The 144179-nt window shown below is 41.8% G+C and overlaps 2 protein-coding genes across 5 annotated transcripts; one reads left to right on the top strand and one right to left on the bottom strand.

Moving 5' to 3' along the window:
* Positions 1–26196: 26196 nt before the first annotated feature.
* On the top strand, positions 26197–115701 carry Agps (alkylglycerone phosphate synthase). Of its 4 annotated transcripts, none has more exons than XM_050119727.1 (20): positions 26197–26537; positions 46616–46705; positions 47928–48018; positions 50322–50442; positions 50636–50710; positions 52824–52895; positions 54356–54435; positions 56317–56397; positions 60769–60894; positions 62602–62710; positions 66869–66996; positions 75615–75666; positions 78027–78103; positions 80210–80322; positions 83790–83859; positions 86589–86650; positions 88548–88637; positions 93026–93125; positions 95025–95082; positions 114780–115701. In XM_050119727.1, the coding sequence occupies exons 1-20, from the start codon at positions 26242–26244 to the stop codon at positions 115043–115045; spliced, it is 2157 nt and encodes a 718-aa protein (XP_049975684.1). In that variant the 5' UTR covers positions 26197–26241; the 3' UTR covers positions 115046–115701. The 4 variants fall into 4 exon arrangements, with proteins under 4 accessions (XP_049975684.1, XP_049975692.1, XP_049975709.1 ...); XM_050119735.1 differs by lacking the exon at positions 114780–115701 and adding an exon at positions 110647–114280 and having other exon boundaries at positions 26198–26537; XM_050119742.1 differs by lacking the exon at positions 26197–26537 and adding an exon at positions 27333–27473.
* A 4592-nt stretch (positions 115702–120293) lies between these two features.
* LOC126487102 (tetratricopeptide repeat protein 30A2-like) lies at positions 120294–122977 on the bottom strand. The gene has a single exon (XM_050119764.1). It carries the CDS (start codon positions 122776–122778, stop codon positions 120784–120786), a length of 1995 nt encoding a protein of 664 aa, XP_049975721.1. The 5' UTR covers positions 122779–122977; the 3' UTR covers positions 120294–120783.
* Between the last annotated feature and the right edge of the window lie 21202 nt (positions 122978–144179).

Genomic DNA, 144179 nt, shown 5'->3' with positions numbered 1-144179 from the left:
TGCCTGGCGGTGGTGGCGGCACACGCCTTTAATCCCAGCACTCAGGAGGCAGGTGGGTCTCTGTGAGTTTGAGGCCAGCCTGGTCTGCAGAGTGAGTTCCAGGACAGATTCCGAAGTTACAGAGACACCTTGTGTTGAAAAACAAAAAAAAACAAGCAAAAGAAAGCGAGAAGCTGGGATTAATCATCTTTCCTCTGCTGGAGGCTGACTCTCAAACAAGCTGCTGCTGATATTCGATATCCACGTTAGAAGTCTGATGGACAAGGCCCTTCAGGTCACTTTCACAGGGAGGGAGGGACTCATGGGCTTCTTGGTTAGCTGTTTTGAGTGCAGTAATATTTACTCTGGACAGTGTGATTCTCTCTCTCACCCACAAACGAATCTGAGATTCATTTTGAAACTGTTGGAGATCACATCACTTTATTATCTCTTTCCCAATTCTAATTTGACACCAAATCTCAACTTTTCCGTGTGTAACGGTGGCGAAGGGTAAAAGGCAGAATCTCCTGTGTGTGGGAAGATTGGCATTCGGATCTCCATAAGAAAGCCAGGCTGCATGGCAGCCTGCCCTCGGTCTTGGTCTCAGGATGTGGAGACAGGATATTCCTGGAGCAGGCTGCATAGCTAGACTTGCTGAGCCAACAGTCTCGAGTGGGAAACCTGGACTCAAAATGTAAGGTGATGGGTGATTGAAAAAGACACTTGACACCAACCTGTGACCTCCACAGACTTGTGCAATGTGCGTGCCCAGACTCATGTGAATATGCGCACACACACACACACACACACACACACACACGTGAACACACTGCAAAAAAGTCTCAAATTACCTTTAATGATCAAACTATCAATAAAAGTATAGAGAAGAGTGAAGATGTCATGTCAGAGCTAGGCATTGTCATAAGTCCTGCTCACACTGCAGAAGGACAGTTGGACATCATACCTCCCAAGGAAAGTGAAATTGTCTCTTCTGAGGTATTCCTGCAAGAAAGTACAAAATCCAGTCAGAACAAGAACAAACATCTAAGTAGAACCAACAGTTTACAGGAAACAGCGATAACAAAAGATATAATCTGATGTCATAGAAGGTGATCAGCACAACCCAGAAACAGAAAATGACACTGGAAACTTTAGGATGAATGACGGGTTTCTTTTGAGAGCCAGTCTGTGGACTGCGTTTAGCTCAGGATAGCTACCAATACAGTGTACTATGAAAGTCACAAACTTACTTAAAACATTAAATTTTTTCTTTTTCTTTCTTTTTTTTTTTTTTTTTTTTTTTTGGTACCTTGAGTCAGAGGCTCTAACGCAAAGAAGGTAGCCATGGACACGCCCACAAGAGAAAGAATGCGGAGGAGGCGAGGCCTGCCCGGATTAGAAAGGGCTTAACCAAGATCAGTGTGGAGTCAGTGTGAAGACTTGCTTTGTTTGGTTTCTGATTTAAATAAGCCAATGGCAGGGAGTGCCACGTCCACAGCAGTGACTGCCGTGTAGTGACAAAATGCCTCTGCGCTGGCTTTTGCCTGCTGAAGGATTGGGGTTAGAGCTTCTTGGAGCGAAGCCCCAGGTGGTCCCCCTGGCAATCAGCGGTCGAGATAGGACCTGATGCCAGAGGCAGATCTCGTATCTGGAGATGGCCCTGAGAGCGAGCCCTCCTGACACCTTGCCTGATCTTTCTCTGTATTTCTTAATTTTCTTGTTTATAGCTGACCGCTTACCAAGAGATCAAAGTACGTCCTTGGCTCGGCTCCACCGTTCATTAAAGCAGTCCTTGAGGAAATAAAGTATGCCCCACGCCACATGAGCCTGGGAAACTTTATTAATTATGAAACAGAAGCGGCTAAAGTTGATATGTTATGAGGGAATCGTCATAGTGAATCAGATTTAGAGAGAAAAGGAGAGTTAGAGAAAATTCCCCTTTATGGAAAGATTAGCTAGATCTCAGAAGCCCTGGTGTCTTTATAGTAAGAAGGAAAGAAAGGAAATTATTGAAAACATGAGACCAGCTTTAATATATTGGTATAGGAACTATCCTGAGAAAATGAGAAAACTATTAGGGAATATGGAGCAAAGAATAAAAAACTATATAGATGGAAAGCTAAACACAGGACCCTGAGAATTAGTCTCCCACGGTAGAATGTAAATAATGGTGTGAGACAGAATTCTAAGAGACAAAACAAAACTAAAAGTCCTTGCCAACATCTTGAGCACGTAGAGGGGAGCACGTAGAAAGGAGCACGTAGAAGAAGCTCTATTTTGATTATGCTTAACCTTGATTTATGTCTGGAACCCTGAGTGGGGTGATGCAGTGAACCTGCCAAGTTCTTTGATCTGTTTTGTACAAAAACTGAAGCTTTGCAGAAGTAAAATCGCAGCAGATTTTCACTACACAGTGTGTCTGTCTGTCATTTCCCTTGCATCGTATCCTGGCTATCCTATCCTTCACCCTGTTCTCCCGTGGATAGTGGTCTCCGAGAGGGACGGTCCGTGGCAAGGGAGAATAAGAAGGGGAGGAGGGAGAGAAGGAGGGAAGGGGGGGATGGGGAGAGGGGGAGAGGGGAAAGAGAAGAAGGGAGGGGGTGGGGAAGGGGAGAGGAGAATGGGAGGAAGAAGGAGAGGGAGGATGGAGGAGAGAGAGAGAGAGAGAGAGAGAGAGAGAGAGAGAGAGAGAGAGAACCTATAAACCTATAATTTTGTAACACGAAGCAGCGGAGTTGAGGGAGCCTCTCTACTAAAGGCTTGTCCAGATCACAGCTCGAAAGTGGCCCTAGGAGATGACTGGCTACATCAGTCTTCCTCAGAGTGTACTCTCTGCAGAAAGAATGAGAAAGCCTCACCCTTCCAGACTGGTCCTATGGCAGCCTATAAACTTAGGAGTCAACAGAAATCTAGAGGTTCACTAACTTGCTCTTCTATCTGGATTTGGTGCAGGAAATTGCTCAGGTGGCTGTTGGTGCCTTACTGAGGCAAGCAAAGCCTCTCTGGCTAACCTTTCTGTGGAAAGACCAACCCGGGCTGTCTGTAAGCTGAGCATGTAATAAGTATGCAAAAATCCAGCTGCGTACACACAGAATCTGCTTACAAATCTGTTATGACGGGAAGAATTTCATCTTAGAATATTCTCTTCTTCCAGACACTGGCGGTTCCGCTTAGATATTCCCCCTCGGGATTGAGAGGCACCTAAGCATGCGACCAAGCAAAGGAAAAGGGAAGAAAACTCAGGTGTTGACAGGCTTCCCAGGTTCATTTGGGTGTGAACGTCTCGAATAAATTCAGGGTCATGAAGCATCGCTCCAAGCCAGAGATGTTTCAGCTGCCCAGCTTCTTGACATCATAACGGTTATGGATAAACTTGCTAAAAGCTTTGGGATAATGCCAACATTCAGATTTAAACACCAACAGGCACACTTCTTATCGGCAGCAGATAAACTACGGTAGTGGCTCTTGTTCGCCCCTTCCCCTGCTCAGTCTGGTAGCTACTCCTGAGTGCCTTACTGTGGGTAGACACAGGCCTTCGGTGCTGACCTGCTTCTGAGTTTACTATTACAGCAGATCAAAACATTGAAGAGTGTAAGAGGGAGAATCGGGATTTTTTACTTGTTATTCTCTCTGGAGGTCCCATAATTAAATTTCTTGGGTTTCCAGTAGGAAAAGAGTTGGTGTCTGAAGGATTCAGTCATTAATGAGAAATGACTTTGTAGTCTTCAGTACTCGCTGCGACGAGGCTCTCTCTCTAGCTGTGGCTATAACGAGACCAACAGTGCTGGTCATGGAGGGTTTGGTAGGAGTGTGTGCTGAGTGTCTTGCAGAGCAGGCTTCAGGCATCTAAAGACACAGCTGAGAGCGGCCTAGAGCACTGGGCTCCGGCGTTCGATTGCTTGGCTCTCTTTCTTCTGGCAACCGACAAGCGTCCAAGTAGAGAGGAAAGGAATGCGTGGCTAAGAGTCAGTTGGCCACGAGTAAGGAGTGGTTTCATCTAAGATTTGCTTTCCTAGATGGATCTGTCATCGATAATGGCATCAGCCTAGCTTATCGCTTGGCTCATGGCCTGACAATCTTCCCTCATCCACAGCTGGTTCCACCGGGACCGGCTGAGGTGAAACGAAGTCCCCGTGAGTTGTTATCTGTTTCTGTCCATCTGAGTCAAGAGGACCCACAAACAGCACAACTCACTGCATACAGTTCTCTGCCATGCTCCAAGTCACTCTTCTAGAGAGGGCCAGAAATGTCTAGGGCAATACATCTGGTTTCAGTGATTACATTATTTTGAGAAATGGATACACTGGGCAAAATAATTTCCACTACAGCAACACCACGAACAATACTGTCCTTCTACATAGCCAACCAAAAGTCATGCTCAATTCATCACCAGGACTACCCGTTCCCTTATTTTATCATTTATCTCCTTGGCCATCAGTTGCATTTTGGCCTGATGCTTCTGGCGCTTTTAAATTCATCTGACTTGAGGAAGATCTTTGGGGTTTTAAACATGAACCGCACTGAATAAATGTATTTCTTGGTGTTTTTCAGTTTCTTTTCCATTTCTATAAGCATCGTTGCTTCTTCCCTCTTTATCAGTCATTCTGAAAACCTTTCCCAGAAAGGGCAAAGGCATAGGATGTTTCAGGTCTTGGCACTTTTTGTTGGAAACAAGGGGAGGCATGTGATAGAATGGATTAAACAATAAGTCTGTAAGATTGCACCCCGCTCACTCTGCTCCTGCGCCTTGAATAAGGCCAACTTTTCCTAACCAACACCCCACACTGTGCTGCAGGCTGAAGACACGAAGGTGATTCAGACATCAAGAGAACACAGCCGCTAAACAGGTGAGCAGCAAAAGCTTTGGAAGAGAGAAACCTACAGGAAGAGGCTGTCTTCAGAGAGAAAGTGGCGTGCAGCTGGGCCTTGGTGGATTTTCTTCAGCAGCCACAACAGTCTCTCGCTGCTCCCCACGCAAAGGACATGGAGGGAAGCAGGACATTTCTGAGAACACTGGTGTGGCTTCCCCTGTCATGTGCAGGTGTACCCGAGAGTGCATGCTCTCACGTTCGGAGGTAAAATGTGAAAATGGCCGGTTGTGGTGGTGCATGCCTGTAATCTCGGGACTCGGGAAACTGGGGCATGAAGTTAGTCTGCATCAATCTGATCCAACCAAAGTTACCCAATGAGACCTTGGTCGATTAAATCAAAAGACCAGGGCTGGCGGGATGGCTCAGTGGGTAAGGGTGCTTTCTCTTGTCGTAGGTTTGATCACCATAAGACACGTGATGGGGGAAGTGAACCAGTTCCCAGGAGCTGTCCTCTGATTCCCCCACACATGGCACTGTGTGCATGCCTCCTTCTCTTCCACAAACTCTCAAATAAACATAAAAAGCAAAGCAGATTTAAAAAAAAACCCTCACAAACAGACAAACAAAAAAACAACACAGAAAACTTGTGTCAAGGAAGAGGCAATGGCACGTGGGTCTCTGCTATGTGAATGTTGTCAGTCACTGAACAGATACTTAATGAATTCTATCTCGAGTTGGCCTGGCATAGATGCTGGGACTAAAGCAGTAAATGGCACAACCAGAGGCCCTGGGTTCACAAGTTTATCTGCGGAAAGCAACGATTAATTGCACAATCACATCCGTAATAAGCACTGAGAGGAGATGCTAGGGAGGCAGCTGTCTGGGTATCAGGGAAGTCGTCCTTAAAGAAGTTGTATTTGCACTGGGCACGGAGAGAGGAGAGGGTAGGGGAAGCAGGGTTAGAGGAAGGGTCAAAGGTCATGGGAAGCAGGCTGGAGGTAGCATCCCTGTGGATGACCCACAAAGAGCAGGCATGTATTGGTGAGAAAGACCTGCAGAGTGTCTGGGATAGAGTCAGAACCCTCTGACGGCTTACAGGGCTGGAGTGCTCACAGGGCAGAGAGAAGGGACGTGGAGACTGATGTTTTCCTTTCTTTTGCCTCACAGCTGACCATTGCCGAGGGTCACCAGAGGGTCAGTTAAGGGACGTCAGGGGATCAATAGTCATCGCGTTGATAGCAAATACTGGGGATGAGTAGGTGTTCTTTTCCTCCACTCCAGAATCCCCACCCTCCAAGCCAGGCCCAAAGTCCGCTGAGGATTTCGAGGGAGCAGCCTTTGTTCTCTACCGCACACACACTGAGATGTACTGGGGTTGGTTTATGGCAACGCACCGCAAGAGGTCCTGATCCTCTGTCATAACCTGGTGCTCAGCTGTCAGCAGAGCCACAATGGAGGATTTCTAGAAGGTAAAAGAAGAGGCAGAGCCACAGTCAGCTATACAGAAAGGAAGGCAAACGAATGGGCTGAGTTACAGCGCTACACTGGCGCAAGTCTAACCCCCCTCCCCCGGAGCTTCCGGTTGGGGGCGGAGATGAACGACACTTTCAGAGAACATCTTCCTGGCACGAAGGCTTGGAAATCATAGTCACCAACTATAAAGGACTTGAAACAAAGCCAAATTCAACAGTGTACAAGATGGAGCTGTCTCAAGGTCTCTAGGGCTAGGAAGTCAGTGCAAACAGTCCCCAGCTTCTATTACTTCGTTCCAAAAAGGAGAAGGAAATATGGACACACAGGGTCTTGGCTGCTGTCGTGGACTGAGAACTTCAGGACAAACAAACCTGAGCTCAGGCTCTGGAATTCTAGCAACTGGTAGAGCCTTGAGAAATCTGTATTTTCTCCGTTTTAAAGTAAGGAGATACAAGGTCCAAATCAGGAGCAGAAGGAGAGAGAGCACAAGCAAGGAACTCAGAACCGCGAGGGGTGCACCCACACACTGAGACAATGGGGATGTTCTATCGGGAACTCGGTCTGAAAAAGCCTGGGTTAAAACCGGTCTCGCTGAACATAGCTGACAATGAGGACTACTGAGACCTCAAGAACAATGGCAATGGGTTTTTGATCCTACTGGACCTATTGGTTTCGTGGGAGCCTAGGCAGTTTCGTGGATGCTCACCTTACTAGACCTGGATGGAGGTGTGTGGTCCTTGGACTTCCCACAGGGCAGGGAACCCTGATTGCTCTTTGGGCTGAGGAGGGAGGACTTGATTGGGGGAGGGGGAGGGAAAGAGGAGGCGGAGGTGGGGAAGAAACAGAAATCTTTAATAAATTAAAAAAAAAAGAAATTCAAAGAAAACACAATAAAAAAAAAATAAAGTAAGGAGATTATAAAAGATGGAAACCAAGTATGTACAATGTTTGGTCTGTATAGTAATGGAAATCCAGGCCCAAGGGTGTGCATAGATTCAAGGCAGCCAGCAGAGCCTGATCCCATTATGGAGCCCTTTACTTGGGCTCCAGAATAGAAAGTGACGGGTTGCCTACTGATTTTCATCCCAACATCTCATCTGTTAGTGTTGAAGTCATTCTGTCTTTAATGCAGTCCTCAGTTTTCCAACAACTTTCCTGAAAATTCAGGAAGCTCATTGCTCTTGCCCAGAATTGGGCCCTTCCGAGTTTCCACTCAGCCTCCTCAGACCCAGGCTTCTTTACTTTCTAGACTGCTCAGTCTTCCAGGACAAAGTAAGTAGATACAATTCTTATAACTTTTAACTAATCATATTCTCTCCACGTAGCAGTGGAAGTACATGCGGGGAGCTGGCCAGGAGCCTTCGGGACTATCAGTGTCTGCAAACTATGGTCTCCCACGTGAGCTCCCTGCATCTGGGGTAAAGGAACAGGAAACTGGAATGTGGCAATCAGAACTGTTTCAAAAGAGGCCAGAAAAATTGTTGGATCCCTCTTCTCATAAGCTTCTTACCTTGTTTCTTTTTGAGAAGAAGCCTATCAGAAGAACACAATCAGATCAAACACAATCTCAGAGCAACAGTTCAACAAAGAGTCTTTAGACAAGCCGTATTTGTCAAAAGGCAAATTTTCAACAAAGAGCCTTTAGATACCATATAGTTCTCTTTTCTTACAGTAGATGAATGAGCTACTTCTTGGAAGGTTCCCAGGGGCCTTGCTAAAGAACAATGGATAACAGTCAGTCTCTTAATTCCATTAGGTTTTGGTTTTTTTGTAATCATTTCAGAGGTGTTGGTGCTAGGAGATTTAGGGAAGTATCCTATAGCAAAGGTTGGGCTTAGAAACATAAAACTCCCACGGTAAACACACGCACAGGCAAGCAGGAAAACAATAGCAGCGGGGTGTGGTGGCCTTTAATTCCAGTCTCCAGGAAGCGGAGCTCTGTGGGTTTAAGCTTGATCTATACAGGGAGTTCCAGGACAGTCAGGGCTCTGTAGAGAGACACCATCTCAAACAAAACAAAACAACAAAAACAAAACAAACAAACAAACAAAAAACAAATGAAAAAAGAAAGAAAAAGAAAAATATTAAGTTGGATTTATACCACTTTGAGGGATAGTCTCAGACCTGTTGTAAACAATTTACGTGTCTGTTCCCTGCTTCTCTGGTAGGGGATTCCGCTGTAGTGGTGTAGATTTCCGGCTTTGCTTTTAGCACGTCCCTACATTGAGTTGGGCATTCTGGAAACATAATCTCCTCACTTGGATAAGTGTCCCTGGCTAGGGTCAGAATAGTGTATGCGGTGCCTTAGTCCAAACACCCAACAGTCGGCCAGAACTGTGCTGTCTACTATGGTACCCGTTACTCATAACTGATTATTAAACTTGTGGAGGATAACAAAAATTAAAAATCCAGTTTCTCAATTTTTTGGCACCGTATCTCTGAGCCTCCTCTGTCCACCTCTTCTTTTGGCACTTCCCCCACCTCTTTTCCTTCTTTTTACTGGAAAGAGAACTTAAATCTTTTTGATATTATTTATGTATGTGGGTGTCTTTTGCCTGCATGCACATCTGTGCTGTGTGCATGCTTGGTTCCTTCGGAGGTCAGAAGAAGGCCGATCCCCTGGAACCGGAGCTACAGATGGCTGTGAGCTGCCAGGTGCATGCTGTCAGCTGACTCAGGTCCTCTGTAACCTACAAAGAGTGGTTGAGCCCAACTGCAGACCTAAGAGAGCGCTGGCTAGGAAGAGATTTGACCACGGAAGTAAGACAAGAAGAAACTAGAGGTCCTGCTCTAAGCAGATACTGTTATGAAAACAATCAGACCATGAGCTTTTACTAAAAAAAATTATTGTTATTTTTTTGTGTATGAGTGTTTTGCTTGCACATATATCTGTGTACCACACATGTGCCTGGTGCTCTCAGGGGACAGAAGAGGGCACTAGGCTCCCTGAATCTGGAGTTACAGATGATTGTGAGCTGCTACGGAGGTGCTGGGACTTGAACCCAGGTCCTCCACAAGATCAGTGCACATTCTGAATCACTGAGCCATCTCTCCAACCCCAAGAAAATAACTTTAAGTCATTAGTGTCACCGTGTAGAGTACAGTCTAGATGATGCTTTTATTTTTATGATTAAAAACAGCAACAAGAAGGCTTTGAGAGTTGAGCAAGCGTTGTTTGATAGCAGCGGATGGGCCGTAGACAACCCTGAGAGTTCTGGTATGAGCCGCATCCACTAAGAAAGGTCTGTGCTTGTGAATACTGAGTGTAGGCACCGTGGTGCTCACGAGAGATTCTTCACCTACTTGGCAGACGTGACTGAAGTGACTCCCTCTAGTTCCCTACATGTTCCTGATGTGGTCCTTGGTCACATTCTCATGCTTGGAAAAAAAAAGTGTAAAAGCAAGTCCAGGACGGAACGAGAAACAAACACACAGAACAGACGTTTTAACTCGCTATTAGCCGGGCAGTGGTGGCGCACGCCTTTAATCCCAGCACTCGGGAGGCAGAGGCAGGCGGATCTCTGGGAGTTCTAGGCCAGCCTGGTCTACAAGAGCTAGTGCCAGGACAAGCTCCACAGCTACAGAGAAACCCTGTCTCAAAAAACTAAAAAAACAAAAACAAAAACAAAAAAAAACTCGCTATTAAACGGAACAACAACCCCGCACCCCCACCTTTTTGAGACAAGGTTTCTCTGTGTAGCCTTGGCTGTCCTGGAACTCACTTTGGATCTCCGTAGACTAGGCTGGCCTTGAACTCAGAAATCCTCCTGCTTCTGCTGGGATTAAAAGTGTGTACCACTACCTCCAGGGGGATCAATAATTTCCTTGTGCAAATTTGTAACTTTGGGGTTTTATTACACACACACACACACATTTAGGCAAAGAGGGGGTAAGAGGCAATATTGGTGGGAGTGAGAGAGTCTTATATAAAGTATAACAAAGATAACAGACAGGTTAAAGAAAAAAAAGAGAAGTTAGCACTGACTGTTCCAGGCCTTGTTTTGATACCTTGACCCCGCTGTTGAACCCAGAATATTTTTGCTACCGCTTAGCTAAAGGCGGGTTGGGGCCAGTTTGTGAAAGATGAAACAAAGGCGAACTGATTTTGCAATTGTTCCAGGTGCTTTCCCCACCCCTTGCTTAATCTTAAACCCTTCCTAGGTCCCTCTTGCAACCTTCTGGTCATCTTGGACTTTCTACATTCTGTCCAGTCCATGTCCTGAAAGCATCCCAGGCTTTGTTTCTGCTCCACTTGGGTCAAGTAGCGAGCGCTACAGTAATTACCCAATCATGGGCATCAGGTAGCCTAAAGATCTTTGTGTTCTGTGATAAATTATCAGATAGGCGGTTGGCACCTTTTTCTCTCTGTGTGTGCCTGTTGGTGGTAACTTCCAAGTGGAAGCATCTCAAAGCTGACATCTCTGAAAATTAACTTATGCCTTCTTTTTTGCATTGAACTCTTTTAATTTGCTTCTCCGTAGATAAGGCTTGAAGGCCAACACGTGCGTGGGCTGTTTAAAGTTCCCTGTACCCTCGGTCCAGGATGAATCTTGTTCTGCTGTGGGAATACAGCAAGCCCTCTGCTCATCCCCACAGGGGAGCAACAGGGACGAACCAACTTGTAGAGAATGGTGGCTGTCTCTGAGGATTTGTGTGCCTCTTCTCCAGGAGCCGGCAACTCTAAACCTTTCTTTCCTTGTCCTCCCCCTCCCCCATTTAGATTCTGCCTGGGAGGCAAAACATCACCAACTATAGCAATTGAAGTTTATGCTAACATAGGCACTTACATTTGTTGTTATTGTTACTGCAGCCCAGGCTGGTCTGGAACTTCCTACCTCCTAGGTGCTGCATTGCAGGCATGAGCCACCACACCCAGATGCTCTGCAGTTTTGGCTAGGCTGACAAAGAAATTTTCTTTAAATTATAAAGAGAGATTTATTTACTTCTTATATGGCATGCATTAGTGTTTCGCCTGTGTGTATATATGTATACCAGAAGCGTATCTGGTGCCCATGGAGGTCAGAAGAAAGAGTTGCATTTCTTGCGACTGGAGTTACAGATGGTTGTGAGCCACAGTGTGGGTTCTAGGAACCAAACCCAGATCCTTTATGCTCAGCACTTGGGAGGCAGAGGCAGGTGGATCTCTGTGAGTTCAAGGCCAGACTGGTCTACACAGAGAGAGTTTTAGGACGGTCAGGGCCATTACACAGAGAAACCTTTTCTCAAACAATATCAACAACTAAATAAACAAACCAAACTAAGTCAAAAAACAAAAAACAAAACAAAACAAAAAAACCTATCCCATCAAAGTTGGACAAGACAAACCAACAGGAGGAAAATAGCCCAGAAGGCACAAGAATGTGGACCTCTCATTTGCACATGCAGGAATCCCAGGAAACGCTACCTGGAAGCCATAATATTTATGCAGAGGGCCTGGTGCAGACCTGGACTTGCTGTCTCTGTCTTTGTGAGTTCATGTGAGCTCTGCTTATGATGGATTAGAAAGTCTTGCCTCCTTAGTGTCCTCCATCCTCTCTGGTTCTTACACTCTGCGTCCCTGTCCTTGGGGTTCCCTGGGCTCTGAGGGAAGGGATTTGATGGGGACATCTCGTTTAGGGCTGAGTGTTCTCACTCTCCGCATGTGGTCCAGCTGTGGGTCTTATGTCTGTTCCCCTCTCTGCCAGAGGAGGCCTTTGTGATGATGGCAGAGCAAGGCACTGATCTGTGAGTGTAGCAGAATGTCCTTAGGAGTCGTATGTGTATATGTGCACAATTTTACACACACACACACACACACACACACACACTAACCGAGAGAATCAAATTGTTGATGTTTTTCGAAAGAAATGTTTAATTTGAATGCATTTCCTTAGAAACTTTGGGGAGTATAGAGGACTTAGGTTCTGAGACTGTGCAGGAGGCTATACTTCCCAGCATGATAGACACTGATAATGGCAGTGCTGGCATAGAAGAGGGACCCCGAGGAATACTAATTTAATGTTATTATTAGTAACTTTTCCACCACCTACAACTTTCTGTCTTACTTGTCTTCTCTTTCTCTTTTTTCCTCCTTCCTCTGGTTAATTCTACCTCACATCCTTGTCTCTCGTCTATCTTCTTCCGCTTGCCTGCACAGTTATCCAGCTTCGTCAAGCACCTGCTCCTTGGACTCACCTCAACCTTTACTATCCATTTGACCACGTTTTCCAGTATATAAAGAAGTTCAAGAGTCTTTGTTATAGATAGCGCTCCTTCAACATTTCATCTCTCGTGTTTTGTCCTGTTGACTGCTACCCATCCATTCCTAGTTAAGTTTCTTAAAAGGCCAGCCTGTACTGGTCATTAGACCTACTGACTGTCTCATGAGAAAATACTAGAGACTGCAATCTCTCTCCAGATTTCCTCTGGGAGCATTCTTTGTAATGTTCTTAATAGCCACTGGCTTGTAAAATCCAGTAGGGATACTGATATTCAGTCAGACTTCAGGTCTCTCTTTGGGTGGTTTCAAGAACCTTCTCACTGCAATGAGCTTGTCAGGCGCTCCCACAAACCCTCTGAAGGCAAGGAGTATTCATTACTTGGCATGGTATTTGGAAAAGAGAGACAGCTTTAAAACGTCTGGCGAGTGATTGAAAAGAAAAAGGAATAGGAATATCCCTCTTACTAGCATAGTATAGAACATTCTGTGATGAACTTTAAGTCGTCATAACTGGGTAGCATTTGATTTTTGTTTTGTCGTATTGTCTGTGGTCCTGGAGATGGAACCCACAGCCTTGTGCGTGCCAGACAGCACCACTGAGCTACGTTCCCAGCACCAATTGAGGACCACTTGAATTTGAAACGTATTCTTGTAAAAATCTTGCACAGCAGCTTCAAAGAAATATGGGGTAACTCTTTCTGCAGGGAAGACAAGATGAACTGAATGGAATTATCTGAAAACACTTGAGTGCTAAGTTATATGGATATAACCATAGGTCCTTGGGGGTAGTCTTGGTTTGGAGAAATTGCTAAGGTCTGGAGAAGAGAGATTTGCTTAGAGAATGTCATGTGTGATGTACTAACAATATGATTCCAGGGGAAGTGTGTAGCGTGATTAACAACAGAGGGCCCCGAGAAGGTTCTATGGAGTGGGAATGAGGAGGCGTGACCTGATGTGGGCTGTGGTATGGAAATGGTGAGGAAAAGGTGATTCCATTTCTGGTGAAACCACGGTGATGCCTGGACTAGAAGCCCGGGAATGGGCACACGCGGAAAGCTTGCAGGTCTGTAACTCGAGACTGGAGGAGAGTAGCCGCTTCCGTAACTTTGGGGACACTGACTCTTTGTGCATGAGAAGAGTGTGTAAGTAATCACTGTGCACACGGTAAACTACACAGCGATTCTAATTGCAAGCGGAAATAATATGTCCTAGAAATGACACGAGCCCTTTGACTTGGTAAAGCCTGTAGATAATGGAATTCCTCTATGCATTCTGGCCCGTCCTTGCCCAACACAGAGACTGATAAATCACGGCAGCGGAGAGAAGGCCACGATTTCTCACGTCGAGTTGTTCCTTTCACGACCCATGCATCCTGCTCTCCGCAGCAGGACTCCTGTAGTCAAGGGAGAACAAACAGAACCCAATGTGTTTAAAGATCGCACATGCATTTGGTACTCTTTGATAATTCTGGACAATGGGCTTTGCCGGCACTGGATATAGAGTGTTCCCACAGGCTCATATGTTTGAACACTTGGTCCCCAGCTGGCAGGACTATTTTGAAAGACTGTGGAATTTTGGGGGCAGGAGGCATGTCTGGTGGAGGTGGACCCCTGGGGGCAGGCAGGCCTTTGAGGCTTCTGGCTGAGCACTTACAGATATAAATAAGCTGCCCCAGAGGCCACGCCCTCCGTGTCTTGTGACGCTGGGCTGTGTGCTGTAGTCAGACTTTTCCTGGACCACCAACTCACAAGTAACGTAGAGACTTATTACTAATTATGAAAGCTTGGCCTTAGCTTAGGCTTTGTTCTAACTCTCTCTTCTAACTTAATTAACCTGTTTCTACTAATCCACATCGCAACACATGATTCAGCTACCTCTCCTCTGTCCCCTATGTCCAATTTGTTCCGTGTCCACTGGTGTCTCCCGCGTGCCTAGGTTCGTCCCTTTGACTTCTCTCTGCCTGGAAGTCCTGCCTAGTCTGTCCTGCCTAGCTATTGGCCATTCGGGTCTTTATTAAACCAATCACCAGGCAGTGGTGGCGCACACCTTTAATACCAGCACTTGGGAGGCAGAGGCAGGTGGATCTCTGTGACTTGGAGGCCAGCCTGGTCTACAGAATGAGTTTCAGTGTAATAAGGAGGCCACTTGTTGCTTCCCAGCATCAAAATTAAGACAAATGGTAGGTTTTTTTTTAAATAGTCTTCCTAGCATTGTGTATCAGATACACTCTTTTACTACTTTTCTCTTCCAAGGTATAAAACAGATTTTTTTTGCTAATAACTTTAATTAAAATTTAAATTAATTTATTAAGACCACAAGTTATTTTTTAAAAAAATTACAAATGGACAAACAACAGTAAACGTTCAGACATATTTTAATAATATCCTTAGCTTTTTTCTTAGATAGAGGAGTATTTTCAAATGTTCATTTTAAGCACCTTTGGTAACCAGACGGGTCAAGCTGCTTTTAGTAAGGAATTGGATGGAAAGACATAACTGGTTCTGGATGTAGAATGTTCCATTATCCTGTCCCGACCCCTGTATAGAGGGGCCTGGTGCTCTCATGGTATCTTTCTGGCCCATCAAAACTTGCTATTAACGAAGTGTCTGATGTCACCCTTTGATTCTTGGGGGGATAGCCCCACGAGAGTATTTGAGGTTGCTATTACAAGTTTACGTGAAGTGAGACTTCCCCCACCCTCCTATCGCTGTCCTCTCCCTGACATCTCCCAACCGCACAGAACAAACACCACAGAACAAGGTAGTCTGTGGGAGGTCTTCAAAAGCAAACGAGAGAAAGGGACTGGACCCACTGCCTCCCTCAGCAACATGACTTTCCCTGGGAAAAAGTGTCTGTTGAAGTGAACCAAGAAAGAAAACCTTCGTAATCTGGTGTATAAACATAATAACTCACAAAGAGTGAGCCAGAAGAGACATACCATTGTTCCTGGTTAATTCTTTCTTCTGGGATTAAGAAATTATGCTTTACCTTTGCTGGGAATAAATTCTGTATTTTTTAATGTGAAGACCTCCCTTGAAGAGATACCAATGAATTATCATGACGAGAACAAAATATCTGGCAACGCTAATTCTATATGTTCTGATAGCATCAGGGGACTCGGAAAACATCAGGACTGTGGGCCACTGAGGGCACCCTGGGAAGGAGATATGATTGATATTGGCTATTAGACTCAGGAGGAATGGTCCTATGCATCAAACTCTTTCCAGTTAAGAGAATCAATTTGTTATCCTATTGACTGTAGAAAAAAAATGAACGATTAAATTTCTCTTTTAGCAATAAGTAAAATCATTATAGACTATTTCTTCCACAATAGCTGGTATGAAGGCACCGAGAAGTCACTCACCTTTCCCTTTTCCTCCGTCTCAGGCCTTGGTGACCGTTCTTCAACTTACATAGTTAACCACGTTTCAGGCTACTCTCGTATTTGCTTCTGTTTTGACGTGATGATGTCTATTTGTCCAAAGACTGTGCTTGATTACCGCAACCTGATTGATTCCATTGATGAGTAAATGGGATTCTCGTGGTAGGCTGGAGGTCACCCCCCCCCCCAATGCTCAACCACATCAATGACTGTGAAGTTCCTGGATTGATGGAGGAAGCCGGATCAGACCCGTTTTGCGCTGATTTTAGGCTTTCTTGAGGAAACCTAAGACTATCCTTTCAAAGCCACTCGCAGTGGGGGCTGGAGAGACGGCTCAGTGGTTGAGAGCACTGGTTTCTCTTCCAGAGGACCAGGTTTAGTTCCCAGAACCAACATGGAAGTACACAGTTGTCTGTGTGACTCCCGTTGCAGGAGACCGGGTTGGCCTCACTCTGAGCGCTGCTTGCCTCTGCCCTCCCGAGACTTGCAATTTTAGGTTCGTTGCAGTTAAAAACCACCATGGTTCTTTTCTCAGGGTGGTCAAATTTCTGAATTGACAAAGAAGCTGAAGTAGAGCAGCTGTGTCAAGGCAGAGACGTGTGGGACTAAAAGCCGGGAGCTTAGCTAACCCCAAGAAAGGTAGGGAGAACCCAGAACTTAGTCGTCCTTGTTAGCACTGTTCTCTACAGCTAAGAATATCGTGAGTCAGGAAGCTCCTGAACTGGGTGCTTAATAATGCTTCTCTGCTCTTAAACACAGACATCTGTAACACAAAAAATGTCAATATTTTAAATGCTTGATAGTCACTGTTTGGCCCCCTTTCTTTGACTTTATTTTAAAAAAAAAAGTCCAAGTTATTTCTTTTGCAGATCTATATTCCTCTATCTTATCTCAAGTGCTAAGGGGTGCTATCTTTTTCTTTTCATCCTACATGTGGTAACCAGCCTCTAAAATGCACCCAGCAATCCACGTGTCTCAGTAGTCACACCCTTGTTTGGTTTGGTTTGACAACGTGTGATCAACAGGAAAAGGCAGGATGATGACATATCGCTTCCTACACCAGATGACAGACGATGCAGATCCTATCACAGACAGGGTTTTGTGGGTCTTAACGCCTTTTCTCTCTCACTTCTCTCCGTCTGATCATTTTAGGGGGAAACAGCCGTGTCGTCAAGACACTCGGGAAGCCTCCAGACAGCTGTTGTAGCCAGGAGCTGAGGTCGGCTAACCATCTTGAGCACAAACTTGGAAGTGGATTGTTTTAGCGGTTAAGCCTTGGCTCACAGCGCGGCTGCATGTTCGTAAGCGATTGGGAGCCAGCACCACCCACCTAAGCCGTACCTCTGTTCACCACCCTCAGAGATGTCTAGTGTGGCAATCTTTTTGTTGTTCTAAGCTACTACGTTTTGTTACCCAGTGGTTGTTAGCCAAAATCTACAAATGTAACATGAAATACTGTCTCTCTGGTTAGGATGAAGAAATCCTTCCTTGATTTTCTGCAGGAGTCAGTCGCTCTCAGTGCCCTGGTCTGGATGGTTTACCAGACTCTGGGGATAGAACTTGACTAGATATCTTAGTTCCTTCCCACAGTTCCTTCAATGGGTGGGATGAAGACATGGCTCTGCTCACCCTAGTTGACGCCTGGATCCCACCTTGAAACCAACACAATCAATAGTGGCTATTGTACAATGTTGTTGTTTTTTTAATGACTTTTTTTTTCCTCATCTCTCACCAAAACAAAAAGGGATATCAGTCTTGGCCTGTCGCATGTGGACGTCACTCTTGGCTGCTCCCCTGCCAATGAGGCTTCTATATTTGTCTTTCTAGTCATTGGCAAAGCTCATGGCCCCGGGTCCCTGCTTGGCTGCCTCCTCCTCCTGCTTCTGAGACAACTTTCGCCATTTCTTGTCAGTCTTCCTGGGGCAGGGGGTGTTGCTCTCCATGAACTTAGGAGTCCTGCTCTTCAGCTGAAGGTGCAAACTCCCCTTTGAAGACGATGGCATAGTGACAATTTCTTTATGTGTCCATTGTCTTGGGTGAAATCAGACACCTTTTTCCATCTTTTCCCAAAACTCCGCTTTTTCGTTGCCTGTCTTCTGACAGCCAGTCCTAACCTGATGGCACTGTGTTGTTGCCTGCTCTGTCCAAGTCAATTAATGACACTTCCTCCAGAGAGCTCAGACCTGTGCCATAATTCATACGTAACTCCCCTGGGATGGAAAAAGAAACTTAATATGCTACTAGGCATCCCTTAAGGGCTGTTGACCTTTGTCCTGGAATGCCTGTGAGATCTTAGAGACCTGCAGGTGAGATACAGACTGGATAATGAGGGGCTGGAGAGATGGCTCAGAGGTTAAGAGCATTGCCTACTCTTCCAAAGGTCCTGAGTTCAATTCCCAGCAACCACATGGTGGCTCACAACCATCTGTAATGGGGTCTGGTGCCCTCTTCTGACCTGCAGGCATACACACAGACAGAATATTGTATACATAATAAATAAATAAATATTTTAAAAAAAAGACTGGATAATGAGCGGTTGGTGGTGCACGCCTTTAATCCCAGCACTCAGGAGGTAGAGGCAGGAGAATCTCTGTGAGTTCGAGGCCAGCCTGGTCTATACAAGAGCGAGTTCCAGGACAGCCAGGACTGTTACGTAGAGAAACCTTGTCTTGGAAAACAAAACAATACAAAACAAAAAAACCAAAACCAAAACCCAGAAACAAACACAGGCTAACGGTGTTCCTGCTGCGAGGTATTTAATGGCTTGCTTTCTGCTTTTGTGAACTTGCTTATCGCCGTGGGACTGGGATAGAATGGTCTCTTTGTTACCGTACAATGAGAAAGAGAAACTGAGAGGAGTCAAACATTGTCCTGCCCAGCTGCGGATTCCGCAGACAACTGTAATACACACCTTTGATAGCCACATTTCCAAACACTTCCTTTAGCCCCTTTGGCCTGGCACGCTGTTTGGCTCTAAGGCTGCCATCTGTCTGACAGCAGTGGGAATACATAATTTAATCTAAGCTTGAGCTGCATCTAAGTTTTTGGTCTTTCCCAGTGGACCTGAGTGCCACAACAGTCTTGCTTTTTGCAGTTTCCTTTCTTTTGCTGTCCAGCCTTGTGTCTACTCGCTTGGTCACCCAGGCTGGGTGGCTTCTCCATGGAGCTTAGTAGTTCAAGATTTAAAAAGCATATGCCCATCATAAAACAGAGTATTAGAGATAATAATAATAATAATAAAAATTTCTGTTATATGAACTGAAACTTTCCTCTTTAACACAGTATACGTGGAAACCAGAATATTCACTTTTCACCCCACAGATTCAGAATTCATATTAAAGAAAATAATAAACAAATGTGATTATAGGCCATGGTAATTGAATGCCTTAAACCTGAGATTAAAAATGGGTATTCAACACTTTCAAAATCTCCAGTTTTTGTATAAAAGTTACTAGGTCAAGGCTATATATGCAAGATATATACTCAGAAGGGCAGATGGTGTCCTTAAAGAGTGTATTCATTAAAAGACTCTTCGTGGGCGGATTTGTTGGCTTCCCAATGCCCAGTCTCAAATTTTTGCCTTGTAGCGTGGCTCTCGATGGCCCTTCTATGCAGGCTCTATTTGGGGACATATGCAAAACGGGTCCCTACTTTGGCTTCTCCTAGAAACACCTTTTGGCGTTGGCCTTTGTGTTCCCCACGGCACTGTCACTTGGCTCACTCTACTGACCCTTTGCTCATGTCTCCCGAGAACTCCACAGCCCTGCACGGTACTGACACGAGTTGAAAAACAGAAGAGAAATGATAATTCTAACAGGAAGAAAAATAAGCAACAGGGCACTAAAAATTAAGACCAGGAAGAAGCCAGCATACAGCTTTGGTTAAAACAACAACAGCCCATCATGTAGGATGTCAATATTTTTAAAAAAAAATTGATTTCAAGAGCAGACATTTGTTCCTTTCAAGTAGCAGATGCTGGAGGAGAGGGGGAACATGGCAGGGCAGGTCACCCACCGATTTAAGCAGCTTTCACGTCGGAGCGTCGAAGGGTCTAGTTGTTTGTGGTTGGAGTAGTTACACTGGAGAGAAAATTTCTTCAACTCTATAAGGGTAAATATAAGAGGGACGGATATAAGGGGCATGTGTACCCCAATATGCCCACAATAACTTTCTTACAGCATAGCCCCAGTTTTGGGGGAGCACAGACAGCTTCCCTTTCAGGAGGGAAAAGATGAGAAGTGGCAAACCGAGAGTGAGCAGGTGGCTCTCTGTGAGAAGGAAGGAGGCAGGCTGCTTCTTTGCAAAGTCTCCTGAATTTAGAATAAGCCTTTCTGAGAGTCCTCAGGCTAATCGCAGACATGACAGCTCTTCTGAGGCCATTACGGATTCTCTGTTAGTGCACGCTGAGCTCAAAGCGAATTGCCTCTTTGTCTGAGAAGAGGCTTTAACCAATGGGAAAAACAATTCCCACTGGAATTGGGACAAAATAGATCCTTCTTTGAGATCACTTGTCCCTGGGACCTGAATGTTGTTGGTCACAACACGCAAAGACTACCGGATGAAGAGAGTTGAGAAACCAGGAAATATGAAGGTCAAATACTGTGATTTTGGAATAAAGAATTTCTAAGCCATGGTGTCCACAACATTAAAAATGACTTGTACAGTAACTGATCCTTTTAAACATTTACCACCGGTCCAAATGTAACAATAAAAGGAACTTTATGAGTCTCTACAGTGGGAACAAGACTGCTCACGTAAGGGATCAGATCCTGTGTCATCACGGAAGTCACACTGAGTTCCGCTTATCCCTGTTTCTGCTTATCCATAGACTGGGTTTCAAAATCTGATTTCTAAGATGTAGGAATAAGTTTCAAAATTCAATTATATGAAGTAAAAAAAAAAACCCTCGACGTATCAAGACATATTATGCCTTAAATATTTTTACAATATTTTTTATTAATATTGTAATTTTATTAAGCTGTTTTTATTAATAGTGGCATTATATATACTTTTTTTAATGGAAAAAGAACACACAAAATTTGTACATGTCCGAGGCAGGGAGAATTAGGTTCTTACATACCATTTCTCATGACCATATCATTAATTGCTTTTGGAATGCAGCTGTCTAGACCTTCCTTGGTAATGCTGAGCAGACACCTGAGAGACTCTTTAGAGTTGGAGCCCTTGAGGTCAGCCTTGGAAACCCCAGGGGCCTCTAGAAACCTTCAGAGGGGGTTAACTGAGACACTCTTTGCCGTTTAAACTCTCCTTATTTCATGAGCACAAAGGAGTTTCCTAGATGACACAGGCCATGAAGCATCTCTATGGAGAGAATTCAGGAGCAGATAGGAGAATCTGTTGTTTTCTATTAAGCCAAATACTGACAAGACAAGCAGGAACACAAGTCCTCAGTGTTTTTCAGTCATACTGGTTGTATTTTTAGAGTTGATAAGAGCAATCTAGTCATCAACGATTGGACAAAGCAACTATAGAACATTTTCACCATTGTGGAAGTACTGTTAAGGACAGGTGCTGTTCCCCCACCTCACCCCGCCCCAGTTGTTCAGACAGCAGGCAGGCTCAAACCTTGAGGACAGATGCGCTGCTGATAGGCCCCAAAGAAACAAAGAACCCTATCTGAGCAAAATTCCCCAGATGAAGGAAACTAGGCCACATAACTGGGAACACACGGCAATTGTCTCATCAGTTCCCCTCTGCAGAAACAGGGAGGGACTTGCAGATTTGACTGTGACCGTTCAGAGATTTTTGGTTGGCTCAGGGTTCTTCTATTCTCCCACCAGGCTTGACAACTCTTCCCTGATTGGTTTCACCTCTTCAGCTCATTTGCATACCCACATTCAGCCAAATAGGGTCCAATTGGTACCCTATAAATTCAGGCTAAAGTCCACAGAAGGCAGGAGAACTGCCTTAGGAGCCAATGGAGAAAGAAGATTCCACAGCCCAGTTCCAGCTGAGCCTGGCCTCAGACGCGCCTGATCTTTTCAGGGGAAGAGCTCTGGATGAAGACTTGAGTATCCAGACCCGAAAGGCCACCTTAAGTCTCACTGGAGATGCTGACTTAGCATCCCCAGACAGGGAGTGCTTTCCAGTCAGTCCTGGGACTCAACCAATGGCTATGGGAAGTGGGGGTGGGGAGCACGCTCATCCATCCTCAGCCTCCGAGATGCTGAACTTCTACCTCAGCTGCAGACAGAATTAACTATAGCATTTGTTTCTAGCCCCCAAAAGATGTAACATTCCCCAAGGTTACCAGGAGAGGTGGCACACGTCTTTAAATCCAACACTGGATAGGTAGGAGCCGAGGCAGGTGGATTTGTGAATTAGAGGACATCCTCATCTCATAGTGAGTGGTAAGCCAGCCAGGGCTACATAGTAAGACCCCTAAGTCAGAATAAACAAGCAAGCAAGCAAACAGACAACAATCTAACAAAAGCTCCAAACAAATCACAGAACATTTCTCAGAGCTTTTAAGGCTCGTAGATAACATTCCACTTCTAACAAGTGTTCAAACCTGTCTTATTAAAATCCTGTGGGACAATATTCAAGTTGTTTTATCCTGCTTAAAGTTTGTTATTCACAAATTGATATATTAAAAAAAAGTACCCTGTTTACACTTTTTGATGTCTGTGAATACCATCCTTGAAGTGGGAATCAGGTTGGAGACGAGATGGTCTCCAAAGGCCACTGCAGTCTAGGAGGCAACTGATCATTAATTATTAGCTAGACATTTTCATTTGTGGCTCTAGTTCCTCTCCCAGATTCAAATTTTTGAGTCCCTTATAAATTGAGTGTAAGTCTCAGCTACAATATGACTTCTGCCTTTATGAAGTTTTGGACTTTTCTGGAGGAAATGTGGTGATATTTTGTGCTCTGACAAATAAAGAGCACAATTTTTTTTTTGCCTGAAGATCAGAGGGTGGAGCTAGACAACCATAGAAGTCTGGAGGTCTATACAGACAGACAGGAAGTAATATGGCTGGGCGAAGAGAGACATATAAGGCTAGCAAAGACAGGAGCTCGGCCCTTTTTTGGCTGAGGAGTTCACAAGGTAGGAGTTGGTTGTGGCTTGCTCCTTTGTCTCTCTGATCTTTCAGCATTTACCCCTATATCTGGCTCCTGGCTTTTATTATTAAGACCAATTAGAACTTGGGCAACAGAAAAACATGTAAATAATGTTTATATGGAGGCAGCGTATGAGAAATGAAAACCAGACACTCTTAGGGAAATAATGCCCACACAGAGAAAGCACTGGTGAAACTCTAGTCGTATAAAGGCAAAAAGGCAGTAAAAGTAACTGTGAGGTTGGTAGGACAAGATGGCACTGACACCATGGGGGGGGGGAGAAAGCATGAAAGGAGACAGATGAGACCAGCTTCTGTGTCATTCAAGGAAGAACAGGTGAATCAATATTCTCTTGCAAGAGTAAAGAATAATCAATATCAGAAGCTGTAGGGTGCTGGGGGAACTCCTTCAGCCAATGGCCTTTGAGATGCTGGACCAGGTTGGGTGTGACCTTGGGTACTAAAAATGCATGCACTGGCTTGCTCACTCTCTCTTGGCTGCTGGATTTGGTTCCTGTTTCCCGCTCATGCAGAGGACTGTAGATCTGTGAGCCTACCCCTAAATAAAGAACCCTTTTTTATACCTTATTCTGAGCCAATGTGGGATCACTTTATCATGTCCATCTGCATCTGGTGCCCAACATGGGGCATGAATACATGCCTACTAGGACCTGCCCAGAAGGTCTGGTCATGCTCCCTTCCTCCACCACTGCACTCATTCCAGGACAGCCAAAGATACACAGAGAAACACTGTCTCAAAAAACCAAAAATTAAAAATAAAAAATATAGTTTAAAATAAAGCCATGTAAAAAGGGAAAATACACAGAGAATCTGGATACTGTATGTTATTGTATTGTCTTTTAATTGTTTGATAGCTGAGAAAGGAGCAAAGGCTGTTAAAAGACATTTGATTAAAATGCTGCTGGATTAATATAACCTATATATTTTGAAAATGCTTTGCCTTTAAGTCAAAAGATACTTTACTTTGGAGAAGAGGTTTTGCTTTTGTTTCCACAGGAAATGAGAGGCTGTGGATTCGTTCTGGGTTAAAAAAAATCAGGTCTGATCAAGGAAGATCCCCTAAAAAAATCTCTGATAGGAGCAGATGGCCCAGATGATTCAACATTTCAGAGGATCTCTGTTGGAGTTTCCTCTGAGTTCGACATCCAGAACAGCTCCAAGAGTGTTGGCTCAGATGATCAAGCCTCACAGAATATTCTAGTCAGGACTTGGCCATAATCCCAAATTTTCTTTAGGTACCCATAAGATTATCAGCACCCCCAATCAGCAGGACATAGCTGCAAAATCTACACCCACATTCCCCCAAAATGGATTATAGATATTTGTCTTTGTTTAGACTATTGGTTACAAGTTGTTATGGATAATGGTCAGGAAAAAAAGCTTAGATTAGATTAGAGAGTTCTTGTTTTGAAAAGGAAAAAAAAAAAAGGGAAATTACTGTGGGACAATGGTCTTATACCCTGTAAAGATTTGTTACTTATATTGGTTCAACAAAACGGTGATTGGCCAGTAGCCAGGCAGGAAGCATAGGCACGGTGACCAGAATAGGAGAATATAGGCCTCTGTGTGTTTCTTTGAGACTAAATGGCGGTGGGTCTGGATGGGACAGAGACCTCTGTCAACAGTAGGATATCTTGAGTCCATGACTGATAAGTCTAAACCAACGCTGTTATTTTTCTCTGGAGCAATGCCACCGGCGACACCCGAGTTAGCTTGATGAAGATGAAGGAAGGAGCAAATGAGGGAATGGAAGCCATGCCCAGATGAACGGAGGAAACGACATTTAGGATTAACGCTCAGCTCATTAAGTCCTGAACTGAGTAACCTCTACCTACTCTGGTGACTTTTATCAGGTTAACAGATATGAATGTGTCTTTCTTCAGGTTGTGCAAGACCAAAGGTGATCATGATTACGAGCATGCTACTGGAAGGTAGAACAAGGTTTAAAAGATTTTTTTTTTGAAGTATGGCACTATTTCTCTCACAGACAATCGAGTGAAGGATCTCTGTCTTCCGTTATCACATGTCCAGGAACGTATATCTACTTTTCCATCATCCACTGAATCCTAAACACACCCAGCAGGAGCAGGCTTGCTGTGGGGTAAGAATGTGCACCAAAACAGGGCCCATGAATTTAAAAATCAGAAGAAGAGCAAAACAATTGAACAGAGATGTTAAGTGGTTCCACAAGATAAATGTTACTAGGTCTTTATAGCTCTTAAATCACTTGAAAATCAAGTATAAAAAGATGCCAAGCTACTCAAATAGGATGTCTTCATCAAAGCCCTCCCTGCAGGGCTCAGGGATCTCTATCTAGAAGAGGAGGAAAGATAGAAAGAGCTCGAGGAGATGGATGATTCCAAAGAAACAGTGTCTTCCCGATGCAACAGGACAGATTCACATACGACCTCACAGAGACTGTGGTAGCACCAACAGGACTTTCAGAGGTTCAAGCCAGACGGGGTGCCAGAGCTGTGAGGGCAACCCCAGCCAAGAAGCTATCTGAAATTAGTACCCAGTTGCATAGGAAAAATCCGCTTCCTCCAGCGGAGTCTCACTGGGTATGCCTAGGAGGCCAATGCAAAACAAACTCAGAGGTATTTTTGCAGATGACACCTTTGCAAGGAGAAAAACCATTAGCCTGAGGACTGTATAAAAATACACCTCAGGGTAGGCAAGATGGTTCTGTGGGTAAAGGCACTTGCCACCAACCTTGACAACCCACGCTTGATGCCCAGGGCTCGAATGGTGGAGGGAGGCTACTGGAAGTTGTCATCTGACCTCCACACAAGCGCTGAGCGCAGTGCTCATCACTCAGTAGGTGATGGGAAATGAGACTGAGCGAGACACTGGCTCTATAGGTTGGAGGATCGGTTTTGACCTACCAGGCCAAGAGTGGTCTACCAGGAAACGCAGGCCTGGCTCTATGGCCAGGTAAAGCAGCACCACCGGTGGCCCACTAGTCAAGCGCTCAGGCAACAGTCCCAGGAACTAACCCTCCAGGCGCTAGGGCTACTTCCAGGACGCCACACCCACAGGTTTTTCGGCTGCGGGAGTGTCGTGTGGTTTGGCTCGCATCCTGCCCCTCTGGGCCAATCCCGTGTGCGCTGGAACTAACCCGCTCACCCTGGCAGGTGCGCCAGGCCGAGGCGTGCAGGGACCCGGCGGAGGGCGTGGTCGAGGCGGGGAGGGGCGGGGCGAAGCGGCGGTGGGCGGGGACAGAGCCCGTGAAGCTCCAGGCGCTAGGCCCCTGCCGCCAGTCGCCGCGGTGGCTGCCGGGATGCGCCGCAGCGAATGGTCGCGCGGGGCGCCGCTCTGAGTGACCTTTCACCCGCGCCCAGCGGCCTCGGGCGGCGGCACAAGGCGGAAGCCATGGCGGAGGCGGCGGGCGAGGCGGGCGCGAGCGAGCGGGACCCAGACGCGGGCCGCGCGCGCCGGCGGCTGCGGGTTCTGTCGGGCCATCTGCTGGGCCGGCCCCAGGAGGCTCCGAGTACCAATGAATGTAAAGCGCGGAGAGCCGCGTCGGCGGCCGGGGCGTCGCCCGCCGCCACTCCCGCCGCGCCGGAGTCGGGCACCATCCCCAAGAAGCGGTGAGTAGCGGGCCGGGGAAGGAGCTGGCGGCGGGAGGCCGCACGCGGCCTGGGCTGAGGGAGAGGAGGGCACCGGAGTGGGCAAGGAGTTGACACGGTGGGCGGAAGGCATCCCAGTCCCTGCGCGTACATCATCTCGCGGACGGAGAGTGGACCAGACGCGGGGCTCTGGAGGGGGCGGCATGGGTTGGATGATTTTGGTCCCTTTGACCGTAACGCGCTTCATGACCTCGTATAGAGAAGAATTTAGAGGAATCCCTGTTTTTGGTTTTTGGTGGTAGAAACTCATTCTCTGTCATTGAAGATCTTTGAACGGGTACCGGGGGCTTTCTTAATCTATGATGAGGAGGTTTAGATTTGCATTAGATAGATTTTTGCTAATTTTCGAAAGCCTGGGAGCGGGATGAAGTAGGGTCAGGATCATTGATACTCCGGGAAAGGTCACTGAGTGGTTTCTGTGGGGGAGGCTACCACTTCCTTATGGGAATGGGTTGTGACTTCAGGGAGGAAACTGGCGAGTAAGGTGCAGCAGACTGCAAGCATTAGTTACTTAAGAGCTGGAAAGGCTACCTACTTGTCTCTGTCAGAAGCTAAAAGACAAGCGTCTGGCTGAGGAATGTCGATGAAATCCCAAGACCTTTGGAAGAAATCTCTCTTCTCGGATGGAAGATGTTGCAAGATGGTGTTTTCTGAGATCATCTGTTTGGAGGAACTTGGAGAATGAAAGACGATTTTGCTAACTTTAATGGGTACTTTCAAAGTACTGGGGATGGCGCTAAATCTGTTACTTCTTCCTAAGCTATTAGGTTGGTGCTGTAGTCTCTCATTTTACAGATGAAGAAATTAAAAAAAGAGAGAAGTCCGCTGCAGGTACAGGTGCCTGTGTTACAGGTTGGACATCAAAAACCAATCGACAGCTTCTTTAATTCACCCCTTGTAAGTCCTTACTGCATACACACTGTACTAGAAATGCGGAGATTCTGAAATACACTGTTCGCTGTAAGCCCCTAAAGTAATATATATATAAGAAATTTAGCTAGTAATTGAAACATGGTCATTAAACCCAGTTTTGAGTGTGTAATTCTTAGGATAAAGACTTTCTTGAGTTACGGTTCTTTTGTGTAAATCTTGAAGTTTGTATTGAAAATAGCCCACCGGGGAGGGACAGGTTCATAGTAGATAAACAGAATGGTCCAGGTCAGGAAAGGGCGAGGCTGTGGAACTGCTGGGGCTCATGTGGCATAAGGGTGAGAAGGACAAGGGGCGAAGGTTTGAGGGGGGAAACTGGTTTTAGGGTATGTGGAGCAAAGCATGAGGTTTACTTTTTAGTAAGGACACCCTGGAGTGGAAGTGAAGGTTTGTCTGGCAGTATAATAATGACTGGAAGCAGACCTGGGTTGGAATCCCATTAGGGCGTTTTCTACCTGTAAACTGTCAGTCTCTCTCAGCGCTTCTGTCTCCTTACCTGGAGGTGTTGGTACACACTTGTAGTTCCAGCATTTGGGAGGCAGAGGCTCGTGCCTCTGAGTTCGAGGCCAGCCTGGTCTACATAGTAAAAGAGACCCTGACTCAGACTCAGAAAATAAAACCAAAGGGGCTGGAGAGATGGCTGAGCAGTTAGGAGCACTGTCTGTTCTTCCAGATGGTCCAGGTTCAATTCCACATGGCAGCTCACAACTGTCTATAACTCCAGGAATCTAACATCCTCACACAGCCATATATGTGCAGGCAAAACATCAATGCACATAAAATAAGAATAAATAAATCGTAAATAAATAAATATTTAAAAAAAGAATAAATAAATCGTTACAAAATGTTTTTAAAAAATTAAAAAGCCAGGAAGAACCAATCCCTGCCTTGTGTTTTGCTTTGGAAACAGAAAAATACATCTAAACTATGAAATGTTTAGTGTACAGCCTATGCTAGTGTTGCACAAGCTCTCAACAAATAGCTGTAGCTGTCCTTGTGTCTGAAGACAGTGGTTATGAATCTCGTACCTTAATAATGCTGGAACTCTGAACTAAGGAAAACCATTTGAAAATGATGAGGAGGTACATTTTCCAGAGTTTGGTTATTTGTTAGTAGGAGGGTAAAATTGAGGGTCATATGTCACCTCTGGTTTCACTGAAGTTACAGGGTTTAAAATTCTTATTTTTTCCCCCAATGGCTTCATATGCATAGATATTTTCTCATTTGTATGCATTTGTGTGCAGTGACTTATTAATACTTCCTGCTTTCATTCCTCTTGCAGAATAGTCATGCATATGTTACTTTAGTGATATCTGCAAATAAATTACTTTATAACAATGGCTGTGCTAGGTTAGCGATAAAGCCCTGGTCTTTAAGAACTCGCAATCTAGGAAGAGATTACAAGTTCCAGTATTGTAATTAGCGCTAGTGTAGACGAGTTATAGATGTAGCACAAAGGAGAGAAAGCTCTGGGCTTAGATTCTTCCTGAAGAAGGTTTGAAAAATATTGTTGATACTTTGGTGGCTTGATTGGATGATGAGGAAAGTTTGTTATGGCAAAGCAAGGGCCGCGGAAGTACACGCTGTGTTTAGGTGACAGTTCATGTTGGTACAGATGGAGTAAAATGAAAAAAGAAAGGCGATGGCAGGCCCTGAAGGCTTTGGCTTATATATAATCGGCCATTCATTCATGGCAGAGCATACAGCAGTACACAGAGCTGTGTCCTTATGAAACTTAGGTTCCAGTTGGAGTAGAGATAGTGGACAAGTAATAATAGCATGTGAGGTGGTAATAGACACAATAAAGAAACAGCCGAGGGCTGATAAATGGAGGAGCCTGCAAGATAAGCTGGGCAATGACTGATTAGATTGGATTTGGTCATTAGTTGCTGGCACTAAGAATGAGTTGCAGTGAGGACATGGCATCTTGCATGCAAGGCAAGGGCTCCATTCTTGAGCTACAGTCCCAACCTACACGTGTCATTCTTTAAAATGTAATATGCAAGAGTAGGGGAGGTAGCTCAGTTGGTAAAATGTTTATCCCCCAAACATGAGGACATGTGTTTGAGCCATAGCGTCCATGTAAAAAAAGTCAGATGTTGTGATGTGTGTATAATTTCATTGCGAGTGAGGTGGAAACAGGTGCCTCCCAGCAGCTTGTTGGCCAGACCTGAGCTCCTTTGCTGTCTTAGGAGGAAAAACGGTGAGCAGTTCTGAAGACCAACCTTGGAGGTATTATTTAACATGTATCACAACTTTGGTGCATGTTCTTCAGGGCCTGAGTTAACTTCTTGCAGATGATGTTTAGGAAGGCAGCCCACAGCGTCATTTCTGTAGTGTAGGCTATTTGGACATGTTGGGCGCCATTTGTAGATCGAGACTGCACTTTAAATCCTAGCTACCCAGACCCAAATAATCACACAGAAACTATATTAACTACAACACTGTTTGGCCAATAGCTCAGGTGTATTTCTAGCTACCTCTTACATCTTAAATTAAGCCATTTTTACATTTTTATTAATCTAGGCTGTGGCCTACCAGTAAGTTTCTGGCATCCTTCTCCTTTGGCAGCTACATGGCATCTCTCTGACTTTATATCTCTCTGTCTCTATATCTCTGTCCAGATTTCCTGCCTGGCTTTACTCTGCTAAGCCATTGGCCGAAACAGCTTTATTATCTAAGAAAAGCAGCTCATATACAGAAGGACATTCCACATCAGACAACATTATTTGGAATAAGTGAAACTTAATTTGGTAGTTATACCACATGAAATAGCATGGTCTGAGTTCTGAGCTGGGAATCCTAGTGATGGTGTTAATAGGAATTTTAATTTGAGTAAGTTAACTTCAAGGCACCATTCTAAAGCACATGCACATTGCCTCATTTAAAAGCTTTGGGAAACAGGAGGTATTTTATGTTGGTTACAGGAAGTAGAAGCTCAGTTAATTTTGTTTGACTAATTAATTATAAGCATTTGTGAAATGAATGAAATGGTTTTTCAACTCTGGCCTTCTCTCAACCCATGTTCCTTTCCCTGTACTGTTTCCTTGTGGCTACACCGTGGTACTTATTCCCTGGGGTAAAGTTGTCAGGTTGTTCTCCTTAGTGTGCTAAGCTTCAAACTGTTTGTGATGATAATAATTGAATACTGGCTTCTGTCCTTTAGGTGTTAGTTTATGTTGTACTTAGTGATAAATTAGAAGTATCCCATCTAAGTGAAATTCAAAATTTAGGAAAATGTAAACCGTGGTTTAAAAGGGTAGCCTGGTTGCCTGCAAGTTGGCGAGTGAACTTTGTTGTTCCCCTTGTGGGAGAAGACAGTGTTAGTGTAAGAGAACAAGGAGAGATGTGGGAGAACCAGGGTTCGAGGGAAAGAGAAGGGGTTGTGAGGGACTTGCTGCCTGGTTAAACTGCTGTGGGCAAGAAACCTTGATGTCTTAATCTCTCTGGTTTGCACATTGACATAAAGCAGACTTTCTCCAACCGTTCCTCTTGTCCACAGGTTACCATAGAGCCATCTACGCCAGGTTCACTTAGTAAGAGTATCTGGGAGGAAATTCAGTGATCTACTTTTAGGCTACAGAGAAATGGAATGCTGTTACAGGAACACGAGATACTTTATATGTCTTTAAAAGCAGATATTATTCCTTTATTTTCTCATTATTGAAGAGATTTCTGCTGCTTATGAGATTAGTATGTTAATTTCAACCCTCAGCTAACCCAGAGGATCTCGAGAAGAGTCAACCCTTTGGAGGACAGTGATTGCTCCCCCTCTTCTCTCTGTTTGTTGTATTCTCAGGGTAATAGTTCATCGTGTCTTTCCCAGTACCTGAGTTCAGAATCAGCTGAGTGATAACACAAGACACAAACAGAAATAAAAATGTGGTTGGAGAAGTAGCTCAGTGGTTAAGAGTACTTGCTGTTCTTGCAGAGGACCCGTGGGTCCACAGCATCCTCATGGTGATTTACAACTATCTGTAACTATCACAACTCCAGTCCAGGAGGATTTGACACTCTTTTCTGGCTTTTGATGGGACCGGGCATTCATGTGGTACACATAATAAATGCAGACAAACACTTACACACATTAAACAGAAATTTTAAAAAGTGAAATGTCAACTATTACAGGTAGAATATGGTTTAGATCTGGATTACCTAATATTTACCTCTAATTAGATAGATCATGTAATGGCTTCCTCTGGGGAAGAGATAGCCAGCTCCAGAGAGCTAACATCAGAGAGTGTTTTAAAGAGAGAGAAGATTAACCCAGGTGCTTGTATGAAGTGTCCCATTCTTCTCTGTCCTGAAGTCTTCTAGTGCTAGAAACTGGAGCTGTGGAAGGGGCCTGTGGCAGAAGTGTTTATTGAAGAAATAAGAGAAACTTCCATAACTGCACAGAGCCCGAACAACGGTCTTCATTTTTCCTTGCTGTGAGCTAACTATCACCATTGCTACTGAATACATTACACAGAACTTTTGATAGGACAGCTAATGACTTCAGAGAATCTTTCCGAGTCAGGCCTTTTAGGTCCATTTTTCATTCTTGGACACTACTGTGGACTCTGGCTGCATATATACATTCGATACCTGGATCATCTTTACTCTTTGACGTGTTTGTTTTCCTCCAGATGCAATGCATATTGTTAGGTGGTACACACATAATGTGGGAATGGAATATGGATCAAAAACTTACTTGAATTGTTCTAAATATACACACGTATGTGTATATTCATGTATGCTTTTGCTTGTGTATGCACATACACTGTAGGCCTGATGTTGATCTTGGTGTCTTTCTTTTTTTTTTGTTTGTTTGTTTATTTATTATGTATACAATATTCTGTCTGTGTGTATGCCTGAAGGCCAGAAGAGGGCGCCAGACCTCTTTACAGATGGTTGTGAGCCACCATGTGGTTGCTGGGAATTGAACTCAGGACCTTTGGAAGAGCAGGCAATGCTCTTAACCACTGAGCCATCTCTCCAGCCCTTGGTGTCTTTCTTGATTGTTCCCTACTTTATTTATTTAAAAAGTTTAATTTTATGTACATGTGTGTGTCTGAGTGGCGGTTTGGGCTCATGAGTGTACTGCCCAGGGAGGCTAGAAGATGGTACCTGATCCCTGGAATTGGTAGTACAGTCAGGCAGTTTTGAACCATCTCATATAGGTGCTTGGATTCAAACTTGGGTGCTCCACAAATGAAGTACAGACTTGTAACTGCTGAGCCATCTCTCAGCCCTACATTTCCTTTTTAGAAAGGTGAATTTATACATTTTAAAAACTTTATTTGTAGATGTATGTGCCTGAATTTATTTATACCATGTGCTTGCAGGTTCCCACAGCCAGAAGAGGGCATTGGACTCCTAGAGCTAGAGTTAGAGAGTGAGCACCCAATGTGGGTGCTGGGAACTGAGCCTAGGTCCTCTGCAAGAGCATTGAGTGCTTTTAGCTGCTGAGCCATATCCCAGTTCCTACTTATTTGTTGGGACGGCCTCTCGCTGAACCTGGATCTTGCCAGTTTCTGCAGTCTAGCTACCCAGTTTGGTTTTGGGTTCCCCTGTCTCTGTGCCCTAAGTGCTGTGATTACAGATGACTTTCATGTTTTACCAACTCTTATATGGGTTCTGAGATCTGAACTCCAATCCTCACTCTTGTATGACAAGTATTTTTATCCACTGAATTACCTCCCCAACCTAGTGTCCACTTTTTGTGTATGTGTGTTACATGCACATGTGCATGTGTCTGTGGTTGTACAAAGGCATGGAGGCCAGAGGTCAGCATCTAGTCTCTTCCTCAGATACTCTTTGTCTACTTTTTTAAGACAGTGCTTCTTGCAGAAGCTCATTGGTTCAGCTAGATTGGCAGGTCAGCAAGCCCCAGGGATCTTTTAGTCTCTTTTTCTGGTGTTGGGATCACAGATGAATGCCACGGTATCTAGTTTTTTATATGGGTGCCAAGGGTCCAAGTTTAGGTCCTCATGCTTGCACACCAACACTTGACTGACTGGGGTACTTCCCAGCCTGTAATTGTTCGTTTAGTTCAGCCTGATGGTTAAAAGTGTTCCATTGCATGTGTCTATACTATAGCTTGTCCTCTTCATTATTAATGAGCATTTGAGGAATTGATACTTTTCACTTTAGTGGTTTTACTATTGAGTTTATAGCTGTGAATTTTTTGTATATGTTATTGCAAAAGAAGGGGCTGACCTGATTGGTCTTTGATTTAGTTAGTGAGCTTGGTTTCCAATGATTACACCATGTAGTGTATCATCAGTGTGTGCAGTGAATGCACCATGTAGTATATTTATCAGTGTGTGCAGTGAATGCACCATGTAGTATATCATCAGTGTGTGCAGTGAATGCACCATGTAGTATATCATCAGTGTGTGCAGTGAATGAACCGTGTAGTATATCATCAGTGTGTGCAGTGAATGCACCATGTAGTATATCATCAGTGTGTGCAGTGAATGCACCATGTAGTATATCATCAGTGTGTGCAGTGAATGAACCATGTAGTATATCATCAGTGTGTGCAGTGAATGCACCATGTAGTGTATCATCAGTGTGTGCAGTGAATGCACCATGTAGTATATTTATTAATGTGTGCAGTGAATGCACCATGTAGTATATTTATCAGTGTGTGCAGTGAATGCACCATGTAGTATATTTATCAGTGTGTGCAGTCTTCTTGACTGTGCCAGTGATTTGAGAGAATAACTTTTAACCAGGCACTAAATCATTCTTGTAAACTGATTACATAGAAATGTAAAAAGTATTTATTGTGTGTGTATGTATCTGTGTGTGTGTGTGTTGTGCACGCCTGCGCGCATGCACCTGACACGGTGCTTCTGTGGAAGCCTGAGGACAACTTTGTGGGGTTCTCTCCTGAATTTACGTGGGCCCAGGGGTTGAACTCAGGTTACAGACCTTGCATGACAAGCGTCTTTATTCTCTGAGCCATCTTGTCAACTCCTGAGTTGACACCTTAAATATGCTTGCAGTGTTTAAGTATTATTTATTAACTTACAAGATTTCAGCTAAAATTCCAAGTATACATTTTAATTTTGAGTTGTAGGCAAGTCATTATTATTGTCCATAGTCATAAGCTTCTTAACCATATAAAAGATTAGGCCGGGTGGTGGTGGTGCATGCCTTTAATCCCAGTGCTCAGGAGGCAGAGGCAGGTGGATCTCTGTGAGTTTGAGGTCAGCTTAGTCTACAAGAACTAGTTCCAGCACAGGCTTCAAAGCTAAAGAGAAACCCTATTTGAAAAAAATCAAAAGTCAAAAAAAAAAAATCAGGGTTTTGCATAGTTTTCTTAAAATAGACCATCAACATCTTCCTTTGATTCTTAAGCATTTGTATAGTTAACATTGGATTTTTGGTACTAGAGTATGCTTCCTTAATAAGGAAAACGTACCTTTCCAGTACTATTCAGTTACTATTGATGAATGTTCTGCTTTTTAGCTGAGATTTGGAGCTGTAGATATCATCTTGTCATTCACTGTAGAAACTGCTGTGCAAGACGAGGATCGGAGAGATGGATCAGTGGTTAGGAGCACTGACTTCTCTTCCAGAGGTCCTGAGTTCAATTCCCAGCAACCACATGGTGGTTCACAACCATCTGTAATGAGCTCTGGTGCCCTCTTCTGGCCTGCAGGGAGAACACTGTACACATAATAAAATCTTAAAAAACAAAACAAAACTGCTGTGTGAATACATGGATGTATTATTCTTGTAGTATGCTTGAAGTTACTAATCAGGAGTTTTGATCAGGATACCAGTCCTGTTCTTGCCACTACCTCACTGGAACTCTCAACTCTTTATAGTTACTCAGTTAGAGGTTTCGTACCATCAGCTGGGGTAGTGTTTATGTATTCTAAGACCTTAGAATAAAGCAATATGAATTACCTGATTGACAGACTTTACAGGGCCTGCTCAGACTCTGCATTTCTTCTAAATGGGCATGAACGCTACTGGAATCCAGCTTCAGGGCTATTAAAATATCACCTAATTTGCCATGCCCACCATGGCATGGGTTTTATACGATTGGTAGCTTCTTAAAGGAAATCTAGTGCTTAGGTACGTGTATTGATTGGGATTGATTTTCTTTTTCTATTTTTTTTGTTTGTTTTTCAAGACATATCTAACATGCTCAATGTCCTGGCTTCAATTCCCTGAATACACAAAATAATTAAAACCAATAATAATAAATTCAACTTTCTGTTTCATCTAACTCAAACCAATACTTAAAACCTAATCCTGGTGTTGGCGGTGCATGCCTTTAATCCCAGCACTCTAATTAGACTTTCACCAGTTTTGTGGGGGACTTTTCAGGTGATATTTCTTCTAAGACTCATTTTAATATTGATAATTATTGGCTGATTCTTAGTGACTCTACGTACATTTACATTGATGATTTCTCCAACTCTGCACACATGCACACATTGCACTCTGCACACATTGATGATTTCTCAATCACACATGAGCTATGTTTGGTTATTAGTTTTCAATCCCCAAATGCCACTGTTTCTCTTCACTTTTTTCATTATTTGTTTGCTTCAACCCAACATGTCTCCTACCAGCATTGAGCTCCATCCCCACCCTTTGTGCAGTCTGATGGAGCAGATACATTTCTTTTTTTTTTTTTTTTTTTTTTTTAGTTTTTCGAGACAGGGTTTCTCTGTAGCTTTGGTGCCCGTCCCAGAACTAGCTCTTGTAGACCAGGCTGGCCTAGAACTCACAGAGATCTGCCTGCCTCTTCCTCCCGAGTGCTAGGATTAAAGGCGTGTGCCACCACTGCCCGGCCAGATACATTTCTTTAGCTGTGTCTCACAACCTTCACTGACACCAACTCAGATAAAATTTTAATTTTTCTAATGCTGGGGACAAACCTAGAACCTTGTCAGTGGTCTCTGTAGCTGGGTTTTCTTTTTTTATTTTTTTAAATCATATATATCTTTTAAAAATGATTTCCATTCCATTATGAGACCAGTATGTGCTCAGGGAAACTGAGTGCAGCATGGTGGTGCTATGCTAACTTCTAACATTGCACAAGTGATTGGCAGATAGATACGGTGTTGAGGATGTAATAAATTTTATAATCATTGTGTACAGAGGGAGTCATAAATCTTTGAGAACGATAGAAGAAGCATTTCAGAAGAACTGCTCCCTGCATTAGTAGTTCTCGAGGGAGAGAGGGCATTTCGGAAAAGAGACTGGAACAGGTACAAAGATAAGCCGCCATAAAAGGGCATGATGTCCTAGGAGTGGTGATAAGGTTTTTGTGCCTGGGAATAGCTGGAGAGCGAGCAGTCTTTAAAGATGTTGTTGTTGTTTTGCTGCATGGGTGTTTTGACTGCATGCACATCTGTGTGCCTTGCACAGGGTGCCTACAGAGGCAAGTGGAAGCAGGTTGAAGGCAGAATATAGAGTTGCACATTTCTTTACCGATAGTTCCTGTTGATGCTGCTTGCTTTCTGCGTTGCCTTAACTTTCCTGTTTAGCTTTATGCTTTAGTCACGTGGATGTGAAAATCCTTATGCGTTTCTACCTCTGCTTAGCTGTAGTCTCTACCATATCCCAGAGAACGTTTGGAATGCATGGAAGTTGCATGCCACCCCAGTGAAGCCAACTACTTTCAGCTAGAAAGGAGCACTGTTTGCCCCTTGTTTTAGAAGACTTGGTACTCACTGTGGCCGTAGTTCGTGCTACAAACAGGTGATCAACTTTCTCACTTTGCTGTGTGGTTACTTTGCTTACAAAGTTCATGTGGAGAACCATGCAGTGGAGTTAAAACAAAAATCTCGTGATGTTTTAAGTAAGTTTACCATGTTATTTCATAGCTGTCCTGGGGACATGAGGGCTAGGGCTGCAGTTTGCATACGTCTGGATCCTAGTGTGTCAGGTATTGTTTGAGTGGACCCGGACCTGGTGTAAAGACAGCTGTATTCCTGAACTAAGAAGGAATGGATGCTGATTGTAAACCTCCTAGTTTACAGAATGGTGTAACACCATGGAACTGTTGAGTGGATGTGGTAGAAAGTAGTAAAAACCCAGCTGGACTGAGAGTAGAGAGGGACTTAGTGGCAACCACACACTTGGAATAGAGGAAACGAACCACTAACAGCCGCCACCTTCTGCACCAGGAGGTCTGGTGGGACTGAAGAGCAGACCCCGGCGGTTCTGCTTTGCAGGCCATTGTCAGGAACATGGGCCTCACACTCGCCAGGGATATGTATCTTTGTTCTCATTAGAAATTCTTGGTGGCTCTAAGGAGCCATGGCTCATTGTTGCCACCATGTGAAATGTTTACCATGCATACGTGGACTTTGAATAAATATTCTTGTGCTAGAGGCAAATTAATTGATTAAAAAAATTTTTAATTTTGTGCTTATAAGACTAACATGTAGCCAGGTGGTGGTGGCACACGCCTTATATTCTAGCTCTTGGTAGGCAGAGGCAGGCAAATCTCTGAGAGTTCGAGTCCAACCTGGTCTACAAGAGCTAGTTCCAGGACAAGCTCCAAAGCTACAGAAAAACCCTGCCTCAAAAAACTAAAAATAAATAAATAAAGACTAACATGTATAAAACTAGGAAAAGTTGTATAATAGATAATATTTACTAAGATTTAGCTAAAAATTCCTTTGGATAGCTCTCATTTGCCTGCGTCCCTCTAAGAGTTGGGCAGAGGTCTGTGAGCCCCCTGCCTGGGAAGCACATCTGTAGTCCCTGTTACCCTTTCCCCCTTTCCACTCTTCCCTGGTGTTTCCCATTCATTGCTGAACTCCACTTAGGTGAGTGCAGTGGGCTTTTATTTTCTTTCTTTCAGTGCTAATCTATGGATTTGGAAAAGGCTGGTGAGAGCAAGTTGATTTTATAGCACTGACCTTAAGTATGATCTTCCTTGTTCAGTAGATGAGCCTTCTGCTCTTGGCTTCTGCTCAGGCCCTAAAGTAGTGTTTTCCTGTGTGGATGACTCTACTGGAAAATCCTAGGAGTGTTTCTTCAAAATGTGGATTCTCAGCTCCCACTACCAGACATTCTAGTCATAGGTTAGGTTTACGGTGGCATCTAGAACTATGCAATTAAAGTGAGCAACGTCATATAGCTGGTGTGAGTGAGTCCTCTAACAGTGTGTGAGTGTCCATATCCATGAAGATGTTGGGTGTCTTTCTCTATTGCTGTCTACTTTACTGCCTCGAGACAGGGTCTCCTAATTCACCTTTTCCACCTCAGTGTTGGGATACCGGCATACCACCATTCCTGGCTTTTATGTGGATGCTGGAAACTGAATTCAGGTCCTTGCCTTCACAGCGAGTACACTTTTCTGCTGTGCCATCTCCTAAGTCCCTGTTCCAAGCTTTGTGAGGCTCATCCCCCTCCCCCTTTGGGTTCCTGGAAGCAAAGATGACAATCTCAACTACCTGTTATCAAGCAGAAGGGATGTTGATGATTATTATTAATATTGTAGGTAAAACAGGAATAGCTTTCTATAGCAAGAATACTGACTATATCTAGTAATATAATGTTCAGTTTTGTCTGTTTTAGGCCTTTGCTTGGATGGGTGGTCTGACCCTGAAGGACAGCTTTCAAAGAGAACTAGGGCTTGATATCTGTAGTGACTGGCTTGCCTAGGTGTGAAGACAACTCTCTGTTTTGTTCAGCTTTACAGTTTATACAGAACTGCATGACTCTTTCAGAAGGCCTTTGCTCCCTTACTGAGTCGTCAGTTCAGGAAACCTGAGATCCAGTTCCTTTTCCAGTTGCTAGATCAGGAAACGAGTTGGAGCGGTTGAAATCAATTAGATTTTCCAGTCAGTACTGGAGAAGACTGAAAGTCCTTCCAGAATCCTTAGGTGGGTTAGATTAAAAGCAGACAGTGAAGGAGAAAAGAGCCATGGAAGTACAGTTGAGGGAACACAAGGAGAATCTATATGGTCTCCTTCCTTAGCTGGCAGTTTCTGATGCTGATTTGGGTGGTTTTCAGGATAGAGTAAGTTACTTGTACCCTTTCAGGTCTTTACAAGGTAGGTGCCAAACTTGTATAGGAGTGGGTGGGTGTCTGCTCTAGACCAAGGTATGCTTGACTAATACTTGTATTTACATTTCCAGAGACACTCAAACACCAATATAATTTTAATTGGCAGAATTTGGGGTGGTAGTTAAGAACAGTGTTAGAATAAGGGCCTGGTGTGCCTGGGGCTTGCCACATTGTTGTGTCAGTTTGAAAGGGTGGTGTTGCCTCACTTACTCCAGTTTTCTCTCCTTAGACCCCCTTTCTTGTTTCTTTCTTGTCTACAGGAATGTCCCCTATCTGTGTTTCCTTTAGCTTTTATTTTTAGACACAGTTTTCAACCCTTGATCCAATCCTGCAAACTATAAAAGGTTTTGACTGTGGAGAGTATTTGGTTTGTTATATGTTGAACCTGTGATTGTAGCATACTTCTGTTTTTAAAATAATGCTAGAAACTCCTTTTTTTTAAGCTGGGTGGTAGTGGCACTTGGGAGGCAGAGGCAGGCAGATCTCTGTGAGTTTGAGACCAGTCTGGTCTACAAGAGCTAGTTCCAGGACAGGCTCCAAAGCTACAAAGAAATCCTGTCTCAAAAAAACAAAAAACAAAAAAACAAAAAAAAAAAAACCCAAAAAACCAAATCAAAACAAAAATCATGAGAGAGTTTGGGAAGTAATTCTAGACACAGAAGAACATAATTAAGCACAGCTTCTTGGTAGCATCATTTTCTCGGGTGGGCTCTGTTTGCTAGAAGCAAGCACATCTCATTTAAGAGAGGCTTCCTGACTTAGCTTTAGCTGCAGATACCTTGCAGCTGTTTTAAGAGGACCTGCCAGCAAACACTTAACTATCTAGAACCCCCATCTTGTCAGAGTCCTGTAACTAATCATTTAGATTGCATAGCACATTATCCCCACCAGTGACCAACTTAATTAGCAAGCAGGTAGACTAGGTCATGATGGAAAACAAAGTTATTACTTTTTATTGTAAGCCAGCAAGTTTGTAGTACTTTATTACAACAGCCATAGGCAGCGTTAGAGGATTCAGTGATTATATTAGTTAGCTTTTCTCATTACTGTGACAGCTTAAGGGAAGAAAAGAAGTGTGTGTTTAGATTGTAGCCCATTGTGGCAGGGAAAGCACCCTGACTGCTTTGTTTACATCTTTCTGCTAACTCAGCTTGTTTTGTAGAAATTATTCTTTTCAAATTGGGCATGGTAGCACATGTCTGTATCCCAGCACTTGGGGGAGGGTCAAGAGGTAGAGAGGCCAGTCTTAGACTGCGGGAGACCATGAAGTTTCCGAGGCTGACTGCTGGATCTTCAAAGTGCAGTGACCATGCCTGCATTCTTCCGACAATACCTTGAATAGACTGCAGGTAGGCCATGTTCAGTTGTGATGTGTCTGCCCCACACCTCACAGTGTCTCCAGCTTATTGATTGGATGCTTTCTACAGTCCCAGTTCTGTGATGAATTAGACTCACGGTTTTGCAAGTAGAGGTTCTCTCAGGAATACTCAGAAGTGTCCATGGCCCTGCACAGAAAGTGAAATTAGTGCACCTTGGGATTAGTGCATGGTTCCTTCTCTCTGGGAAATACCAGCATAATCAGATAAAGGTAGGGTGGTGCATTTTATATCAATTTTATATCAGGCGATAGGAGATAGTGTGTGATTCAGGTGCTGATCAAAGCCTAATGACATTCAGTTTATTTTCTAAGTCAGATGTAGCATCTCACAATTAGGCGTGATAGTCTGTTCAGGTTTTCTCTAAAATAACTAACTATTGTATATAGAGCCAAGCTGTTTGTATTAACTCCCTGTTTGAAAGGGAGATTCATATCCAATGCAGGCAATGTATATTGTAAACATTTTTGAAAGCTTTCTTACTGAGCTCTTAAATAATTTTGTAGGATTGGCGGGCTAGATATGAAGATGACTTTAAATTTATTTCAGAAGACCTACATTTTAGTTAAACTTAGAATATAGTATTAATCCCTCTTCCCTTATCAATCTTTAGATTTCTAGTGAGAACCTCCCACCCCCCACTTTTTAAATAAAGAAATTGGTGGTAATCTTTTTTGTAGGATTTCCCTCAGTCAAATCTCTCCCTCTACAATATTGACCTTGGTCTATGAGATTTTTTTGTTAATAGTGTATCTTTTCAATAAGTGTGTGTGTGTGTTGTGTGTGTGTATTGCCATCTTTCTCATCACTGTTTTTGTTTTTGTTTTGTGAGACAGGGTTTCTTTGTGTAGCTCTGGTTGTCCTAGAACTCTCTCTATTGACCAGACTGACCTCGAAGTCACAGAGATTCTCCTGCCTCTGCCTCTGCCTCCTGAGTGCCTGGCTCTCATCACTTCCTATTTCACATGATCTCCTCTGGTTGTACCAGCCTTGAAGCAGTTCATCACAAGCCAGAGAATAAAGATCTTTATTAGAGAATCTTGAGGAGGGCTAGAATTTCTGTACATTGTGTGATTGACGCTGAGGTTGGCTTGGCCAGCACTGGGACTACTGACTCCTCTTGTCTCACGCTTCCAAACTGTAACAGACTGGTCAAAACTTACCTTCATCTTGACTGAGTAAGAAGTGAGGTGTCTTTCATTAGAATTTTATCAGAAAAGCTTTAAAAGTTATTAGCTAACTGATCTTAAAAATTTTGTTAACCCAGAGAAAAGTAGGTGAATTATCTTTTTCCTTTTTCTGGTTTTTGCATGAGAATACCTTTCTTAGAAAAAGTAATGGCAGAGGCCACATACTTAGATCCCCCCACCCCCAAGCTTGTAACTTACTATTGATGAGGAGTGGGGTTGTAATGATCAGTATCTAGGTACAGACCCAGAAGTGAGCCTTCCCATTAAGACTAAATAAAGGAGCTCCCTACGGATTAGGATTAGCAGTACTAGGTCTAAACATTCCACTGAATGGCCAAGTAACAGGCCTGGGGAGTGGGAAAATGGTGTTTGCAAACTACACATCTCCTAGGAAATACTGCCACCTTGTGTATATGTGATGCTATTTTATAAGTATTCGTTTTATTGCAACAAATAATTCTTTTTCATATTTGTACTACTTGGTTCTGCAAGTTTGCAAAACTTTTTTTAATAGAGTAAAATCAAGCCGTCTTCTTTTTGACAGTAAGAAGAATCAGGTTTTGAAGACATCAGATTGGGTGTAGTTAGTTCCAGAAAATAGGAGATTATACTTATTTACCTATGGTTTAGTTGTGGAAAACTTTCTTTTATCAGAATATTTGGGAAAACTGTGGATTTTTGAAATTCTTTATTTTAGTTTTTCTGGTGCCCTGGGATTATTATGCCATACAGCCCGGTTACTATGTGATGGGGGGGGGGGCGTATCGTGTGCCTGCCTTCTTGATACAGCCATAGTCATTGCTTCTTCAATGTTTCCTTTAAGCTCTGTAGAATGACTACAGTGGGAACACAGACTAGTGCCTTGGAGAAAATATTAAAGTGGTTTCCTGAGGGTGTCATTTAGTGGGTTTCAGATATTGTCATGAGGCTGGGACACAGAGTTGAAGACCACAACTTAGCCATGTGACCATGGCCTCTCTCTGTAAACTTCCTCATCTGGAAAAGGTGGGACAGGACAGTAGATTCTAAGGGGTCTTGTAACACGTGGAGCTCTACTCTTGTTGGCAATGCTGGAGTTGTAATCCTATCAAAGCACTTGCAGTCTTCCACCCAGGAGGATAATCCCCAAAGCTTTGCTTTGGCTCATGGAGGCATCCTTCCTGACTGGGCCAGTGGCGAGGCAGCTCATCACACTAAGCAGCACGTAGCAGAGCAGACTAGTCCTTCTATGCCTGGACTGTATGAAAGAGACCAGGGAGCCACAACCCCTTTTAGGACATGTCCCTACTGACTCTCTCTAGACTTCCTACTAGACCTCACCTATTAAGGGCTTTATCATAACACCTTGCCTGGGGACCAGGCCTTTAACACAAGGAATGTTTCTGGTTCAAACTTTTGCAAAAAGAATTTTCTGATTGGGTTAAAGAGAAAGAACACACCATTAGCTTCCAACAGAAAGCTTGAAGATTCTTTAGGATAGTTTCTAATTTGAAATGTAAGGCCAAATCTTCTTTAGCATTCCCATCTCCTTATTTGTATACTTACTACTGTGAGAATGGGGCTCTACCTACACCTGGAGCTAGACTGGCAACTAATTGAAACACCCCAGCTGTCTTCTTTTTTCTGCTCTCTCTTCCTTCCACCTGACTTTTTATGTCCTCGCTGGGCTCTAAACTCAGGTTTGAGTGCCAGGCATCAAATGTTTTTATATACTAAGTATCTCTCCAGCCCTGAGCTGTGAAGTTTTCCTGTAAAGGTATTCCTAGAAGTCTATTCTACACCGTCCTCCACATTATGTAGGAATGTTGTAGGATTAGGAGAAAATATTAAGCCAGGTGAAGCCCACACCTTTAATCCCAGCAGATCTTTGTGAGTTTGAGGCCAGCCTGGTCTACATAGCAAGTTCCAGGACAGTGAGGGCTATGTAGAGACTCTGTCTTAAAATAGAAAGGAAATAGGCATTAATGTGACCTATCTATAAATTTAATCTTTGAGTAGATGCTCTTGAGATGTTTGAGCAGTCTTTTTTTATAGAGACTATATTTTATTGATAACAAACCATGATTTTATTGTTATTTTTATTGTTTGGTTTTTGAGATAGGGTCTCACTATGTAACCTAGACTTGCCTTGAACTTGTGATCTTTTGCCTCTGCATTCCTAGTTCTAGGAAACCATTATTTCAATGGTTTTGTCAAGAGAAAACTCTTGGTTTTGTCTCAACTTTATGTATAGAGACTTTTTGTACATATTTGGTTACTTGTATCTGATTCATTGTACTATACTCGTGTTTGTTTGAAAAACCTTTAGTCTATGCCAATAATTGTTATAAAAATTTACTTCTCAATTTTTGTTTCCTTCTTCCTTGAGAATTACGGAAAATTTGAAAAGTACTTTCTCGTGAGAGCATCTTTGTTTATTCTGAATTAGTGCTTTTACTGTATTTAAAAAGAGGTGGGTTTCTAGCTGGGTATAGTGGCAAGCTTATTTTGAATTAATATGACATTAGCCTTTTTGAATAGAAAACAATTTTCATTTAGTTATTTTCATTTCAAGCTGCATAGCTGAAACATTTGCTACTAATTTATTTCAGTAGCTAAGATCACACCAGGAACTCTTGTAAACCAAAACTAACACCATACTTAAGTGTGGCTCTGCACATGCTCAGACCAGTGTATTTCCTGTGTGATGTGCATTACTGATTTTGATGACAGTGGTCTTTGAAATTATGAAATCTAGCATTTGGAAATGAAAAATGAAATATTGAAAGCCAATTTAGTCATTAGTGGTTATCTGTAGATCTAGATTGGTAGTTATGTTGAAGTTGAAGAGTGTAGGTGGTTTATAAAGCTAGCACTGACTTTTCTATGTCTTTTTATATTTTCAAAGTACCAATACTTTGGTTCTGTGGTCCTTTACCCTCTGTTTTAGTTTCTGTTCATTAACCTCGCCTCTGGTCTTTATTATTTTTCCCATCTACTGCCTTCAGGCTTGACCTGTTGTTCCCTTCCTGAGGAGTTCATTAGGTCTGAATGTGCTCTGCAGTTGAGATGTAAAGACAGACATGTAAGCTGCTCTCGGAACCACCTTTGCTCTATCTCAGAGGTTCCGATAAGGTTTGATTTTTTTTTTTATTTTTTTCATTTGAGTCTAGTAATTTTTAAACTTCCCCCTTGATTTCTCCGGTTACCCACAAAGTGCATTGTTCAGCCTCCATGAGTTTGTATAGCCTCTGTAGTTTCTCGCTATCACTCTAAGACTAGGGTATAAAATATCATTTTCTTTTTAGTTTGTTAAGACTTGATTTATGGCCTAAAAGGTAGCACTTATATTTTAAATCTGCTTTATTAATGTGTCTGCTAGTAGTTGAACTACCTTATATTGGTCTTTTTCATTATAGCAAAAAATTAAAAATTCTGATGTATTCCTAGCACATGTGAAAGTCAGTGAGTCCCTAGTTTTAACCACAGCTATTCAGACCATCTTACGATTTATTTACTTACACTATTAAGGATCAGTTTCAGGATTTTGAGCCTGCCAGGCTATCTCCCATGCTTTAAACTTAGTGTACAAAATGAAGTATTGATCTTATAATCACACTTCTTTTCATTTGTCTTTGAATGAATTAAATTTATTGACTGTAGCTCACTGTGTAGCATCTACTGCTTATTACAGTGAGTTTATATTTAGAATGGTTAATATGTAGGCATTTTAATATGTTCTCATTTTTATTTCAACTAATAGTAATAGATATAAGATCTTTTAAATGGTTGGTTTTGAAATGTTTAGCAAAAGTTACTTTTAAAAGAGTTAAAGTTATGTTTAGTTTTTGTGTGTGTGTATGTATGAGAGAGAGAGGTGGAGGAGAGAGATAAAAATAAAGAATAGTAATATTAGTTTTAAGAGGTAAACTCAACATGAAAAGACTGAAATGAGAGACTATGATATTTTTTCTAGTATCTTTTGCTTTACCCCTGCAATGGTGCGCACACGGATACCCATTGTGAGGCTAGTTCGTGAATGCTTTGTGTGTTTTGGGAAGAGTACTAGAGTAAGACAAAGGGCTGAGGGGCTCAGAGGTCGGCACATGAAAGTCTGTATAAGTGAGTTGATCTTGGGGTTTGCCTTTGTAGTTTTACCCGTTCTTTTAGTATTAAAGTGGAAATGGTGGTGATTGCTGATAGTATGATGTTATGTATATAGGATATATATACACTTATGTGTCTCTGTGGATTATATGTGTGTATGTGTGTGTGTGTGTGTGTGTGTGTGTGAGAGAGAGAGAGAGAGAGAGAGAATATTCGTGAAAGTGGTGTATGTGGGTATGTGACGTGCACGTGGAATCTAGAGGTGTTGAGTTCTCCAGGTGGTTGTGAGCCACCACATGTGGGTTCTGGTTGCCAAACTCCTCTGTAAGAACAGCACACACTTTTAATTGCTGAGCTATCTCTAGCACGAGCATAGGTCTTGTATGTGTATATACATATGTATGTTTTTCTTCGCATTAGGCAAGAAGTTATGAAATGGAATGGATGGGGCTATAATGATTCCAAGTTCTTCTTCAATAAGAAGGGCCAGGTTGAGCTGACTGGGAAAAGGTAACCCTGCTTTTTAAGTTTATTTTATTCCTCTTTTCCTCTTCCTATATTTTTTAAACACATGAGAAAGGGAATGGTAGTATGATGGTTCCTCCTCTAAGCGTAAAGTTACCAGCATTTTGCTATATTCCCTTATATCCTATATTTTAAATTCTGATGGCATCATAATGCCTATACTTTTATATTTTTTAAATTCGCTCTAATATAATCATTTATATATTAATTAATATGATCACATTTCTAAAGTAACAAAGCTTGTTAAAATATCTAATGTTTTAATCCATATTCTCATTGGCCCTGTTTTCTTACAAAAGATTTCTAAAGATAGTTTTCTGAATCAGGATCCAAAAGATTCATCCAGCCACCGCTGGTCCTCCATGCTTTTGATTTATTGGAAGTGAATTTCTTTTTACGTCTGGTAATTTCCATCTGGGTTTGGGTTATAATGAAAGGTAACAAACACCTTTAAGGTTGTTAGGACAGCATTAATTAAGAGCAGAGAGGATGTGGTGGTGCTCTTAAGAGACTTTATCTAGGGCAGTGGTTCTCAACCTTCCTGATGCTGCGACCCTTTTATATAGTTCTTCATGTTGTGGTAACCCCAACCATAAAATAATCTTTGTTGCTACTTCACAGCTGCAATTTTGCTATTGTTATGAATCATAATCTGAATATCTGATGTGCAGCATGTCTGATAGACGATCCTTGTGAAAGGGGTTGCAACCCATAGGTTGAGAACCTCAATCTAGGTAGTGATAGAAGTAGAGAATTTACCTGCTGGTTTTAGAGACTGGAGGTTTGCAGTGCTCCCTCTGTAAACAGCATGGGTTCCCTAAGGCTTCATTTCCTGCATCACTGAGTTCTGATCTAAAGACATGAGGGAAATGAAGAACAAAGGTGTATTCTGTCAGCTTTTAAAGGTGGGCATGGGGAAAGTGGGTACTTGGCATATTTGCTTCAGGGGTAGGCAGTTCTCCCCTCTCTCCAAAACCCATACAGGAATAAGTCCCCAAACATGGATCTGGGTACTCTGTAATTAAATATGTAGTATGCAAGCAGTTTTGTTAATAAAACGTTTAGGAACTGCTTGATTATTCCTAGAAGCAAGATCTAAACTTCACTTTTAGATAAAGATACCTCCCTGTCTCGAAAAACCAAAAAAAAAAAATTAATCTTAGATAAAGATACCTCTCTCTAATAATCTTTATCTCTTGTACCTTAGGTACCCTCTCAGTGGCTTGGCTTTACCAACTTTGAAAGACTGGATCCAGAAAACCCTTGGAGTAAATCTGGAGCATAAAACTACCTCTAAAGTAAGCAAACAGTAGTTATAAATGCTCAGTTGTGCTTTTCATGCCTGCTCAGCTCTCATCATAGCTTGTTACATTGTTTGGTGCAGTTTTCTTGAGAAGCCTATTATACTGGGCTTGTTTAGTTCAGTTTTTCTAGTGTTAGAGATCTAGATCCCAACCTCAGAATTGGCCAGATTTATCAGGCGGACTTTCTATGCCTTGGTGATTCTAAATTGAGCTGAGTGTAAAAACTGTTTTGTTTCGTACTGGGTGGCACTTAGTGCAAGCTAAGTTCATTCTGTGAGAGCTGTTGGTTTTACACAAGGCTTAAATTAAAATAAGAGGCCGATATTATTGTAAATGTTATCTAGGATAAATATGTGCTAATTTAAGGTGAAGATATACTTTAATATTATTCCATATAATTTTTAATATTAAAACAGATAGGATACATGAAGAATTACATTTAGTGAAAATGTGAATAAGATAATCAATATTTTAATTAGTTTTATAGTGGTGTTAAAAATTTTTAATCTGACCTGGTGTCAGTGGCCCATGCCTGAAATCCCAACACTTGGGTGGTAGAGGCAGGAAGATTATAAATTTGAGATTAGCTTGAGCTACATAATGAGGTCTTTACAGAAAAGAATAAAGCCAAAATCTTCAAAAAAATTCTTAAACTTTATGCATATGAAACCAGTGAAATATTTGGCATTTCTTTATATTGTCATTATTCTTACTGTTATTTTGCTATGCATGGTAGTCATCTCATCTCTCCAATTGTATATTCAGTTCATAAGTATGGACTGCCTTATGTCCTGTATTCAGCATGTAATTGTTTCTAGGAGTTGGAGCAATGGCTTGGTAGTTGAGAACACTTAATACTTTTGCAGAGAATCTGGGTTCAGTTCCCAGAGCCCACATGATGTTTCTAACTGCACTTCTGTTTTTTTTTTAATAATTTAAAGTGCCAGATAGTATATTTGTTAGAATTCTCTTGGTTATTTCCTTTTAGTAACTATAGGATAAATTTTATGAAGGCAAGACCACACCCTTCCACCACCATCCCCATTAACTAATCACTGTTTCCACAGTGTCTAGAACAGTGCCTGGCTTTTTGGAGTAAAAGTAAATATTTATCTGAATGAATAAAGTACTTTAACAGACTAAGAAAGAATAGAAATATCAGACATTTTTGTTTGTATTTTCTTTTTTAAAAATATTTATTTATTTATTTATTTATTTATTTATTTATTTATTATGTATACAGTGTTCTGTCTGTGTGTATGCCTGCAGGCCAGAAGAGGGCACCAGACCCCATTACAGATGGTTGTGAGCCACCATGTGGTTGCTGGGAATTGAACTCAGGACCTTTGGAAGAGCAGGCAATGCTCTTAACCTCTGAGACATCTCTCCAGTCCCTGTTTGTATTTTCTTATATATTCTTTATCTTAAATTCTGTATTAACTTTCTTTATATTCCAGTTTATAAGTTTGACAAGCTCTTAGGTGCTTTTCACAACAATTAGTTTACTTAATCTGATTTCCATATAGTAGCAGTACACGTTTGGTTATTACTTTGATTAACATGTGAAGAAACTGAGGCTCATAGAAGATGAATGGCATGTGGTTTTAACTTTATAGTTGAAGGTTGGATTGAAGGTACTTGATGAAATTGAGTACAAGTTTATTTTACGTCATGCGTTTCTATTCATGTATTTCATGCATGTGAGTGCTCTATGTTCATGCACACCAGGAGTCTGACCCCAGGACAGATGGTTACGGGCAACCTAGTGCTGCTTGGAATTGAGCTCAGGACCTCTGGAAAAGCAGTCAGGTGCTCTTACTGATGGGCCTCTCTCTAGCCCCAAGTCATGTACTTTTAAACTACCCAATAATAATTTTATTACTTAACATGAAATTTTCTATGCAATTTAGAAATGGCCATAGAAGAACAGGAGATGGTAAATTTTAGCCATAGGTGAAATTTTTCAATATAAAAAGCACCTGATATTTTTAAACTAGAGGTTTAAGACTTCCCTGTCTTTTCTATTGTTGATTGCCTCTTCATTGTCAGTTACAAAGGGAGCCAGAGAAACAAAGAGAAAGCATAGTCTCCCTGTTATACATATTATGGGATATGATTAACCAACAATTTATACTTTGCTACTGTTACCAAGTTGGACTTTATGACTTGATACTTTCCTATGTATTTAGCATATATTGAATGTTAAAAAAAACTGCATTTTAAAATCATTCTCCTAGCAGAGGGGATCAAAATTTGTTATTTAGAAGTAAGTCAAAGAAACCAATTTTATTTTTTAGGCATCCTTAAATCCTAGTGAAGTACCTCCCTCTATTGTAAATGAAGATTTCCTTCAGGAACTTAAAGAAACTCGTATTTCCTACTCACAGGAAGCAGATGATCGAGTGTTCCGAGCTCATGGTAGGTTGCTTACACTGGGGCTGTCCACACTGGTGCTGCTCACACTGGGGCTGCTCACATATGTACTGGTTACACTGGTGTTCCTCACATTGGTGCTGCTCACGCTGGGGCTGCTCATATTGGCTTTCTGACATTATTTAGAAGCTTCCTGTAAGTTAAATTGTTTTGCATTTTTCTTTTTAACCACAAACAGGTCATTGTCTTCATGAGATATTTTTGCTCAGGGAAGGGATGTTGGAGCGGATTCCTGATATAGTTGTTTGGCCAAGTAAGTTTTAACTCTATATCGTTTTAGAATAATTTGTTTCCAAACACATTGTCAGTTCTCTGAGAAATTTATTTAATTTTAATATGAATTTCTTACTGGTTCTGAAACCTAGTTTTCGTTTGAATAAGAACAAGCTTTGAAAGAAGGTTGTAGTTTGCAGCAATGCATTTTGAGGCATTGTGGAATTTAGCTGTTTCAAGATGTGGAGATAGTTGTTTCCTTTTGTAGTTTGGAGTTCCACACATATGCATACTTGCATAGACACCTGTGAAGTCAATTGAAGTTGTCTTTAAATCTGTTAAATTTGCATCTTAATTATACTATGTGGAACTTTGCTGATTTAAGATGAGGCAATGCCCTTCAGGCAGGGCTTTTTTCCATTGTAAACATCATATAGTGTGGATGTCTTTTGTTTCCAGGCACTCCTGTAACAAAATTAACTTTAATTATTCTTATTCCCTCTCTATTTCTCTCCCTGTCTTCCCTTCTTTCTGTCCCCCCCCCCCCAGTATATGGTATAGTGCATACTTGTGAATGTGTATGTATATACCTTTGCACATGTGTACAGAAGCCGGGGCAGGACCTTTGGGTATCTTTCTGTTTCTCTCTTACTGCCGTGTGAGACGATTTCTCACTGGACCAGAAACTTACCATTTCTGCTAGGCTGACTGGTTACTGAGCTCTCAGGATCTACCTACCTTTGTCTTCCATGTGCCCAGTGCTAGAATTACAGGCACATACATCCATCCATGCCTGGCTTCTTATTTAGGTAGTGGAGAATTTATCTTCGGTTCTTATGCTTTCAAAGCAAGAGCTCTTATTTATGAAGCCATTCCTAACCATCATATATTGTCTTTTAAACTGCTGATAGTGACAGCCTAAACATAGAATTTGATTAAAAGTTGAAGTGGACCTGCAGATTCATGGTAGAGTATGTGGTTTAGCATAGTTAAGATTTTGGGTTTCCTGTCCCACAAAGGAACTATTATTCAAAGGCTGAGTATTTCTAGCTCTGTGCAAACTGAAATAGATAATTATAATATTTGTAAAACAAGACCTTTGCTTACACAAGTATGTATCAGTTTGCCTGTTTCTCCTAACTCCCTTCTTTCTCGTCCAGGACCTTAGCAGTTAATATTATAATTTTCAGTTTCCTTGCCTCTAAGCTTTGTCTTCCATGTGATCAATGTTCTGTGAGACTGATCTTAGGAGACCCTTGCCGCATAGCTCCCTCCTTAAAACCTCACTCGTGCCCCACTGCCAAGGATAGCTGCAGTAGTACCGTCTCACTTGGCAGTTTTTGTTATTTAGGTAGCTTTAGTTATAGACAGAGAGAAGGAGTTCATGTGCTACTCTGTTTGTGTAGGAATAAAGAAGCAGTAGTGCTAAAACTAGTGGGTGAAGTATGAGAAATACGCTGTTTATATAGTCTTTATATAGTTATTGATTTCAACAGGAAATAAAGCATCCTTCTGGTACAGTTAAGTGGTTGACAGTACCTACCTAATCATACGAGCAAAGTTAGATTACCAGAAATGAGACACGTCTTTGGTTATACCATGCTGAGAAAAAGGCATGGCTTTACTACTGTGGGATACCTACCAACTGTTTAGTCTCTGTTTGATCTTAGGGAAACATACAGACTCAGAGATTAGTTTGAAATAATTGCCTAAAGTTTCTCAGAAGTGTCATTGTCTTGAAAGTCACAGATAGATAAGGAAATGCCTGTTTAGAGGGGACTACCAAGGCATAACAGCTAGAATCAATGTGATTCCAGGCTTGACCCTGATCCGAAAAGGAATGTGTGGGATGTTGGAGGAAGGGCTGTAGATTGCTTTTGTCAATGTAAATTGATTGGTTTTGAAAATTAGACACCTTCCTTATATGAGATATTAATGTTTGAGAATGTGACATGAAAGACATTTTTAATATAATTTTTAAAGACTGCAATGGTTAAAAATACAGAGTTGAAAAGAATCTTAATACAACCATTTAACATGTTACAGGTAAATAAGGAAAAAGTTTAGATTTTCAAGTTTATTGACCCTTAGTTTGTAAGAGTATGCAAATTTTATTTATATGCCTATAGTTAATACATTTTTCTTTTCAACAGTGTGTCATGATGATGTAGTTAAGATTGTGAATCTAGCGTGCAAATATAACCTTTGTATCATACCAATTGGTGGTACGTATTGTGTTTTTCAATTTTAATATGATTAAATTTGTTCTATTTAAGATATTTGTACTTTTAATTGTATTCCATTGAGAACAAGTATTGTGATTATAATGTAGTTATTGTAAAAAAAATGGGCTTATAGTGATTGTTGTGTTGTACGTAGGTCTGCCTAAAAGCTTGAGCTGTTGTTTGCTTTTAGTTCATGTTTTTTTTCCTTTTATGGATCATAGTTGAAGATGTGCTTTAATGTTAAATAAGAAAATGTTTGTTTAGTAGTTTTTTAGTCTATATGTCTGTGGGGATCATTTTATTTTTCTGAAACAAAGTGTAAATGTACCTGTTGTCTTTGGAGCTCCAGAGTGATCCTGGAACGCTGTAAGAATTAAAAGTTCACCAGATGGCTAGTCAGTGCCTCCGACCACAGGAAGCTAGCATTCATTACTTTCTATCTTAAACTGGTCTTTGAGTTTGTTGTTATAGTTGTAGACTGCAGGACTTTAATAAATAAGGCAAAGGAAGTTACCTTCATTCACTGTGTTGTCATTGGTGAGTGGCGATCAGATCCGCATTCCTAGGAGCCCCAGACTCCCTCTCCAGCTGATACTTCCTTTTAGTTAGTGAACAGAGGCAGCGCGGTACCACTAAACTATGAATTCTTCTTTTATTGAAAATGATGTTATAAGCAAGTGGTTGTAAATAGCCACAAGTGCCACATTTGCGACTGACAATCTTGCCTGGTGAAATTACACTGATGTGTAAAGATTACGTCTTCTGGAAATTGAATTCCAGAGGTTTTTTTCCCCCACATAGACTGTATGGAAATAGCAACTAAAATTTTATTTTGATATGAAGTGATGCAGATATAATTAAAAACTTAAAATATTGTATTATTCATTGTTAAGAAAACATCCTTTGTCAAATTATCTTAAGAGGAAATGGGAATATGTTGTTTAAATATGTCTATATATTATTTATCCTATTTTACTATCACTTTTCACCAAAGAATGTGAAAATTAGTTTTTAAATATCATGATCTGGCATTTATTAAAGCTTTTTGAGTAAGACAGTTACTTTAACAGAAAGACAGTTATTATGTAGTAAGGAGTTGATTGTACTTCTAGTTGTTCAGGACTTGTCTTTTTTTCTTTTAAGCTACCTCTCCTCGGTCATCATTAGCTTAGATCTTTGCTAATTATGTTTTTTGAGTTCTACAAATTGCTAGGGCTTTCCATGAGTGAGTCGTGTCCAGGGATGGAGCCATAGCCCATTGCTTTCAGTTCCATAGTAGTCTGTTTTTGACATTCAGCATGAAATAAAGGTGAGTTTGTTTTCAGTGTGTTCGCTTTTGCAAAGTAGAGATAGGTGTCAGTGCTAGCAGGCCATTTGTGTTCTGTATAGTAGGGATTTGTTTCAGAAATGCCACAGAAGCAAAATATTTAAACATAAAGTTTTGTTTCCTGTTTTGACAGGAGGAACAAGTGTGTCATATGGCTTGATGTGTCCTGCAGATGAGACAAGAACAATAATTTCTTTGGATACTTCACAGATGGTATATGATATTCTAAGATATAGTGGGGTTGTTTTCTGTTTAAGACATCATTTTCTTAATACTGTTTTTTAGCTTCATGTTTGGTAATCAGAAGCTAAGCTCCTTTGTTCTAAGGTACAGATCTTGGTATTGTACTGCCAAATTAGTGTGTAAGATGATCATTTGAGAAAAATGATTTGAAAGATTGAGACAGTGGATAAGTTGATGTCTATTATTATAAAGAAACTATTATTAGTTATGAATAACTTGAGTGATCATACCTACTTGGCTCCGCTTTTGCACATCTGCTGGTGATGAGTGGCAGAGCTGGTTTTTATAAGGTCCAAAGGTGTGCAGTGGTAAGGCTTCAATCAGGGTTGCATTCTACCTGCATACATCAGTAGTGATCCTGAGTACAGCTTCGTGTGAGCTTTCTCATTTGAGTCTTCTTTGAACAGCAAGGTAGAGGTCATAGTAGGCCTGTGCCCAGAGTGAACACTTCCTAATGCTTTGTTACATTTGCTTTCTTCACTTTCTAGGACCTTAAAAACAAATTTTGATGTGCTATTTTGCATCTGTTTTGTTTGCTTCTTTAAAAAAAAGTTTTTTTTTCTCATGTAACTACTATATTTAATCACTCTTGTCAAGTCAAAATAATTTTCTTATACTAATTTATGTAGTCCACACCTAATTTTAAAGGTATCTTTATGATAGTTGATTAGCTCTCATGGAACTCTAGGAAAGTCTTGTTAACTGTGGTCGTTTCTCTTTAGGTGTCATTTTATCAGAAAGTGTACTTTCCCTTTTCCCAACAGAGAAACTAGGCTGTTTATAGTAGGAAATAACAAACTTTGATTTTATCTGCTGCTCTTCCTTGATATCATTTAACTCTTCTTATAGGTCCTGTGTATAGTCTAGTTAGACTTTTCCCCCCTTTCCTCCTGTCTTCTACTTCCCCTCCTCCCCTGCCTCCCTCTCCTCCATAGAAAGCTTATCTTACAGAGAGATGGTAATGTGCTCTTTAAAATACATTCTATTTTATTTAAAAATAAACACACAATTGGACGTGCTTTGGGATATTTTGATACGTTTACTTTGGGAAATGGTCAGATCAGCACTTAGCACATCTCTGACTTAGTTGTATGCTTTTTAACGCCATATATCACTGGGAGAGGAAGTGGCTGAACTTGATAGTAGCTGACTCATGGTTGCATGGTTGCACTGTAATACTCCTCATCAGCTCCCTTATTCTGGAATCTAAGAAATGACAGTTCCTTCACGATAGTTTAAGAATAGCCTATTCTGGAATAGGATTTCTGGGTAGTTGCAGATGTCCTTGAACTCCTGATCCTCCTGTCTAACTCTGGAAATACAGGTGTTCACCACCATCTTGGCTCAGTTCCTTTTTTGCAACGTGAGGCAGGAATAATGTTTTTTATTTTTTCTCAGATTTTTTTTTAATGCAGAGATGCTGTGTATTATATTTAAATATCTTAGTAGGTCTTTTTTCCTGCCCCATCTTGATTCTTAGATATGAATCTAAGCAGCAGTACAAATAGATGTTTTCTATGTACTATTTTTTATGTGGGCTATCCTATTTATTCCTTTAGTAACCGTGTTAGTATATATCAATACTGTCTACATTTTACAATTAGGGACTCACTAAGACTAAATAGTTACTTGCCTAAGCTAAACAATTGCATTTAGTTTCATGTCTGCACAAAGATGGGAGTGTGTGTTTCTGTTCCAGTGCCTGCATAATGTATTGCTCTTGTTGCCACATCACAGAGTAAGCATCCCTGATTACTGCCATTTCACTAAGGTTTTGAATTTGGAAGTTAGGTATTTCCTAAGAAAACGTTAATGGCTGATAGGAATGAGACCTCTCTGCTTTTGTAACAGAACCGGATCCTCTGGGTTGATGAGAACAATCTGACAGCTCATGTAGAGGCGGGGCTAACAGGACAAGAGTTGGAAAGACAGGTAAGTTATCTCTTTAACTAGCTGTATTCTACGTCTGAAAGAAGTACCTTTCACAAGACATTGGCCACTCAGTGAATCTGCTCAGATTTTGTATGCTGAGCCAGAACTGAGAATACAGTAGTGAATGAAACTATCCCCTGCCTTCAGGGGACTTCTGTTGGGATAGAAGATCGGAGAAATGGACAGTATGTCTCATCAAATGGGGGCAAGTAGGAAGAACTTGGACAATTATGTGTCATAGAGACTTGACATTTAAAAAGAGACGTAGAAAGGAATGAATAAGAACAAATTATGTATGAAATTGCCATAATGAAGTTGATTTACTTGGTATAATTCCAAAACCTGATAAAGTAAAATGAGACTCAAGGATGAGTCAGAGTTAGCAGAAGAGAGGACAGGTGAAGAGACCAACCCTGAGGAGGAAGTGTGTGCAGGAGCACTAAGGCTAGCCATTGCTTTTGGGACCCGTAATCTTTCTGCTCTTTCTCAGTATTTGAGTGAATTTTAAAATTTTCTGTTTATGGGTTCTGAGCAGGTAATTATTAAAATGAATTGATTCATGGGGGCTAAAGAGATAGCTCAGAGTTTAAGAGCACTGACTGCCATCCCAGAGGATCTGGGTTCAGTTCCTAGCACTTACATGGCAACTCCAGTGCCAGGGGATCTATCACCCTTTTCTGGCCTCCGTGGACATTGCATGTATGTGTGTGGTGCACAGACATACATGCAAACAAAAACAAAAAATAAATGAGTCCCCCCAGAAATTAAAAATTGATTTTTTAAATTTCTCCAAATATGGTCAGGATGATTGTAACCCAGCTTTTATAAACAAAAATTAGGAATTGGGATATGTTGGTGACACATCAGTCGCTTCGTTCAAATTAGATTATAGTTTATCCCTGAACCTTTTCTAAGACACAGGAAATGTGTGGTGGTTAATTTTATTTTAATTGTCTTTCCGCTTTTTTGAAATAATTAAATTTTGTCTACTTGTGACCAGTTTTTGAAAAATTTATTGCAATACTAAAAGATTTTTGAAGTATTAAAAGTTTTACTTATGAGTAGTTTATATTTGGAAAAGGTGAACAGCTAGCAAACTCCAATACCCGCCAGGCAGCTTTTCTCCATGGGTGAATAGTAGTTAACTTACTTTAACATCCAGCAGATCTGTTAGTTTTTATCAGAGATCTTCAAACAAGTCAGGCTTTAAATAGTGAAGATAAAAGATTTATTATTACAGTTTCTAATGAACTTTGATGATTTTCAATGAAAAACATCTAGAATGCCCTGGATTAGTCCTCTGCTAGCTGGAATGATAAGACATTATTGACAGCATTTTTTTTAATAACAAAAAATGACTTTTTAGGCCTCCAGTGTTATATCCTTTATTATAGCATTTGATGGAGTATTTTAACCTTTCTAAGTTTTCCTTCCCTCTTTAAAGGTTAAAATGAAAATTCAAAGAGCATATCCCCTTAAAATTTAATGGCATTTCTCTCTAGTAGGTGCTTATGAAACAAACCTGCTAGTTTGTCTCACTGTGACACAGACCCTCACAGTTGTGCCTGCAGCTGTCCCCATCAGACCCCTCCTCGTTAAACTCCCTCCCAAGTCCTCTAGTTTATACCTCAGCTGAGACAACCAGCTTAAAGTGTCCTGTTTATTCTTCAGAGAAGGTTTACAATGGCATAAGCACACAAGTTGAGTAGCAGATTTTAACTCTTTAACTTGTAAATTACATTGGTCTTTAATATGCTTAAATACTAAGGTACATCACTAACATACCAGTTTCAGATTTTGGGGTTTCCTTAGGGATTTATTAAATCTCTGGTGATTTATTTATCTAATAGTCTGGTGATGTGTGTTTTTTTTTTCTTCCCAGAGGTAACATCATTAATAATCTCATAGTATCTTGTTTTGTTCTTGTTTCAAGTAGCTCCTAGCCCTTCCTTTTAACTTTAAGTATAGATCCTAGTTATAGATCTTCATCTATGAAATGGTGATGATATTAGAGTATGTTAATAATGTAACACATTTAGAACTTCATCCCATTCATTTCTATCAGGCATGTTTACTTCATTCAGGTACCTTGAACTTTATTCCTTTTATGGCAGATTTCCAAACTTGTCCTCGGTGCAGATTTTTGCCCGAAAGTGTAGACAACCATAGCCAGTTCCTAGCTGTTCTTTCTCCTTGGTTGTATAATAGGAATCACAAATCCAGCATTATAAAAGCTGAAGTTTCAGTGATGAAGTTTGTACTCGTCTCTCAAATATTGCTTATTTTGTAGCCCCAACCCCAGGTCTTCATTACATTCCTTTATAAAACTTTATACTTATATCTAAGGCCCAATGCACAGAAACTATTCTTCCAGTAAATTTTCCCTTTCCAACATGGCTGCTAAATTTATGGAAGAATCAATATCACATAGTATCTTTAACTATTACAGAATATTGATAAATGATAGTAACAAATAACAAATCTATGTCATATTCAATCATACTATGGATTATTTTTATATATGGTTTATTCTCTAACTCTGATACCACATTGTACTATATATGGCTAGACCCCTATCTTTTCAAATTAGAGGAGAATTTTAACTCTGTAATTTCATAAACTTAAATGTCTGTTAAAATTCAGGAATAGCCAGGCGGTAGTGGTGCACGCCTTTAATCCCAGCACTCAGGAAGCAGAGGCAGGCAGATCTCTGAGTTCGAGGCCAGCCTGGTCTTCAGAGTGAGTTTCAGGACAGGTTCCAAAGCTACAGAGAAACCCTGTCTCAAAAACCAAACCAAAACAAAACTTAGGAGTAGTGTCATAACAGTCTGGCCACCTTTGCTAGCTATTTTTTTCCTGTGCTGGCTATTTTTATGTCTGTTTGTCACAGCCTAGAGTCATTGGAGAGATGAGAACCTCAATTGCGAAAATAACCTCCATAAGCTCAGGCTGTAGGCAAACCTGCAGGCCATTTTGTCATTTAGTAATTGATGGGGAAGGGCTGGTTCATTGTGTGTGGGTTCACCCCTAGGCTGGTGGTCCTGGGTTCTGTAAGAAGGCAGGCTGAGCAAGCCATGGAGAGCAAGCCAGTAAGCTTTTTGAATTATGAGCCATATATTTTTGTTTTATTTCTTTAATAGTTTCAGTGAGGTATAGGTGTCATAGAATAAATTGCTGTCATCTAAAGTGTACCGTGTGACACAGAATACCCTGACTCATCGCCACCATCAGGTGACATGTGTTAGGGGTTTATGAATACTTTTCTTCTAATTTAATAAAACTGAGAAAATAATGTCAATATAGGTTGTTTGAAGATGGAGCTGTAAGGAAATCTAATACATTGGTAATTTTCATTTTAACCCTGCTTATTTGTGATAGCTTGCTAACCTCTTAAATATATTGAATATGTAAAGAAAAAAAGTAACAAGTGATGTTCTTTCAATTCTGTCTTCCTATAAGCAAAATAAAAATACAGTTTCCATTGCTAGCATGTGAAGCCTAATTTATGTGTAAGCTAGTGGGCTTACACATTTTGGTTACAACTTTGAATCCATACTTTCTTTGATACATGGGCACAAACATCGCTGACATACTCTACATCTCTGCATGACTTATTTGAGAAATAAAGCAGTTGCTGCACTGGATGACGATCAAATGGTCACCACAGATTGATGGGCTTGAGTGCCGGCAGCAGCGAGTATGCAGATGGTGGTGTCTGTACCGTTTGACAGGAGATGGCTGAGACTTTAAAATGATTTCAGTGGAATGGCTTTGGTGTTGCTGCAGTAAAGGGCATCCATTGAACCTCAGGTGCTGTACAGATGGTGAAGCCAAGCTAATACAGAAAAATGAGGAACAAGTGACTATTTAATGTACAGGAATGCTTGGTCCACATCACAAGTAAATGATGACATTGCATTTGGGAAGCCTAGCCAGATGGCTGAGCATTAAAACACACGACTCCTTGAGAGAATTAAGTACAGGCAATTTGCTTAGATTTTCTGGAGGCCTGCTGCATATTTTATTAGTGTGAGGAGAAAGAAAGATGAAGTGCTTTATTTATTGAAAGTGTTAGGTGAAGTTGGCAGTTGCTTAAGTATAATCTGATCTCCATAAGTATTTAAAGTGTCTCTTCAAGGGTGTGGGACACAGGAAGGGTCAGCTGGCTTGAACAAAATAATGTGAAGGGTAGTGCTTTTTAGCCCACGCTTTTCCCATTTTATAAAGGTTTTTCATTAGGCAAAAAGAAAAAAGTTGTCTTCAGGTTTAATGTGTCAAAAATATTAGAAACAGATTGGAGGAGTAAATGTGTTGAATGCTGTGTGAAATGGAACCAGTTTTGCTCTAAAATTTTACACTTTTGCTTTTCAGCTTAAAGAAAGTGGTTATTGTACAGGTCATGAGCCAGACTCCCTGGAATTCAGCACTGTGGGAGGGTGGATAGCCACTCGGGCGTCAGGCATGAAGAAGAACATCTACGGCAATATTGAGGACCTGGTAAATGTATTTCTAGTTACTGTCTAGTGATTGCTATTTAAAAAATCAGATTAAGTATTTAGAGCCTTTAAAAATTAAGGATTGGGCTGGTCAAGGTGGCTTATCTCTTTAATCCCCAGCATTCAGGTTGACAGAATGCTGTGAGTTCAAGGCCAGCCTGATCTATAAAGTGAGTTCTAGGACAGCCAAGGCTCTGTTATACAGAGAAACTCTGTCTTGAAACGGCTAAATAAACAAATAAATATTAAGGATTGAGTGGTAAATCTCTTTAAAATACACTTCTTTTGGTTATAGTAATACTGATTGTGCATAGTAGAAGCAGTTAAAGGATAGTGATGTCATATTTAAGGATATCCCTTTTAAAGTGACCAATATTTAAGATTTATAGTCGTTTCAAAGTATCTAAATATGCAAATAAATATTTTTTAAGTCCATCAAGAGTTTGATCATCATCTTTGTTTTTTAATGTGACATTGTTGTTATTCTTGCTTTAGGAGACTTGATTTACTTTTCTGAAGGAATTCTTTTTGTGTACAGTTGAAGACCTCATTGAAACGGCTCTATTGAGCAGTCTCTGAGAGCCTGGCAGTGTTGTAGCTATGGGCACCTTATTAAGTTTTGGGTGCCATTTGTTACATTTGTAGCTTTTCTGGGGTCAAGTTGGTTTACCTTTCTCAGCTTCAGTGTTCTTTTCTGTAAAATACAATAACCGTATTAGAATTATATTGCAGCTAAAAGACATAAAATGAAATTTTCACAGGTCTCATGTCCATAAGTGTAAGGTTTTTCTTTAAATCTTCAGTATTTCGATATTTATTTTACCTGACATTTTTCTATGTGGTCTTGCTATTTAGTCCAGGCTGTCCTAGAACTTGTAATTTTCTTATTTCCATTTCAGTTCCTGGGGTTACAGAAAGGCAACACTATGCTGGGTGGTTGATACTACTTTAGAAAAGCCTGTGAGGCTGTGGAATTAAAGTAATACTGATAACATTGTTCTTGGCCTCAGGGTTTTTATTAGTATTTCTGTTGATGGAAGTATCAGGTTTATCTCATGAGAGACAATACTTGTTATTCTGTAAAAATTAAAGCTAAATCCAGTTGTAGAGAAAAATAGTTCTGGGTAGCAATTAGATTATTAAGAGCTTTATAAGTCAGGCAAGTGCTTGATAGACCATTAAAGTCTATCAGATTTATTTAATTTACATTAAAGTGTCAATTAATTTAATTTTTTTTCTAAAGATTTTTAAGGGGGAAAAGATTCTTCAATTAACACACTTACTACCTAAGTTGTTATATAGCATATTTTATTTTGAAATTTCTTTGTAACGTATTATATTCTTTGAAACTCATAATTTGCATTGCTTGTACGAAAACTTTAGTAAGGCCAGTATTTTAGTCTTTGTGGCTACTTTAGAACTCATTAAAAATTTCAAAGTGTTAATAATTCTTTTTTAGACTTAAAATTACGGTAAGTCATGATACTAGTATCTTGTTTAACTGTTGGAAAAATGTTGAAAATTACTATATTTATCTTTAGTATACAAATCACTAAAAGGTATGAAAATTCTGAAGGGCATCACAACTTATCACTTAGTTCACTATTTAATGTGTGGTGTTTTGTTGCAAATGTAAATATATGTGTTGCAAGTACCGACACAGATTTAACAGATGCCTGGAGTTTACACTGTGTCTTGTACTAAACAGGTGGTTCATATAAAAATGGTGACCCCCAGGGGTGTGATAGAGAAAAGCTCCCAAGGACCCCGTGTGTCAACAGGCCCTGACATCCATCACTTCATCATGGGATCTGAAGGTTGGTGTAACTGCAAAGTTGTTAGGAGAGTATGTAGGTTTATGACTTCATATTGGGAAAGTCTGTGTACTGTGATATCAGGTCTTTAAAGAAAGGTATGCTTTAGATTTTTAAAGAATAATACAATTTTATGATTTACTGTTTTTTAATTCATATTTCATAAAACTTTTTTGTTTGTTTTTTGTTTTTTTTTAAGACAGGATTTCTCTTTGTAACCCTAGCTGTCCTGGAACTCACTCTGTAGACCAGATTGGCCTTGAACTCAGAGAGATCACCTGCCTCTGCCTCTGCTGGGATTAAAGGCGTGTGTTCCCACGCCCAGCTCACTCATAAAGCTTTTATAATAAGAACATTTATACTAAACTTCCTCCTACACTTTACTCTTTTACAGTTCTAAACAGAGTGTGGTCTTTTTTTCTTAGTTTTTTCAAAATTTTTAGTGATGTTAGGAAACAGTGGTTAGGGCTTAAACATTCAGCTCTGTATGTTACAGTTTAATCTTGTCCCGGTTACCAGGTGGGATGACTGATGAAACAGTCTCTTTCTGTCTTGTTTTTCTTGTAATCGTGTTGGATGTTTTTTAAAAAATGGAAGTTTAAATTCCATTTATTCATGTATATTTTAAACTTCTGTTTTTATTTTGCGAGCAGTATCTGTTGCTTACTTGTTTACTGTTGGATAACTTTAAAATATGTGGTTCCTTCTGATTTGCAGGCTGTTGAGTAAACACATTGGTATATGGTGTGCATGAAGTAGACTTGGGCCTGTTTTTCAGATTTTGGAATGGGAAAGGGACAGCCCTTAATTCAGAAGAATAAAATAAATTTAAACAGGAAAGTGTTTCTAAGTTAGCCTGAGAGCTCATTGTTTACTTCCAAAGATAGAGTTTGGAAACATTTAGCTATATTTAAGTCTGTTGTGCGCCAGGAGGAAGTAGACAACAGGATGGGTTCCAGGGACTTTAATAAGTCACCACACAAGCAGAGTCACTGATGTCAGGGCTGCAGGACAAGGACTCAGTCCCTAGCAGGGGCAGAAGCATAAAAGCAGAAACATTTGTTGCCATGTTACAGTTACAGTTTTCAGGAAGCAGAAGTCAAAGAGTAGGGACTTTCCACTTTCCCTATGTGTCTCACCATTGCCAACCAACACAGAATGCAATCTCTTTAGCCAGTCAGACTCATTTGTTCTGTCTGTTTTTAGGAACAGCCATAATAATTTAGACTAAGGGGCATAACAGATTATTTCTGTTGACTAATGAGGTTGGTCAGCTATTGGAAAGTTCTCAACTCCCCTAAAATTTGGGAACCTGAACTTTGTTTTACCCTACAGGTAAACTGGAGTCTGAAGTCAAAATGGCTGTGCTTAGGACAAGGTTCTTTTGCCTGCTTCCTTCAAAAGAACAATTATAATTAAGGTATTCAGGCACAAGTTCTGATCTTTGAAAGTGGCAGCAAAGAAGGAACAAATAATTATGTTTCTTAATAACATGATAGAGATATCAAGTATGATGATGGGTCGGCTGTGTATGATGGTGGTGTTAGCTCTATGTGTGTGTGTGTGATAGGTTGTAGGTAGGTGGCTGTGGGTACTTTTTTGTGTGAATACTCCCCTTGCCGTATGTGTGTGTATTTTGTGCATTCCCCTTGCTTTTCCAGTACTGTTCTTGTTTCTTACCATCATCTTCACTTATTTGCTTATTTATTTTTGAGGCAAAGTCTTTTTATTATGTACTCTGGCTGTCCTGGAACTTGCTATGTAGACCAGTCTGGCCTCAAACTCACAGAGACTCATCTGTCTCTGTCTCCTAGTGCTGGGATTGAAGGTGTGTATTACATGCCCGGCTTGGTTCTTAGCATTTTCCAAACTTCTTTATAGCCAGGACTCTGGTCCTTTATAGATAGTATCTTGGCATTACTGTTGTATGGAGGTTCTCTGGGTGTCATTTTATGTATACTTTCTTTAGTCACTAATTGCTCTACTTTTCTCTCTTCTCCCTCTATCACCCCACTGATATTTTAAAAATCTGGTTTGGTGTTTTTTTTGTCTGTCTGCCTGCCTCCCTCCTTCTCTCTCTCCCTTCTTCCTTCCTTTCATTTTATTTTGGCAAGGTCTTATTCTTTAGCTTAGGCTGCTCTGGCATTAATATATATATTAAAGTATATATAAAGTATCTGGAATATGAGTAAAGGCAGAATATATTTATGAATAGTTGGCTAGGGTGGGGGTATGGAAATGGATCATGGCTGTTTAATTGGTACAGTTTGAGGGATCACAATGGTTTAAATTTAGTTTATAGTAATGATTGTGCATACATGTGAGTATACTGAGGACACCTATCAGTGGCCACATCTCCCGTCCTGTAGCATCATCAGCTAGGGTAGACCCTTATGAGCACCTGTCTCTCTATGCTGGAATTTTTGACTGGCTTGACTTTGTGCAGGTAAACATAGCTGCTCTGAGTTCATGAGCACAACAACCATACCATGTCCAGATAACAGCATCTGACAGCACTCCACTCCATCCTCTGACTCTTCCACAGTGTTCCCTGAGTACTCCACAGTCTATTATTCTCAGCATGTTAGCCGTGTTGCACAGACTGAAGTCCACTGCAAAAAGAGGCTTCTCTGATCTTGAGAGCTGCACTAATCTATAGGTATAAACATTACTATTTAGAAGGTAGTTTACTGTTGTCACTGTTGTAGGAAAACAACAGGAATACCCCCGCCAGCCCCTCTGCACACGTACAGGGTCTATGCCCTCCCCAGCCATAGACTTTGACCCAGTGTTACAGTACTAGGCTACTCATACTCCTGTGGATCAGGCTTCAGATGCAATCAAACAGTTCTTTGTCTCCCTAATGGCCATGCCACAATTACACCCATGGATCCTCCTTGCCTGGCAGGTTGGTACTGTAGCACGCAGGGTCCAGTACTGTAGAAGGTAATGCGCAGGGAGGAAGCTTCCAGGACAGTTCCAGTATAACTTCTGTGTTTGCCGGAGGGAACCAGGGTATTATGTCTTCGGCAGTTAGGGTCTTACCATGTATTTATGGTAGGTAGCCAAGAGGATGACAATAGCCATCATGTTGTTTTGAGGGCTTCTGGGGTTTTAAATGGGTGAATTTTATTGTTGAAATTATTATTTATATTTTAAATTTTATATTTGTTTTATATTAAAATGTTAATTGGGCAAACTTACAGAGATTTTTATGATCATATAAGTTATAAGAGACTCATTTAAAAATAAAACAGAAGTAACATATATAAAATGAATATATAATAATCTAATTAATCTGATTTATACTGTATGGACTCAGATGTGTCTTTAACCCTGTGTTACATCTTGGCCATTCTAGGGATGCCAAACATTTCTTGAACTTTTATTTCCAGTGTTATAACTGAGTTATTCAGTTTCATTCACATCCCTCTTTATACTTTCTAAAATAATCATTAAAAAATTTGCTAATGCTGTTATTAATTTCACTATTTGTACATATGAAACCACAGGCTTGAAAACATTGGTTTTTTGTGAACATTATTTTTTAGTAATTTCTTTAAATATTTTGATAAAAGCTTATATTTAGTTTATTATTTTTCTTTAAGATTAATCTCTCCCTGTTCCAAGCAGTAAAGACTGTCTTACTGGTGGTTTTCTCATGCGTCATACTTTCTGTTTCTCTCTTACAAGAGCTTCTCAGGAATGCCTTTGCCTTTCTATGTATTAAATCTGAGGAAACAAGGCAATCCTTCACTCATCTTAAAGTTTTAAGAAAGTTAATTTCTTTCTGCTCCAGGAAATTTTTAAGAGTAAACATAGATGCATCAGAGTACACCTTTGTCAGTATGTATGAGATGTAATGTTACTCTATTCTTTTTTTAAAAAAACATTTAAAACTAATTTTCTTAGAGAAATCTTGAAATGTTTTAAAATATTTGTACATTAAAAGAGAAGAGTCTAAAATCATTTTTGAAATTATAAAGTTTGCTTAATTGCTCATTTAAAAATACCTGATTAGCTATTATTCCCCAAGTCAAAGAATTAAATAGTTTTAACATGGGTAATAGAATGAAACAACAGAATCAGTTGATTAAATAGATTTAAATATGGCTTTAGAAAACTGTCATGTGATATTGGATTATTCCCCTTCTTTTTCAGGAACTCTTGGTGTAATAACAGAAGCTACAATAAAAATCAGACCAATCCCTGAATACCAAAAGTATGGCTCGGTAGCTTTCCCCAATTTTGAACAAGGAGTAGCCTGTTTAAGAGAAATTGCAAAGCAGGTAATAAAAAAAAAATACACGATATTTGCAATTATACTTTTAAAATTCTGCTGCATAATTGTGCTGTTTTAAGTACTCTTTATATTTAGTTGTGTTATGTTTGTAATTTTTCCCTGTTTTACATGGGAAATTACCCCTTTAAGTGTGCTTACTTCGTTCAGTAGTTACATTGCTCTCACACCTATCTTTTGTTCAAAGATGCCTGTTGATTTGGGGCCAATGTAAGATAGGTGCTTAGATTCATGGCTTTGAATGTTTCTGCTTTGGGTTGAATGTTGTATTTTGTAAGTTATTTTGGAATAATGTATTTTGTGATAAATTGAAATGATATTTAACTTAAATAAGACATTTTGTTGAAGTTAGAAGTAGCCAGATTTTGGTGGTGCACACCTTTGATCTGAGCATTCAGGAGGCAGAGACAGGCGGATGTCTGCGAGCTCGTGACCTGGTCTATGTAGTGAGTTCCAGGACAGCCATGGCTATGGAGATAGATCCTGCCTTAGCCCTGCTCCCCAAAAGAAAGATAAAGAAGAAATTAGAGGTAGTGACTGAATATCATTTACCCCCAAACTTAGAAGTTTCAAATATAGACAAATGTTTTTAATACATAGGATGTGCTGGAGGTGCTACTTGGTTTCATAATATTATTTTAGCCAGTGTTTGAGTAATATAGTTAATGTATACTTCTTTGTAATCTAAAAAAAAAAAAAAAAAAACTCCACAATTCCTGCCTTCCTAAAAAGAGAAACATTATCATTTTTTCTTTTTTTACAAAGAAGACTAGCTCATGCCAAATAATCTTTTTATTTCATTCTATGTTTTTGTGTGGGAATATCTGATTTTATTCATTGGACTGCAGTAGTTTATGTGTCATTCCTTGTTTCAACCTTTGTCAGGCAGTATATTCCACTCCTTCTTGCTTTCTCTAGACACATTGAGTTCTGTAATATTCCCCATTATGTATATGCAAGCAGAATTGTTTTTGTTTTGTTTTGCTGCAGAGTCTCACTGTGTCTCTTCGGCAAGCCTGGAACTTGCTATGTAGATCAGACTGGCCTCAAACTCAGAGAAATCCACTTGCCTTGGCCTCCTAAATGCTGGCATTAAAAACTGGGATATCACACCTGGTCCTGGAAGGGGACTTTTGGATATGACCTGTATGGATCCACTTCTTAGTATAAAGAAAACTGGAGGGAGACTCTGATATAGAGGCAAGGAAATACCTAGCTAGTTATTCATATTCCTGTTTGTTGTCTGAGTTTTCTGTCCTGCCTGGATCCTGCAGTCGTTAAGTCCCAAAGAAATCACACAGAGGTCTACATTAGTTATAAACTGATTGGCCCATCAGCTCAGGCTTCTTATTAACTCTTATAACTTATATAGCCCAGTATTCTTATCAGTGTTAGCCATGTGGCTCAGTACCTTATTCAGCGGGGCAGTCACATCTTGCTTCTTCTGTGGTTGGGTCAGGACTGCAGAGGGAACTTCCTTCTTCCCAGAATTCTCCTGTTTTCCTTGACCTGCCTCTACTTCCTGTCTGGTTGTCCCACCTATACTTCCTGCCTGGGTATTGGCCAATCAGCATTTATTTAAAACATAATTGACAGAATACAGGCAATTCTCCCACACCACCTGTTGGACTATAAGATAGTGAAAGGCAAAGAGGCCAACTGTCTCACCTTCCCACAATCCAAGACAACCACTGGAGTGTCTGCTCTGTTTTGTGGTGCTGGGGGCTGATCATACCCAGGGTCTTGCGAATGTAGGCAAGTGCTCTCTACCATTGAACTCTATTCCTGGCCCTTTAAAAACCTGTTTGTTTTAAGTGGGCTGCCACTAAGCTGCTGAGGAAGACTGGTGCTCACTGTAGCCCAGGCAGGCCATGAGCTCTTGATCCTTGTGCTTTACCTCTCAGGCCTGGCCTCTTTTTGTGAAGTGTGTGGTACTGGGAATTCAAGTCCTGCTTTGAGCATGCTGGGCAAACAGTCTATCACCAGTCTGTATTCCCAGCAGCTGCTAATGTTTTAAAGAACTTAAAATAAGGAAAATATTAGACACATATACACACACAGAGCATTTCTTGTGCTTTTTATTTATTTAATTTTACATTCTGAGCTACTCATTCTATGTGGTGTTTTCAATTTTCAAGAGGTACGATCACCAAATTTAGCAATAGATAAGGATAAGTTTTATAATTGTTAGCAACTGGTTTTTTTTTCTTTCTTTCTTTCTTTTTTTTTTTTTTTTTTTGTTGTTAGCAACTGTTGTAGGCCTTTTTGTGGTGGTTGACATGGTCCTGGCATGAACATGTTTGGACGTGTGGCAGGTCACTTGGGTGCCACAACAATGTCAGTGTTAACAGCTGACATTTTTATACAGGAGTTCAAAACTTCTGCTTCATGCCACATGTAGACAGCTGGAGTACAGAGTATTATGTCATACTTTCTAGCACTATGACATGGCGGGTGATGTTTAAGAACCATTACCATGGAACTTTTTTAGGAGTAAATATGTGTTCTAGTAAAATGATAACTAAGAATGAGGAAGTGAAATTCAGGTGTGTTCTGAGGGTGTTGCTAAGTCTTCTGCCACTTAAAGATGGAGGATGCACACTCATAAAGGAAATGTACCTAGTAAGAAGGCTTTTACAGAGCCGTGTGGCTTTGCTTTTGAGTTAGTAACTAGAAGAATGGGGAGAGCTAGCTTTTAATTTTTTATTTTTAGTTTAAAGAAAGTAGTTGGAAGTTGACTAATTAAAAAATAAACAATATTTTCAAAATATATATCAATTTGATTTAAAAAATAAAACAAAACAAGCTCTCAGAATGTAGCCCGTGCTTTATTCAAAATTTAGTCCCTATCCTCTCTAGGTCATGTTTGGAACATTGTATTTGGCGTTAGTCAGTATTGTCTGTGTTTTTCATAACAAGAAAAACATGAATGCCAAACTAATTTTTCTTTGTTTAAATGAGTGGAGAGTGTTCTATTAGCCTCAACAGGAAGAGAGAACAGAGAGGTTCTTCCCAAAGTGATGGCTTCTCCAGCAAAGGAAACATGCAAATCTTATGTAAGAGACCCATGTATTACATAGGGGAATGCACGTCAGAGGCGGGCACATTTTGAGCATGGGTAGTTGAAAGCTGTTCAGGCAGGAAGATGGGTAGGTGTAGGACATGCTCAGCTTAGTGATAAGGCACTCGGTGCGAAGGGAAAGTGGTGGATGGAAACACTTGGACATGTTCAGCTTGTGCCATAAAGACGGCAGGCGAGAGTGTCTCTGGGCATGCTTGCTTCCCTCTCGAAAGATTGAGCAGCTCAGGATTGGCTGTGCTTTCTCATTGCATCTTCTGTCAGCTCAAATCAGATTAAAAAAATAATAATCATAAAAGTTGAAAAAGGATTTTGGGCTTGTATATTTCCTTGACAAAAGCTCTCAGAAGGGTCACGTTCCCCTGTGTTGGCTAATGCCACACTTCCTAGATTCTCCAGGGCAGTGGACTCATCAGCAAGTATTATAATATTACTCAGGTCTTTTATGCTTTCCATTTTCCCACACTGCATACTCAATTGACAATGCCTTTGGTGTCATCATTGAGAACTGATGTGTAAATCTACAAAAATCCTGTTTATAGTGTTATCATAGTGGAGCCATTCAGTTTGAATATGAGTAACTGATGCAGTCTGGTGCAGTTTTTTATAGTTGAATGTATTCCTTTTGGAAACTGAAACAGAAGATCTACTTGTGTTTTTGGAGAGCAGGGTAGACTCCTTTCCTTCCTTGCATAAAGCAGCAAAACTTGTCTTTGAGTAAACGGTTTTAAGAATCTTAGATACCCAGCTGATGACTAGTGCAATTCACTGTACTGAGTGAGTATACATTTGGAATAGAGATACGAATGACGGATAGTGCCACCGTGTGGCTATAGAGCAGGTCAGCGAGAAAGTGCCGTTTTAGACTGTCTGCGTATTTAGTAATAATCAGCTTTACAGACAAGTCCTGTAGACTAGAATAGAAAACTTGCCTACTTTGAATCTGACTTAAAAATCTAGCATTGCTCCTCAGTGTGAAGCACAGCTCAGAATGCAGTTTGTAGTATCACATTATTTGGAGACCCACGATTTCATGCCTTACAATGCACATGCATAGGCTAATAGTTTTTTAATGCTTAAGAATCATTGACCTTATCAGTTTACTGAGTAGGTAAACAGTAGGTCATGCCAACAGTAGGTACTGTATCTTGTTCTCCTTTTGTAATAGTGTTTGCAGACAGAAAAAAGCTCAGAACATCACGTTTGCTCAGATTGGGATTCGGAATTTCAGTTGCTAGCAGGGGCTAGTAGACTAAAACAGTGCATGAACCATGATTGGTCAGGGTCTAGATGCTCGTGATTCTGTGCTGCCATTTCACACGTGCAGGCTGTAAGGTGGGCGAGCGTCTTTGGGAAAGGAAGGTGTGCTGTTCACAGTAGCAAAGCTGGCGCTACATGGAGGCTTCTTACTGCTGTGACTGAGGGGGAGAACTCTAGGCAACCTCAGCTCGCAGTGGGATGCTCCCCTCAGCTTTCATGGGATCTTGTCTAGGTGAGAAATTGTCCTCTTTGCCTGCCCTCTGAGGGGCTAGGAAGGAAGGGTTTGTGGGTGATCCCTAAGTGTGTCAATGCAGTCTCCACATTTGCTCAGTAGATCTAGGGTGATTCTTTAAGACTTTCCTAGAAAATAAGTTCCCACAAGAGTTAAAGTTGAGGATGTACTACATGTCAGATACAGCATCTTAACTATTCTTGTTAGTCCAGAAACCACTCTGATGGCTTTCCGGAACAAGCTTAATAGCGCAGACTCTGCTTGTTTTTGGTTGTTTTCAATAAGAATTTAAGATTCTGTCCTTTATGTTGAAAGAGGGGCATTTCTTTCCATTAGAGAAAAACTGACTAGATTCTCTGTGCTAACTTAAAAAGTAACAGATATCTCAATCCAACTTTTTAATAAATTAAAAAAAAAGGTAGTCTCTCCTAAGGGAACACCTTAAAAATATTTCTGAAACATGTTTTCCTTAAACTAAACCATGGCTATTGCCAGAGAGAAAACCATAACATGCAATTTTATTTTTTATTTCGTTTTTGTTTTTTGAGACAGGGTTTCTCTGTGTAACTTTGGTGCCTGTCCTGGAACTAGCTCCTGTAGACTATGCTGGCCTCTTCTGCCTGCTTCTGCCTCCCTAGTACTGAGATTAAAGGCGTGGGCCATCACTGCACGACAACATGCAATTTTTATTAGGAATAAAATACCTTAGATTTCTCAGTAAACCCACTATAACTTTGTTGAAATACCCCTCCTAGGTTATTTCTGACAACTACCAGCAGGGGTCACTATAGCTAGGGCTCCTCACCTCCTTATCCACTATAGTGGGCTCAGTGTTGCTTACTGGGATAGTATGGTGTGAACTTGAACTCCAGTTCTTAGAGTTTATACTCTCTGTCCTTTAAAGAGGACTGAGTTTATTTTTTAGCTTGACCTCCCCATTTAGTTTTGAAAGCAATGGAGACAACCTGATCTGAGCTTATACACACCATAGGCCAGGGACATGATTTTGATGTTTTGATTATATGACCTTCTCTCTGGTCAGTTGCTTTGCTAACTTTTAATTTTTTCATATTTTAAGTATTTTTTATATATTTAGGATTATCTGTAATACTTTTCAAATTATTGGTTGCTAAAGGCCAACATACTAACCTAGATACTATTTTTATTTGAATTCTTAGCTTCTGTGAATTTACTTAAGACAACAACTAAAGAACTATTTACTAACTTTGAAAAAAAATATGAAACTTTAAATCTGTTGACTTGAATTTGATAATTTCTTTGTAAAATTCAGTGTTTAAAAACTGCGTGTTTTCGGGTAGTATTTATTCATTTAACTCAGCGCCAAGTTAAAATCACATTCAGTTGAGGTGAATATTGGTAGCTGCATGATTTAGCAAATACTCTAAAACTTTTTGGCCGAAATTGATCTGCAGTTGCTGTACCGCTTCCACCCCAGAAGATACCTGGTAGGCCTGCACTGAGAGTGGAGGCTTCGCCTCCCATTTCCTCAGCACATGCACTGGTTATTTTGCTGATAGCACCTGCTCTTGAAGCAGGCGAAGTGGGATCTGGCTGGTGGCGGCAGGTAGAATTCACACTTCTCACCAGGAATTTAACACCCACTGATAAAGAGCTCTGAATTCTTTAATACTTTCTGATGTGCTAATGCCAACACATGCAAACATGTGTGCTATAGATGTTACCTAGTGTTTGCCTAGAGATAGTCTACTTTCTTTATGAAGAAAGGAAATTTGCCTGAATAAGTTTCATATGTTATTAGAAGTCACCACACTCATTTTATTAAAGGCATCTGGATTTATAAATGTGAAGAAAATTGATCTTTCTTTAGTATATGGGAAACTAGCAGTGCTTTTAGGATTTACTGACCAAACTCTAATACCTTTATATCAATTTGAAATTATTCTTTTGTAATATTTTGGACTGTTACACTTTTAGTAGGAGTACAAAATGACAGACATAGTAGTTTTGATCTAATCTTTGATTTGAATATGAAGCTAAGCACTAAGTGTGTGTGTGTGTGTCTGTGTTGATTTTGTGTGTGTGTGCATGAGCAAGGCTATATGATCAACTTGAAACTGCTCATCAGTAGTCAGGACATCTTGATCTCTTCTTTGCTATTTCATAGCCATCTGACCTTATCCATTCTGTGTCTGTCTGAAAGGCAGTTAGTTCTGCTTCTGTGACAGTTCTGTTGATTGTGTGGAATAAACCAGGGCACAGTTGGAAACCACGGTGTCCTGTACCGTGGGAGTGATGGGCTCTTGTCACCATGTGTATACGATTACCTGCCACTGTCTCTTCAGACCTGTTAGTATTTAGATGAATAAATAAATTGCTTAGGCTTTAAAATAAGAATCTTGTCTATCCTTATATTGGATAGAATTCTGTTTTATGCTTTTATAAGAATTAAATACTTGTTTAACTAAAAGCAAGTAATAGCAAAAATGTCTTAATGCATATTTTAAGTTTTTAAGGAGTTACGGAACTTTATATATTTATTGATAAATGATACTATGAAGACATATTTTAAAAGTTTATGACTTTTTTGTAGGCTGAGACAGTAGGGAGTGCTGTGAGTTTGTATGCAGTCTGGGCTGCAGAGCAATATTCTGCTTTAAAAAAAATGTTTACAGCATTTTTAAAATATCTGCTCCAAAAACAGCCCTTGGTAGAGCTTCAGCTGCCCTAGAATCTTGTGTAGGAAGCAATAACCCTGCTTGGGTTTCAGACCCTTTTACAGTTTTTATCATCATGAAGTTAATAAAAGGGCAGGCTGAATGTCTTGGATTGGCGTGGCTACTCAGCTCTTGCATGTTTCATATGCTTTCTCAGTTGGACATCTACAGTCTGAAATCAAATGCTCCTAGATCTGAAATTTGGTGTTGGTAAGTTGTTGCTCAAAAAAATTGAATTCCAGAGCATTACAGGTTTCAGATTTACAGGTGAAGGTTGCTCAACCAGTACCTGCTGTCTAAACTTTGTTTTATCTTGTTTTCCCCTTCTTCCTTGCAACTCTTAGTTTGTAAACATGGACGCACACACACATGCGCGCACACACAAACACACACACACACTCCGCTGGGGCAGACTTATTCTTTAGATAAATATTTTTTAACACCTTTTTTATTTTTTATTTTTATGTGCATCAGGGTTTTGCCTGTATGTCTGTGTGAAGGTGTCAGATCCCCTAGAACTGGAATTATAGACAGTTGTGAGTGGCCATGTAGGTGCTGGGAGTTGAACCTGGGGTTCTCAGAAAGAGTAATCAGTGCTCTTAATCTCTGAGCCACCTTTCCAGCCCCCTAGATATACATTCTTAACCATCAAAGTTTCATTGCTGTTTGCATTATATGTAACCCTAAAAGAACTAAAACTGTGACTCTGTCACATGTGTTCTTCTATGTAAAATAATTCTGAGGAAGGATTCAAAAGAAGGAATGGTTCCTAAGATTGTCTTTGAAGATACTGCAAATGTTTTAGAAGTTTTTTGGCATATAAAAATTTCCACCAGTGCTTCCTGGTTTCTAAAAGTATGAAAGAGGTTAGTGATGGTCTGAGTGGTAGAGCATTTGCTAGCAGGTGCATGGCCACAGCCTTGATTCTCAACACTGTGAAAGGAAGAGGGTGGGGTGGGGAGAGGGAGAAAAATACTGTGCAAAAACCTAGTAAAATATTATAAAATATGCAATTCTTAAAACACATATTTAGTCTTAAAAAGTTCTACTTTGTTGTAAAATAGTCTATTTTGAGGAGTGGAATTTCTTTTAAGTTATTCTTCCAGGTTACTGCCAGGCAGCAAGTATATTTTATTGCTAAGTTTAAAGGTTTGAGTATCTGTGAATTGCTTTTACACATAGATTTCTCCAAATATTTTTATAAACCACTGATGTTTTGTCTTCATGAAGTTTTTCCATATATCTTTAGGCACTAAGTCGTTGAAGCCTTTTAAAGTAACAGTCAGGTCCTGCTGTGTGACTCTTGCCTGTTGAACTGATTCCCACTTCTTTTAAAACAGAGGTGTGCTCCTGCATCGATCCGCCTCATGGACAACCAGCAGTTTCAGTTTGGTGAGTAACTGTGCTCAGTTAACCTCCAGAACTTTCAGAGAACGATGATTGTCACCGTGCTGTCCCTCGTGGAGCTCTGATGAGTACTCAGTCTTTGAGAGAGTGCCGTGGTGGAGGGCTGTGGGGAGCACAGGTGCCTGGGTTGCTGCGGAAGCTGCGCCTCATTCATGGAGGAAAGCTTGGAAAGGCTTCTGTTGGAGGTGGCACTCGTTCTGAATCTTCAAGGGGAAACGGAGGTTTGCTTGAGTCTTCTACCTGACCAAGTTTGTTCCCTTATGGGCAAAGCTGAACTTGTGAAAGCACAATAGCATGTTTTAGAGTCTCCAAATATTTTAGTGACTATTATCCTGTCTGCAGTGGTCTTTCTTTGCGGAGGGGGCATCAGTCATTTTGGCCTTAGAAAGCCCTTTCTGGCAGTGTTGTTCAGGGTGAGTTAAAGCACGATTAATAAAAACTCAGAGAAATTGGGGTTCAACCTGAAGGTCCAAAAAGCAAAGTAGCCAGCCACTGGCTCTTACCTTGACCTCAGTCCAGAATAGCCTTCCTGCCTCCAGGAATCTCAGAATGAGACTGAGAGCTGTCTCCTCTGTTTTATAACTCTCTCTACTGGGATTAAAGGAGTGCACCACTGGGATTAAAGGCATGCACCATCTGGTTCCTGTGGCAAACTAGTGTGGCTGCTGGTATTAAAGGTGTGTGTCACCACTGCCTGGCTGTAAGGCTGACCAGTGGGGCTGTTTTACGCTGTGGTCTTCAGGCAAGCTTTATTTACTAAAATACAAATGAAATGCCACTACAGTGAGTGAGGAGGGAATGGACTGGAGATGAAGCTGTGGGGTGAACAGTGCAGGGGCAGATCTGGAGCACCTGTGGCAACGGTGGAGAAGAGGGGCAGGTTTTCAGGACAGCCATTAGCTTGAGCAGGGACTCAATAAGATGCCCACTAGCCTGGCCTTGAACTCTGTCTTAGTCCAGATGGACCTTAAACTTTGAGTTCTCCTGCCTCATCCCCTTGTATATCTGAGATTGCAGTCCTGAGCCCCGAGGCATAGCGCAGCACGTTCTGTGTTTAATTTCAGTTATTAATGTAGGGTGAGTCCTGTTTGGTGAAAAGAAGTGAGCATCCTGATGATGTGCTATTTCTAAGTTTATAGATGCTTAAATTATCTTTAAAACATAGTTATGTTGGAGAAACATCTTTTATAGGAAAGAAAAAAGTTTCTAGACAAATCAGATTTTGATTCCGGGACTCATAAACACCACTAAGATGGTTTCTATCTACCCCACAGTTCGTTTTTTGTTTGTTTGTTTGTTTGTTTGCTACCTTGCGTGTCTCTCAGTTTTTCCCTGTTGCAGCCATAGCATGGGTATCTCTTAGTCTCTATGTATGACCTATTTTACTTAGTCTTTCATGTAACCTAGTTTTGTCGTTACAATCAGGAAAAACAATGTGGTGAGTAAGTATTATATATTGAATTCTTACTTATAAATGAATTGGAATAAAAGGCTGGTGATGATTGTTTTAGGAGCAACTAGATTGTCCTTTGCATTTCTTTTAAAGGAAGATCTTATACTTCAGAATCCTCAACCCTAGAAGACTAGGAAAAAAAAAACCTTTCTTTGAAGACAGTTTTAGGTTTTGCTAAATACTTGAGGATCTTTTTTGAAAACTGCATAAACAGGATAGAATTTTTTTTTAATTGTGCTCAGCACTAAGGCCAGATGTGGAACTTAACTGGAACCATCCCAGTGCTGAGAAGTTGCTCTTCTTTGAAAACTGAGAAAGCAGTAGAAGGTTCCTACCCAATTAAGTGTAATCTGCAGGCGGTGATGTTAATTTAACAGACTCTGAAATGCTGTTTGTTTTATTTTGGCAATTTTAACTCCCTGAGTGTGATTAAGGAAGCAATTGTTAGTTTTATGCTAAGAATTCTGGATGAGTTAAGAATTAAGAAACAACCTTAAACTTCACATGGACTCCATATTTGGTTATGGTTCTGTGTAGTTTCTGTATAATTAAAAAAATGATAGTAAAACCAGCCACCACTGAATATTCTTAATAAAATAAAAATTAATGAGGTGGTTTTACTGTGTGTAAATTGTACCATTGAAAGATAACTGAAAGTATGTATAGTATTAATTACATGTAGTAATTTTTTTTAAAAAACAGTGACTTTTATAAGTAAAACACTGTCACACTTGAAAGAATGTAGAGGTAAAAGATCTTAATAAAAGCATCCATATAAATTACAGCTGTAAAGACTTGCTTCTCTTAGAATACTAAATTAAAGCCATTTTTTGATCTCAAAAACACCTAATTTGTTATTAATTTAAACTGTAAACTTTTTTTCTCTTCCTAGGTCATGCTCTTAAACCTCAGGTCTCCTCTATTTTTACATCATTTTTAGATGGATTAAAAAAGTTTTATATTACAAAGGTAAGACTAAAAAAAAATCTAAAATTGTACTTGTACAGGATGTAAGTTTTTCTTCTTGCCTTCTCCCTATACACACCTCCCATAAGGATGTTTTTCCGTGGGGTGTTGTGTTCTGATGTGGGAAAAGGTATGTTAGCAACTGAACTGTGTAGTCAGGTCAGTTTGTATCTGGTTCTAAAGTCTTAAAACAGCTGCATTGAGCAGTCTCAAGCTGGCGACATTCCCTATAGTTGAAATTTTTTTTATAGTTGTACTCAGGAGTGAAATGAGATTAGGTTCATTTATTTATTTAATGTTTTATTCCTGAGAACTTTGAAAGGTTGTACTAGTGTGTATCACTGTGGCAACAGTGTGTGTCAGAGTGTGTACCACTGTGGCAACAGTGTGTGTCAGAGTGGCAACAATGTATCATTTTTTTTTTAAAGAAAGTGACATATATTTATTTATTATGTATACAACTTTCTGCCTGCCAGAGGAGGGCGCCAGATCTCTTTACAGATGGCTTGGAGCCACCATGTGGTTGCTGGGAATTGAACTCAGGACCTCTGGAAGAGCAGACAGTGCTCTTACCCACTGAGCCATCTCTCCAGCCCCACAATGTATCATTTTATTGTTGTAGTTGGAGGATTTTTTCATTATTTTGCTTAATTAGGTAATGTTTCTTGAAATGCCAGAGAGCTTGAACTGTCTCTGTTTTTTCTGGGTGTAATTTTGTGTGAACTATTTAAATGTGGTTGTTGTGCTAGGGACAAAATGTGTTGTTTGTCTACTGCACTTTGACACACACCCTTTTTGAGTAATGGAATAGGAAGTACCCTTTGGCATGGATTCTGTAAATAACATTTTCCAACCAAACACCTCCCTTTTTAATAGGGTTTTTCATTCTGGTGCTATGTGAACTTAAATTTATGTCTGTTCTTAGGACTATTTTATCACTTCTAAGCTAAGAAAGCCCTTTCTCTTCTGGTATATTTAGAGACCTTTTACTCCCCAACCCCCATTATTTTCTTGTGTTGTCCAGTTTTTTGTTTGTTTGTTTTTATAGTGTTGAGAATAAAACTCAGGGTCTCACACACTAAGCAAGTGGTCGGACATTAAGCTATAGCATATCCTTTACCTGTTTTAATTGACAGTGAAAGGTTTTGTGGTTTTTGTTGCTTTATTTAGCTCTTTTGCTGTTAGATGAAGATCTAGATTGCTCTCCACCTCCTCCTCCTCCTTTCCTGTGCTGACCCTTGTGTCAGTACTAGTGACTGGGACTAGTGCCTGCTTCTTTTTACATTGAGCCGAAGGCCCCTTGCTATGTACTGTACTACCCGAGAATAGATACTGCTCATTCTTTGTAATAGTTTCTGTTTTGTTTTTGAAAAATTAAAAAAATATAATCTAGTTTTACCTCTTATTATTTAGAATTTTCTTTGTTGCCACTATTACATGTTCATTATTCTAGAAAAATTTTAGAGACTTGTCCTTTTCAAATGTACAGTTTTTTTTATTAAAATTGGTAGTCTAGCATATTAATTTGTACAAGTATTGGTAAATTCGAAATAATTTATGCATTCAGGACCATCTGTGTTACTTTTTTCCCCTAGTGAATTGATATATTTCCTTTTAAAATTAGTCTTAGTTCTTTGCATGCACAAGATCTTCTTGTTACTATTATGTAATTGTCGCGGTTGGTTTGTAGAGATGTTAGCTCCACCCATATGCTTTGCTCTTTGGTTCTGTAATTTGTATTTGTTTCTGTAATTACAGTTAAAATTCTGGCAGGTTACCTGTTGAGTTACTGTATCAGAAGTGATTATAATACCACAGTACTCTGAAATGCAGTGTATTTGTACTTACGTTTTGTCTTAACGTGCTGGGCCTCAAGCCCAGGACCTTGTGCAGGTCAGGCAAGCACTCACCTGTGAGGTGGACTTCTGCAGCAGCGTTGGTCAGGCAAGCACTCACCTGTTAATTGACAGGGAAAGCCTCAAAGCTCACTGCTTAACAGGCTGCTGTACCTGAGGTCATGTTAGAAGAAAAAGAGCAAAATGTATTTCACTTTACTGTTTTATAAGCTAAGGCCTCTGTAATAATACAACTTTATTTTATATTTTGTAGTTTAAAGGATTTGATCCAAATCAACTAAGCGTAGCCACATTACTGTTCGAGGGGGACCGTGAGAAGGTTCTTCAACATGAAAAACAAGTATATGACATTGCTGCAAAATTTGGGTATGGCTTTGAGTTTATAGCAAAGAGGAAGTATGCTGAAGTTGTGCTGGCTTCGTACAGACTGTATGTGTCAGCAGGCTGTATTAAATTCATTGTGATTTATGAAAGTAAGCTTAAAATAGTTTTATCCCAAAAATTTGTAGAAAGAGTAATCTGTTGCTTTGACCTAATTTTACACATACATAATGTGTGTATATGTTATATGATGTTAAATATTTTGCTTTTCCTAGATTTTTGCTTGAATGATAACTTTGTGTTGTGTTATTTGTTGTGTAGGAATGAAACAATTGTCTTGTTATTAGTTCATGTATAAAACATATTACTAATGTGTTTTAAAAAGGAAATTATGTTTAGTCTGTGATATTTGATAAATTATCTATACTCCACCCCCTGTCACTTACTGTTTTATGTGGGTATAAAGAAACAGAAGACACTTCCCATATAACCAACTGAATAATGGTGGGGTGGTTTCTGTCTCCTGACGGATGAGAAGACTGATGGGGAGAGCTCCAGTGGGTAAGCCGTTAGTCAGGGCTGTGTTCCGCCTCCCTTCTCAGGTGCCGAAGCCAGCAGTCTTTCCCATCTGTCCAGGGATTTCCAGTGTTAAGCTTGTCCTGAGCTCTGCAAACATTTATCTACCCTCCTTTCTTTCTGTCTTATGAAACTCACTTACGTTGGAGATAAGTGCTTTGCAGTGCCCCACCTTGTGCTGTGCTACTTAGCTCTTTATTTCCAGGGTTGGTATTAGTAAATTAGTATTAGTATTAGTAAATACTGTCTTCTTAGAGGAAAAACGGTCTCATTTTAGATTCAGTCTACTTTATTCTGATACTGTGTTTGAAAATAAGTCCCTCTTTTATTTTTGATCTATTCTGAAATTACAAGCAGAGTTTTAATTTCCTTAATAGAAGATGAAGTTCATTCTTTTATTTTCCATGTTTTGTTTTGTTTTTAACTACTGAAGCATATTCGTCAGAAAGGAGATTTAAGTTAATTTTTTCTGTATCTGCTCTAGCTTGAAATACTAGAAACTAAATATTTAAAAATTCTTTATTTACATATTTCACTTGATCTTACTTAACACAAAAACTGAGAAATGATCCTTATGAATTTAAATATTTAATTGGGATTTCTAAAATTTCAGAAGTATTAGATGAAAATGAAATATTTGAGTTGCTAGATATGTGTTAAATTCTGCATAGTTCTGCCTCTTCTCCAATCCCCCAGTGCATGCGCCCCTGTTGACAGAGGTTTCTGTCCTGCCCAATTCCACAGCCATTCAGTCCCAAATAAACACACAGAGGCCTACACTAATTATAAATTGGTTGGCCTATTAGCTCAGGCTTCTTATTAACTGTTTCTTACATCTTAAAGTGGCCCATAATTCTTGTCTGTGTTAGCCATGTGGCTTGGTACCTTTATCAGTGTGTCTGGGTCAGGACTGCAGACTGAGCCTTTCTTCTTCCCAGAATTCTCCTGTTTTGATTGCCCTGCCTATACTTCCTACCTGTACTTCCTGCCTGGCTACCGGCCAATCAGCATTAAACCAGTGCAACTGACAAACCTTTACAGGGTACAAGACCATTGCCCCACTGCACACCCACACGGCTCTGTGGAGATAGGGCTTCCATTGCAGTTTGGAGCAGGCTGGAAGGTGATGGTAGCTAGGACTGTGCCACACTCCTGCTGTTCGTGCAGGAGGTTAGTGACCACAAATGACCGTGCTTTCTGCTTCACACTTAGCCTGTCTCTCCTTAGGTGTTACTTTGTTTCTTAGGACATACTCCCTGTGTGATTAAAAACTTGTTTAATGAGTTAATGACACTCAGTAGGAATCCTCCCACCCCCATTCTATTCTTCCTAATTACTAATACCTTTACTCCTTCAAGAGCTGAATAAACATCACCTGTCAGTAGTCATGAGCGATGCTTTGGCATCTTCCATAGAACTTAAGGCAATAACTCATCATTATTTTTACATGTTCTTAAGTTGTTTGATGTAATTCAGCATGAGAGTAATTACTTTGGCCAGATTTTTTTTTTTTACGTAAAATGAGAGTCTGGTTTTCCTCTTCATTAAGCTGCCTACTCCTTTAAATATGTTAAGAACCTTGTGGATTGGTGTTTGAAATTTGTGAGAATAACAAGAAGTAGACGATTGATGTTCTACTTAGAAATAAAGCAGTTTAAGTCTAACTATATAATACACACACACACATGTATATTTGGAGTAGCTGCAAAATTGTCAGTTTTAGAAATATTTCGTTTCTGAGTTTTGTGATTGCTTACATATTGCATCTTAATTTGATTTTGACTAAATTGACAGTTCTGAAACAAAAATAAAAGTGGTTTTAAAAGCTAAATTTGCAAGAAAACGTGATTATGAAAAGTAAACCCAAATTGCCCGTTATTTTCTTTCAGGACTTATGAATATAGGATGAATGTCCAGTTACAGGGTTTTTTTATTGTTGTTTTTTGCTTCAGATTCTTTATTTTAATTTTTAAATTTTATTTGAGTGTCTGTGTCTGTGTGTGTGTGTCCGTCTAGTGTGTATGTGCACTTGTGACAGTTTCTCTGGAGCTAGAGTTACAGGTGGTTATTAGCCATCCAGTGTAGGTGCCAGCAGTCACACTTGGTCCTCTCCAAGGGCAGCAGGCTCTCTTTCCTGCTGAGCCATTTCTGTAGCTCCTCCAGATTTTTTCAAAAAGCATGTTTCTATGGGGTTTGTACACTGCATCTCAGTGTAGAATGGATCCCTTACCACCAGATAGTAGCAAAGAACTGAAAGGAAAGTGGCTTGCTTTGGGAAGGAAAAGTAGGCTTGGTCTCACCCAGCACAGCAGCTAGACCTGTTCCCACCATATACTTTGGCACTCTGTCTCAGTGGTTCCTAGCTCAGGTGTCCCCCAGCTTCCTGTGCTTTCCTTTCTCTACCAGCTCCCGTGAGAACTCTTTACTGCTAGCCCTGAACTGCTGCTTCTTTAGTTGCAGAGCCTGACTTTGTTTTGTGTCTGCTTAAGCCCGGAGCCCGACTGGATCCCCCTTAAGTCCTCGCCCCAACACTTTAGAAATTATAGAACTTTATTCTCTGCCTCAGCCTCACATCCAAACCAGAACTAACATTTGACTTTGAGTGATTTGACCTGAGCTGTGTCTTGCTCGTTCTCTAACATTGTGTTTATAAAATGATATCCTTTGTTTTGCTCACTCTTCAGTGAATCCCGATACTGCTAGGGCTCTGTTACACAGAGGAACCCGGTCTCAAAAAGACCAAGAGAAACAAGAAAGTGTTTTCAGCTTTGTTATTCAAGCACGTTCTCTTGTTAACTGGCATATTAATGACTTGTGAAATTAAGATAAAAGTGATATACCATGTTAATCTGTTGAGCAGTTATTTTGAGATGTTGTTAGTTTAGCTTTTTATTTCTTCAGTTAAAATATATTGATCGTTTGTTCTTCATCTGCAGTGGTCTGGCGGCTGGAGAAGATAATGGACAGAGGGGTTATTTGCTGACTTACGTCATTGCATATATGCGTGTAAGTTGTATTTCTGACATTAATTACTTTCCTGTTGCCATGGTAAAACACCATGATCAAGGAAGGCATCTTATAAAAGAAAACATCTAATTTGGGACTCATAGCTGCAGAGGAGTCCATGACTGTCATGGCAGCAGGCCCGCAGGCATGACACCAGAGCAGTAGCTGAGAGCTCACCTCTGTCCACAAGGAGGAGGTAGAGAGAGCTACCTGGGAAAACCATAGACCTTTGAGACCCACAGCCTCCTCCCCCACCCTTCCCACAAGGCCTCACCTGATCCTTCCCAAATAGTGCTGTGTACTGGGGACCAAGCATTCAAATGTATGACCCTGTGGTGCCGTTCTCCTTCAGATCACCACACTGACTTAGGGTACAGAAAGTAGTCTTCCTTGCTTATCTTCGTAAGTATTTGGCTACTGTAATTTAGAGCACCATTTTATTGGAAAAGCCTGGATTTACTTTTAGTTGCCCCATTACTTTTACTTTTTTTTTTTTTTTACTTTATTTTGCTTTAAATTTACTTTTTAGAAGCCCCTTTAAAACTTTGGTATGTGCTTTTGAGGAACTTACAGGGGATTTAATGTCTTTCCACCTCTGAAGGCCAGTTTGCCTTTCTTAACATTACTTGGGTTGGAGTTAAGCTGTTCTGTGTAGCAATGGTCTTTAGTTGACTTTTGATCCATCGTAAGGAATTATAAATCTTTACCCTTTCTTTAAAAATTGATACATAACTCCAGGTAGCCACTGGTTCAGAAGTCAGAAACTGTGTGAACACTGCAGACTTTCTTAGTATGGACTCTGCCTATGAGAGATGCCATTGCTCATATTGACTTCCAGTCTGTTGCCGTTGCCACTATAAACCAGCCTTTTGAGTTTGTAGTTTTTCATTTGTTCTACTTTGGCTTTTATAGACACTGTTTTCTGGCTGAAGTTACTTTTACTTAATGTATTTTAAAGTTTAACTGTTAGTGATTTTAATGATCTTGTCTAAAAAGATCCATTGGCTGCCTTACTGAAAGTTTGACTTTCCCAAGTTACAGATTTTCTAATTTTCCAGTTGGAAATTGTTTTGAGGGAAACATTTATAAAAAGATACATTTTTTTTTATTGTTCTCAAAAGGCATGAAATCTTCTCATTTCAGGATAATTTACTCCTAGTTAAGATCTGTTTTCTTACAGGCATGTGCCACCCTCATCAACTTAATATGACAAGTTCAACAGGACCACCATATTCAGGCTACCCATGCATGCTTCAGCATTGCCAGGGCATAAATTTCAATTTTCATTCAAGGTCTGTTTTCATAGTGTAGTGAAGAGTCATTTACCCTACCCCGGGGGAATTCTTACTGGGAAAGCAGACTGACTGCCTGCTCCCTCTGTTAGGAACCCTGACCAGGAGATACACAGAACATGCAAGGAAGTGGATGCCGGGGCCATCTGTGTAGACTGTCACTACCCAGGATCTTCCTAGAGGAGATGTTTATCAAATCAGATATTTTCTCTGGGTACATTGAGAGATATATATTGATAGGTGTATTTCCCACAACGCTGAGTTCAGAATTGTAGAAAATTAATGTAGCTGTAATAAGTACAGCATGAGGTCCTTGTGGGAATAGACTGTTTGTAAGTTTCCAGTTAATTTTGAGGCCAATACAAAAACAAGTTTAGGGATCTTTTCCCATAAATTTATTTGCTTTATCTTTACATTTCCCCTTACATTGATTTGTTTTGTGTTTGAATATGTACATGTGACGATGCATAGATCACAGCATGTCTGAACGACAGTCTGCCGGATGCAGCTCTGTCTTCTACCCTGTGGGTCTTCAAACTCAGGTCCTCAGGCTTGGCGACAACTGCCTTTCACTGAGCTGCCTTGCCAGTCCTGTTTGCTTTGTTCTTTAAAACCTTTCTCTAGTGCATACCCCCACTGTCACAGGAATGAGTCCTAGACACACGGACTGAACCACTGAACACACACTTTAGATCAGTTAGATATGGAGGTGTGTCCTCTTAGCACTTAGTGGAATTGAAGTGATTGTTCTTACTATATTTATTTATTTGTTTGTTTATTTATTGTGTTTGATTGGTTTGATTTTTTTGAGACAGTTTTTCTGTGTAGTCCTGGCTGTTTGGGAGCTCTGTCTGTAGACTGAGCTGGCTTTGAATTCAGATCTGCCTGCCTCTGCAACTCAAGTGCTGGGATTAAAGTTGTGAACCACCATACCTAGCTGTATTTTCTAAATTTGCTTCTAAATAAAAGTTGATGTGAAAAAAGTGCAGTAGCAGCAGCACCAGCACCACCAGCAGCACCGCCCTCATCACCAGCAGCAGCAGCACCACCACACACTGTCTTACCTCTTGTTCCTTTCACCTTGCCGCTCAATTTTAATATTGGCTGTTTTACTGTTCTGTCCACTAAACATCTGTTCTCTAATCTCTTCCACACATGCAGAAACTGTTCCTGGAGAGAGACTCCATCCACTAGGGAAGGACTAGGGTTCCTTTTCTGTGACAGATGCTTTCACTGCTGCTGAGGCTGTGGAGAGCAGCACACACAAGGCTCCACACTCAGAGAGGTCATGCCACACTTGGAAACTTTCCAGTGTCCTTAGGAGACAGACAGTAGGTTAGGCTAGATCAGAGGTGCACTATTAACAACTTCCAGAAATTCTAGTGGTTTATCAATTGGTGCACTGGTTGTAATTTCATGATTTTTGTGTCTTTACAGGATTTGGGTTTGGAATACTATGTAGTAGGAGAATCTTTTGAGACTTCTGCTCCTTGGGACAGGTAAAACCTAAAAAAGACTTACCCTGATATACTTTATAATTGATACATGTATGCGGATATGTAATTTGTCTGTGTGTGAATATGGAAAGTTTAAAATTTTTATAAGAAACATTGAAATAAGGAAGGTACTCTTATTTAAATTAGTATCATGATCTGAATACCATTGTTTTCAACCTTTACCCGCTTTTTTTTGGATTAAGGTCGGTTTGTTTGGAATTCTACAAACAAGTGTATTAAAGTCAATATTTTGAAGACTTACTGAACAAACACAAAACACTGCGGCGTAGTTTGACTTAGCTTAGGTGATTTTATTATGCTTAAATGTTCTTTTTAAATCTATCTTCCCCACCCCAAATTATTAAATCTCTTTGACTTCTTTTGTAATGAATGTCTCATTTAGCTTTGATCTCTCTCTCTCTCTCTGTAGATTTAACTAGATCTTTACCTGCATTTAAATAATTTCTGAAAGAAATACAGTTTAAGATGTTAATCATAATTTTTATTTTTAAGTTTAAGCAAAATTTGGCACTAAAACACATGATAGAAAATGCATTATGTGGGTTTCTGAACCCGCTATGTAAGCATTAAATATTTACCCTCTTGTTTTCCTCATACCTGATTTTTTCCTCTAGAAACCACTTTTCCACATTATCTTAATCTGCTGTGGATTTTGACTTTTGGTGTACTGGTAGTCAAATTCCAAGAATTATTTGAAATAAACCTATTCTATAGGATCACTCAGTTATTCTCTCTCCAAAAAGTGGAGAATTTTTTTCTCTAGATGATCTGTATGATTCTGATTGTCCTTGAAACTGCTGTGTAGCCCAGAGAGCTGTGATCTTTCTGCCTCAGTCTCTGCTGTTTGGATTACATTCACGTTCCATCACACCCCTCCTTATTTACAGTTTTTTAAAGTACATTTTAACAAGGGCACTGAATCTTAAAAATAAGAATTGCTACCTGATTACCGTTGATCTCTTTGGAGCAGGCAGGCAGGCAGGCAGCTCATGTCAGGTTACCAGTGGTGACTTCAGTCCTACCATACCACTGCTGACTGACGTCTCAGTATGGATTGCTACATAAACTGCCATGGCCTGGCTGGCTTCCATGGTTTAAACAGATATTTTTCCTCTCCCCTTGAAATGTGGTATCAAGGGCCTTTGGGCATCTGGGTTTGCTGCTGAAGGCCCTCTTGGTTTATGAAAAGCCACCTTCTCGTTCGTCCTCATGTGACTGAAAGCGGTCCTTCTCGTCTCTCCGACATAACAACAATTCCATCCATTAGGACTTTGCCCTCATGACCTAACGACCTGCCAGAGGTCAAAACCCTGACTCCTGACATCACGTGGTGTGAAAGGGAAGATTCTAGTCTGCGCAATCTGAGGAGACTCAGACCTCCAGTCCTTTGTCACGGGGAAGATGGATTAGGATAGTGTTAGCACTTTTTTGTCACTAACTTCCTTGTTACCTGCCAATGTTCTCTTACCTTTTAATCTTATAACTGTGGAGGCCAACCAGTTAAATAAATATATAAATACATGAACTGATAAAAAATAATATAAGAACTAAGCCTTTATGTGTGGGAGAATGGTGAAGTTCAGAATATGTATGAGCACCTGACAGAAGGAGCAGGATCTGTCCCTGGTGCATGAGCTGGCTTATTGGAGCCCATTCCCTGTGGTGGAAAGGGGGAAGGGGTTTGGTCCTGCCTCAACTTAATGTGCCAGATTGTGTTGACTTTCCATGGGAGCCCTTGCCTGTTGGGAGGGTTGGGGGGGGGGGGAGCATGGGAGGAGAGGTGAGGGGGAGAACTATGGATGGAATGTAAAATGAAATTAAAAAACTAAAATTAAAAAAAGAAAAAATACCTATTGGTACATTCAATTGTCTTTTCTAGGGTTATAGATCTGTGTAGAAATGTCAAAGAGAGGATAAGAAGGGAATGCAAAGAAAAGGGTGTTCAGTTCGCACCTCTTTCTACATGCAGGTGAGTTCCACAGCTATCGACAGATTGTTCTGGAAAGCACTGCTTTTAAACTTTTCTGTTGTGTGGGTGGATGTGTGTGAGCTCTGTGTGAATGTGGGTACATGTGTGGGACGCAGAGGACTTTGCACAGCTCGTTTTCCCCTTCCACTCTGGAGTCTGGTAGTGAACTCAAGTAGTTAGGCGTGCATAGCAAGTACTGTCTTACCAGGGAGCCACCCTGATGCCCCCAAAGCATTGTTTCTAGGCAGCTGTAAAGGACAGTTTTCCAGCTGAGAAGTAGGTTTGGCCTGTTCCATGTGCAGATTCCCTGGGCATCTCACCACATTGTTAGAACTGTGCCTCCGTCTTCAGCCCCTAAGGCGAGGAGCTTCCTGCTCTCACAGGACCTCTTAGCTGTTGAAATAGGAGCGGCAGCGGGGCTGCGTCCCCAACACCCCGGCCGCTTGGCTAGCTCATGCCCGAAATAACAACACACAAACTGTGTTCATTTAAGAACTGCTTGGCCCATGAACTCTAGCCCTTACAGGCTAATTCTCGCACCTGGACTAGCCCATTTCTAATAATGCGTGTAAGCACCCCAAGGTGCGCTTACCGGGAAGATTCTAGCCTAAGTCCATCGTGGGTTGCAGCTGCCTGGGAGAGCAGAGCATGGCGGCTGTCCGGTCCCTCTGAAAGCAGCGCAGAGTCTGACCTCACTTCCTCTTCCGCCCAGCATCCTATTCTGTTTTCTCCTCCCACCTATGCTTTAACCTATCAGGGCCAGCCAAGCAGTTTCTTTTATTGCTCAGCCAATGAAATCAACAGATTGATATGACACTCCCACATCACTTAGCCAGCTCCCGGGCAAAGGAAGCCTCTCCTGCTCCCTGACGCTGCAAACTCCAGGTGGAGGACAACTATAAACTGTAGAAATATTCCGTCTATCTGTGTGCATGTGTGTGTGTGCGTTTGTGTGTTGGGGGCGAGTAACCCTTTTCATTATTGATTAAATCCATGGGAATGGCATGAAGAATGAAAGGAGTGAAAGACTCAAGTGATAACCTCGCTGCTTTCCAATAAATGTTTCTTTGGTAACAGGGATATGTTATATGTTTGTTGTTAAGTGTGGTAGCCACAAGCCACACTGGTTAGTAAGTGATTGAAATGTTGCTTGTGTGAAATTAAAAAATATATATTTTAAGTTTAAAAAAATAATTTGCAATCAATACCTTTCATATTGAACAGTGATTGGTTAACTGATTTTATTCTTTTTATTAAATAACAGCAGCTCTAAATGAAGCTTTTCTGAGAAGGAACCTTTGCTTCTAGTCTTACAGTGTTAATTTTATATGTATACACCAGGTTAAAAGTGTCAAGACAGGTGAACATTTGACTCTCTAGAAAGGTATTAAAGTAATTTAAAATGGAGAATAAATGACATTCAGATTACAAGGAGAGAACCTTGAAGGGCTACCTTGGAGGTAGTGTGGTGTACTTGAGGAGCAAGTGTTTCCTGTGGAAGCCTGTCTCTGGTGCTTAGACTGGTGATGGGCCTAAAGCACACCGTCTTCTGTCAGTCTAGTACAACATGCAGTACTTACACACGGCGGCTAGGCTTGTACTGTGAACAGGCGTGCATCGTGGCGACTTTCCCAGCTGTTGACTGCTGCAGGCGTGTGAGCACAGTTGTGGTCTGCTGAGCTATCGTGTTTGATAACTAGATATATCCAACACACAGCATTTTCACCTTGCAGTGGGATTTTTTTTTTTTTTTTTGCATACTCTGTCATTAAGTTCAGGGTTATCTGTATTTTTGCTTGCAATCCTTGTTTCTCTGATTAATTTCACTTCAGCCTGGGAAATAAACTTGAGATTTTGTTCCATCCCAGGAATCGGCCTGCCTACTATCTTGTCACCATGACAACTCTTATGGCCACTTTTAAGGAGTTGCTATGAGACAGAATGTATTGAAGAGTGAAGGCCCCTTCTACTCTTTAGCAACAGTTTCATCTTTTCACACTCTGTCTGTCATTGTTTACACTGTGAGTTAGGCCAAGTTTGGTTAAATCAGTTAGACCATCATATTTGCTATAGACTTTAGTAGTGTTCTTGTATGCAAATGCTAAACTGGGTAATCTAGTGATCCTGCGTTTGTTGAAAGGTGGCTGTCTTAGGATTTCCACTGCTATGATAAACAGAGCAGCCTGGAGAGGAAAGGTCACACTTTATCACTGGGGGAAGTCAGGGTAGGAACTGATTCAGGAGTCCTGCTCACTGGTTTCCTCAACCTGTTTTCTTATAACAACTGGGACCACCACCAGCTTAAGGGTGATACCACCCACAGTGGGCTTGCCCTCCCACACCAATCAGTAGTCAAGAAAATGTATGATAGGCCAATTTGTGGGGGACATTTTGAGGTTTGCTCTTCCCAAATGATGAGAGTCACAATTACATAAAACTAGCCAACACAGTAGCAATGTTCTATTCAAATTTAGTTACACATTCTATGTACTGATGTTAATGATTCTTTCCTGAGCAGTGTATACTCTTAATTGCTATAAACACACTTGACTTATTTTTAAGGTTTGTTTTAAACTTGGTTATTCCTGATCACAGCACCTCTTAGTAAAATACAAATACTTCTCTGATTTTCTCTTCTTTCTTCTTTTTAATAATTTATTTAATTTTATGTGCGTTGATGTGAGGGTATCAGATCCCCGGAACTCGAGTTGCAGACAGTTATGAGCTGCCACGTGGGTGTTGGGAATTGAACCTGGGTACTCTGGAAGAACAGCTAGTGCCCTTAACCACTGAGCCGTCTCTCCAGCCCCCATCCAGTTTTCTTACACTTGTAAATCTGGAACTTAAAATGTAAATGTTTAAGGGATCTTTTTTATGAGTGTGAATTAGCACAGGAAGAAAACACACAGCTGGCAAATTGACATAGCATTGTTAAACAGTTCATTTCTTCTGTTCTGAGGCACCTAACATTTGGCCTAAAAGACCATTACAATTTTAGATTAGATTCTGTTTGAGCTGTCATTCTGTTAGATCAAGCCCTTTGTTGTTTCTCCATAGTATGCACTTGGAGATTTGACTGTGGTTGTCCCAACTCCCTTTACATGCTTCTCAATTGCATTTTGAAATGTAGATATTTATTGCATAGATGATTTAAGAACCTAACATCCTTGATACCCTTTGTATACACACATACAACACACACATGGAGTCATAGGCGCCACTGCATTTGAGCTCGTCATTCATTGGTTTTTCAAGGCCTTTCTAATGATGGTGAGCTTTGTGAAGAGGCTGTATTTAAGTCTGATCCTGTTTGGTGTGTGAGCATTTCTCCTACTTGTGTGCCATGTTTCTTTCTGTTAACTTTAAGAAGTCTGGAAGCTTTGTAACTCATCACCACATTCCATCAAGTCTGTTTGGGAAGTGTTGTTTACCACCCGAGGAAGATGGACGTTGTGTTCATTTCAGGTCAACTAGAAAAGCAGTTGCATTACTTTAAAATTTGTTTAACTTTGAAGGGATAATAATCTAGATTTACAAAAGTTGCAGAATAGTATAGTTGTGTTGGTATTTGTCCTGCTGCTGTGATAAAATACTCTGATAACAGCAACCTAAGATTGGAGATTTTTGCTTTAGCTCACAGTTTGAGATAACCCTTCTGGTGAGCAGGTCAAGGCAGCAGGGGCCTCCGGGAGAGGCTCACATCACAGCCACAGCTAGGAACCAGGATAAATGCTGTTGCTGCTCAGTTCCAACTCTCCACTTAGTCCGGGTTCCTCTGCCCAGGGAATGGGCCTGTCTGAATTCAGGTGAATTTTCCTGTGTCAGTTGACACAGTCTCAGTTATCCCCACAGGCCTATCCAGGGGCACATCGTCTAGATGCCTCTAGACTTAAGCAGTAACCATCAGATTTCATATACTGCCTTGGTCCCTTTTCCCCAGTATCAGTATCCTACATGGTTGCATAGTATGATTCTTACAATTTAAAAACCAGTATTTACTATTATTGCTTGACCTGCTATTCTGCTTTTTAAGCTGCATAAAGCTTTTGGTGTTACTTATCTATCTCCACATTCTTCCGGTGTCTCTACCTAGTATGACAAAGGTAGTTAAATTATACTAATTGTGTTTGAAGATGTGTGCCCTTTTAAATGTCACTTAACTGAGAATAAATTTGTCAGCATTCCTCACTTCTGCTCCTGTGTTCTGTAAAGTGCCCTGTATTGTCTGAGGAGAGCTTGTGAGTTTCCCTGGCAGTGGGAGTTTGACTAGAGGGTGAGGGTGTGGCTGGGGCAGATTGCCCAGTGAGCTTATCTTTGACATTTCTAGATGTTCAATCTGTTTTCACTGAATTTAGAGCCCTGTGGGATTTTGTCTGTTTGTCTTTCAGGGTGACGCAGACGTATGATGCAGGTGCATGTATCTACTTCTATTTTGCCTTTAACTACAGGGGAATTAGTGACCCACTGACTGTGTTTGAGCAAACTGAGGTAATTTTGCATATGGCTTTTATGTTCTTTTATTAATTTAAATAAATTTTAGTGCCAACTTAGGGATTTTAGTTTGAGTCACCTTAGTGACACATGGTTTGCCTGGCTGCTAGCCCATTGAAATGAAATGTATGTTAAGTCCACTGTTTTTACTTACCAAATTGTCAGTCTGAAGTTAATGTTAGGTATTCCTGAAGCCTGTGTCTCTTGGGTTGTTACTTTCAGTGCATTATAGTCAATTAAATAAGAACGGGAATTTCATATCCTCAGGGGTCTTTGATGTCCTTTTGGCAGACCAGGTGGTAGCTGCTCTTGAAGTCAGCAACCCTCATGTTCTTGGTCTGTGTCATTGTAATATATTCCCATGCTTGTGAATTTTCATATGATATGACTGTATATAAAGTCCTTGGGATTCATTTGCTAGCAGTTTCAATTACACTTCTTAAGTGGCCTTCAGCTGCTGGTTTTGTAGACATGGGTGTTGACGGCAATATTGCTTGTTAGAAGCAACGTAGGATTCCTCCACAAAACTAGAAGAAACCATAGTAGATGTGTTACTTAGACACACAGGGGCCCTAGTTTTTTAAGTTGATTATGTATCTGCCAATGATAATCTATCATCCTCCAAAGTTTTAGTATATTTTGTATGTTTTTGGAGGTGTGTGTGTGTGTACAGGTACATGTATGCAGTGCCACACACATGGAGGGCAGAGAATAAGCTGGAGGGAGTTGGCTGTTTCTTCCACCATACAGGTCCCAGGGGTAAAATCAGGTGGTCGGACTTGGCAGCAGGTGTCATTAGGCACTGAGGAATCTCACCTGGCCAGAGGTCTGAGCATATTTCTATCTTTTTGACCTGGCTGTGAAAATGCCTTGCTTAGCTGGGCATGGTGGTGCACCCTTGTATTTTCAAGAACAGGGGAGGTAGAGGCAGGAGGACTGCAGCAAGCTTGATGTTCAGCCTGGATTGCAAATTAAGTTCCAGGCCAGCCAGGGTTAAACAGCATCATTTCAACACAAAGCAAACAAAACCTCCTTTCTTGGAGTCCACAAATTGAAATGATTTCTATTTTTCCAGCTCTGTTCCTCACTTAATTCCTGATCTCATGGAGCTGTTTTATTTGAAGTGATTTATTAGAAATGTCAAGCTCTAGAGCAAAGACTAGCATATGATTATACTACTTATGACTACATAGGAAACCTCAGCTCTCAAGACCTCTGGTTCCTTCACAGTAATTTGCAATGAGGTGTAGTCCATATGTTCCACTTGGGCAGTCTTCTGCCTCAGCCACCATTGATAGCTTTATAGACATGAGTATGTCTGAGAAGCTCACGGCACAGGACATATGCACCTTGTGGCTATTATTATTAGCAAATCATTAAGAATAGAAAATGTAATGAAATATATACATGAAAAGCCATAATGAAACTCATCACTTCATATACTAACCTAATTTTTTTTTCAACTGAAAGAAAAAAGAAAAGTTAAAAGTATGCCAGAGCTTAAGTAGGGACGAAGGGAAACAGGTCCAAGGCAGCCCCAGGTTCCGTCTCCTTCAGTGTACATACTCTGTCTTTTGTAATGTGTTTATCTTTCAACACAGGTACATGCCATAAAGATGGTTAGGGCTTAACATGTTAGAAGTTAAGCAAGGGGACAAAACAGAAACTTGGGGTGATTTTTTTTTTCCTCCCTCCTTCCCTCTTGTCCTCCCCATCCATGTGCTTGGACTAGAGCTGTGCTCCATAGAATGCTGCCGCCTGTGCAGTGGAAATGGATGCAGGGGTCACACACATTGCTTGGCACCTTCCTGGGCATCTGGGGAGAAGTCAGTACACTTGGTCACTCCAAAGTGAAATCCAAATAGCAACAACATTGTGTGTTGTTTCCATTCACAGGCAGCTGCTAGAGATGAAATCCTTGCCAATGGAGGGAGCCTGTCACATCACCATGGAGGTATTTTTAAAGGGGAGTGGTATAGAAGTCCTAATATTCCTGCTTTTAAGAATATTTAGTTCATTAAAATTCCAAGGAGAGTCATCACACAAGTAATTTGAAAGCACCTAAATCTTTGGAAATGTTTTTATGTCTTAGAATAACTGATCAAGGTAGATAGATTGTGTTACAGTTAACAGAGTGCTTGGTTTGATAAGCCTGCCTTCATATGGAACCTATCAACTTACCATGAGGTAAGAGAGCAGATTATCTTCCCTGGGAGGTAGTTGACCATAACAGCCAAAGCTTTGAAGAAAGGAAAATCTATACAGACTTTTCCAGCCACTGTTGGAGTATAGATGACCAACAGTTGTATATATTGAAAGGTATTTGTTCCTACCCAAACTCAGCAAATTAATCAACAGGATTTTTAATAAGCTTAGGAAATTAGTAGAATGCAGTTGTAAGATACAGTCTTTTACAAGTTAAACAATAGCCATTCTGTTATTAAAATTGTAATTTTTGAGATTATCCATAGGTTTTCTATAACAGAAACTTGTTAGAATACATTTCTCTCTGTAATTTTATGCTTAGAAAGAATAGAAATGTAGAGATTAAAAAAAATTAGGAAGGTACACAAGCACTAATAACCATCTAAAAATCAAACTCTTAGCCTGTCTTGGACTCTCCTTGTTCCTCTTGTCTTTTTTGATTTACCTTATAACTATAGTATCTAAAACTGCTGCACATTTGTGTTTAAATCATTTGCATTTGCTTGCTGGAAAGTTGGAGTCCAGGAGGGCAGTGATTTTGTTTTTTTCCTGTGTGTTGCTGTATACTAGGGCCAAGAACTGTCCTATGTGCTCAGCCTCTAAATGTGTGTGGGGAGATATTGGAAGATTTTTGGTGGAAAAGTGGTGTACTATAGAGTGCCTGTTCCAACAAAACATTCTTATAGCAGGGCTGGGAAAGACTGGTGATGCAGATGAATGAGATGCAAGATAATTCAGATGCGCTGCATCGGTTTCATCCTCAGTGGCATCCTTTTTCCTTGACCCTCACAGAAACTTGAGTAGGTTGTCTAGTGAATACCGGAGTGGATACATTCAGCCTTCGTCTCTTTTCCTGAATAGATGCTTTCCTTTAGAAATTCTTTTTTCCTCCTTTTCATGTGTGTGCTCCTGAGTGTGTGCATTTGCATGTGTGTGAGTGCGTGTGCACATGGACGTGGCATCCTGAGGCTGGGTAGGAATCCTCCTTGACAGCTGCCTCCTTCATTGAGGTGCTAGGAGATGTGCGAATGGCAAGTGAAGAAGGAGGAAGTGGGCCCTGGAGGTTTAGAGTTGAATTCAAAGCTGAGGTACGCCTCAGGGCCTTACACCTGCTTTAAAAATCAGGACTGTAAGATCTGAGTTACAGAAAACACGAGGAAGGGGACAGAATGAGGATGACCGACTGTAGAGAAGGAGTGGTGGAGCTAAATGTCATCTAGAGAATGGATTATTAAATGGGCTGTTTCCTTCATTTTGGAATGATGGTTTCAGTTCACTCATGTTTTGTAGTGTGAGAAATTTTGCCAAGATTGAATGTGACCAAGTTTCCTGAAGTGGTGCAGAGGAGAGCTATGCTGGTAGCCTTTCTGTGTTCAGTAGCTCTGTTTCCTTTGCGGCTGTGAGAATATTCAGGCCTTCCTGGGGGTGGCTGTGTGTGAGGTACCCAAAAGGACACGCACGTTGCAGTTGCTTCTTGTGGTGGCTGCTGTCTCTGTGGAGCACAGCTGCACTGAGCATCTTTAAAGCTCTCGCTGCGGAACAGTAGGCCAGACCCTGCTGCAGAGAGACTCAGAACTTGGCTGCAATTTGTGAAAGTTATAAAAGTTTTCTATGTTATATATATATATATTGTGTGTGTATGTATGTATGTATGTATGTATGTATGTATGTATGTATGTATATTACCCAGTACCACAAGTGAAGTCAATAAGCAATAATTGGAAAAAAGGTGAATCTTACCCTGTAATACATTGATTTATCAATACTTGGTCTTAAAGCATAGTATGTGAATTGTCCCTGTGGGTTTTGTTTGTGATAGAGACTGAACCCCGTGCCTTCTAACTGAGCTACCTCTCTAGCCCCCTTTTTTTGATCCAAAGTATACTTAATGCCTTTTAATCTTGTAAAGTGTGTTCTCTTTATGTAAATATTACTGGCTAGCTAGGCTAGAGAATCTCAAAAGATTTTCCCTTCTCCTCAAGGGTGTTACACAGTCCAGGAGAATAAGGATTACATTTAGAAACTACTGATCAAAGCTGGCGCGACTGCCATGCTCACTACTGCGAGCTTAGTCTCCTCTCTTCAGACGGCCCTGTCCAAGCAACCCCAGCACAGTGAGTGCCTGGCTGTGAGAAGAGAAAAGGAGATAAAGGAAGTGCTAATAGTCCCTCAGCTGTGAGTGTTCTCTGGGGTCTGTAGAACTTAATCTCCTTCAGTCCTCTTCAGCATGCTGCTGAGTAGCTGTTACTCGTGCTTCAGATGGGATTCACAACTAAGCTGCTATTGCTAGGGTAAGGACTCCATTCTTTGATGTCCCTGTCCTAACACCAAGATGCCTAAAGTGTTTGAAATAATTTAAAATCTCAGAAGATTGAAATTGAGTGCTTTTGAAAAGAAATGCCATATATTAGTTTTCCTTTAAGACTAATAATCCTCCTTTTCTTTATTTCCACATTTTCTAAGATAATTACCTTTTAAAGTTTTAATTTATTATAGGCATTTTTATTCTTAGTAGTTCTTTTCCATAAGTCATGTACTCTCTTGTTGCTTTTATACTTCCGATGTAGGCACCTCACATCTCAGTATCAGGTACTGAGACAGCACAGTGCAGGGAGGTTCATGTCACAGTGTCTTCATTGTTATCTCTATTACTGTAGACACCATGACCAAGGCAGCATCTCACAGCTCCAGGGGTTGAGACCGTGACCGCTGCAGCAGGGAGCATGGCAGCAGGTAGACAGGTATGGCAGGCAGTGGCTGAGAGCTTACATTTTGAAACACAATCAGGAGACGAGATGTTAAGATGGCATGGGCCTTTGAAACCTCAAAGTCCACCACCAGCCATATACCTCCTCCAACAGGTTCGTGTCTCTTAATCCTTCCCAAACAGTTCCACCAGCTGGGGGCCAGTATTAAAGTATGTGAGCCCCTGTGCGACGTTCACATTACGTCATCACTGCAGACCGTAAAACTACTCGCACTATTTGTGTGTATTTTCAAGTTTTGGGGTTAGAGATCTTTACTTGTTAAAGGTTTCACGCATTGAAAAAATTCCATTTATTGGCTTGAAGTAGAATGTGGCAAGGTTTGATTCCATACTAAATTTAGAGGCAGCTGCATTAAAAGACACACTTTTAAATTTTTGTCCCATTTGTCTTATTTTCTGTGTGATCAAAAACAGTGGCTGCATGGAAACAAATTCCAAACTATCTGATTCCCTGTGCTTAGAAAAGGCTCGCAGATATGCAGTCTGCTTCACACGCACGGTCCAGTGAGGGTGGGCTCTTACTAAGCTGCCAAAGAGCTGTTCCTTTCACACCCCTGATCACGCACTTTTGTTGAAATATGGAGCTGCAGGGCTGCGTCCCCAACACCCCAGCCACTTGGCTAGCTCATGCCCGAAATAACAACACACAAACTGTATTCATTTAAAGAACTGCTTGGCCCATGAACTCTAGCCCTTACAGGCTAATTCTCACACCTGGACTAGCCCATTTCTAGTAATGTGTGTAAGCACCCCAAGGTGCGCTTACCGGGAAGATTCTAGCCTCCGTCCATCATGAGTCTGAGCTTCATGCGTCTGCCTCAGAGCGCAGAGCTATTGAGTCTACCTGGGAGGGCTGAGCATGGCGTCTCTGCTCCAGCAGAGCTTTCGGGTCTCTCTGAGAGCAGAGCAGAGTCTGACCTCACTTCCTCTTCCGCCCAGAATTCTATTCTGTTTACTCCTCCCATCTATGTTCCAAGCCATGAGGCCAAGCAGCTGGTTTATTATAACTTAACCAATGAAATCAACAGATTGATATATGACACTCCCACATCACACTTTAGTGACCGTCTCAGCCCTACAACGTAAAACCAACCTGAAGATTTATGTGAGGGACTCCAGGTAGCAAAAGATGTCACCTCTTCTGGTACTACCTTAGTTCAGATCTGTTTCCTGCTTGTGCCCCGCAGTACCCTCTTAACTCACCTGCCCCTCCTCACTTCTCTTGCTGCCTGGGAAGCTTCTCTTGAAGTCAGGTTGTCTCTTCACATTCAGAACAAAATCCAGACCTTATCAGGCCTTCCGAGATGCAGTGGTGTGTCCACCTCTATCTCTGTCCTCGTCTCCGATGCAGCTTTTCCTGCCATTTCTCAGAATTGACATCTTTTCCCTTATGACTCATGCTGTTCCCTCGTGGATATTTGCATGACTGCTTCTACCTGGTCATTCAGGTCTTCAGTAAAGATGACACTTGCCGTTTCCCACTTGAGTGACAGAGTTCTGGTTTTGATACTCTGTTCTTCAATCCCCAGAACACTGAGTGTCTGCTCCACCTAGTTCTTCCAGAGGGACAAGGATTACAAGAGGGTGCTATCAGGCCCATCTGCTTTAAGACAAAATGTGAATTGTACATATGAAGAGCACTCAGTAGTGTGCAGAGAAATTCATGTTATTGTATTCTGCTCAGTGACTTTGCTAACACACTTTCACAGAAGTATTGTAAAATCAACCTAAGTCTTTATATAACTAATATGATCGTCTATTCATAGACGATCATAAGCTCAGGTCATTCTTGGGTTTTGAGGTAGGTCAAGTCTTTCCTGGCAGTTTATGTTGAGATCCTGCCTCAAAATGAAGATTAAAATGATGTTTAGAATATAGTTGGATAATGAGCACTTACCTCAGATGCAGAAGGGTTCTAGGTTCATTCCCAAGCGCCATGCATGTGCATGCAGACACACACACCCTAATAATATGTCAAAATTATGACTGCATGTGAATGATACACATACACATGTATGTATAGGTTAGGGTACTAGACGTAGAGAGGATATAGTCTTTAAAATCAAACACATATTGAACTTCTAGCTCTGAATTTACTGATTGATGAGATCATAGGGAAGCAGATTCCATGAGCTGCAGTTGTTCTCACATGCAAACCAAGAGCTCACCACTTCCTATGTTCATTATAGGATGTAGCTATGGCACATGCATAGCATCTAACAAGCCTTGCATGCAGATGCCAAAACACTACGTGTGTATTTTTAAGGAGTAGGAGAGGACTTAATCTTTGGACCAACCACTGAAGAGTGGGTTGCAGTTTACTTGGAAAAGATATGTACATTTAAGGGAGTCAGACAGTATCATTTTCATTTGTAACTTAGATAAGTCTCTTAAAATCTGCATGAAAGAACAATAAGTTTCATTCACATTAGTGGCAACAAAATTGGCTATAGTTAAATGTTTTCATAGTAGCTTCTCTGAAGTTAATCATTTAATTTGAAATTTTCAAATGTCCATCGCTGTTATAGTTTCATAAAGCAGAAGTGTTTTTAATCTAAAAATTAAATAACATGTTTAATTGTGCTGCTAGGCTTTCTTTTAAAGCTTTTGAGAGACCACTATTTTTAATATGTATAAAAGATTTTCCTCATTTGCTTCCTGAACTGAAAATTGAAGCTGGCCTTAGTAGCATATTTCTTTATTGATCTTCAGGTAATGTCGTGACAGTTTCAGTATTGTGTTTGGTTGTTTTGTTTTAGTTCCAGTAGTAGAGAATACTGATGCAATTTCTCTTGGAGGTTTGGCCTATAATTGTGATTAATAACAGTTGCTTTCACTCTCTGGAAACAGACAGGCTGGTTTGTCTGCCTGCAATCATGCTGTGATGAATGGACTATTTTAACTCTGGTTGTGTATGAGAGCAAACAGATGTAGTCTGGGACTTGAGGCTGAAGGGGAGTCTGCTTCACTCACTCCCGGTAGCTCTTGTGTCTGCAGCTGATGTGCTGGTTAGGCTAAACCTAACCACACACTTAAATTGACCTTCGGCTTAGGGCTTTGAGACACCCACTTTCTGAAATCACACTTCAAGTCCTTTGTCGGTAAACAAAATACCCTGATTGAGTTTACTGATCTTAGTTGGAATATTGGTGTCTAAGCAAATCAGAACTGCTGCTCTTGGAAGCTAGCAGTAGGAGTGTCGGAAGTGAAGAGGCTGAGATGGACACCTGTTAAATCCTGTAGTGTGAAATCGAAGGTAGGAACATGGACAATCCCAGAGTACATCCAGAAAACAGTCAGCAAGAATACAGAATACAAAATTCCAAATAAAATTTAACAGCAAATGTAGAAACCAAAATCTAAAGCAACAGCATTCACAACTACTAAAAAGTGAAATATATATGAATCTAATAAAATATATAGGCTTAAATCTAAGAAAATATACATAGGCTTTGTATTCTTAGAGTTACCAGATGCCATCTAAAGAAACCGACGTCGCCCATGAATAAATGAAGTCATCTTCCTATTCATACACTGGTGGGAGGGAAGACCACACGGTGAAAATGTCAGTGCTCTCCAAACTGCTCAGTCTTTTAACACATTTTCTGTTAGAATTTTAGCAGTTTTTTTTTTTTCATTTTATTTTGTTTTGAATTTTTTGTCTGTTTTTGTTTGAGACAGGGTTTCTTTTTATAATCTCTGGCTGTCCTGGAACTCACTTTGTAGACCAGGCTGGCCTCAAACTCCCAGAGATCCACCTGCCTCTGCCTTGAGTGCTGGGATTAAAGGTGTGCTCAACCTCTTGTCTGGCTTTTGGCATTTTTTTTAAATAGATCTAGGAAATATTCTCAATTTTATATGATAAAACAAAACTAAAATAATTTTGAAAAAGAAAAAAGTCTTCCTTATTTTGAGTCTTATTGTATAGCTTTAGTAATCAAGACTGTGGTGTGAGAGCTGTGGAAGAGAACAGAAGATACAGGACTTGGGCCACACACCTGGACTAGATTATTGACAGGAGCACTTTAATGGAAGTGATGCCGGGACAGCTGTAGATGTGTGTAAGCACACATGCATGAAACTGTACATACAAAAGAACACTGACTTAAATCTACATTTATACAGAAATTAGCCCCAAATGGGTCATGATCTTAAATGTGAAACATGAAACTCTAAAACTATTAGAAAATAGCGTAGGAGAATCCGTAACAGGGAAATTGGTTAACTGGACTCAACTGTAAAAAGACGAAGTAGAACAGCCTGGATATTTTAGCCTCTGAATGGCTAAGTAAATCCTGCTAATCCATGTTCTGGAATATACTACTCAGCAACAAAAGGAACGGATTGTTGGCTATACTTGGCTGCAACTCTGTGGAACTGTGCTGAGTGTATAAAAATCAGTGTCAAGTGGCTTCTTTATGATTCTGTAACTGTTTTGACATGACAAGATGGTCAGGAAGAGATTAGTGGTTTCCAGGAATCAGCGCTGGGGAAGTGACTAGAGACAGGTAATACGTGGATGCTTTTGAGACAAAGCTCTTCGGCATCTTGAATGCACCAGTGTCCAAGCCATGGCCTCTGATAGCCAGCACTAAGTAGTATGTGCTTTACATCAGATCTCCACGACAGAACAAAAGGTTTGTTTTACCTCTTAAGTTAATATTTTTGGTCTCTTTACAGCTGACTTTTTCTCCCAGAACTTGTGCATTACATAAACTATTTTTCTACTGAAGTGATGTAAATAGATTCTAACAGCAGATAGTTAAGAACAAATGTAACTCATAATGTGTCAGAACATTACAGCTTTTCATTCCTATCATAGGTGCAGCAAACTTTAGCTCACAGGGAAAGCTATTGGGAGTGTACTGCTCCCCACCTTCCACCTTGGCTGCTGCAGAGGCTCAGCTCAGAGGACTGTGACAGCATGTGTTTGTGAGGTTCTCCCATGTGCTGAGCTTGTAGTAGCTTCCAGCCTGAGGGGCATGATTAGAAAAGGATGGTGGCTTGAATAACAGCCATGGATTTGGGGTTTGGGGGGAGGGGGGCACTAAAGAGAACTTTTCCTTTATGGCAGTTTTTGTGTAGATCCTTATGTGAGGGTGCTCATATTACATTATTATATTCCTGTAGGTACTTGTAGGTATTCATAGTCTGCTTCATGTAGTTACCAAAATTCTAGTAGATATTTTCAAGGATGGTATCTTTTAAAAATATGATATCTGAGCTGGGTGGTAGTGGCACGCACCTTTAATCCCAGCACTTGTGAGGCAGAGGCTGGTAAATCTCTGTGAGTTTGAGGCCAGCCTGGTCTACAGAGTGAGTTCCAGGACAGCCAGGGTTACACAGAGAAGCCGTCTTGAAAAACCAAAACCAAAACAAAACAAAAGAATCTGCTAGGTACACTTTATTTCTACTGTTATTCTATTTAAATTTCTGTAATTAAAATTAAGTAAAATAAAAATTCACTTTCTTAGTTACACTAACCACTTTTCAAATGCTCTTATCTATGTGTAACTAATGGCCACTATGGTAAACAGTCTAGATTTACAATATTTTCCTGCAGAACTGGCGCGGGAGAATTGTCTGTATTCTGTCAATCATGTTTTAAATAAACACTGATTGGCCAGTAGCCAGGCAGGAGGCATAGGTGAGACAACCAGGCAGGAAGTAGAGGTGGGGCAATGAGAACAGGAGTATTCTGGGAAGAAGGAAGCTCCCTCCACAGTCCTTCCCAGACCACCAAAGAAGCAGGTTGTGACCTGCCCCGCTGAAACGAGCCATGTGGCTAACATATACTAGAATAATGGGCTGGTATATGTTATAAGAGCTAATACGAAGCCTGAGCTAATGGACCAATCAGTTTATAAGTTATGTAGACCTCTGTGTAATTTCTTTGGTGGTTACTGGCTGTGGGAACTGGGCAGGACAGAAACCCCAACAAGCAGCTCCTCATGTTACACAGAACTGTGCCACTAGCTACTGCTGATCCAGTTAGTTACAGCCATGACAGTGTACCTTTATGTCAATTGTTTGGGCTCCTAGTAGTGAACATTTGGAAGCATAGAGACCCATGGGTTCCTCAGTCTTGGCATTAGTTACAGTTTGGCCAGATAATTTTTTATTGGTGGGTTACTACTCTATGAGTTTTGGAATGTTTAACAGTATCATGACTATCTTAAGGATAGGCATGGCTATTTTAAGGATAGGCATTGCTCTTGCTATTGATGAAACACCATGACCAAAGACAAGTTGGAGAGGAAAGGGCTTATGTTTCACTTGGTTTATACTTCCATATTGTAATCCATTACTGAAGGGAGTCAGGAAAGGAGCTAAAATGGGGCTGGAACCTGGAGGCAGGGGCTGATGCAGAGGCCATGGAGGGGGTGCTGCTTACTTACTTGCTTCCCGTGGCTCACTCCACCCAGGGATGGACCACCCACATGGGCTGGGCACTCCCTCACCGATTAATTAAGAAAATACCCATATGCTTGCCTGCAACCCGGTCTTATGGAGGCATTTTCTTAACTGAGGTTCCCTCTTCTCAGAGGACTTTAGCTTGTGTCAAGTTGACATAAAACTATCCAGCACAGTGGCAATAACAATTGTCCCATTAGGACAGCCAGAAATACCCATAGGTATTGCTAAATACCAGTCACTACAATTAAGAATCACCAGTAAGGTCCAGAGAGTCCTTAAATTGTGAAGAAATGAGAATTTGGAGTTCTGTGTCGTGCCTTCTGCCTACTACAGAATAGCTCTGGGTATCTCCAAGGAATAATGTCAAGATAAAGGGAACACAGGATGAATGCAATTGAGGAAATAAAGACTACATTGCTTTACTAGATTTTGAATCCCTGCCATATTTAAAATGTCTTAGGAATAACTCAGTTGTTTTTTACTTCAGCTAAATTTATTGACTAACTTACTGTGTGGTAGATACTATGTTATGTAACTGAATTACAAAGAACAATAAAACATTACTCAGTCTTCAATAAAGATAAAATTTTCTACCTTTATCTGTTTCATTTTTTTTTTTAACCTGTTCACTTGGTCTCTGTTGTAGAAACACTAAGTTCTCCTCTGGTTTAAATTTTAAGTGTACCAAACTCATTGATGGCGCAGAAGACAGATTGAATCTGGTTCTTGTGATCTACTTACTCTAACTATTGATATTTCTTTTCCATTTTTAGCCTCAAAAGAGCTATTCAAACATTCAGAGCCATTAGATAAACTGTGGACAAACCCTTAGCATTAAAAAAAAACCAAAACCCTCTGGCGTGCGGGCATACGTGGCGGCAGAATGTTGTATACATAAAAAAAATAAATAAATCTTTAAAAAAAATGATTTAAAAAAAAAGCCAAAACAAAACCAAAAACACAGAATTGGCATTGCTGGCAAGCCTGGTGGGTGATGGGCCTGGGTGTAACTCCAGCACTCAGGCAGCTGAGGATGGGATCAAGACCTTGTCACAGAAAACCAGCAAGACAGAAAGAAAACAGGCATTTTAAATGTTGCCAACAAGAGAAAACCCACATACCTACTGAATTTTAATTGCTTTTGTAAAGTCTGTAGTATTCATGAGTTTTTCTTAATGTCAGAAGTTTCATTAGCAGATGGCACAGATATATAGTTTAGTGGCCTTTGAGCATTTGGTTTCTTTTATGGAGTCATAAAGAGTCATAGTCCTATCCCAGGTTCTCTTAAAGGCTAGATGTTGTCACTTTTAATGGTAGAGGTCTGTTGACTGGCATTTATGAAGCATATAGTTTCCGCAGAACCAGCCAACCACAATGTGCTTTATGGCACAAGCAGATATATATGCAAGTCAGAGCCCTTCAAAGTTGAGTCTCCCTTTAATAAGCATTGTTAGCTCTACTGACTAACTCAGAGTCAGACTGTCCATTGTTTTCTCTGTTCTCTTTAGTACCTGACAGTTCCCAGAGTGTCCAGAGTCACCTGACGAGCTGTTGGCTGTCCATCCAGCATTAGCACTAACAGTAGTTTCATAAAGTTAGTTAATGGGAAGTAAGAAGCTGATGGGGACTGGAGAGAGATGACTCAGTGGTCAGGAATCTTTCTGCATATCATGAGGACCAGAGTTCAGATCCCAGCACCCTCATAACAAACTGGGCATCTGGTACAGTCCTGTAACCTCAGTTCTGAGTGCAGCAGAGTCAGGAATCTCACCTGCGCCTCCTAGCTGCCACTGTAGCTGAGGGAATGTGAGCACCAGGTTCAGTGAGAAACCCTGCCTCAGAGGAATGGAGGAAGATACCCGGCATCCTCTTTTGGCCTCTACATTCACACAGAAGCACATGTACCATACTCTGCTGGAGGGAGGCTTTAAAAGTCACTCCTCAAAGCATTCCTATAAAAATTAGTTGATTTTCTTTTTAAAAATCTGATTTACAGATTAAGGCCGAATGGATACTTGTGTTAGATGTGGTGTTTTGTCTGTTGTTGCTCATTTTGTGATGGTGGAGATTAAGGTCATGCCTGTGCATACTGGACATGTCCTACAACCTTAGTTCTCAAGACGTGGCTGGTATAATAATGGCTGTTACTTTAGGCATGGCTAATTCTGCTTTGTTCTAAAGCTTTAGTAAGCTCCTGGATAAACGGTCTATTATAGTTTGTTCTTTTCTCCTTTTTCTGGTCAACTTCATTCTCTGTCTCCTCCTCCCTTCTGCCAAGTACTAGACTCTTGTAGCATGCTAGGCAAGCACTTACCACTGTGCCTGTCCTCCCATTTTGTTCTTTCTTATAAATGTATAAAACTCTTTCTGCCCTTATAGTCAAACTGTGACTAACAAATTAAATATATTTAATAAAGAGACCTCTGTGTTCAGCTGGCCCAGATTTAGCTCTTTAAGATAGAATTATTTAGTGATTTCTGCTAAATCTTCAGTCTCTTAAACCATGTAGAGTAGTTCCAGATAATGTTTGTGGGTCAGGTTAGCCATCATGTCCGCATTTTTTTTTACATGACACCACTAACTTCACCCTTACCGTGTGTGTGTGTGGGGGGGTGCAACTCGTGTGTGTGCATGTGCACATACGTCCCTGTGTAGGTGTACACATGCCAGTATGTGCACGTGGAGACCAAAGAGGTTTACCTTGAGCATCATTCTTATTCACTCTGCACCTTAGTTTTTGAGATAAGAACTCTGACTGAACCTAGGGTTTACCCTCTGTGCTAGGCCAGCAAACCAGCAAGCCCCAGGGACCTGCCTTTTTGCCCACACCCAACACTATGTTTACAGACAATTGTCCCCACCTAGCATTTACATGGGTACTGAAGATCTCAACTCAGATCCTTTTGCTTTGTAGAACAAGCCCTTTAACCATTGAGCCATCTCTCCGGCCTCTCCATTTTTGAATGCTACATATTATACTACAAAACACAGTATTGCCAAATCTCTCCAGAGTTATGTTAAGTAAGTGATTTTAAAAACCATCCTGGAACCTCTCATTTTCTCAATCATAGACGAACACATTAAAAAAATCCTGTGTATTCAGTAAATAAACACAGAGACACAATTGGAGATCAGACTTAAAATGTGAAATTCATTTTCAGTTTAAGCAGAAAATGATAGCCATTAGTTTCTCTAATAGCCATTAACAGCACACATGGGATAACTGGTGTAGAAAGCCTAAGTTTTATCATGTATGCTTCTTTGTAATGGCTGTTACAGAGTAGATATGTAGAAGTTGTCGTGTTAACACATATTGTAGCAAATATTTGTTGCTATTCATTCATTCTTTTGATATGATATGACATGCTACATAAAGAGAACTTTCTTTTCAGATAATAAGCTGTGTAATATTTAAGGTGCTACTATGTAAGTGTCTATCACATGTGACACATGTGTACAGACGAGTGTGGCCTCTAAATGATGAATATAGCAATTTAAAATTTTTCTGGGGGCTGGAGAGATGGCTCAGTGGTTAAGAGCTGCTCTTCCAGAGGTCCTGAGTTCAATTCCCAGCAACCACATGGTGGCTCACAACCATCTGTAATGAGATGTGGCGCCTTCTTCTAGCGTGTGGACATACATGGAGACAGAATGTTGTATACATAATAAATAAATAAATAAATCTTTTTTAAAAAAAGAATTTTCTGAAGGACATTGTGGTCCGGCTCTGCAAAGAAAGTCTTGTACTCTGAAACCACTTCCTTCTCTGGGCGTAGGTCTGTGCTGCTTTAATTTCTTGATGCATCGCAGGCAGATGTTCCTACAGAGTTCCCCAGAATCCCAGAGCTGCTTCCAGTCCTTGTCTGATTAGTAAGTCTCTCCGGATGCCTCTTTCTAAACTATGCTTCCTCTTTGCACACTTATTCTACAGTACCATCCACTTCATGTGCTCAGCAAAACCAAAGGTTTCTAGTCCCTTTACTTGGGTAAGCCATGATTTTCAGCCCCTTGCCTTGCCGTTTCTGTTTTCAGGGACAGCAGGAGCTCACAGACCAACACCACCAATGGGTTAAATTCTTTCATCAAACATGTTTATGAGGGGCCACTGCTATGCTTTCTCCCCCGCTGCTTGCTAGTTCACTAATCAAATGTATGTTAGATTGATTATTGTAAAAGTATAAACCATAGAAAATTTGACAAGATAGATGTGTAAATTATCCTTCTGACAGAACTAATGATGCACTCCAAGCACCTTCTGTTTTCCAGTGCTTGGTGAGTGACTTCATTAAGTATGCAATGGCTGTTGGGTGGCTTCTCAGACAATGGTTCAGTTCCTTGTGGAATTGCATTATTACTAGAGGTGTGAAACCAGGCAGACAAGCTAGCTGTTGGGCGTCCTGCCGAGCTGCTAATGTGCTCCATCTTGTTGGAGCAGTTGTTTGCCGTCTTTTCAGGACAATTACATCCATAACCACAGGACACATTCAGTGAAGCTATATTACAGATAACCGTGGAGACTGGCGCTGATGCTCTTCATCCCTGTCCCCGAGCTGCCACAGCATGAGTAGCGCCTTCCACAACTCAGACTCGCTGCTGCTTGCTTGTCCATCTTGTCTGTCAGCTTCACAGAGCAAACCTGGAAGCGTGGACTTGTAACTTGTTTAGGATGTTATAATTGAATGCGTGGATCTGTTTGCAGATGAGAAAGCTCAGCCGCAGCACAGTGCCGAGGTGATGATGGTCCTGCTAGGTCTTCAGGTGGAGGCTGCTCCAGAAGTCTCTGCTTTCAGAGAGAGCTCTCCAAACAGAAACTTCCGCTTTGAACTTTAGGTTCCCCCCACTAGACTTGGCTTCTTGTATTGTAACACCTCAGTGCTTTGTTGTTTCCTACGCCAGCCACAAGCACCTTGCTTTCTGAAGCATCTGCCATTTGTTATTTGGATGGTGATTTGATGGTTTCCTAGAAAACTGGACCTGAAAGCTGCTTTGAGCTAAGCGGAAGTGGTATTTAGGGTTCCAGATGGCATGTGTTGTGATGTATTGCTGCACCCTGATAAATGGGAGTGCACTTTAGAGTGACAGGCCAGATATTTTTATGAAAGGCTTCCCATCTCTGTTGGCTAGTTAAATCTCTGTTGATGACTCTGGATCATTAATGAACATTTGTGCAAAGTGACCATTTGAACTCAGTTATTATGATAATGCATATGTTTGAGAAGAGCTTCATGCAATAGCCGTAGTGTAAACTAGAATCCCTGTTTTGTCATGTTTGAATACACTGCTTTGCTCTCAGTGCCAAAGCAAGTTTGAATGTCAGGGTTCTTTTATCTGTCCCTCACAAAAATTTTAGATAGAAAATGTTTTTATTTAGTGCCTTTAAAAATAATTAACTCTGCTAATTATTGTGATATTTTATTGCCTCAAATTTGTAAGACTAAAATAAGGAAAAAAAATAAAATGAACAGTTCATAAAGGAAATTAAATTTAAATCAAGCACCTGCTTTTGTGTATGCCAAAAACAAAAACAACCAAAACACGTTTGGGTCTGGCAGAACAATGACAAGAATATAACTGTTATTTGGGGTACATGGGTTTATTTAAAGCACTTGGAAAAGAATTTTTGATTGGAGAGATTCATAGTTGGATCTTTCCCCGCAGAACCATTGAGTCAGATTTTCTCATCTCTCTTAACTATACACCTGAAAATATTTTAAAGAGCTAGTCTGTCATTTTTGTCAGGTCTGCCCAACAGATTTGTTTTCTATGATATTTCTCTTCTGCAAGCTTCATTTTTCTACAAAATTATGACTTGTTGGGAGTAGGCTTTTGATAAGCATGATCTTTTTCATCTTGTTATTTGTAAAGTAATCTCAGTCCATGCTTCTTTCAATCTCCATTTCATAGTTGACAGAGAAAGGAGACAGTGTGGGGCACAGACTTCCCCTGGGAATGCATTGGGCTTAATGAGCTTGATAGTCTAGTGGGCTCAATAAATCAAGTAAAGCAAAACATTTCTCATTTTTGAATAAAAGCATTTATCACACAGTGTTTGCTCACTCATGGTCACAAGATTGATTGGTTTCCAGCATTCAAGGTGTGTACTGAAGCCTTTTTGATTTTGTTTTCCAGTGGGCAAGTTACGAAAGCAGTGGCTAAAGGAAAGCATCTCTGATGTCGGCTTTGGGATGCTAAAGTCTGTCAAGGAATATGTGGACCCCAGTAACATCTTTGGAAACAGAAACCTTTTGTAACTCCATGGATATCATTATGAAAAAATGTTATCTTTTTAAAGTCATCAGTTATGGTTATACCAGTAATCAAATATATCATGGACTGTATTTCAGCTATGTTTGTTGGTTTCAAATAAGTCAGTTTTCGTTCTGTGTTTGTTTCTACAGCTCTAGATTGACAGATGGCGTTCCTAGGTCTCTCTCACTGTAGGTATTCCAGTTTAGAGCCAACTAACTGGTTGTCATCTCAGACTTTAGGCAGCACAAGGCTGCCCGATATCTGAGGGCACGGCCAGCGGTTTCACGTGCTCCTCTAGGTGAGCTGAGGGAGCTTGTGTCATCTGCGTCTTGTCTAGCCTCTAGTGTGTCCTTTCTTAAACAACATTTCTCTAAAGCAGACATCTAACAAAGATTCTGCTGGGGAGAGAGATTTGTGTGTGTGTGTTAAAAGCGTCCTTTCCTGGGAGGAAGTTGTCACGGGAGGACACTCGGGACAGAGCCAGCAGTCTGTCACTAGCACCCTTCATCTGTATACGGTGCTCAGCCTAAGCTTTGCTTGAAGTGAATACACAGTTGCACACTTAAATTGCCAACATACAGATTACTCTGTGAGCAGACGCATTTTTGTCCTCTGTGTCTGTCTCTAGCGGGGTGTGTCACTGAGGATAACCTGTTGTTCTCTCCTGCGTCATCCATAATAAGCTTTGTAAGAACAGCTGCCTTACTATGGTGAAGGCCGTTGTCCACCGTCCAGTCCTCCTGTGTCTCTGTCAGGCTTGTTGCCAAGCTGCACAGGCAGCTGCAGTGTGAACAAAAGGAAGGCTCCTCAACCTGCTGTCTCCAGTTTAAAAGAATTACTTGGCTAAAGAAACAGTCGCTAGTTGACTCTTGGATTTGAAAACCTCTATAAAATTCACAGACAACAATCTTTTTTCTAATTAGCCACAAATAGCCTGATAAATGTTTATGGAAAAGTAGTTTCTGTTCAGTTCTTAATAATGGTTTAATGCCTTTTTGAATTACTGGTTTAACTAAGTTTTAAAATGTATGCCATAATCACAAGTTTGAAATATTCTATTTCTTAAATAAAAGGAGAATATTAATCATATTTAGCAGACATTTTTACATTCAAAACTGGAATTTGAAATAAGTGGAACAGTTGCTTTAAATCACTGTTGAGGTTCCTGATTCACATTGTGAGATGAGTTCTTTTCTTAATGCAATACCTAACTTTTGATAATTTTTTAAAATATTTAATCAGATAATGTAAGTCAGAGTGCAGACGATCCTTTAGAAGGACACACTGTCTGTCTATGTAGCAACAGCTCCAAATATGTTGGGGCAGTTTGATACCTTTTATATCTAAGTAGCCTTAAACAGAGCAGTGAAAATTTAAAATTGACAAAACGATATTTTTAAGACTTCAAAATGATAAATAATTTTTAACTATTAAAATTGGCCTCAAACTAACAAATTTAAATCTGTAGGGAAAAAAATCAATATTAAGTATTAGTTTAACAACAAAACTCAATATTTATTTTTTGGAAGCTGCCTCTCTATTGATGATTTATTTTCGATTATAAAGTTTCCATGTCTTTGGTTAAAGATTTTGATGGTTTGAAATAGTTGGACACTCAAGGAATTGCCTCTCGAATTGTAAGATTCTTTATAAAATGCATCTCTTCTTGAAGGTGATTCTCTAATTGGTGAATTGAAATGTAACATTTAGTAAGATTCCAACCTCTCACTGGAAGTGTATACATGTTTCCAAGGAATTATTTTTAATAAACAGTTTTATTAGCAGATTCAGTTCCTTGCATGTGACTGTTAAAACCTTTCCCCCAGGGAGTTCAGATTTCCACAACCTCGGCAATCTGTGCTGTAAAGGTAACTAGCTCCTGAAGTTGTTGGGTTTGCCATCCAACCTGAGCTCTGTGGAGGTTAGCAGTTTATGTCTTTGTTTCTTTTTATCTCTGGATGCAGACCTCACCAATCTTGATTCTATAGCGGTCATGACATTTTGTATCTGAAATAATCTCAAGCGGGGTCATTTTGAAACATGAGAACTCTCATTAGTACAGTTTCACTGTCTGTATGTCAGGAAACCTTCCCACCCACTTCTGGGAGGCGCCTCAGTGTAGACCTGTCTTCAGAGGAGCACGGGTTTGCGAATGTGCACAGAGCACTTAAGCCTTGCCTCCTTCAGAAGTGTCTGCACGTGGTTCCATGAGCCTAACCCAGGAGAATGCTATTTTCTGAAGCATCTTAATGCATGGGTTAGTTAATTTAAAAGCTGCAGCCTGTTTGATACTCAGAAGAACCTAGCACTGACTCACCCTTCTTTAAGTCAGCCATATGTGTAATAGTTTGCTTAAATCTGATGACATCACATGTCGGTTGGGATTTTAGTGGGAATGGGAACTTGCTGCTAATGAGATCTAATACTAAAGACTCAAATGGACAGGCTTTGCGGACCTTGGAGAAACTGTTGCCTTAATGTGTGGTGTGACATACAGTGGCGCATAAGTGAACTGAGTCTCATGTTACGTCCTTTGAGACTCTTAGCTGGGTTGTGGAGGCCATATGCTTCCTGTGTCCAGCATTTCATCAGAGAATACAGGATTAAACTCTACTCTTTTCAGGAATGGGACGTTGGTACTTGAAATGCTTACATATTATAGGAATATTGATCTAAGATTATTTATGAATCTGGAAGCCTTCTAGTATTCATATTTGTGTTGTTAGTTTAATTTGGAAAACAAAAGCTCAATAAAAGACAAGCTTCCATCGGTGTGTATCAGATATAAACACATGCAAGAACTCTCCCCCTCCCCCCCCGGAATATTGTAACGGAATGCTAATTTGCATATTTGAGAAAGCCTTTCTGCATGTTAATCCCAGAGATTTTCCTGTGTCGTGTTCTCTCATACAGCTTCTAACTGTAAGCGATCAGAGAAGCTGCCAAGTCCTAACATGAAGTGTATGGCACCACATGGAGCTGGGTTTGCTGTCACTGTCAGAACACGTGATGGAGAGGGACCACTTCACACTGCGTGGCAGTGCTCGAGCACAGCTCTGCCTGTGGGAGGTGTGTCCAGTCTGAGGAGCGCGGTAGTAATCTTGAGGGGTTTCTCCCGATTTTACCCAGGGCTCTGCTTGTGGCGGGGAGCACAGGAGGGGCACAGTGGGTGCAGATTAGGACTGGAGACTCTGAGCTTCTGCCTGTGCTTTGTCCGTTGTGGGGGCTTGGCTTGGCTCAGGTCTTTATGTTCCAATAGGAGCCATCTGCCTACAAATTCATTTAATTCTTTCTCTTTACTGAAAAAAAATATACAATGAGAGGAAAATCCAGAAAGTATAAAAGGTTTTCTTCAATTGTTGAAGTATGTGTCTGACGTGAAGGATGTAACCCAGCTTTCTGTTCCTTAAGCCAAATAGTGTTCGTCTTCAGTGTGAAACTTAACTGTAAAAACTGCTTGTATAATGTCAAGAGATTATAGAAACATTATTAATAAAATGGACATGGCTTATGATTTTTTTAATCAAAAGGAGGTGTGAAGCTGTTTTTATTCTGTTTGCATATGTTTTCAACTTTTTTCACTTCATATTTCCATAGATTTGAAAATAAAAAATAATTTTTGTAAGTTTGCTAATGTAGCATAATCTAGACAGCCTATGACTGAATCCCTTTGGCCTTATGGCTGAATATATCATAATTCAGTTACATCAGTCGCCAGGTTTTTTTAACCAATATTAAACCTTTAGGTGGTGTTCAGAGCATTCCCTTTCAAACCTGGAAGGCCACAGTGAACATCCTCACGTTCTCTAAATAAGTACAATCAATTCCTTAATAGAGGGAGTAAAGATCACTGATGTATACTACTCTTGAGCCAAAGAACACTCACAGAATTACACCTAGTTCTGTGAGTATGAAAAGACTTTTTGTTGTTGTTGTTGTTCCCAAAGGATATTGTTTTATTTTTAAAGAAGAAATAAGTAATACATTGTCCGGTGATTTTTTTTTCTTTCTAGATACTAGGGGCTTACTTCCTGAGAGCAGAGATTGCTCAGCTGCACATGCCATGTGGATGACATTGTTAGTGTTCCCAGCAGCATACACTCGCCCTGAGAAATACCATTACCCTGGACTGTTCGCAGAGGGCTGCAATGCCTGGATCAGTGTAGTTTATCTAAATGGGCTTTTATTAAACACTGTCCTTTTAAAGCTCACAGTGCCTTCTTGGGATTTTTCTCTTTTCTTCCATGAAACATTTAAAACGAGAGAGGGTATGCTGTAAAGACAGAGAGGGTTTAGCAATTCAGGGTTCTTCTCTCCAAGAACACATCAGAATTTGGTGATTGCATGTAGAAACACTGTTCTGTGTTGGTTGGGTTATCTATATATTTAATCAGCTATATGCTTAACCTGGACTCAGACATCCAGTCATTCGGTGGGATGGATTTGTGTCTGCTCTTTATTCCTGCTGTCCCACCCTAGTAACCCTAAGATAGGGCTTGGCAAGTCTTGAGACACCCACTGTATGCTTTTGACTTTGTTTACACAGCTCCCTAAGGAAGCAGGGTACTAGACCTTATGCTCCGTGTCTGTCTTTGTGTGCGTGTGCGTGTGTGTGTGTGTGAGAGATGCCTTGGGAATAATGAGTATTTTGTTCCTGGGCAGTAGTAAATCCTGTGAGAAGTAGGTGTGTTCTATACAGCTTTGTTCTTTTTTTTTTTTTTTTTTTGCTAAGTCTGTGAAATAATTTGCTCTGATACAACTTAACTTGAATAATATCTTATCCTGAGTCTTCCTCCATGGCAGTACATGTCTCTGCCAGTACTGTGGTCATCTTTTGGGAATTACATGTGGGTAAAATGTATGTGTAAGCCATTATACCACTGTAACTAACGCATAGGCAACAGTTCTTCCCTTCACACTGGAGTCTAAAGTGGATGTGACNACCTTTCCGAGAGGTTCTCTAGAGCTTGTCAAGTTCACACGGAGCCGTGCCATTTGTCTCCACAAGGGCCCAGTGCGTAATCCATATCCCACGCTTTGGTGTGTGTTCAGAATTTCCTTTTATTGGTTTTTCATAGACTGTGTTGTTTCAGGACAAAAATGCCCATGTGTGATTTTTTAAAGATGTACTGGGAACAAATAAAACATTTCTAAAACCAATCACTATTTACTGAACTTTTATTTCCTCGCGATCTCATTCAAATCTTGCTAATAGCACCCTCTCTCTCAGAAATAGTTCAGTGGTTGCCAGCACTGGATACGCTTCCAGAAGACCCAGGTTTGATTCCCAGAACATAGAGCTCACAACTGTCTCCAACTCCAGTTCCAGGAACCTGATTGATGCCTTCTTCTGGCTCCCATGGGCACTACGTGCATGTGGTACACAGACATACATGCAGATAAAATAGGAAAAAAAATAGGGGAAAAGCAACTGATAAAGACTCAACATCAACCTTGGGGTTTCATGCATGTAATCTGTACACCCACAAGTGTATCTAGACACATGAACATTGTACATACACATGCTAAGAAGAATCTTTTAGAGAGATGTGGACAAAACCCCGAAAAGGCAACCTAATTCATTTTTAATGCACTAAATGTAGCTAGACTAGCAGGCACACTGCGGCTACTCTGGTGGGGGTTAGGGGGTCTTGTAGTTAGACCTCAACATCTGAGACTGAAAACATCAAGTGGCTTGAGAAAGTGCTCCCAATCAGATTGGCCTGTGGGCAAAATGGGTGCATTTTCAAAGTTGATTGCTCTGGGAAGGTTTCAGTTAACTGTGGGCGTTTCCACCCCTAGGCTGGAATTCTGGATTATGTAAGAGAGCAGGCTGAGCAAACCACGGGAATCAGGGCAGTAAGCAGCATTCTCTGATAGCCTCTGCATCTCCTGTTTCCAGTTCTTCCCTAATCTCCCTCAGTGAAGGGCTGTGATGTGGAGCTGTAAGCTAAAATAAAACCCTTTCCAAACTGCTTTTGGTTGTGTTCCTTACAGTAATGGTAACCCATATCCAGCCCACACCTCCCACAAACAAGGCATCCTCGTGTGGAGCCAAGCTTCTCATGGCAGTTCTGTGCAGGTCCTTTAATCCAGTCTTGTCACCCCTCGAGGGCGAGTGTCGCTGCAGATGAGCCACCCCTGCCTTCATCAGTACTCCTGGTTTCTAGTAGTCTGCCTCTGGTGAATGGGTGTGAGTCTGTCCACGTGCACCACCCATGCTACAGCAGAAACCACATTCAGAGAGATGCCTTGAACAGTCCGAATCCTGCAGAAACCACATTCAGAGAGGTGCCTTGAACAGTCCGAATCCTGCAGCATGTCTAGCACTGTGTGTGTATGGGTGGTGGTGGTGGTGGTAGGTACTGAGAAACTACATTCCCTGGCTGGCCTTAAACTCACAGAGATCCACGTGCCTTTACTTTCTGAGTGCTGGGGTTAAAGGTGTTTGCCATCATGCTCACCACACCCCAACCCACACTCTTTTTTTATCTCTGTTTTCCTCCTTGGTCACTCTTCTAAAGTTATCTTGGATTTCAAGATGAGTAAACACCTTTTTGGCGAGATTCCAAAACTCCCCTGATCAACAGCAGCAGGTTTCCCAGATCACACCACCTCTGATGAGAGCCACCACGCTGCTGGTGGAGTTGCACCTTAGGGGAGCAGTCACAGTTGCTCCCCTCAATTGATGGCCTTGTCGTCTTCTCCAAACCCTTTTTAGAATCATAAGAGAAAATGACCCACTGGCCCAGAATGCCACCTGCTCTGTTAGTTAAGCTCTGTAACGGAGACTGCTCTTACGTTTCCTGGCTGCCCAGACCCAAATAATCACACAAAAATTATATTAATTACAACACTGTTTGCTGCCCAGACCTAAATAATGACACAAAACTATATTAATTACAACACTGGCCAATGGCTCAGGCGTATTCCTAGTCAGCTCTTACATCTTAAATTAGCCTATTTCTATTAATTTGTGTATTGCACGAGGCTGTATCTTGCTGGTAAGGTTTTGGCATCTTTCCACAGCTACATGGCGTCTCCCTGACTTCACCTTCTTTGCTCCTACATTCTGTTTAGTTTTCCCGCTTAACTATATTCTGCCAAAGCATTTTCTTTATTAACCAATAGTAATAAAACATATTTATAGCATACAGAGGGGAATCCCACATCAAAACTCCAAACCTCTTGATTAAAATCTTGTTATCCCCACAAGGGTATATGAGGTCACACTCTACTTGGCAATCCTAGCGTGGCCATGCCAATTGTGTGTTTTTCCTGCATTTCAGCACTCTTGGTTTATTAGCATATTGTGGGTGACTGAGCCTAGATTGTTGTGACACCCATAGTTGAGTTTTTGCCTTAAAGTTCTGGTATGGTAGCATGCTCAAACTCTTGTATTTGGAGAGCCAGGGCTGACTAGAAGCATGAAACACAGGTTTTACATTAACGAGTAAGGCTTCAGAAATAGATCATTCCCTTTGTAAGAAAAGTGTTTTTAGTACTATAGTGTATGCGTGAGGATCGTGAAACAGCACTTTGTGCCTCGTCTGTCAATCAAATAACAAAACGTGAGGGGAGGGGCTGGCATTGCAAAGCCATTTTAAAATCAAGAAACAGCGTTTCTTAGCCCACATAAGCACCATGACACATGCACATTTGCACTCTAATGCACTCTAAATAAAAAAATGTAAAAATTCATTAAACATACATGCTAAAAACAAAATACAGCAAAAACTCCAGAGAAATCAAAAGTGGTCCCCCCCCCCCCCCCAGCTTCTCCAGGCCTCAGCTCCTGGCTCCTGGGATTTGCTGTTGCTGAAGCCAGTGATGCTTCTCGGGAGAGCCAAGGTACGGCAGGAGACAATTGGCCTGATTGAGCTTTATTCTGTCACTTGGTGGCAGAACAGTCAGAATTTCCTGGCTGCCACGCTACCAGGAAATCCTAACTGCCCAGCTGCCTGGGCTAAAAGCATCTCTGAAAAGCTTTTTATGTTCTAAAAATGAGGCCATGCACACACATGCACCACAAACAGCACCTGCATAAACAAACTGTGGTCAAGTAGAAGCGGAGCGGTTTGCAGACGGGAATCTGGAAAATGTTTGCTTTTTAGTGGCTAATGTTACTTATTCAATACTTTTTTTTTTTTTTAGAAGTTAAGAGGAAATAGGGAAAAATAATGTTGACTTTTGAAAATACAATTTCAGTTCATTTACTTTCCATTTTTTACGGGGCTATGGAGATTGAGAGGCACCCAGAGCTACTGTGGCAACAGTTGTTATCAAAGGCCTGGAATGTGCTATGGTGCCAGTCCAGAGAGACCACTCACCCCTGATACTCCTCTGGCGTGGGATCAGACTAACCCTGCCGGACGACAGCAGCTCAGATCATTATTGCAGTTGCCTTAACCCCAGAGTAAGCCAGCTTGTCTTTTCTAGTGGAGTGAAGCATCCAGGTCAATCTGCTGAGGCCATATCTATGTGGCTGAAATATCCCCAAAGGGGACAATCATCTTCGCATTACGGCAGGGGCTTTCTGTCTGCTGATTGACAGTGGTTAGGTTGAACCTAAGAAACTGCTGAATTTGTAGGTGGGAAATTCAAAGTCAGCAATCATCTGTGGTTCAGCCTGATATTGTTGCTTTTTCTAAAATTTGGGTTGCCTTTATGGAAAGACAGAGACGAAAGGATGAAAAACACTTATTCTGGTAGGATTCAGAAAAAAAGTAAGTTGATTAAAATGAGTAGGAATCTCAGCGGGAAGCAGAAAAACCAGCAGTCATAGATTGAAACAAACAAGGAGTCTGTGAGCTTACGTTCCAGGACTGACTTGTTCATCAGTTGTGGGAACAGAGGGGTCATTTTGGACAGGGTAATGATAATGAAGTAAAAGTCTGTGTACCTAGGTCGCCAAAACAAGAAAACACAACAAAACTGTGCAGCCAAAGGAAGAAATTAATAATTGAGTTCTCCGTGGCCCACGGAGCCAACTAAGCAGGGCTCATTGTGGCTAACAGAGACTGAAGAGAAAATCGGGGAGCCTGCATGGATCTGGGCTAGGTCCTCTTCAAATGTTATGTTTTAGGGTTTTGTTGTTGTTGTTATTTTTGTGGGGCTGCTAACACTGGGAGTGAGGACTGTCTCTGACGCTTTCGCCTGCTTCTGGGACCCTTTTCCTCCTATTGGGTCATCCAGCCTCAGTATAAAGCTATGTGCCTAGTGTTACTGTAACTTGTTATGCCATGTTCGGTTGATATCCCTGGGAGGCCTGTTCTCTTCTGGAGGGATATGGAGGAGTGAATCTGGGGGAGAAAGGAGGTGGGAGTTGGTAACTGCGAGGAGGAGGGGGAGAGGAAACTAATATTTTTATAAGAGAATAAAAAGGTAACTGAATTCTCTGCTTAGCGCTGATCGTACTTATTGTGAGACAAATGAAGATAAAGTATTTGAAAAAGCAGCAACAGTATAATTTGTTCATATATTCAAATTATTAACTCAAGGAAAGAAGACATCACAGGATTTTTCTTTTATATAATTTTTGTAGTGTTTATTCGTGTTGTAGTTTGTTACGTGAATCTACTGAATCTTGTACACTAGCAAAACCATTTATTGCCTAGGGAACTTAATCTGGACAAAATGCTATATTAGGAAACTGATAAGTACTCTAAATTCTCTATAAAAACATGGGAGTTGTGCAAAGAGAAGACACAACCCCTGGGATGATTCCTAAAAGACATTAATTACATTTTACTAGGTTCCGAACTTAGTGTCTGGTTCCAATAATATAAGTACAAATATGCCCAATATACATCAGACCAGAAAGTTAAAAACATGATAGACACATCTTTCTCCGTTCCTATACTTGATGGGTAATCTAAAAGGGCAGGTTGTAGTTAATAGTGCTTGTATTACACTAAAATGTACAAAGTCTCACAAATAGCAAAAACTAGATACAGGTAAAATGGAAGGTTTACATAGAAAGTCATTATCATAAAAGTCATTGACAGCCTTAATTAATTACATATTCCATCCAATGATCTCATAAATCAGAGCCCTTAATTTTCTCGACTCATACGTAACTGTATTCTTCCCAATGTGCATTCTCTCTTCCTCCAAAGGCTGTTCTATAACAGCAGGGATGTTTCTGCCATAAAGTTCACAGTGCTCTAGAAACTGGACACATTCTTGAATAACAGTGTCCCTCAGCATGATCGTGTGTTTTGACATGTTTTCTAGCAAGGACAGGAAGCATCTTTTGGCATAATACCACGTGTCAGTTCCTAGCTTTTTATGATAAGGCTCCAGGCTCTTGATAACCCTGGAGATACCAAAGTCATAGTTTCCTTTGGCACAATAGAGTGTTCCTATCACCAAGTTCACAATGCAGAGGTGGTAGATTTTCTTGTCTGGGTCACCATAGGAGAGTTGTTCCTCCTCCTTCTCAATCTTCCTCATCAGCTCCTCGGCTTCTTCATTCTGACTTGTCATGATGTAGGAGACACAGAGGTTGGCTAGGACAATGGCGCTGACGCTCAGGATGTTGTCGTAGTTCTTCTTGACGATGGGCTCGTAGAAGCCGATGGCCTCTTTGTACTTGTTTTCCTGCATGAAGAGGACGTGGGCCACATTCAGCTTCCACACATCATGGTCATTGCAGAATTCCACAGATTTGCGGAAGATCTTCTCCACCATGGGATAGTTTTCAATTTTCCAGTAGATTTTTGCCTGGGCCATGAGGACAGGGATATACTTCTCGAGAGTTTCATCGTATTCATTCACGGCCTTTATGACAATTTCATCATCTCTGTTGTGTCTTGCTTCCTGAACTTGCTTAGTGAGTCTCCTGAGCTGCTCAGTCAGCATGCCAGCTAGCCCGTCCAGCTTTATGAAAGCCTCTTCGGGAGCCGTCTGGCAAGTGATCATGGCATCCAAGAAGTCATAGAGATAGGGCGTGAGGAACTTGTATGTCAAGTGGGCATTCTCTGCCAGGACATCAGCTGCCAGGTCAAAGTACTCATATTTACAGTAGAGCAGCAGCAGGTTGCCGAAGGTCTCTGGGGGAAAGGGGTTCTGCTGCAGCAGGAACTGGAGCTTCTCAAACCCCTCTGTAGGTCTGGTATCCATGTTCATCAGAGCCTGGTTGTGCAGGGTCACAGGGTCCAACTCTTCCTCTGCCCTGGGCGGCATGTCAGTGAGGGCTTCCTGGGCCGCCTCGTAGTTTCTCAGTTGGTATTCTATGGCTGCCTTGAGGTTGAAGGCTTCGACCAGTGCTGTCTGGTGAAGGATTACGGTATTGCCAACACTTCGAACATCAATGCCTTCGGTGGCCATGCCCACACCTAACTCTGGGTGCTGACGGATGCCTCTCTCAATGATTTCAGCGATGTGCTTTAGAGCTGGGGCATACTGACGACTGCTGTAATATGCCAAAGCCAGGTTGTAAGATACATCAGGCTGGTAGCCAGAGGCCTGCAGGGCTGCTAAGAACTTGGAACAGGCAGCTTCATAGTGTCCCTCCTTGTAGAGCAGACAACCCATGTTGATCTTTCCATCTTTTTCATTCTCCCCTCCACTGTCTTCTCCAGCTTCCCCACTCAGCAGCTGCTCCACCAGGCTCCTGGCTCCTGGCAGGTCGCCCTCGCTGTACTTAATAGCAGCCTGGAGACGAAGGACGCGAGTCTGATAGGTGGGGTTGTCCAGGAGGAAGGCGACCCGCGTGGCCTCAGGATACAGGCAGGCCTTGTACAGCGCCTGGGCCTGGTAGAGGCGGTACTGCTCGAGTTCCGGGTGCATCTGGCTCAGCTGCTCATAGCACTCTGCAGCGAGCTCGAACTCCTGCAGGCGGTAGTAGCAGTAGGCCAGCAGCGACAGCCCGGCGCGGCTGCGGGGGCTCCTCTGCAGCTCGGCGGCCAGCAGCTGCGCCGCCTCTGAGTAGCGGGAGTCGCGGATGAGCCGGTAGACCACGGCCGTGAACTCACCGTCGGGGATCTGCGAGCTGCTCAGCCCCGCCATCTTCACCCAGATTGTTGTGCATCCTCGTTTCCAAGGCAATGGGCCAAGCGGAAACGGAAGTTGTTCAGAAACTACTTTGCCGCAGAAGTATCATGTTGTGAATAACAGCGACCTGCCGGCGCGGTTTTATCAACTTCTAGCTTATTTTTGAATCACTATAGAGTGTGGAGCGACAGTGGAGCCTGAACAGGAAACTTCTCTAGGCGTTTCAGACAGCGCCACTGCACGTCCCACCACGCACCGGGTTCTTGTTCGCGCTACATTCTGGGAGATGTAGTTTTTCCTGTTTGACGTGTTTCTGGGATTGGGTGTCTCTGCCAGTTCTGTAGGATAGGGCATCTGTGCCTGTTTCTATGCTCTGCCCGCTACCTTTTGAAGGTGAAGTAAGTTTGCGTGTGTAGGCCCCTTGAGATGCCAAGAGTGAGTTAGGTGTTCCATGACGTTTCGAGTCGCTTAGCGATTGTGACGCGAGTCATCACTGGAATTCGGTAATTCAGTATATTCTCGGCAGCTGCTCTAAAGTCTACTTTCTGAGAACGTTAGCAAGCATGGACTGGCGTATTTCGTTCATTTCGTTCGAGGGAGGGCAAAGAAGTGTCTGCATTGTGACTGGCTCTGCTTTAGAGTTAAGTCCCCCCCCCACCCCCCACCCCGTTTTCTTAGATGACAGCTGTTAGGAATGTAAATTGTTGCTTGAATTGCTGAAACGTGGCTTTGGTCTTTTTCTTCTCCAAGGAAAAACATCAACGCTAACATTTCCCCCTCTCCTATGTTTTACTCTTCTAATCCTCTAGAGTCTAAACTCTACCAAACACTGTGGAGTGTTTGTCAGAGACATAATCAGTCTACTTCTCAAGCTTGTAATGGTGTTGGGTATGACTGAGCTGGCTAAAATTTGGATTTTTTTTTTTTTTAGATAAAATAGGAACACATTGCCAACTCCTTTCCCATACCCACTGTTAATCTGAACAACTCTAGGCAGATATCATTCTTTTTTTCTTTTCCCATCTATTTAGAATGGGTCTCTAGGTTCTGTATTATCATTTTGGGGGAGGTTATTCTGTATAAATTCAATTTTATATTAGTATGATAGGCCAGCAAAAAACTACAGACTTATAAACTTATATTCAATTATTATTGACAACCACATCCATAGTTTTGGCTAATACGTGGGAGCTATAAATATAATGTTTAGTCAAATATTAGAGAAGGAAGTAAATTAGAAGAATATAAAACTGTTCTGTCCAAGCGAGGAAGTGACAAATTATATGATTTTCAACAATAATGCTGTAATTTATGGCCGTGTGTCATCCGTAGTAGCTCTGCTAGGCCCCTGGGAAAGTCTTACTCCACAGACTTCCATGATCTCCCCTGGCCTGGCTACCACCCAAGACAAACAGACCGAATGAAGGCATGACTTGACTTCGTGATTAAGGGTATTGTTCACCTCTTTAGTAGATTTGCTGCCCATTCATCTTCTCTGTAGTTACATTTTGGAGCCAGCAGCAACCGTATTTCATGGCACTCTCTTCAGCTTCTCGCAAACCAATCAGAGCTTTCCGGAAATCTGTGAATTGCAGATGAAGGGAGGCTCTGGCTCAGAACAGCTAAAATAACTTGCCCAAACCCACATTGATATAGAGAAAGGGGGCCATGTTACCTTACAAGCTAATATCAGAGGGAAACAGTGACTAATGGTTGACCTAGTCATCATGTCTGGACCCATATTTTAGGGGATATTAGTAACTTGTGTAACAAGTCTGTCTTTGTCCCATAAGCCAGCTCCCAAATAATGACTTGGAGACTTACTATTAATTATGAAAGCATATTCTTATTCACTATCTCTTATAACTTAAATTAACTCATTTTTATTAATCTACATACTACCTTGTGCCTTGTGGCTTTTACCTCTCCTTCTACATGCCCTGCTTCCTCTCGTCCAGCTGGCAATTCCACCTTTCTTTTTCCCTGAGACCTCTCTGTCCCCAGAAGTACCACCTACCTCTTCTGGCCTACTATTGGCCATTCAGCTCTTTATAAAACCGATCACAGTGAAACATCCTCACATGTGTAAAGGAATAGCCCGCAACACGCTTGCTTTTTAAAATCATTTTCTGATTAAAAAAAAAATAGTCTGGTTTGGGCAGTAGAAATCTGGCCTTTGTGACTTGAGTTATAGCAACAAGAAGGTGTTCATAAATAATTCCTGGGTTGTAACATAGGTACCAGACACCGGTTACATCTAGAGAAAGGTTCCAGTTGACACTTAAAATCCTCCACTAGAAAGAAGTGTAGGCAGAAGTTTCTGCCCCACCCAGTCCCATAGCTGTTCAGTTCCAAAGAAACACACAGGGGCTTACATTAATTATAAACTGTTTGGCCTATTAGCTCAGGCTTATTATTAGCTAGCTCTTACAACTTAAATTAACCCATAATTCTTGTCTATGTTTAGCCAAGTGGCTTGGTACCTTTTTTCAGTGAGGCATTCTCATCTTGCTTCTTCTGTGTCTGGCTGGTGACTACGTCTCTGCATTTTTTTCTTCCCAGAATTCTCTTAGTTTGGTCACCCCGCCTATACTTCCTGCCTGGTTATTGACCAATCAGCATGTTATTAAACCAATATGAGTGACAAATATTTTCAGTGTACAAGAGCATTGTCCCACAGCAAAGAAGATCATTTCTCAGATATTCTACTCAATATACCTGGACAAGAAAAGTTTGCATGAGTACTAAGGAAGTGAGAGGCTGTAGCTCACATCAGAAGCATGAAGTGTGGCTCTAGACCAACAGAGGAAGCTGCTGGGGAGAGCAATTATAACCAAGCCAAGACTTTTTCCAACCTGACCTCAAGCTGTAGAGGTGCAGGCCTTTGTAGTCTTTGACGCAGGGTTGAATGTAGACTGGCAAATGCTGTGTGACTGTGTGTGTGTGTGGTCAGGGACTAGGAGGGCTCCCCCATGCTGGAATGGTTGACTCTTGCTCTTTGAAAACAATATTCAGAAGACCAATCAGTGTTTTAAAATCCATACACATTGAACCCATGGTAAGCTTCTATTAAATAATGATAAGATGAGAGAACAGCGTTGGGTCCAGGGGGTCGCGCAAGGATGGGGACAGACCACAAAAGTCTAATAAACCAGAAGCAAACTTTATTCCAGAAACCAGATTCCAGGAAAAAAAATAAAAATAAATAAAAAATCTCCGCGGGGCACGAAAAGCTTATCAACTAGCTGAGACCACAGCCAGAGATGGATTTTGTAAGGCTGTGGCAAAGGCTGGTTTGTAAGCCCATCTTCTTACAGTAAGGTGTACCAAGCATTAGGTCTGAACAAAGGAATTTTTACAATCTCGAGGTTAAACTCAGATTGCATTTCATTACAATCTTCATTAACAGAGTTTTTCAGTTAAACTAGTGTTTGTACTTAATCTGTTGTCTTCCTTGGTCCTTCCAGGTGGTGTTTACTGAAGCCCTGTGCTGTCCCCTTTGGTGCTGCCAGTGTCACATAGCAGGGACAATGAGTAACCCAGAGGTCATGTATCTATCTCAGCTCATATCCGTAGGCTAGCTCTCAGTTTTCAGAGAGACGCTCTGGCCTTGTGAATAGAGCTGTAAAGCAGAGTAACCCACGGTTGATAGTTAATCCTCAAGCTGCTGAGGAAGCTGTTGACAGTCTGTTCTCATTCTCCTAGGCTTACAAGTTTATATTTGTTTATTTCTACATTCTTATTTCTGGAATCTACATTTTTATATTCTTAGTCTTGGACCCTTCAAACTGGGGGCAAGAAATGCCCTTTGCTTCTTTAGTTTTTTGTTTGCTGAACTGTGCTTACATTATGAAAACATTCTTATTCAAATGACTTCTTTCTTTTTTTCTTCTTTCTTTGTGTATTTATTTATTTATTTATTTATTTATTTATTTATTTAAGATTTCTGTCTCTTCCCCGCTACCGCCTCCCATATCCCTCCCCATCTCTCATCAGCCCGAAGAGCAGACTGGGTTCCCTGCCCTGTGGGAAGTCCAAGGACCTCCCACCTCCTTCCAGGTCTAGTAAGGTGAGCATCCAAACAGCCTGTTTTTGTTTTTAAGATGGGGTTTCTCTGTGTAACAGCCCTAGCTGTCTTGGAACTTGCTTTGTAGACCAGGCTGGCCTCGAACTCATAGAGATCCTCCTGCCTTTGCCTCACAGTGCCGGGGTTAAACCACCGCCTGGCCTCAAATGACTTCTTAAAATACACAGAAAAAAATGAAAATACTCTGCTCTCCCCTAGTTTTCTTGGCTTCCTACAAGAACCATTTACAGTAGCAGTTCTCAATCCATGGGTCATGGCCCCTTTGGGGTCACATCTCAGATATCCTGCATATCAAATCTTTACATTACGATTCATAACAGTAGCAAAATTACTGTTATGAAATAGCAACAAAAATAATTTTAGGCTTGTGGGGTCACCACAGCATGAGGAACTGTATTAAAGGGGCGCAGCATTAGGAAGGTTGAGAATCACCATATAATAGTTACCTTTGTATTGGTGCCTGTCTGTGAGCATGGTAGCTGAAATGTGTGCGTGTGTGTGTGTGTGTGTGTGTCTTCTGTGCCCTCTTCCTTATCTCTTAGGAAGCTGCTCTAGTGGCCAGGATTGAGAAGGGCATTTGATTTAGACAGATTGGGGACCGACCGGGTCATTTTCAAGATTCTGTGAGTGCACGAGTCTCACCGTGGAGCTGACGCCTCTGTTGTGACAGGCTCACTTCTAGTTGGTCCCCGACAGGCAGTCGGGGAATAGATGAGTTCTTCTAGGGAGCTGGCGTGATGAAAGGAGGCCCCTCTAACGACAGAAATTCTAGAAAGCGATAAACGGGGTGGAATATTAAGAAATATCACAAAGGATCGTTTTGTGTGCCATGGAATTTTGAAATAGCATTCCCAGCAAGGAGAAAGCGTGTGGTGTTTGCAGTAAAATGAATTAGTGCCTTATTGAAAGGAATTGGGCTTCCAGGAAATGGCTTGGGGCTCAGGGTGGGTTTTGCTGAATTTCATGGAGAAGAATTTCAGGCAGGCTGTAGGCAGAGGGGGAGTGATATTTGGTTCTTGAGGTATTAATGTTTCTGCTGCCCAAACCCACGACTAATCGCATGTGCTTTGTGTTAGCAATCACCTTTGTAATCACTCACAAATGGCTGCTTCTTTGTTCTGTAAAACCAGTAACTTAGGAACGGAAATGATGTTTATTAGTATTTTAACTATACCCGTGCTGAAGCAGCGGCTTCTCTGGTAAAAGAGCATCTTTTGCAAACAGTTTCTAGTTGTTACTTCTTTCTCCTCTTGACTCCAGACTTCCTTTTCTCCAGGGTGGTAAATTTGTTCTTACTTCCTCTTGAATTCTGGCTGATTTTACCTCCAGGCATCCGTGAAAGACGCAAGGATTGACCTTCCTGTCACTATGACCTTCATAGCACACCTCTCCAGTTCTCCTATCTGAGAAATGGAATGCCCCCAAGGAGCAACGCAGCCCTGTGGTGGTGGTGTTTGTGGTCGGTTTGACAGGGTCTGTAGGCTAAGAGATAAGCCTTCAGGATTAGAGCTGTGCAGACTTACATAGACTGAGTTCCCTGAGTCGAAAGACCCAGTCTAGATGTGTCCTGGTTCCCTGGGCTCCCACGCCCAAAAGGGAAGCTAGCTGAATATAGTGGGTAGCCTGTTGTTTCTGGTTCCGACTGCCTTGGTTCTCCCACCAAGATGGAGTGTACCCTTGAATTGTCACACAAAAGAAATCCTTCTGTTGCTTTTGCCAGGGTATCTCGGGATATCGTGGGAAAAGTAGCTGAGCCAAGACTCCTCCATCACAGTTGGGAGAAGATGGGAGCAGTAGTCCAGAAAAGAGGGGCTGGCAAGAGAAAGCGAGGTGGGGAATCTGAAATGAGATTCATTGCAGGGTTATAGTAAAAAAAAAAAAAAATCAAAAGTTCAGTTCATATTTACGGAAAACCAATGCTGATGAAGTTAGGAGTCTTTGGACTTTTCTGTTTTTAGTGGTGGTTTTGGTTGATTTAGAGGAGGGGATGCTGAGGCAAGCCAAGGTTAACGAAAACCTGTCTCACCACTAGTGAAACTGGTGCGGCGCATGCACAGCTGACCCACCTGCTTTCTTTGTGGGCAAATTATCTGGAGACTGAATTAACTTCTTAGAACATAAGCCAATAAGCCAAAGCCATAAATTCAGCGTCAATAAAAACAAAGCAGGTTCCCCACGTCTCACTTTAAGCTACAGCTTTATTAAGCGGACTTATATTACATGTGTTTTATTAAGCACGTTTGTAATAACTTCTTTTTGAATTGACAAGTATTTCCTATTGTTTCCCTCTGCCTCTGTGGAGGACTTAGATCCATCCCTCTTGGAAGCAGTGGAAAAGCGTGGTTGGTGTTTGGGCCTTTTCGTAGTTGTATATAACCTAGGATTTCTCGTTCGACTAAGACAAGAAATGCTATGGCAATTTCAACGCTAGGCAGTGGAAGAGCGTGGTTGGGAACGCTAGGCAGTGGACGAGCTGGGAAACGGCTCCAGCTTGGATAGTTTGGCTGGCTTAGTTGAGAACTGTGGCCCTTTTGGGTAAGGGTCCCCAAATTGTGTTTTAATCTTCTTACTCTACCCAGGTGGTGGCTGACAACCATCTGAAACTCCAGTTCCAGGGGATCCAGTGCCTCCTTGGCACTAAGCATGTGTGTGGTGTACAGGCATATATACAGGTCAGCTAGGTGCCAAGCTGACAGCTAATTCCAACCGTCAGAGAAACAGGCTACCTGACCCTTAGGGCTGGCAGTGAGAGCCACTGCTCCCATGCCCTGGTAGGACTTGGGGTCGAGCACTAATGAGCGTCTCCCTCCAGAGAAAGAAGACACTGACACCCTTACTTCAGACTTGGCCCGAGGAGCTGACTTAAGACCTTCAGGCCCTTTTTCCAATGGGCATCGTCGGATGGATTTTTCTTTTTTCTCTAAACTGTTTTCAGGCCAGATATTCTTCACCCACAAAAGAGGGAAGACAAACAACAGAGACGTCCCCATCCCTAGTCCCATCTCACCTCCTCATCATTCAAGGTCCAGAGCTGCTATGGTGAAAGACCAAGCTCGGTGCTAGACTCACCCCTGTGCCTGCCGGAGCCAGCAATCCCTTTTGCCGGCACACCAGAGAGCGCAGCAATAAACAAAGAAAGATGTCACCCTCTGCTTCCCCACGCTGTTTAAAATGACACATTGGACAGCTGCGGCCGTTCTCAACCTGTGGGCTGTCACCCCTTTGGGGGAGGAACTGTATCAAAGGGTCTCAGCATTGGGAAGGTTGAGAACCCCTGGACAACTGGGTATCTTTGACTCTACCTTTTCCATTCAAGGCCTGAAAATGGTCTGCAGATACAGTAAATCCAAAGTCCTGATAGGAACGACAACCAACAGCCACAGTCTAGACATCCACATAGAGGGCTGTGTGTGGACATGTTTCCAACTTCTTTGGACAGGTACTGAAAAGTTCTGCTGTTTCAGCATGTAGCCATTTGATCTTTTTGGTTTTAGCTTGTAGGTAAGAAACTGTCACGCCACCTTCAGAAGTATCTGTACCATTGTGCATCCCCAGAAGTGTCAGATGACCGTCCCTGTGGCTCTGATGTCACTGGTTTGGGTTTCAGCCAATCTGATACGTATTTAGGTAACTGCATTTTTTAAAGGTAGGCATTACCTGGTAACGAACATGCAGATGTGACTCCAAGTACATCAATACTATGCCCTCATCCTACTCCTTTGGAGGGTTGTGTGTGTGTGTTTATGTGGGTGTGCATGGATGCGTGTGTAAAACAGAAGTCTAAGTCTGGCTTCTCAGTTATGCTCTATCTTATTCTTTGAGATAAAGTCTCTCACTGAACCTAGAGTTCACTACTCTGACTAGACCGGCTGGTCAAGACACCCTCGAGATCCTCCTGCCTCCGTCCTCGCAATGCCGGGGTTACAGGTCCTTGTCATTGTACTTGTTTTTTTATGTGGGTGCTAAGGATTTGAACTCATGTCCGTATGCTTTTCCAGCGAACCCTTTGCTTACAGAGCCTTTCCCCCAGCCTCCCCACCTCCATTCTTCAACAGACATGCTTAACTTCTGCAGTCCCTTGGTCTCGGTGTTAGTACTATGTTTGACTTCCTGTGGGTAATAAGTGTTTTCCTGTTTCATGGATTTCAGTTCCCTGGATGCCCCTGCTTTGGAAAACTGTGAGAAACCCATGTGAAGAGACTGGCACTAATCCCAAGGCGCGTGCTGCACTTACACTCTCGAGTGTAAACACAGAGCAGGTGCTCCTTTGCTGCATCATTGACTCCCGGAGGCGTTTCCTGGCTCAGTACACTCAGTACTCAACCACACGACGTACCTCCCACAGTGTGGGTTGTAACTAATTCTCGTTGACTGACCAACGTGCTTTGGGCCAACGGAGTCTTCTAGAGTCAGCTAAGAACCTAATGCCCCTTGGATCCTACCGAGGCTGCTACCAAATCCTAGAAACCATTACACATTTTCCCCCATGAGATCACACCCATGGCCAGTGTCCCCCAGCCTCTCACCTCCTGCTTAGTGTCAGAAACACAGCGCATTGTGGTGACCAGATTGCCAAAGCTTTATGACATCCATAAATCGAAAGCTACTGCCTCTGACAGTTGTGAGCCTGTGTCAACACCGGATCAGGTTGGCTCTTCTGGAATGTGTTTGTGGAAGCGCTAGACCAGCCTGGAAGCTGTTGACATCAGAGGCTGTAACTTCATTAGATGTGGCCCTGGAGCATTGTGGGTCTTGACGTTTAAGAACATTTTTTTTATCTTAAATTCTTTGATTCGGTTACAGGGTAGAAACTACTTGGCTGCCATGTTTGCCACCAAGAGAAACAGTTTAGAGCCAGTGATGTGTGGATACCATTGCTCCTTCCCTTTCTGCAGATTGCTACAAGACGGGCTGCCAACCGTGAAAGATAGCAAAGTCTGCTGGGAAGGCTCCCGACCTGTCTGATTCGGCCAGCATCACTTTGTGGACACAATGTTGTTGAGAACTGTGATCTCGTTCTGGTGGCAGCGCAAGCTGTGGGCTGCCTGCTTTGTGCTTGAGTGTATTTAGTCGAGCATCTGAGTCCAGCTCGACTCCTCGGAGATCCCCTGCTTCCTTCTCTTTCTTTTCTGCTGTGATGCCCTCTCCCTCATTTCAGGAAGCAGACTATTTCATGCCTAGGATGTGACATGAAGCGTATATGCAGTTCTACTCTGAACAAGTCAAGGAAAAGACTGGGTTCTAACGGCTTCCGTCAGGCCCGAAGGAAAATGTCTGTCTCAGGAAATTCAAGACCTGAGTCCCTTGTCTTGTGGCTGGTTCCTTGGTACGGGACATTATCCTAAACTGGAAGGTAACCACGGTGCTTTGGCTGCCAGGGACCAGCCAGAGTGACAGAGGGACCCGGGCATCCTGGGAAACAGAAAATGCAGCAATGAGGTTCAGGAGGGACCCGCACAGATGTGTGTATTAGCTTCCCTCTGCTTGCCTGTACCCACTTGGGTTCCCAGTGCAAGCAGAGGAGAAAATGCAAGAGCAGGTTTCGGTTATTTGTTTTGGTTTTGCATTGCTGTGGATTGAACCCGGGGCCTCATGTGCATGAATCACTCTCTACCAGTGTGCTATTCCTGCAGCCCTGAAGGACAGTGCTGGGAAGGGCAATCTTCGTGGTTTGTAGATAGTCACCTCTCTGACGTTGTATTGCAGGTAGTAAGTTCTGGTGTCTTCATACAAGGACACTAGCTATATTGCATTAGATCCCCACTGCAGTGACCTCCTTTGAGCTTATTATCTCCATAGAGAACATGTCTTCATATGCTGTCGCCTGGGAGGTTGGACTGTTACTGTCTGATGTCTGGGGAAGAAGGGGAGGAGAATTTAATCATTACGCAGCACTGAATGTGAGGGCTACTTGTTTTCCCGCATCTTTGCTGCATTTGTGTAGTTGGAAGACTTCAGGTGTACACTATGAAGGAGGGGAAACTCGGACGAAGGCTAGGACAGCGAGCCTCAGACCCTGTCTGCGTGCAAGGTTTTTCTACATTACAGAAACATTCAGGTTCCCAACAGATCCCTTCAGTGACAGGGCGGGAAGCCCCGGTGGGAGAACCTGTACCAGGGAGACTTGCTGAGCAACTGTGGTCTAGACAGCTGAAAAGCTGGGGCCTTGGTAGTCAGATCAAGATGTAAGACAGAAGAAAACCTGTTTCCAACTTGATTTAGGGGGAAGAGGGAAAGCAGTGGAGGTTTGTGGGTGACATCTAAGCTTTTGGCTTGGGTGAATGCTGTAATTCCTTTATTAAGTTGTCAAGGAAATAGAGAACAGCTCCAGGTCTCCTTTCATAGTTCAGCTGCTGACATCAGGATCCTCACCTGGCTTTGACATCTTTGTAAGCTGTCTTTTTCCTCATGGTAGAATATGATTGTTGACAAGTTAGAGCAAACATGGCCCTAAAGAAAGGATTCTCTTATCTGGAGGGCTGACGCCTGTCATATTTTGGAAACATCTTTCCCACCCCTTGCTCTGTAAAGTCATGATGTGCCTGGCAATCAAACTAAGCCAATGTTATCAGCTTTGCTTGGCTCACTTGATGTAAATACAGTCAGTTAGGTTTACCAGGAGTCCTGAGGGGTTGATATTGGGATGGAAAATCATCTAGAATTTAAAGGAATCAGTCTCTACTTCATAACTGGTCTTCTTGATCCCAAACTGTTGTTAGGTAACTCTTCAGAAAGCATGCCGACTTAAAGCCATAGTCTTTTTTTTCACCATCCAGTGGGCTACATGGGGAACTTGCCCAAATTGTGTAGCTGTAAACCTTACTATTTTGGCTTTTGATGTACAAAAACCATACCCTGGTTGGCATGCTTTAATTAGCCATAACAGCAATAAGCGAAGCTATAGAAATCAAAAAGCAAGCTTAGGACATTTAGGGATGTTTTCATAACTGTGGAATACGATGGATTGGGTCTTTGTTTTCGTGTTGGTAGGTGTGTTAGGGTCTACATGCGAGGCTCTCAGGTCAGAATGATGCCTTGGTGTCCTAACATGGCTTTGGTTGTGCTGTGTACAAAACCTCCTGTTTCAACTCTCTCTCAGGCTAAAGTACTCAGTCTTTCTTTTGATATTTTGAGCTACCCTATATCCTTTCAGTACTTAACGTACTTGCTTCCTATTGCTTACAACTAAAGCACCCTAGCTGGGGCCCAAGATGGTGGCAGGAAAGCCCCGATATCACACAGATATCTCCGAGGCTCACTTTGGGCTTCAGGAGCAGATGTAAGATGATTCCTCCTGCCCCAAGATGAACACCACATGATCTGTGCAGATCTCAGTGCTCCTTTGAGGCAAACAAGTAGGTTGTATCTCCTTAAGTCAAGACGCCATCCTCTATCCTAGCCTTAGCTGAGGATTCTTCCGGGACTTGGTTCAGATGCCTTGCCCACTGTCAGACTGTCAGTGAGGGCACAGAAAGGCTACCAAAGACTCTGACTTCTAAAGAGAAAGAGAAAGTAGAAACCTATAGAGAGAGGTAGGGACAGATGGGGCTGGCCTCAGGGGAGCTTTGCCAACATGGCATTAGCTTTTTCCACATTGTTTTCTGAGGTGCCATTACCTAGGCCCTGACGACAGAGCTACTCTGAAGTGCCAGGCCTGAGTGCCAGGGCAGCCTGGAGAGGCTTTCATCTGGTGCTGCCGGTGCCAGGAGATCACAAACAGCCTTTAATAGCAGCTGGCCCGACAGCTCACCGCCTTGTCATTTCTGCCAGATGGACGTGGCCATCAGAGTCATCTTCCAAGCCATGAAGAGGTGACTGGCCCGGTGGGGGTAGACCCAGTCTGGGGCCCTGGAGTGGGCCTCTGGCAATGGTTTGGGGCTATACCAAATGTCTCCCCTTGTCACATGTAGGGATGTCTGTAGCCACTTAAAAACCTCACCTCCATCAGTTTCTCTGGCAACCAGGAGCCACGGTAGAACATCTGTTGGCAGCTGAATCAGTTCTTAGCTCTCTGCTTTTTCCTCTTCCTCTTCCTCTCGCCTTTAAGCTTTAAAGAACAGGACTTCTCACTTTCTTTAAGACCACCTTTGCCCATAGCCATCGATCTCATTTGACTTGGCGATGTGAAGCAGCCTCAAAGGCAACAGTAACTCCTTCCAGGGGACCACATGGATTTTGGAGGAAGCTTGGGGAGCAGAATAAATATTTTAACAATAAATGTAACGGGTCCCTAGAGACGCCCACTGCATCGGGATAGCAGTGGAAACCGCACACACCTTCGTGGGCCCCTTAGTCGGAACTAGAGGTATTTCACCATTTTCCAGGTCTGGGATGTAATATATCTTATGCATTTCATCTCAGCGAGCATTTTTTGAAGGCGGCCTTAGATGTTCTCCCTCAAACCAGGTAGGTATCCTTAAAGATCTGAACTCATGAAGTGGAGTTAATGTGTGCCAGGTAATAATGGTCAAACCCTGCAGGATGGTGGCTGTCTATGGACATGCTCCCGGTTAATCATCTTCATGTCTCAGATGGGGAGAGGGGCAGGTACCCTCGGAGGCCAGTTCCATTTCCGGGTGTTGTTTCATGAGCACTCAACAACCACAATCCCATCCTTGTCAGTGAACATAGAGCTGAGAATGTGGTGTTTCTGGGTGTTTGAGGGTCTGGAGATCAACACTGAGCATGGTTGTATTCCTCCGCCACTTCCTCGGGTTGTATTCCAGATCAGTGGGCTGTGTGGCAATCTACCTGAGTCTTGATTTATGTCTAGGCAAAGCCTAAAGCTTCAAGGAAGAAGCAGTTCAGGCTAGCTCCCAGATCGACTATTCTAAATTCTATCTAGACAGATGTGCTAACATCTGCCTGACGATGAGTCAGAGCTCCCCTTACCATCAGGCTGCGGGCCAGAGGCAGCCGTGGACAGTAGATATAACTGTTCAGAGCTGCTAGCCATCTGGAGCTCACACAGGGCTGGAGCCTTTCAGCCCTTTCTGTCTGGTTTCAAATGGGGTTTCCTGTGCCAGTGGAGGCTTTCTGTACAGAACAAAACCTACTTCCATGTATTTGAATGAAAACCCAGTAATTCCAAGCTTTGAACATGAAACAGTGGTGATGTGTTTCTGGGTAACAGAATGAAATAAGCAGATGAGAATGGGTAACCAGATGAGATGGCTAGAATCCTCAGACGTCTAATAACTTATTCAAGATCCTAATGATGGTACATGACAAAGCAGATGCTAGCGGAGATCTGTCTACATCTGCCCGCCATGCCCCATTGCAGGAGGACGTGGAAACGGCTGTCCTACCAGGATTGGATGGATGCCTAGGGTAAAGGAGCAATGTGATTATTTTAAGGAGTCAAGAGTGTCATTTCTCTTTCCTGAAATGACCATTTCTAATGGAACTTATGGAGAGAGAAATTGATAACTCAAGTGGTCCAAAGATTCTGCCGGACTCAGGTTTAATCATCAAGGTAGAGTCATTGAGAGGATAAGGCCAGTGGGGATTGCTTCCACTGCCAGCTGGGTGCTTCATAGACCTTCACAGAGATGCCTGGACTTAGGATTTGGGATCTTATTTACTTGGGCTTTATTTTGTCAAAGCTCCACCTCAAAGTCCAGCCTCTGCACTGTGCCCAGAGCCTGGCTCCATTGGCGATTTCCCTTTCAGTAGGGGAGAACTGAACCCTGAACCACGTGGCAAGCGGCGAGGCAGGCTGGGCTGCCTCAGCTCTTTGAGCTCCTATTCAAACTCACGCCACCCTGCCTCCTCCAAACAGGGTCTTTGCAGCCCAGGGCCACCTTGAACAGGCCAGGTGTATGGGCGTGTGCCACCATGCCAAGCAAACATGAGCAGCGTGGAAATATCTGTCAGTTTCTCCCATGCTCAGGCCTTCCTGCCGGACTCATTTTTACGGGTCAAATCCCATTCAGGTGCTGGAGAGAGGAAATGTTTTAACACTGGGAGTCAACTTGAGATCCAGAACTCCTGAACGAAACCAAATGTTTCAGATGACAGTTTTGGTTTGGCTTTTTCTTAAAACTTGCTCTCCTGGGGGCTGTAGACACCACAGACCAAACCTTCTCTGCTATGTTTAGCTGCTGTTAGTCAAAGTACTGAGTACCTTTAATGTCTTCAGGGTTTCCTGAATGGCCTAGAAACAAAGATAATGAAAGACGGCAATATATTTTCTCAATTAACTTAACAGCATCTCCAAAAATATTTCTTTTCAAATAGCTCACGAAAGAACTTGGCCAGGATTTTCATGGCAATAGAGAGTCTTGAACACGAATCCGTGGGCTGCTTTGTAAGGGTCTACCGTTGCTGTCACCTTCGCAAGTCTGCATTTCTCCTGGACAAAACAAAAGGAATGGAGTCACCACTCCCCTCTGACATATGAAGGAAAGCTCAGCAGAAAGTCAGGCTCTGGCAGTGAGGAATGCCCGATGTCACAGATTTTTTTTAATAAAGACTAAGCTGGCCGTCCACTAAGCCAGTTTCGGAGTGTGACCTGTAACTCCCAGTCGTATTTACGCGGAGGAGGAAGCATGAATAGGTTCACCAATGCGGTGAAAGGGAACCGTGACCCTACCTGCCAAGGGGCAAGGTGGGGATAATCAATCTGGTCAATTAAAAAAGAAACAGATAATTTAAAATGCAAAGGCATCCATGTGGCGCATTGCATTCTGCTCTCTGGAAGTCCAGGTTCTTGCCCTCAATTCGCCTCTCTTCCGTCCGTGCCTTTTCTTCATCTTTTTTCTTTTGAAAACTTGATGGGCCACACTTGACTCAAACAGAAAACTTCTGTGTTTTATATCACGACCTGCTTCTGTCTTGCATTCTAGAATGTTTCTTCATTCTAATGTGTCTTCTAGAAACGTCCCCTCCCCAGGCGACTGAGTCCCCGTGACTACCTTAGCAGTACTTACTCTTTTCTCTTTGTGGGGTTGCTAGTGCTTACTCTCCCTTCAATACTCTTTGTCCGTTTCCCCGTGGAATTTTCATACTTTGAGAGCGCTAGGGCCCGAGCCACACTGTCTGGTTTATCTAATCCCATTTATGATCCTATAACCTTGAAGCTTGCCACAACCTGGCTGTCAGCACCAGATCCTGAATACGCGGGGTGGTGTGTTTGCTTTGTCGAACAGGAAATTAGTCAGACAGTTTTTTTCCCCCACAAATATTCATAATTCCTCGTGACATTTACAAGCCAGAAGTAGCGCTTGGGCACAAAATGATCTCAGGGAGCTGTGAGAGGTAGTGGACAGCGAGACCGCTGCGCTTTGGTGTTTGCGAGCATCCGTCGCGGGCTTGACCGCAGCACCAAGGAGAGTCCACAGGGGCCCACTCTGTTGCCAGTGTGGGTTGGTGTCGCCTCGTTGCCTGCGGCCCACAGTGTCTTTGCAGCTGGTGCAAGCCCAGGCCCTGGGCAGACATTTCTGTCATTGCCGTTACAATCCCAGCAAAGCTCTATGAGAGCGACATCCAGGGTTTTCAGGCCACTCACAGGCAGGCTTTTTATAGTGAGAATCTGAATAGTTCTGGTTGCCAAGGAGGGGAAATTCTCATCTACAAAACCAACAGAAAATCAGCTCAAACACTTCGGCGGGGAAGTGCAAGGCATTAAAGTCTCTGTTTCCTAGGTGTTAGACTTGGCGAGCCAGACACCACCAGGGCAGAGTCAAGACTCCAGTGCTGGCTCAGCTCAGACTCAGTGGTGCACACTGTCAGCTCTGCAGGAGGCCCGCTGCGGCCATATGTGCGGTGCTGAGTGAGATGGGATAAACAGCTGGTGCCAGGACCTGGCAAGCAGGCTGGCCCAAGCCCTCCTGTTTCCAAAGCCCAAATCACCAGAGGGATTCCCCTTCCTGCAGCTCCGGCCAGCAGCTCTATAAAAGCATAAAGCATCGCTGTATTGTGGTTTATAGGAATCCCTTACATTTGTAAGGTATTTTACAGTTTACTAAGCGCTTTACAGACGTTATTTCATTTGAGCTTTCTAACAGCCCTGGGGGGCTGCAAGGCGCAGATACAGGGTTGGCTTTCCAAAGATGGGGAAAGGGAGTCCCGGAGAATGATGCTGTCCACTGGGAGTGCCTGTTTGGCTTTGTCTCCTTATGCCTGGACTGAAGCTGTCCATGTACAACACCTCTGTAACTCTTCTGGGAACTTGGAGATCCCAGGGAAGTAGCCATGGCTGACGTTCATGTGCAGTTCCACTTGGCTTTCTTTCTTTTGTTGTGCAAGCGGTGGTGGCTCAGTCGTGGGTCTTGTCTGCCTTCCTTCCTTCCTTCCTTCCTTCCTTCCTTCCTTCCTTCCTTCCTTCCTTCCTTCCTTCCTCCTCTTCCTCTTCCTCTCCTTCTCCGTCTTCTCCTTCTTCTTTTTGGCTTTTCGAGATGGTTTTTCTATGTATCCTTGGCTGTCCTGGCACTCACTCTGTAGACAGGCCGGCCTCAAACTCACAGAGATCCGCCTGCCTCTGCCTCCTAAGTGCTGGGATTAAAGGCGTGCGCCACCACCACCTGGCTGGGTCTTTTCCTTTTAAAACTGCAGGGGAGTGAAGAAAGCTGGAAAGAGTGGGAGGAGCAATCAGGGAGCTGAGCAGGTGCTGGGCCTGTTGGGTTCAGGATCCACAATGCAAGGGCCGTCACAACTGCCAGTTCACCCAAGGTCACCTTGCACAGAGGAAATGACCCACTATGTGTTCTCAGAGACTGTCACCGTGGCACACTGCAGAGAAACAGGTTCTTCTCTGGGAGCCTGTGGGCGTGGGCTCACAGTCAGAAGACTTAGAGGAAAATTCTGCCGTGGCTTTGTATGGAAATCTCCTCTGACCTGGGGAGCCAGTGGGAGAGGAACCAAATACACTTGTCCAAGTCTGTGAGATGGAAGACTGCGTGGTGATGCTGCAGATACGGTGGGCTCTTAGCTCTGAAAAAGGAAATCCCTCCCTGGTAGAGACTTTAGACCCGGATACCTGAGCAGATCTGCTGGGGCCTGTCTCCACACCTTGCTGTTCTGTTGTGGGATATTTGTACACTTTGTGAAGGTGTGTTGCTGAGTGGTGTAATGAAAAGCTGAATGGCCAATAGGGAGGCAGGAGAGATAGGGATTTCTGGGGGAAAAAAAGAGAGGAATTCGGGTTGTGTGAGAGATGCCAACGAGATACTGAGGGAGCTGGACAAACAGAATGAAAGGTAAAAAGCCATGAGGCAAAACATAGATTAATGTAAATGGGTTAATTTAAGTTAGAAGAGCTCAGTTAAGGCTGAGTTTTCATAATTACTAAGTCTTTGTGCTGTTATTTGGGAGCTGGCTGGACGGAGAAAGACTCGCTCCAGTATTCTTCTGTTCTTATGGTGAAATCTAGTAGTATGATTGGACACCAGAATCAAACGCCAGCATCCTGTGGTCAACAGTTGTGTGAGGTTGAGCAAGTCAAGTTAAGCTGTCCATGGTGGAAGAGGTGTGCCTTACCTGAAAACACTGTGCTATTAATAAAACAAAACAAAACCGACGCGGTCGTCGGTCGTCGTTGTGGAGGTTCCTCATTCCAGTGCTCCGTCGTCGCCATGGTGAAGCTGAGTAAAGAAGCTCAACAGTGGCTGCAGCATCTCTTCAAGGGCTGCCAGTTAGTCATCCGCTGGGGCTTCATTCCTCTCGTGATTTACCTGGGATTTACGAGGGGTGCAGATCCTGGAATGCCTGAACCACCAGTTTTAAGCCTACTTTGGGGATAAAGGCCTGTTTGGTCATCTGGATTTGGAAGCAATCCAACAAGGAAGGTGTGTACTCTGGCTGGATGAGAAAGACATCGTTTCAGCACATCTGTGGCAGAGTGGAGCCTGTACTGACTCACGATAGACTGTCAAAATAAATATTTTAATGATATTTAAAAAAAAAAAAGCTGGGCGATGGTGGCGCACGCCTTTAATCCCAGCACTTGGGAGGCAGAGGCAGGTGGATCTCTGTGAGTTCCAGACCAGCCTGGTCTACAGAGCTAGTTCCAGGACAGGCTCCAAAGCCACAGAGAAACTCTGTCTCGGAAAAAAAAAAATAACAACAACACCAAAGCCGTTCCAAAGAGTTATTTTAGTTCATTGAGATCATATTAGTAAAATGCCTCAGACAGTGCCCGACGTGAGCTGAGTGAAGGACTATATCAGGTTTTGGAGGAGGAAACTCAGTAAACCCACAGAGGGCAGCTCCAGCTACCCGCTTCCTTCTTCCCAACAATGCTTCTTTTTCCCCACTGTCGACCTGAACTCAGATGTGCCTTCCCCAAACCCAGGAAGATGCACACAACAGGCACATTGCCTAATGTGAGTTAGTCGTGATCTCATAAAACGGGGATTGCACGAATGCAACACATCTTGGCAGCGGTGTATTTATGGTATCGATGCCAGCACAAGACTGGCACCAGGCAAAGTTAAGCAGGCATAAAAAGGCTGTTGCAGTTGGTGAGGGAGGCCAGCACTTGGTCTGAATTCAACTCTGTTGAAACAGGGCAGAGGATTCTTAAACAGTGGGGTGCGAGGGAGACGGAGCCATCTGTTTGAAGTGACTTCCGCCACCTTCTCGTGTCGTCTCAACAGATGGTAGTTTTACAGTTTGGATGCCAGTGGAGTCGGGCTCCCGTCATCCCACAGGACAGGGTACACGGCTCGCACGTGAGAGGGATGGCTTCTTCTTTGAAGATTGTGTTCCAAGCCATGGCCCCTATGTCCTTGGGAAGACATTTTTGGGTTATAAAACAGACAAGAGACTTTATAATTGATTCACATATTGTTTTGGGTGTGTCCTGTATCTCCTCCAGGTGAGTGCAGACACGATACACCTTCCCTTCTTGGGCTGTGCCGGCCTTCCCGTCCAATGACCACAGTGATTGTCAGCAATGATGAAGTGTATGGGTTGCTCTTGGGAAGTCTTTCCCCAGTTCACAAGGAACCTTTCCCTTTCCCCCCTTTTTTCTTCTGTCCCTCCTCCTCTCCTCCTTGAAGCCATCAGTCCTGACTTCGTGTAGGGACCATGTTTGGTTCTTGTCTGCTCTGTCTTAGGAGATAACTTTGGGAGAGGCAGGTTGCCGGACTGCTAAGGACTACTGCTTATCCTTTAAGGGTCATTCTGCCCTGGCTCGTGTGTGAGGGCATGTGTTGGCAAGGTTGCCCACTCTTGCTGTGGTCCATGGGCTTGGGGCTGTAGAAATGACTCATTACGTAGTTAAATTGTATTTTATCCTTTCAAAGCGACCCCTTTCAGGACCTGGGTAGATGACAGCTCAGTGGGCGCTAAAGCATTTGCTGTGCAAACCTGAAGACCTGAGTTTGTACCTCAGGACCTGCATAAAGCTGGGTGCCATAGTACACATGTGTGTCAAGTCAGCACCTCTGTGGGGAGACGGGAGACGGGCAGGAGCGTGTCCGGCCAGCTAGCCTGGCATATGCATGCATGAACAACAAGAGACACTCTGTCTCAGAACAGGAAGGAGGCAAGACCGATACCCGAGGTTGTCCTCTCACCTCAACGTAAGTAGTGTGGCACACATTCTCACTCGCTCTCTCTTTCTCTCTCTCCCTCAACGTTAGTGTGGCACACATACTCTCTCTCTCTCTCTCTCTCTCTCTCTCTCTCTCTCTCTTCTCCCACCTTCCATCCTCTGCCCCCCTCTCTCACACAGTGGCCTTTGGCGTCTACAGCAGATCCTGATTCATGAAATATCAAGTATGAAGGGTCCAGAGAAATTTGTACAAAATGAAGTAAAAAACACTTTGGCCACCCACGTAAGGCTTACGAGGCACACGTGTACTCAAGAGCATAAGATTAAGCTAATCTTTGTTTAACGCAATCTTTTCATGTTAATCCTAAAATTATTAATTCTTAGAATGCCCGTAGTAGAAAGCACCTAAAACTCTAGATTTTAGGGAAAAGACAAAAGACATGCTGGTGTGTGTGTGTGTTGTGTGTGTGTGTGTGTGTGTGTGTGTAAGGCACAGACACCAACCTGCATTTTAAAAGAGGCCCAACCTGCAAGAAAGACATACAGTCTTCAGTATGGGCCACAGGGGAAGACCCTCAGCTCAGTCAGCCATAGCCAGGCATGCTAAAAGGACTAACCATGGGCCACCAGGCTCCGCAGAAAGGCACACAGACTTACAGAAATGGCTAGTTGCATAATGGTTGGAACCCCACACAGTTTGTTTATATAGGGTATAAAGGCGTGGTCGCTTGTTCCTAGTTATTAGGGATTTAACAACAGTGCTAGGAGTGGATTAAACCAAACACGCACAACCGTGTGTTACTTTACTAGCCCCACAGCCACAAGGTTCCCAGAACCTCCTAATAGAGCTCACTCAATAGTGCAGGTGCGTCTGTGTTAATTCCACGTAGCAGTGAAGGAAAGTCCATTGGCCCCATCACAGAGCAAGCGTGTGGACAGAAGATTTGGGCAGGTGGTCCTTGCTAGAACAGTCTGAGCGAGGGTCTCTCTCCAGACGCTCTTATTTTCCTTCCCTCGAGACGGGTCATTTCCTTGGAGGACAGCCCTGCCCTTGTCTGCGCCTGCCCTGGAGACACGTGACCTGGTGCAGAGGTTTCTCCCACGTTCGTTTCTTTCCCATCCTACCTTCTTCCAAACAGAGCTTTGTAATTGATTTAAAAAAAAAAATTGGCAAGTTCGTGGGCTTTTATTAGACCCTGTAATTCCAAACCGTGATTACATGATGTCTGGCTTTCCCTGAGCCCAAATTCAATATCCTGGAACGTGGGGGAGCTTTGTTCCTGACTGCGGTGTGCACCTGGGGTGGGGCCCGCGCAGGGATGGTGCCCCAGCAACCTCTGAAAATCTCTGGCTGTGGATGCAAGTTTAACTCTGCTTCCTCCTTTTTATCCTCTTGCATTATGTTTATCAGCACTGTTACAGAACCTTTACGTACTCTGGTTTTGTTCATCCGTTTGATCCGAAACAGGGACGCACACCCTGTCCACTTTGTAGCGCAGCCTGGTTCAAGTTCTCGGTGATTGTCCCGTCACAGCGTCTGGAGTGCTGGGATTACTGGCACGAACTACGCTGCCTGATTACAAGTTTATTTTATGTTTACTTTTTTACACCATTTGTTATTTTTACTTTGGACAGAGAGAGAGAGAGAGTAAAAGCACAAGGTGAGTGGGAATATGAAGGACAACTTTTGGAAGTCAGTTCTCCCCTTCTCCCTTGGCTTTTAGGTGTTGCATTTGGTCTTTAGGTATGCACGGGAAGCCCTTCACTTGCTGCGCCATCTTGCCAGCTGTCCAAGGTGCATGGTGTAATCAGCTCCCTCAAGCTCCTGCT

This window comes from Alexandromys fortis, unplaced genomic scaffold, assembly GCF_014885135.2.
Source record: "Alexandromys fortis isolate MF-2015 unplaced genomic scaffold, M_Fortis_MF-2015_v1.1 scaffold_8_1_9099942, whole genome shotgun sequence".
NCBI classification, from domain to species: Eukaryota; Metazoa; Chordata; class Mammalia; order Rodentia; family Cricetidae; genus Alexandromys; species Alexandromys fortis.
This window is presented reverse-complemented; position numbering and strand designations above follow the sequence as displayed.

Excerpts from the sequence above, each read along its gene's own strand:
- Agps (XM_050119727.1), top strand. The coding sequence starts at position 26,242 with ATGGTCGCGCGGGGCGCCGCTCTGAGTGACCTTTCACCCGCGCCCAGC. Across the intron at positions 50,711-52,823 it reads TGATATAGTTGTTTGGCCAA|TGTGTCATGATGATGTAGTT; the intron begins GTAAGTTTTAAC and ends TCTTTTCAACAG. Across the intron at positions 95,083-114,779 it reads CCTGTCACATCACCATGGAG|ATACTAGGGGCTTACTTCCT; the intron begins GTATTTTTAAAG and ends TTTTCTTTCTAG.
- LOC126487102 (XM_050119764.1), bottom strand. The coding sequence starts at position 122,778 with ATGGCGGGGCTGAGCAGCTCGCAGATCCCCGACGGTGAGTTCACGGCC.